Source organism: Girardinichthys multiradiatus, chromosome 18 (assembly GCF_021462225.1).
Source record: "Girardinichthys multiradiatus isolate DD_20200921_A chromosome 18, DD_fGirMul_XY1, whole genome shotgun sequence".
NCBI lineage: Eukaryota > Metazoa > Chordata > Actinopteri > Cyprinodontiformes > Goodeidae > Girardinichthys > Girardinichthys multiradiatus.
This window is the reverse complement of record NC_061810.1, coordinates 18,609,870-18,726,828: the sequence shown is the minus strand read 5'-3', so window position 1 is coordinate 18,726,828 and position 116,959 is coordinate 18,609,870. Positions and strand designations below refer to the sequence as shown.

Here is a 116,959-nt window from a genome sequence, read left to right as displayed (position 1 = left end):
TGATCGATTGATTTTGATAGAACTGAATTTGGTCTGAACTGGATTCTATCTAATAAGAATTGGACCAGTACTTCCTGTAACATATTATTTCTGTCTGATCATTCGACCACAACGGCTTGATTGTTGGACTAGTTTCTTTGATCTGATTCTTTGTGACCATTTAGCTTGTTGGGTATTTGTGCTTTATGTAAGACTGCTTGATTTGACTGTACATGGTCCATATCTTCTTGTATTTTCATCTAGGAACCCAGAAACTCAGAAAATATGTCATCCATATTCAAAAGAAAACACACCTTAAAGGTTTTCTAAAGAAGTTAAATGCACTCAGTTAAATGACTAACCAAAGAAGCCTCCACCACTTTATATTGTTTATGTTGGAGCATTTCAGTTACCTGGTAAATAGGATTTTCAAAGAAGATACAAAGGATTTGTAAGCACTGCATTTGATCATTTCTAGTTGAAAATCATAAATACTTAGGTTGATGAAACCCAAACTGAATAGTCCTACCGTGAACATAGATTCTTTAAAACACAATGTGAGATCCAGGGAACCTTTATTCTAATTGTGAAAACACAAAAAGCTGTATTTTAATGTTTTTTTGGCATTAGGGCCAGTTTAAAATTAGACAACCATAAAAATAAAAATCACAGTGTATGCCCTGGTCAAACCAGGACTGGATTAATCTACCCTTATAACAAATTCCTCAATACACAGTTTCTGAATTGTGAAGCCTTTTCGCTAAGGTTGTTCCAGCATGTTTCTGCTTTATTATTGTGAAATATTATTATGTCTTTGAATTAATAAGGAAAACAATGGAAATATTGAATCCCTGCTTTTATCATCAAGATCACGATTCAATTCCATTTACAAACTCAATGTAAGACAATAACTAAGGAAACAACAAAGAAAGACAAACAGGTTTCAGCTGTAACCAACCAAATGTAAGTTAACTCTCTGCTTAAATTTCTTTGATGTCTTCATTAGACACCTCTCACCAGATGAAAAATGAAAGTAGGGAGGGCCAGCCACTTTGTGAAATTGCTGTTTTCAATGTGCAATGACCGCAACCCTGCTGTAGGGCAAAAACGAACCAATTCGTAGGCGCTTAGCACAGCATAGAATTAGGCAGCTTTCATTTGCTCACTGCCATTACAAAAAATGTAATGGATCTTGCATCACCATCTATCTCAATTAACATGTTGATTGAGAAGAGTTAAATTGGATGCCAGCGGGTCTCTATTAGAAGCTGCTTAGCTTTCAAAGACGACGAAAATAAGGGGCATGCATGAGACGGCAAGTGATATTCTCAGGCCAAAGATCGGCCGCATAGCTGGTCCAAATAATTACATCTGATTACACTTCATAGATCAGAACTTTTCTCCCTCACATACATCAAAAGATCAAGGATTTTCAGAGACAGTGATGAGACTTACTTTGTGTTTCACTGACATGCCTAAATCAAACTGTAATACAGAGACTCATTTATAACATTTGCCTTCTTTAGCCTCTGTTGCAGCTAATGTCACACTTTGGTTGCTGAGTTCAGAGTTGACATTGAGCACCAGATATCTACATCAGAGAGCCTTTTTGGTTTTACATCCCTACCTAGATGTTCATCTTTAGTGTTTGTTTAAAGGTATTTGGTTGGAACATTGTGACCATACAAACACACACCGACACACAAATACTTCCTGCAGCTCTCCTTCCTTGTCCTTGCAGCCTTGTGTCCATCCCAATTTCTTTCTAATTTCCTCTCATTTTCCCTCCGCGTTCCATCAGCCTCTTCACTTCTCCCTTCTATGCTCTTGTGTCCCGGGAGCACCGAGGTTTGGAAGTCTGGATAACCAGCCATGTCTAATGGTACACAGCCCACTCATACTGAAGGGCAGGAAACTTCAAAAGAATAGCACCAGCACCCCAGAGGTATGCTAGCACACATATACACACTCACACAGGCACCCAGTTTTTTTGTACTTACACTCTAAAAGCCACAGACACACACACAGAAACGACCCTTAGCTTATACTTGCTGCACACACAGTCGGTGGGATTACATTCAACCCAGACTTAGTTTTTCCTCCTCGATTTCTCATTTCATTTGTTACCTTTTTGTCTTGAAATTTGGTGTGTTAAATCTACACAATATGCACGCCATTTTCTTTCCCCTTTTATCGAGGTTTCAGCCAAGCCAGTCTCAAAGCGCAGCCTTGGCTGAATCATTATCAAACACCCCAATTACTCTTCAGAGAAGCTTTATTCCAATGATGGAATTGAGATAAAACTGAGCATCCTCTTTCCTGCACACACCGAATTGAACAGGGGGAATCTCAGCGGGCCAGACCTCATGCCTGCAACTTTACGTCAACAATGAAAAATCCCCCTGTGAAGAAGGCGACCAACTGAATGTGCAGACATTAAGTGACTGAGGTAAACAGTGTGAGCTGTGCCATCAGCATGCCTGACACCCAGAGTGTTTTTTTAGTAATCATAACTACTACTTCTGAAGGGTATCTTTTTCTTTTATTGTTTTCTGATAAAGCAGGGGCTTTTTTGTTCGAGACTTAGGATGAATGCAAACATGCACAAAAAGAAAACAGCATCTGCTGATATATGAATGTATAAAGATTCATTAACAGTAGACAGAGCATTTTGGGTGTTCAGTTTCTGGTCATCACTTGAGTGCAATTGTAATTAGCATAACATTTTTCTAAGACACTACTGCAAATGCCTTTTGTCTTATTGTTCTAGGAACCAACAATGCCATAGGATAATAAAGCTCAGGAATCAGCTGGGTATGCATTTGATACAGTGGCATACACAATTTGATCATGACGTAAGACCGGTTGCTACTGATTTATTTGTTTTTTTAGATGTCAAAAAGGTCTGCCGCATGAGCCCCACAACTCTTACAGACCATGTCTACGGTACATTGGCCACTGCTACAAATTAAACGCAACTTAAGGCGATTTAAATATCACAGCCGTGACTCAATAATAGCGTCACTAAATTTCTATGCAGACAGCATAGCACTATGCTATATTATCTGCACTGATGTAGAATCATTGACCTGGCATGCCGAATGTTTAGCACTAAAAGGGAAACTGATAGCCTGCCCTACTTGTTGATTACTTGGGCTGTTTTTTATCTGACCACCTTACAGAGGACCAAAATTTCATTCCCAAATGATTATTTGATCCTCCAATTGGAAAAGAAATTATAAAACGTGACAGTAACATCACAGCAAAAGCAACTCTCTGATGCAGCAGAACACTTGAAATTCTACAGTCTTGATCCCAATACATGTACACTATTCAAAATTGGAGAACATCAAAAGTGACATATATACTTCCAAGATGTGACTATACATGATGTTGCACAAAGTCATCTTTATATTCTCAGGTATGGATCCACATAATGGATTTTTCATAATGCCAGTTTTCGTTGCAAAACAGGGAACACTGCAGTGGATGAAATGTCGTCAAGGTGGTACTTTGATATTTACTGGCACGTTCTACAGGCACCTCACAGGTGCTCAGCATGATAGACAACCTCTGGTGTAATGCAGCAGCCTCTTAATACAAAAAACCTAGGAATAATCTGCCATTTCTATAACAGATTTATGTATTTGAAAGTATAGCAAAAGTTCAAATGCTGACACTGTCTTTAATTTAAGTTAATATGGGTTTGATCAAATAAGGCAATTTAAAAAAGGTGTTGTTTAGATCATGACTTTAAATTAATTATCCATAAAACATAACTGAGGTTAAAAACCGCATTGGTTCCAATGTGAAAAAATATTGAAAATGCTCTTTTATTGTTTGCACAAAAATAATAAAAGATTGCATAGATCTCAAGCTGTAACTGCCAGACTTTCACACAAACATTGCATATCATTGCATATCTAATGTAGACTACTTATTTTCTTAAAAATAAGAGTTGACTAGATACTGGCTGTAAAGCCCAAGAACATGGGCTTTACGGGGCTCCAAATGAGGGCTTGAACTTGTGGTGTCTTCTAACAGTAGTTAGCAATAAAAATCACCAAATCCAATGGTTTTCCTAGTTGCAACCTACTTGCTCAATACTGCTGACATGTCATTTTCAGATCCAAATTGAGACTTTAGAGACAAACCAAACCAGCAGTATTTCACAAGAGGAATTTTAACAGAGCAATTTGACTGTTCTTTGATGAGAAATATTTTGGCATCTTAATATCAATCTTGTTACACACCAACTTTCTAACAAAAAGAGGGAAACATGAGACTTCAGCCACTTTAAGTTAAAGGAAGGTTTTTGTTTTTTTTTGTTTTATTGTAACAAAATGATAGATGGATGCAAACTATTTCAAGTTAGGGATGGTGCATTCAGTGAAGAAATGTTTAGTGATGACCTGTGAAACCAGTTTGTACTGCCCGTGCTGGTTCATGTTATCAAGAACTAGCACAACTGTAGGTTTTTGTATGTGAACACATTTACAACTGTAGGTTTGGTCTCCAAACAGCTGGGTTTGTTTGAGACAGGGAGATAAAGAATTACTTAAAGTATCGAAGTTGTGCATTGCAACTGTTTTAGTTCATGTGAACCTTTCCTACCTTTTCTGACCCAGGCAGGAGCGTGTACTTGGTGTGCCTCAGTGTAAAAGCAACCCTGTTTGCCTCTTACTAGCTCATCCCACAAGATCATCTGTGCACCAGAGTCTGAGTCCATCCTCAGATTGAATCTTTCAAACAGGAATATTTGAGCGGAAGTTAAATACAAAGCTCTGACCTGGGAGAACACACAGAGATGTACATCTGTTAAGTAATGGGTCAATGAACACATGTAGATCATGCAAGAAAATGGCACATAATGACCATGTCCCACATTATCCCTTCTTCTTATTCCTCTTCCTGTGCATTATCTGTCCCCCAAGGTCTCCTATGGTGAGTACAGCTTGGTCAGGATGAGACGGATCCATCCAGAAGTCCAAAGACCACTGGGCAAATCTCAATCCCTAAAGAATTTCTTAATAAAAGCTGAATATTGTGATTGCAGTGGTAAAGGCTCATATCACAAAATATTACCTAAACCATGTATGATTTTTAGAGTTGGACCTAACACTCTCTGCAAAACAGGTTTATTGTCAAAATGTGCAAACTAGCAGTTGCAATAAACAAATAAAAAAAAACAATTTCTATGAATGACTAATGCTATCTCAACTTAAAGTTTCTATGCTTACAACTGTATCTCTAGAACAATCAAACGCCTTTGCTATTGTTTGTACCATTTTCCTTGTGTGTGCAATGCAACAGTTCATTCTTTTGACTTAGCCAAATGTTTAATGCAATGAAATGTTTAAGTCAACAGTCAAGGTATCTGAAATGATGATTGAGTGGTTGCTTCAAATGTCCCACAGACCACACCTGATCTGCAAAAATGTAAGGAATCTTATTCAGGGGGTTTCAATAATTTTAAGGCTTTGGTGGTCACAAAAGTGGGATTTAGTGTTGAAGTTTGATAAAAGCCTTGTAATATTAGCTGTTTAACCATCCATCCACTAATCCATCCATCCATTGTCGTCCGCTTATCCGTGGTCGGGTCGCGGGAGCAGCACCCTAAGCAGAGAGACCCGAGCCATCTCAACTGGCTCCTTTCGATGTGGAGAAGCAGCAGCTCTACTCTGAGTCCTTCCCTGATGACCAAGCTTCTCACCCTATCTCTAAGGGAGAGCCCAGACACCCTGCGGAGAAAACACATTTTGGCCTCTTGTAAATCAAGAGCTTCGCTTTTTGACTCAGCTCTCTCTTCACCATGACAGACCGGTACAGCACCTGCATCACTGCTGACGCAGCACCAATCTGTCTATCGATCTCCCGCTCCATTTCTCCCTCATTTATGAGCAAGACCCCAACTTGAGGCAGGACCTCCCCCCCCCCTGACATGGAGAAGGCACTCTACCCTTTTTCCTGCTCAAGACCATGGCCACTTCACACAGCTGCAAACTGCTCCAGTGAGAGCTGTAGATCACGAGCTGATGAAGGCAATAGGACCGCCTGACAGCATCCCTCACCACCGCTGTCCACCAGCGGGTTCGTGGATTGCCGCCGCAACAGGCACCAACGACCTTGCGACCACAGCTCCGGTAAGCCGCCTCGGCTGTGTTTAACCATTTAAACAATTATTTTGTAATTTGTTTATTGTAAACACCTCAATAACTGATTTTTGCCAATAAAGCTAATTTGCATGGGGAGGTTCAATCATTTTAACTGCAGCTGTACGTTTACTACCCACAGGAGTTACCTTCAGTTTATATTTGCAGCTGAAGTCCTGTATGTTGTAAAAACATACCTCTTTACATGTGAATGACACAGCAATCTGAAAACAAGAGGGCCATAAAGAACAGACTAAAATACAGAACATTACATATTGTGATATGATAATAATTTACCAATTTCCCAGGCTAATAACCAATGCCAACCATAAAATATTTTCTCAATGGATCTTATTTACCACAATTAAAACAGCTGTACACAAATCTATAGATTAAAGAGCTGGTAATTAGCAGTAATAATAAATAACTGATGGCCTTACAACAAACAAATGAATGTTTACTTTCTGAACATTATGCAACAGCTTCTTGCCTGTTACACAGACCACAGATCAATAATTAATCACTTTACTGAAGTACTTGTCTGCCTCTGTAAATTACAATATATGCCCCAATAATTCTGACTATTTATCTCTTAATAATTCATTAAATCATCTCTGCGAATGTGAACAAGAACTAGCTTTCTTAGCCTGAATTTGCCTTTGCAGCAATGCACTGCAGCACAGAAATGCAATGTTTAAAAGAGGATCAAATTACTTTGTGCATGCTCATCAGGAGCACTGTGTCTGTCACCCAGAGGTCTCTGGGTGTGACCGCATTGTTCTGCAGATGGTGTGTGTGTTGAATGGACATGTCCTCTCTGTCCCACAGCACCACTGTTCCTCCTTTGCTCACAGTCAGATACTGACCTGAGGTCTGGATGTACAACACCTAGAGAGACCAGGGGATATGGCAAGACAGCAGTTTAGCTGGGGCAATCGCTATTCTTAACTCACAGTGACAAAACAGCTGCCTTTATGACACTTATAATAAAGCAGTGTATCTTTTTAGACCAGAATTGGGGGAGTTAATTAGTTTAAATGTGGGTTTTTAAAATTGAATTTTAAATATTTAGTATATCGTGTTCTCCTCCTCTCACTAGCTCCTCGGTTATGACAGAACTACGCTTGAATAAGCCCATTAAACATAATCTCCCCTCTAAATCTTCATCTTTCTGGGTCTAAGAAAAAGAAACTGAGCTGCCCACTTTCTAAGCTGCAATTCAGAATTAATGAATTGCAGGATTTTACTGGTTGAGGTTCAAGAGAAAAACATATATCTGCAAAGCCAGCCATTAACCTAATTTCATTGGTTAGAGTTAAGATGTCCATTTTATAGTCAAAAGAGACCTTCATACAATTTATCTCTAGAACTGTCACCAAACTGTTTTATAGCGCCTTTTTCACAATTTTTCGCATTACATCCTCAAATTTCAATATATTTTGATGCTATTTTTTTGTGATATACTATCACAACATGGTGCAAAATTATTAAATGGAAGGAACATAATTGCTTTCACTGCACACATAAGAATGCGTGCAGTGTAAAGTTCAACTGTGTGTGATTCATGCTCTGTATAAATACAGCTATTCTGTGAAGGTCTCACAGGTTTCCCAGTGAACAAACAGCATAACAAATACTAAAAAACACAGCAAACAGGTCAGGGATGAAGGATGGAGACAGTATTCTACCAAGACATGGCGGTCAACCTAAACTGACAAGAGATCATAAATTAGAGACACAACCAAGAGGCCCAGGATAACTCTAGAAGAGCTGCAGAGATACACAGCTCAAGGGAGATAATTTGTTGAGAGGTCAACCGTTTCGTTGTACCCTCCGTAATTCTGGCCATAATGAAAGAGTTGTAAGCTTCTTTAAAGTAAGCCTTAAGAAGTCTCCACAGCAGTTTGCCACAAGCCAGGGAAGAGACACATCAAGCATGTTGAAGAAAGTGCTATGGTTTCATGAGACCAAAACTGAACTTTTGGCCTACATGCTAAATACCATGGCTGGTGGTCACTACCACCAAGACCAGGAATTTGGCTGTTTGGATTCGCCATTGAGAAGCACCAGAAAGATTCTCAAGGCTGACGGAAAATTAAGAGTCAGCCAGACCCAAATAATTGTTGTTTTCTGAATCTTGTTCCCCTGCACGGCCTTGATGGCTGGCTATCTTTAGCCTCCACTGGAAGTTATGTAAACATGACGCTCTGCTCCCTCTGTCCCCTCCCTTTCCTGAGGACATCTGTGAACCTGCTCAGAACTGTGTGGCCGGTTGATGAACATTCCAACATACCATCAAGGACAATGGCCTCTGTGACAGTGCTTCATGGACTTACTTTGCATACACTCACATGCACACACGTACATGCTCATATAAACATACGCCTGACATGCAGCCTTCACCATATCTCTGTAATGTTGGGACCCAGCCATGGAAACAACATTAAAACTCCGGTACAAACTTTTCTGGAACTTTCAAAATAAATTGCATTTAACTGACTTCCAGCAACTGAGGAAAGGGGGGTACCAGCAGACTTCCCATGATGACTTCCACCGGTGATCACGGGGATAGGAGGGGAACAGCGCGCTAATGTCTCTTTGCTGGCAAACAGACATAAACTCTTCAACTGGATCCATGGATGTCATACGATCATCGATCATATGCAAAGTTAAGTACGAATGAAATACTGTCTGTGTATCTGGTATTTTCATTCATGAACGGGGAAATTAAGGTGTAAGAATTGCTTACTTTCTCTCTGATGCCTGCAAATGCAAACTGTCCCAGAGAAGTTCCCTACAAAGAAGCGGTCTCTACGAAGCCGAGCGGAGCGGTTTCCCAGTCTGGAAGGAAGACAGCAAAGACCGCATCACCGTGGTTACAGTAACGTGTAGTGTGGTTGGCGGACAGAACGGGCCGTCTTTCATCTACAGCCACGGAGGTTAGCTAGAAGCTAACCGTTTGTTCACAGACCGGCCGACAGAACAGCCGCCACTCCCCAAAGCTAAGGAAGTTAGCTGTAGCTAACCGTTTAAAGACTGTGGATGTTTATTCAAACTTCTCCACCTTGGACAACGTTCCTCACCACAGTTCATGAGGTTAAGTGTTAGGGCAGAATAGTAACAAGATAATCCTTGGTTCTCAAACATAAACATTGCATGGTAATGTTGCATCACTCTTTTGGTCATGGTTCTCAATCATCTTTGATCAACTTTTTTATATTGTACATAGCCCATTAGTCTTCCTTATTCTTTAATTCTGCTTGGTAGTTTAGTTGGATTGTTTTAGCATAGTAAAGAGTTTGTTGATTGAAATATGTTTGACTTTGAGTTGACTTATTTTTGTTAATAAATACTTGCATTTTAAGAAATTGTGTGAATTCATTCCATGTGTGTGCAGAGTTTTGCTGTTCAATAATGTCAGAGCTTGTCTCACACCTTTCCATTTTGTCCTAATACCATCACCTTACTGGGCTGGTATTCACAGGACAACCCTTAACAGACCGAAATATTATTTGATAAAATATTAAAATATTAATATTAAATAATATTCTCAGATTCATAATCCCAACAACAATATGTTGTCTCGTATATGTGTTGTTTATTTGTGGTGAGGTTTTCTTTTTTATATTGCAAACTGTATCCTGCTAAGGATAAAGTGGGAAATATATATTTTTTTTCCCTCCTCTTACCTAATGTGGTCTTTCTTCTTATCCTCTTTTTACCTAAATGTGGCTTCATAGATGTTTAGATTCCTTAGAAGGATTCATAGATTTCTAGACAACTTAGAAAGATTGTGTACAATCTGTTATTACATACCAGTAAAAGCCAAACATTAGTATTTGAAAGTTTGGACTACAACTGTTTTATACCAGTGACCCAGCTTCTCTACTTAGACTTCAGTGAGTGCCCATGACTGTTACTATTTGAATGATGGGACCACAACTGCCTCATACCAGCGACCTCAAGGATTAATATTATCATTTTTCTTCTAGCACAGGATGAATTCCTTACCACAGAGGACTTAATGAGCTAATTACCTCTATCAGAAAGATTGGATTAGGACAAGCTCTTACCAGTAAATCCCCAAGGATTTTGATTTGTTTTTCTGTGTTTGATTGTCTGTATCATTGTATGTTTTTCCTCAGCGCTTTGAGTGCCTTGTTGCAAAAAGCGCTATATAAATAAACTTGACTTGACTACCATTAAAAATGCAACTACAATTAAACATGTTAGAGGCTGCAAAAGACTTGAGGCTGAGGTGGAGTTTCACCTTTCAGCAGGAAAATGACCCTCAACATACAGACTGAGGTACAACAGAACAATTTTAAATCAAAGCATATAGGTGTGTTACAATGACCCAGTCAAAGTCAAAACCTAAATCTAAATTAGATCTGTAGTAAGATTAGAAAACTGATGTTTAGAGATGCTCCTCATCTAATCTTATTGTGTTTAAGCTGTTTTGAAAGAAGAACAGAGTAGACAAAGATTTAAATCTCTAGATGTGAAAAAACTGTTAAGAGACATACCCAAAATACTTATAGCTGTAATCACAGTAGAAGGTGGTTCTACAAACTATTGACATAGAGGAGCTGCATACATACATATGTCACACCTCTCCAATTTTTATTTGTAAAACATTTAGAAAATAATGTATAATTTCCTTTCATTTTCACTATTTGCTTTGCATTGGGCTTTTACAAAATTCCCAATAAGATACATGAAGATGGTGGTTGTTAGTCATACGTTAATAAACTAAGGCCTTGAGGGTACATCTAACTAGATGCTCAAGTAAAAAATTTTCTTGTTTTTTCTAGCTTACCCCAATCTCCAAAACCAGATAATTTTTAACCGTCTACTGTAAACCCTTATGCACACAGTTGTATACTCCAGCCTTTACTACTGGTGTGCACTTTTTACAGGCATTAGTGAGAACTTTCAGTTATTTCCAGCTGTAAGTGCAGCAGCTAGACTCATTACTGGGACCAAAACGGCAGAAAACACATTAGTCCTGTGTATGCCTTCCTTTTAGATTCTGGATTGATTTTAAAATCAATCCAGAATCCTTTTGGCTAAAGCACTGTGTAATTTTCTTAAGAATAGTGCAATAAAAATTATATTTCACTGTGCCAGTAGCTTTAATTTCTGTATGTTTAAAAAATATTTTCAATTCTTCTCCTAAAAAAGGGTCTTTAAAGGGTCAGACGCTTCCAGGCATGTGGAAAACAACTGACAAAACAGTTTGACATTTTGACATCCTGCGGATTGAAAGATTAAAGTCGTGAGCCTTCACTTTATCCACAGCAGTAGGCACTTTATACCAGCTTCTCTATTTGCATATTAATTGATAGATGAAAAAGCAGTCCGGAGCCATTTATCTCAAAAGAGGTGTGCCATTTTGATGAGCAAGAGCCTAATACTTTTGAACGTTTTCCGGCACAATGTTTAATAATGTGGATTTTCCCCCAGTCAGCAGAGTTTTAAAACTCACAGAATGTTTTTCCTATAACATGTGGGTCATGAGTTTAAATTGAGCCATATGTTAAGGTGGTTGTTACAAGCTCCGCTTCTAATACGTTTTTGAAAAGTAAGACGCCTTTCACCTTTTGAACAGGTTCAGGATGAGGACAAGTCAAGGTGTGTGGCGGCTTCCCGCAAGAAGCACTAATGACTCTGCTGTTCTTAAGTTTTTCAGAAAGCTTCACCAGCAGAAAGAAGGTCAGCCCTCTCCAGCTGATATGGCTCCCAGGAGCTTTCGAGGCTTCTGGACAAGGAGCGGGGTCAACTAGAGGAATCCTTATGCAAGATAAACAGCATCATAGAATTTATTACATTTGTTACCTTGTCTTGTGAAACCTTCTATAAATCGGTGCTTTTAATAAACTGACTCACTAAATCAGACTTACAAGGAAGAGGCTCTGTAATTTTTTATAATCCTCAGTGTTCATCCTGTTTTCAAGCTGCGCCACCTCCATTATGGTTTCCATGGTTACAGCTCAGACCTGCCAATCAATCGCCCCAAGCATAACAGACAAGGTTAGAGACGTTAAAACCTCGGTACTATTTGTGCATCAGGCTCTCTGAAATAATACATCCCAGCATTTCTAAATGTTACACGACAAAAACAGGATGTCCTTTGCTTGAGTAATCCCTTAGTAACCTTCAGAATCTATTTCCCAGCAGGTTGTCATGTCATAATGGTCATAAAGCAGAATCACAGCGGTAGGCTGTATTTTTTACTTGGGGCTTTTCACTTAATCCATACAGGCCTGTGCAGAACAGCATGCAAAGGTCTTTCATTCTCACCCAGGTAGATGACTTTTGGAGGCAGGTGAAAAGGTCTCAGAATCAGGCCTCAGAAACGGTTCGAGGGCGCAGCAGGTTGTCAACACCAGTCAAGCCTCTGATTGTGTCAGCTAACACCAAACAGAAGGACATCACAGAATAGACAAAAGCAGAATAATACTCCACGTGAAAGGCAGGATTTGTTCAATGAGCCTGCACTATAATTAGGAGCACATTTAAGAATGGATTAGAAAGATGTGATGATACTTTTTTTTTTTCAACTTTCACTTAATCCTTCTGGGTCCTTTGAAACGTTATTCCAAATATAGTTTTTGCAGTGTATTTTGGGAGGAATTGTATTTTTTTCCTAAATAGAGCAATATGGTACTCTTCAGCATTTTTTGTTCTCCAGACTGCATTTTTTTACAATACACTACCCTTGAAATTTGATTTGTACCTTAGTTCAATCCCATATGTTGAAATCCCTTTAAAATATCATATTTATTGTTTTGCACTAGGTGAAGATATTTTGTCCATGTGCTGTAAATCTAAATAAATACGTAAACATATAAATAAATAAAACCCAATTTGCGTATATGTGGTGGGGCAAAAGATGGATTTGTTTCCTTAAACACTAAAACTGGAATTTAAGGGACTAAAAATACATGAATATTTCCTTTGTAAGACAAATACTGACATTAACAATGGCATTAATAAAAGCTAAATGCACAAATAAATAAAGTTGATGCATAATATTTTTCTGACAAGTGTTTATTTTTTTGTTTTTCTGAGAGACCCAGGTGAAGCAATTTGCTGTATACACATACAACTCACCAAAAAATACAGATTCATCTGCATTAATGTTGCTGCCAATTTTTCAAACTCTCAGGCCTAAAATAATAATAATAATAATAAAGAATCTGAGAAAAATCTGTTGCTTTCTATGGCAAAATAAAATAGCTTTTTTGTGACCAAAGGACACATGTGTAGCACAAAATAAAGAGACCCCAGAAGGTCAGCAGAGGACAAGAGTTCTCAGTTTCAAATTCAGCCTGATGCAAAAGTCTGTGTGACAAATCTTATCGAATGTGCGGTCAAACTGATATGAGATTCAGATGACAGGGTGTGTAATAATGGCGAAAACAACAAAACAATGCTTTGCAAAAGCCATGACTGTGCAGTGTGATCTTGATCTGATACTTTAACCACCATTTGTTTCCATCTGTGTAAACAAGCAGGATGCCACGGATGTGCTTCTGCAGCTGCAACAAATAAAAAGAATGGTGATAATCTGGTGATAATCTTCACTCCTCTTTTGTTCATGATCATGATGACTTTTAATCAACTGCACCCTGACTTGTTTTGCAGCCAGCTGCTGGTTATCCGTCTGGATTCAATTACATGGGGGCAGCTTTCCTCAGATGAAACATTTTCATCTGATGATCCATCCAAGCTGGTGTTGGAGTGAAGGAAAAAAGATTGAAATGTTTTCTAAGTTTACTGTCACTGAGATAAGAAAAATGCACTAATCAGTGGAATCATTATAGGCACTTGTAGGGGAAGACAAAAACATTGATTATTTCTTTATAAAAGTGCCTGACACTAAGTTAACAATCTACACTTCAAGCTGTTTTAAGAAAACAGACACAACGTCAGTTATTTGAACAATCTAAACAAGGACCAATTTGCTTAGAGGGTGAATCCACTTATGATATCTCAACCACCCACTTTTTGTAGACATCAACAAGCTTCTGACAGCGTTCTGACTCCATCACTGCAGTAATCACAATTGGACAAGTCACTTTAATTTGTTAATTTTATGCATAATTAACCATTTTTCAATCAGGCTCACAGTGGGGCCATTCTATAGATGTAATGTTAACCTGCATGTTTAGGATTATTGTTCTGTTGTCATGTAAATAATACATGCTCTTCAAACTCCAGGGTTACTTATGGAGTACCACAAGGTTTAGTGCTTGGCCCAATTCTCCTTACTTCCAAATATGCTTGCAGTAGGTCAAATTATCAGGCGGCATGGAATAAATTTCCACTGTCATGCTGTTGATGCCTTATTTATCCATTCATCCTGATGAATCCAACCAGTTATATAGACTAAGGTCATTATGTCTTGAAAACATAAACACCTGGATAATGTTTAATTTTCTGCTTCTAAACCCATACGACTCATACAACAGAAGTTGTCGTATGAGTCTTTAAAAAAGAAACTGCTTAGTTAATCAATTATTGTGCATGGCATTAAATTGGCCTCTTATACACTTGGCTACATAGCTGATTCATATAGCTACAGGTTGAGCTTCTACTGTAACTAACTGTGCTCTCTTTCATACTCTAAACTTAAAAACGGGCTCAGAGTTTATCTGCTTAGCAGTTTTTCTTTTCAAGATGAAGCCACTAAAGGAGCAACTACTGCCTTTAACATTTTACTTTTATTTCATGTCAAAAGTACTCCTGAATCAGTGCTTCTGTGTTCTTTTGTGTCTGTTGTGGAAAATTATTTTAGTGCTCTGAACTTTTCTTTACCTCTCTCCTCTCTGACCTCTGTGTTTTGGTTATTTAAGACCAGATGGGCTCTAAATTCATTATCAGGAGTTTTATGGTTAACACTCCCTGAAGTGTTGTATCTAAAGGGATGGTAGATGGGTGCTCTCATAAATAACCTGGTTACCTCTGACCCGGGGTGGGGTCTAGGGGCCATATTTCTAAACTCTTTCAAGTTGAGATAACACCCTCATTCTGGTATAAATACTGTTTGTGACTTCTGTTCGTTGCTCTGCTTCACTGACTAAACTCAGTGACAGAGTCTTCAAACGCTGAAATGCCTTTGAATAAACTTATAAAGACAAAGTCTGGTCTGTCTCTTGTTAATGAGTTGACTTCTCTCCCACTTTGATAAGAAAATCGACAACATGTCTCTGCTCTGTTCTCTCAAACCCCCAGTCGTTAGTGGCACATGGCCGCTCACACTTAAGCCTGGTTCAACTGGAGGTTTCTTCTTATTAAAGGGGAGTTTTCCTTTCCATGGACGCTACATGCATGCTCAATATGAGGGATTGCTGCAAAGTCAACAACACAATACAAGTGACTGTCCACTGCTGCTACCTGCTCATCCAGGAGGAGTGAAAGCTAAGTCACTGACTCGATGCAATCTGCTGGATTTCCTTAGATAGAAAACTATTGAAACGGATGGAATAATAAACTGAATCTGACTGCATTGTTTGATAATTAGGATCAATTGGAATGTACACTACCAGTCAAACATTTTAGATACACTTTCTAATTTAATGGGTCTCTTTATTTTCATGACTATTTACATTGTAGATTCTCACCAAAGGCAACACAACTATGAATGAGCAGACATAGAATTATGTAGTAAACAAAAAGTTTGTAATAACTCTAAACATTTGTATATTTTAGGTGTATTCACACTAGGAAAGTCATTTGGTCCGCTTGTTTGGTCCGGACCAAAAGCAAAGTTTATTTTTTTCATTTGGTGCGGTTTGTTTTCACATTGTACTTTTTGCAAGTGAACTATTAATTGTAAACAAAGCCACGCGGGTGACGATCATGGCTCCCATTGGACAGAAATGACGGGGTTGGGACAGAGCACAGACCCGGAAATTGAGGAAAACAGCTGTAGACGTGCTGCGTGCAGCACCTCTGTTCTGCATATTTGTGCCGTTATTACAGCTGCAATATTGTTGTGAGGGTGAAGAGCAGCTCATTCAACACAGACTTTGAGATGTTCCATTTATAATGTTGGAACCCTGTCGAAGAATGCGTGCTGAACGCCGACGTTCTCTACGTTCCTTGTCCCACAACAAGCCAGTAGCGTTGCTAAGCAACACACAGCTTATCAGGTATGATTACCTTACAACACACACCTTTGCTACCGGCTACGGTGGTTTTTATGTCCAAAGAGACGTACGCTTTTTGTAGTTGGTTCGGATCGGGGCCGGTTTGTATTCAGACCATAAGCAAACCGCACCAGAGTCCGTTTGGAAGCGGACCGAGACCACCTCAAAAAGTGGGTCTCGGTCCGGTTGTTTGGTCCTGACCAGGGTTCGCTTGAGTGTATTCACACCTGCACAAAAGGTCCGGACCAAGGGGGAAAACGAACTGTGGTCCGTTTAAAGCGGGCCAAAAGTGGCAAGTGTGAATACACCCTTAGATTCTTCAAAGTAGCCACCCTTTGCTCTAATAACTGCTTTGCTCTCTTGGCATTCCCTCCATGAGCTTCATGAGGAGGTCACCTGAAATGGTTTTCCAATGAGTCTTGAAAGAACTTCCCAGAGGTTCATTGAGCCTGACGCCCAAAAGGTTAATATTTCAGTCATTACAGCAAAGGGCAGCTACTTTAACGAATCTAAAATATAAAACATATTTAAAGTTCTTTTACAATTTTTTGTTTACTACATAATTCAATGTCTCCATTCACAGTTTTCGTGTCTTCAGTGAGAATTTATGTACAATGTAAATAGCCATAACCATAAAGAAAAAAATTAAATAAGAAAGGGGCTCTAAAACCTTTGAACCGTTAAACTTTATTTATTCAAGAAATTAATTCAAGAAATACCTTACAATGTGTTGTACAAAAGGGAAACTACAATATTAAACATCAGTACATCCATATAGTTATTCAAAATGAGTTTTAAAAACAAAGGATTTTAGTTGCTTTATAGAAGACAAGACCTCAAACTCAATGGGAGAGAGTTCCAGAGTCCTGGTGTTACTGCCAAGAAGGAGGTTAATGAGGAGCAACCAAAGAACCACCTAGGCTTCAGCCAACCATAAACTGGCAAAGGGGGGATAATAAAGTCAAAAAACAACCTCCAAATTTATCAACTTTATCTCTGATTAACATCTACATTGTTGAAACATGAAACTGGAGATTCCAAAGGGCGAATGATCCCAAACAGACATTCAAATTTTGTTTAGTAATAAGTATAATACACCAAGAATAAGCTTCTGCAGTCGCCCATAACCTTAATCCTATTGTAAATTTGCAGACTATGTTTTAAAGCCAGGCCCCATACAAAAAAAACAACCAGTTTAAAATAGCTCTGCTATCTGTGTTTAAAAGAGTGGTCAAATATCCAGACAGAATAATCCCACAGGCTTATTGATGGCAGCGAAAATCATGATGTTAAGGTACAATTTGCTAAAGAAAATGTATTCAAATGTTATTGGAGGTATAAGCATCCATTTGAGAAAATCCACAATAAATTTAAACTTAATAAGCTTTTTGGTCACTACAGGCTTAGCAGGTGATCCCCAAACTTTTGAAGCATTTGCAGGATCTGTGAAGTTTGCAGTTGTGATGAAGACCACTTTAGTCAGCCTTCTTTTAAGGAAAACAATATGAACACACAAATATGGTTAATTACATCATCCAGAATCTTCATGCTATAGAAATATGAAACACAAATTTCTGCTACCCCAAACAAACCTTTGGATGGTTCGTCATGACCATTCGAAAAATCTGCTGTATCCAGCACAGTCTTTGCTTTGTGTCTTTGCTGAGATTTATGCCAGACAGCAATGACTGAGAGGTAATCAACACCAACAGCCCTGGCTGCAGCATGCAGACACCCACAGGCAGTTAACTAACCTGCCAAGACACATACAAGACACACACCCACACACACAATTCTTTATCATCTCTCACCCTTAAAGACTCCGACAAAGTTTCCTGGCAACCAAGTAGTCAAAAACGTGTTGTGTTTGTGAGTCTGGGCGTTATTGTCCACATGTGGCACTGGCTGATGGTGTGTGAGGGTGATATTTCGATTCACAGATTAGGCACAAAGAGAAGATAATCTGTTTGAAAAACAACAACTCCACATTACAACCTGCACGCGTGCAGTAGCTGCAGCAACAATACAATTCAAAGTAGTCGTTTTTTTTTTTTTTTCTGTTTAAATGCACGAAAGCACAGAACAAAATCATAGAGTCCGAACTTAAAGAAATAAAATCAGATAAACACAACAAAAGCTTTACTGAGCCAACATCATGCCTTTCGGAAACCAGCCTGTGGGTCATTCACTGCAGCGTACACAATAAAAAAAATAAATAAAACTTGTAGACTTGTTAAAATCAAACAAAAAGATTGTGAGTATGACAACAAGAAAGAATGCAACCCAAGATCTCACATTTCTCTTCCCCCCTTCTGCCTCAGCAGCAATGTCCAATCCCTAGTTGTTACTTGATGGTCTGGAATAACTTGAATTGGATGATTATGGCGGTCGTCAACAGTGACAGGATCAGAAAATTAGGTCTCAGCAATTTCAATAATAAAGCTTTAAAAATTAACACTATCACAATTGGATTACGGTGGCGCATGCCGGAGCCAGTGCTGAACCCAAAAATAGTCCCACACAAATCCACCATGGAGAATCCACTATTATGCAGGGAGAAGAATGAAGTTGCTGGAATGGGGCGAAAAAAAAAATTGTACGGATCTTGGAGCAGGAAGCAAAGAAGTGCAGTCGAAGAAAAGAGAATGCAAGGGCAACTGAGCGAAAATGAAGCACTTTCAGACCACAATGCAAATCCGAAGGGAGACCCACTTTTGGAAATCCTTTTCAGAACTCTTTAATTTACAATAAAAAAGAAAAGAGCCTCCACACTCCATGACTCTGTCAAATGAGTAAAGTGGGGGAGATCTCAGCGTATGAGAAAGAATCAAGCATAAACATTATGTAAAGTATTTATGGTAGCAATAGACTTTTTTCAGTTTTACTCCTTCAAATTTCTTCAAAGCTAAATTGAAAAAACAGCCCTTTAGCTTAAACCTCTTGTGATGCAAACAAATGTCTGCTGACAGAAGTTTGATGCATCTAGTTTTTATGATAAAACTCTTAAACATCACACAGAATTTTTTTTTCCAAATCAAAGCTCTCCATTTCTGTTCGTAACTGCAATCCAAGTTAGGTTTTTAGACATCAAAATGTGTCCATAATTCCAAGAGGAACTTCACTGTGTGAGACTGAGCAGCAAACTGGACTCTTAACTTAAAGAAGCTCTTTGATGTCAACAGACTGACAGGCAGGGTTTCTAAAAACTCTTCAAATCAAAAAACGCACAGCTGCTCTGTCCATGTTTGAAAAGCAGAAGAGAGAGTTGTCAGTAATAATTAGAGCTTGACTTATGGTTTCATAACAGAAGTGAAGAAAAAAAGACAGTGAAGCCAATGACTTACTGCCTCCCCAGAGTGGTTAATGCTTTTACTGCAGTGTGGTGAACCAGTGCAGAACGGGGTTAAAAAAGAACTGCAGACTCCATATTTATAAGTTACAGTGGCATCTAATCTTTCTTGATATTTTTCAACATATCTGCTTCAGGCTATGTGAAAATTTTCTCCCAACAAAGATTTCTAAATATTTGGTCTTACAATTTTTGTTTTGTGCTATACAAATCTTGATTCGAATGAACAGTACATTTGAGAATGATCTCAGAGAAGTTTTAGTGTTTGTAATGCTGGCCTAACACATTGGCATCCCTGAAAAAGATACATAAAAAGCCTCAGGTACATTTATGTAGCACAACATTACAATGGAAATTTTAGAGAAAAAAAAATGTATTTGAGTTAATTAATTCAGTGTGGGAAAAATAAATCCAGAAATAATTCTGTTTTTGTCATGATGTAGGATTGTTTGGTTTTTGGTTTCGGGGTTTTTCCTTATGTTTTTCACTGTTCAAGTTTTGAATCATGTTTCTGTTTATTTTCCTGGTCATGCTTTTGTTTTGTCGTCTTGTTTATGTTTTGTCAAGTTTGGTTTTCGGATCTGGTTATGCTTTTGCTTCATGTTTTTCTAGTTTGTGTTCAAGAGTCTCTGTTTTGCTCCAGTCACGTTTTGTTCTGTTAATTAAGTTTATTCAGTTCACCTGCTTCAAGTTAATCAGTCTCCTTACTCCACCTGGTTTTCACGCCATATATTCACACCTGTTCTGTTAGTCTTCGCGGAAACATCTCTCATGCTCATGTCTAGTTCTCATGTCTAGTTCTCTAACCAAGTCTTGTCTTTTTGATCATGCCTGTCTTACCTGCCCGTTGGTTTTGTTCCTGCCTCCTGTTGTGAGTGAGTTTTCGTAATTAAACCTCTTTTTTTTCACTTACCATCACGCTGCCTGCTCGTCTGCATTCTGGGGTACAATATCAAGTAAACCGTGACAGTTTTCTTAAATCACCAGTAGAATAAAAATAAAATAAACCTAAAGTATGTGTTAGGACAAACAACCATGCACATATCCATTCATACCTAAGAGCAATTTAAAGAGAACCGTCAACCTGTGGGAGCCACCATTCCCCACAAGTCTGGGGAGCCTTGGAGAGCAGGGCATTTGCATCCTGGAGAGGCCACAGGTACCCTAGTTTGAATCCTGCAGCCTGCAACTCTGGGTCCCTGAGCATGACCCTTAGACCCTAAAAGCTCCCCGGGCGCCGCACAATGGCAGCCCACTGCTCCCTAAGGGATGGGTTAAATGCAGAGGATAATTTCTTCATTGTGAGATCAACAAAGTCTAAATTATTCTTATTAATCTAACAGTCATGTTTTTTGGACTGTGGGAGGAAGCCGGAGTACCCGGAAAGAGAACCTATGCATGCTACCAACTGCACTACTGTGCAGCCCCAGGTGGACTAAGAACGCTTGAAATGGGTGTGGGTGCACGAGAAGAGAAGAGAAGAGAAGAGAAGAGAAGAGAAGAGAAGAGAAGAGAAGAGAAGAGAAGAGAAGAGAAGAGAAGAGAAGAGAAGAGAAGAGAAGAGAAGAGAAGAGAAGAGAAGAGAAGAGAAGAGAAGAGAAGAGAAGAACTCCACCAGACTGATCTTCCTTTAAATCCACTAAACTCTAAATTAGCATGCAGAAACTTCAAAAATGTTGTCGCAAACCATAACACCATAATACCTCTATTCATCTATTCTCTGCGAAATACTGAGATTCTGTCTGCTTCTTCACAGCCTTGATGGTTCGCGGTATCACATTGATCTGGTGATTGGGCCCCAGATTGTGCTGACAAACACATTTATAGCCCAGGAAACAACAGTGACTGAGACGCGAGGACACATGTGTCAATCAACCAGCAAAGGAACCGTGGCAACGATGTTAGGACTGATCCTGGAAACCCTTTGATCTGCCTGGAATGGAGAATGTCGGGCTTCAGAGAATACAAGTCGGCATGAATCCACAGGAAGTGGGTCAGGGGAATTATTCAGCAATGGTGGATTTGATAGCAGCGGGACTGTGATCAAACAGCCACCATTTACATGGTGGTGACACAAGTGTGTATTGGAATGTGTGTGCACAAGCACTAAATGTGTTGGTGGCGTGTGGGTGCACAAGAAGAGGAAGATGTTGAATAAGTGATAGACAAGAAGAAAACAGAGGAAATTAAAGAGAATAAACTAAAGAACAATATCATGCTCTACATCTTTGAAGAAGGTCTTGAGCGTGTTTCACAAACTCTTTGTTTTGCTTTTTCACTTCCTAACCCACAAACACAGGCAGTCTTTCAGCTCCACTGTTTTAGTGAGCAAGATTTTCCTTCTGTTGTGACACTGTTTTTTTTTTTCCTGAAGACAACATTACCAGTGTCTATCATCTCTGTTATGGCAATGGCAGCATCTATAACGATATTACAATTAAGCATATGACCTCAAAACAATCCCTTTATTTTTGTCCTGATTTTGTCCTCGTTTCATCAGGAACTAATACCCTGAAACGACACCGCTTTGATCCAGCTCATTCTTTCCTTCCCACTTTGTCAAAGATATCCTTTCAACTTTTTTCTCAAATGTACATAAAATCTGCTGTTTCAGAACTTTAATTTCTCAGAAGTAAGCTCTCAGCTGAGTAAGGAACTTATGCTGTGAATCACTAAAAGCAATGAATTTAATCAGAATACAGGTAAATTGGGGCACGTAGATGACCTATATCAAAAATCCTGGAAATGTGTGTTCAGCTAAAGGACATTACTACACTGTGCAAACTAGTTTAACATTCCATTAATGTTATGGCACCATTAGTGCATGTTTCCAGTGCATGTTTTAAATGTTTTGGTGTTAAACATTATGGGCCATCATAGCCCGACCAGATGGCATGAACAGTACTTACAGATGCATTCATAAGGATTTTACGTTTGACATCCCGCTGAGGTTTGGACATCTGACAATTCGAAGAAATCTCTTCTAGTGCTAAGGAGAGTTAAGTGAGTGGAAGATAACATGGTTTCAAATGGCAAAGGCATCTACACAATGTGCCGTAACATTATGACCAGTGACTAGAGAAGTAAACACAGATTTTTTCTTCATCGTGGCACCTGTTAGTAGGTGGGTTATACTGTATTGGGCAGCAAAAGTACACTTTGTCCTGAAAGGGAATGTGTTAGATGCAGAAAAAATACCCCGTGGATCACAGTTTGTTGCATATAGGGTTACATAGCTGCAGACCAGTTAAGGTTTCTATATTGGCCCATGCCCACTGTCTAAAGCACCAACATTGGGCTTGTGAGCATCAGAACTGGACCACTAAACTGTGGAAGAAGGTCTGCGTCATGCTTTTGTCAATGTTTTGCTGAGAAATCCTAGGTCTCGCCAATCAAGTACATATTACTATGACACATACTGCATTCCTAAGCATTGTTGCAGAGCAGTTTATCAAAATACTATTTCCAGCAGACTTAAAATTCCTCTGATCTCAGTAAAATCACCCATTCAGAGAAGGTCCAATCCATGGAGTTCACACCTCGCGACGTAAAAGGCATAAAGGATCTGTTGCTAAGATCTTGGTCCAAGCCTCTACGGATCCAGGCTATTTTGACAGAAAATGGGAGGCCAACACACTATTAGACAGGTGATCTGAATCCCATGCCTGATCAATGTACATTAACAAATAAAAAATTTGAACAACAAAGGCAAGACTCATGTAGCGTCCTTCACAATAGCTGCAAAATAAATTCTTCTAAACACTTGTTGATGCTAAGACTCCACTCTTCGATGCAGTTCTCTAACAGTGATCTTTGGATATTTATTCTTCCTACCTCGATATCCACCTCATTGTGACTGGTGGAAGATTCATTTACTTTTAAATACTTACCATGCACCTTTCCCAAAACCTGCCCGGACTTTCCAGGTATTTTCCCAGAAGTCACTGGTGACTTTCTCTAAACTTTCCTAGAACTTACTGGGTGCTTTTCCAGAACTTACTGTGTCCTAGAATAACTTTCTTGGCACTTCTGGTGTACATTCCTAATACTATCTTGGAATCCTACCAAGAGCTATTCTTATGGATTATAGTCTTGAAACTAACTGGTTACTCACCATGAACTAACTGGGTTCTTTCCTGCAGTTTAGAGGTTACCTTCCAGATGTCATCCCACAGTGGCTGTGTGCAGGGTTTTTGTGTTTTGTGCTGTGCTGTGTTTCTCTCCGCCTTCAGGGTGTGACTGGCAGGTGCAACAGGTGTTTCTCGCTGAGCACAATCATCAGGGCTTCTTAAGGAGCAGGAATCTGGAGGGAGGCATCAGCCCAATGTCTCTACCACCGTGGTAAGCTGACCATGTTATGCAGTTTTCTACATTTCCTAAATCTGCTCTAATCGAGTTAAATCTGATCACTCTGACAGTGTCCTGAATTTCAAGCTCCTGTTCTCTGTATTCTTGCACACCAAACCATTGCTCACCTGCCTGTCCACCCTCCAACACAGTATGCTTAGCTGAAGCACTGCTGCTTAAGGATCACAGAGAATGTCAGCACTGTGAATCTTTGTGCTACTCCTCCTGCCAAACTCAGCCTTTGTTGGGTAGACTTACCACCGCCAACAAGCCATCATCTTATCCTGCACTACTCTCCATAACTTCCTCAGAACAACAATAACCTCTCTCCTCTCCTTCTCAGTGCCAATCCAGATCCCTCAGGCAGATCCAATCCATGTTCTACCTTGCTTTGTACGTTTCCCAAATAAACTGCTAAACAGCTGTTCAGTCTCCATAATTGTGTCCACATTCAGAGTCGTTAAAGCCAACATTATGACACCAGAACTTTACAGAACTTTCCTCGGTTTTCCGTGAAATTTATCGGGTCATTTTCAAAACTTGAACTGGATAGTTTAAAGAACTAGCTGTATCATGAGGTTTCTTAATAATTTCTCTAATTGCAGATATGAACAGGTGTAGGTGAACATCTACTTTCTTATAAGCATTCTTGATTTATGAAGATCAACATACGTGGCGGGTTTTGAAGAGTGACTGAGTGATTGTGCGTTCTTGTCACAGAATACACGTATACCCCAGGAACACATTATATAAATAATTCTTATATAATTAAAGTATCCTAGACACTCTAATGACTTTTTAAAAAGTACAGCTTAAACAACAAATACTTTCCAGATCCAATTATTTTGACAGATATTTATGGAGCTGCCAGTATTTGTCACACTAGTGATTTTATTAATAAACAATAAATATCTGGGATTATTTCTCCCATGTCACTGAATTTAAAGGCTGGATTTTCAGTGTGAGATTATGCTACCTTGCTAAAAAATTAATGCATTAATATTTATTTCAAAGCTGTTTACAACAATCAAAGGTGCCAATACGTGTGGAGGGCACTGTATGTTAGTTAAACAACATGAATAAATGAACAACAGCTACAAATCTGAGATCATCACTGACTTTTACCAAGGTCTTGCAAAGAGTAAGGCAATGAATATGCAATCATCAGAGGAAAATTATAACAAACCTAAGCAAAAACATTAAAGTAAACAATATTTCTTTTAAAGGCTTGTTTAGAGTAATAGGTTGCAGGATTTAACTAAAAGTATCCTTTCTAAACTGTTATTAACATTAAAGGAATTAAAGAAAAGGAAAGTCCTATGCTTGAGTCAAATATAAGGCACAGATAATGCCCAAGTAGAATACAGAACAGTCTCTGTGAAATTTCAGCAGTTTCTGGAGGCAAAGTCACATGATCTCTAGAGCAACTGAAGATGAAAGAAGGGTTGTCTTTACAACACGTATGATGAACAGACGGTTTTACTGCTGTCTGTGGCTGCCTGGTCTGAAGACAGCAAAGGTCATGACATAAAGACTTGGAAATGTGGTAAATAGTTCCAAACAAGACTTTTTAAATTATACAAAAAATAATAACTCTAAATATAAATAATTTTTGTAAGCGTTAAAAGGCATAATTGTTTTATAAAAATAACAAGCTGAAACAATTGGCCATAATTTAGCCTGACAGGAACATATTCAAAGAATTGTCTAACTCTACAATTTGTAGCAAGTCTCCTCTGTCACTGATCTCATCTGGTATTGTGCTGAGGATGTTTTCCAGGGATCAGACCCTCTGGTACACCTCCTGGAACTCGGGTTCTCTCATCTGTCAATCACAAGCCCCGAAAATGCCAGGAGGAAGAGGAAAATACATTTCTCAAACTGCTCAGCGATCAGAGCGTCAACACACATGCAAATTACCCTGTGGGACGTCGAAGCAGAAGCAATTAATACCAGTGGCTTGTGTTAAAAACAAAGGTTTTCATCACAAATCTGGAAAATGCACTAAGGATGGCTGTGTATGAGTGTGTGAATGGGTGTGCAGGAAGTTTAAACTCAGAGTGTCAGGTTTGGGAAGTGAAGGAGTGATTAGGGTGTAACTTGGGATGTGCAATGCTGGAGGTACATTAAAAATTCAGCCAAACAGTGTGAGTATGAATGTGTATATATGTGTGGGAATTCATTACTACCATCAATCACTGTGGTCGGCAAAGAGGAATTCGATTTCATACAGAAACAAGAGTGAATCTGAGCACAGGCAAAGAGGCTCGATTTGTGGGGAAACAGCGCCTCCCAGTGGATACATGCAACATAGGCCAGCTTTTTCAGTAACCAATGCAAAACCAAATTGAAAACCCAGGAGCCTTTTAAGTAGATTTTTTCATTATTTACCCACTGTACTTCTCACACCATTTCTATCGCATAATTATCCTCTGTGGTCTTATTTCACTTTGTCACTCTTCAATGTCACACATGTTGGCCTGCATACAATCGCTATGTAGACTTGCAATAGGTCCTTTTTAGCTTTCCATAAACCGCATTTCCATCATGTTGTAAATCAGGGCTGCACCGCATTTTTCTGCCTACAGAAACACAAATATGCAGCCGTTGTGTGAATTCGTTGTCAGCTTGGGTGTTTTGTGACAACACTTATCAAAGCCACAACCCACCCAGATGTTTCATCTGATCATTTCCAAAGTAGAAGATATCAGGAGAGCTATTGCAGGAAAGATGGCAGCTGACATGAAACGTAAACATCCAACCAAACAGAAAGTTTGTCTTTCTAAGAGCTGCTCTCAAGGTGCATGCTGATGATAAATTGATTCTTTCACAGCTGTGAGCTGTAATACACTGAATCACAACGATAAGCCTGCAGCACAACACATGACATAGAGCTTAGGCCACACTGAGGTCCTGGATCTCTCTGTGATAAAAAGAGCATGCAGTCCAAAAATCAAAACACATCAAAGATTTATTACTGAAGTATTGAATTGTGAAAAGCTCTGTCAAGGCCTTCCACTTGTGTTTTCTTTTGTAAACTTCAGTAGAAGTCAAATTGAATTCCTCTGAGCTGATACTTTGGTAATACACCACTCCTCTGAAGACCTGCAATGTTCTGCTGTTTGCTCACTGTTAATATAATCCAACAAATACTGTAATACTATATGAATTGTGCATTGATTATGAAAAATGTGAAACAATTGTAACAATGGCTTACAGCTTGCATTAAGTTGTATATAAAAGTAAATACAAGTATTTTATTTGGGTTATGATGTATAACTAAAGCAAAACTAAAGATGAAACTTAATATATGTCCAATCAATCATTTTGAGTTTGATGCATTAACCATGTTTACAGTATCTTGAAAAGAGATCTATAACCCTTAACCTTTTTTACATTTTGTCATGTTGCAAGCACAAACTTCAATGTATTTCTGTACAAATGCAGAAGACAGATCAACACAAAGAAGTGTTGAAATTGATGTAATCATAATTGCAAGTGGAAGGAAAATCCATCCATCCTTGTTTTATACCCCTTCTTTCATCCAGGGTCACAGGGACCTGGTGCCTATGTCCAGCAGTATACGGGCAAGGTACACCCTGGATAGGTCACCGACCATCGCAGAACAACACAGAGACACACAGGACCAGCAACCATGCACACATACTCAGTCATACCTAAGGGCAATTTAGAGACCAGTCGACCTAACAGTCATGGTTTTGGTCTGTGGGAAGAAGCTGGTGTACCTGGAGAGAACCCACGCACACACAGGGAGATCATGCAAACTCTATGCAGAAAGACCCCAGGATAGGAATAGAACCCTAGACCTTCTCTCTGCGAGGCAACAGTGGGACCATCAGTGCCACCATGCAGCCCCACAAGGAAAATGATACATGATTTTCAATCTACTTGCAAATAGGTCTGGCCTGAATTAATACTGTGTAGTGTCCCCTTTTTCTGCAATTCCAGCTGCATGTCTTTTGGGAATGTCTCTCAAAGCTTTGAACATCTGCAGACTATAATTCTCTCCCATTCTTCTTTGCAAAATAGCTCAAGCTCAGTAAGACTGAATGGATAATGTCTGTGATCATACATTTTCAAGTCATACTACAGATTCATTGGATTTAGGTATGTACTTTGACTGGGCCATTCTAACATATGAATACATTTTGACTCAAACCAGTAAATTGCATCCTTGGCTGTATGATTAGTGCAGCAACCACTAACCAGGATTGCCCTGTATTTAGGTCCATTCATCTTCCTATTAACTCTGACCAGTTTCCCTCACTCTGCTAAACATCAACTACCACTTTTAAGATGATAGGTTTGCATGATGAACACATCACTGCATGATTTCCAGTATTAGTTGTATGCCACACCAAAAGTTCAATTTGGCATGAATTTACCACAGCACTTTCTCATGTGTTTACCGTGTTCCCACATGACTTCTGGCTTTTTTATATTAATGGCTTTCATCTTGAGGACCTGTGGAGGCCACAGTTAATAGTTATTCAGTCAACAGATTCTCTCATCTTAGCTGTGAATGTCTGCTATTCCCACAGAGTTAAGAAGGGTCAAGTAGTTATTTTTTAGTGAAATGTCCAAAGCGTGATGTCCAATGCATATACTGGTCTATGACTGACCTTGCTTTAAACTTCTTTACAATTTTGTCCCTGACAGTCTACTTTGCTCACATTATTGGATTAAATTACACACAGATGGACTCTATTTATTAATGACTTCTGAAAGAAATTGGTTGCATTAAATTTTATTTGGGGTTCTCAGAGTAAAGAGGGGCTGAATACATACGTACATCCCTCTGATTCTTTCGGGAAAAAAAATGAAATCATGTGTTTTTTCTTCCACTTCACATTTATTCTGTACTTTAGAAATTGAGAATATAAATAATCAAGACCCTATAAAATGATTAACGAAAAATAATATAAACAGTAGAATAAATACAGTAAAGCAAGAAAAAAATAAAATAAATACATCATAAATACATCATAACAACATACAGTCAGTCATAGCATCCCAGGGACCAGTTAGGTTAAAATGCTTGTTTGAAAAAGAACATCTAAAGTTTCTTTTTAAAAGCATCGACAGAGTCCAGTGATCCCAAGTAACGTGGAAGTTCAGTCCATAGTATTGGTCCAACAGCTTGGAAAGATCTGTCCTAAACAAGTGCGAGGGACAATCAGTACATTCTGCTCTGAGAAACTAATGAAAATTGCATGTACAAAACAGATGGCACCTGTAATTTAGTATTTTGTGGCAACACCTTTTGCAGCAATCAGTGCAGTTCAATGAGTTGTCTGCTCAAGCTGTCTATGGTTAGAAGACTGATGTCTGCAGACCTCAATTTTCAGATCCTTCCATAACAGATCTTCAGATCTTTCCATAACAGGATTCAGATATGGACTTTGCTTTTTTGAGTGCCTTTTGCTGTTTAAAGCCTGCGAGTCTGAGCTTTGACGTTGGGCAGGATGTTTCACTTCAGGATGACTTTGTCATAATTCGGAGAACCCAGTAGTAGAGAGGTTGTCGGACATAGGCTGATGAAAATAAATCAAGAGTTCACCAAAGAAAAATCAAAAACCCAGACCAAAACCTAAAATTTCAGAAGACTCAGGATAAAAACAGGAGTTTGACTGAAAGATCTGAGAAAGGGCTGAGGAGACCAGTGAGTATAGTATATAATGAATCGGAACCAGATGAGGGATTATTGATACAGTCCAGCTGAGAAGCATGAATCTACAGGCTCATGGAAGGTGAATGATAAACAGGATAAACCCACAGGGTTCCAGCAAAACAAAGACATAGAAACCAGAAGAATGCATGAACCAGAAACAGAATAGATCCCAACACAAGAATGAACCAAGATAGAAACCAAAAGATGACAAAGAAACTCAACAGAAAAATTGGAAGTATGTAGAACACAGACGTGAAGGAAAGACCACCATTATGGTTCACAATGTGATGGATGTGTGGTTAGAAACTGGTTTGACCTTGGAGTTCAGCTTGTATGGTCTTGGATGGTTTCCTATATTTGTTTCTTTGCAGTTACTCATCATTGTGATCACAGGAACCTGAGGGCGTTTGGAGATGGTCTTATAGCCTTTACCTTTTACTTTGATCTCTATAATAGTCTTTCTGAGCTTCAAAGAGAGCTCTTCCATTGCTTGTTTAGGTCCATGTTCAGTGTGAAGCAAACAGTTATAGCGTAGATTTTCCAGGAGCATGTTTGTTACTTTAAAGTGCCCGTGACATTGATTTTTTATGATAACTCCAATTGCATTTATGTAAAGGAAACATTAATAAAATATTTCAAAAAGTATATTAATGCCACTAAAATGAACAGTTGTTGAGATAAATGGACATAAATTTCACTAAAAAGGCAAGTCCAGACTACTCTGTGCTCTTTATGACGTAGAAGGGGAACCCCGCACTTAAACTGACTGCTGCTACAATGGCTGACAACACAGACAGCAAAAAAGAATCCGATGTATCTTTATATATATTTCAGTCACTATGACACAGAGACACAGCAGAGTCAGGAGAAGTAAGTCAGCTTTCATCAGATGGCAGAGCACAAGTGCTGTGGTGTGCAGACGGCCATCTAATTCGACCAGAGTCTATTTTTGCTGGATGCCAGAGCACGGCTGGAGTGAATATGCATAAATCATACCACACCACCAGGAAACAGATTGAGCACAACACCGGGATTTTCAAAGTAATTCACTAAAGACAGACTAGATCTCGCTATGTTAATAAATACACACATATATTTACATATACATATATAGAGGCAATTGTTTACATTAGATTAATTAGATCAGTTACTGGGCTATTTACATTAACTAAGGTATTCTGAACCAAGCAATTAAACATTAAATGCAGCAAACTAAGCAATAAATGTAGCTTCGCTGCACTTTGTGTAATCACCCGTTGTAGACAAAATAGGAAAAAGGATACATAAAACGGAAAATTAAGCTGTTTAACTGGTTTAACATCTGTAGAATGAGTTGTTTTGGACTTGCTACCGCATTTATCATTGACTTTTATTGCACGATCTGGGTTCCATGGTTACAGTAAATACGGCACTGAGTGAAACAACTGGAGGCGAAGCAGAGCAGCATATTCACTTCTGCCACTTTTGGTCCGCTTTAAACGGACCAGAGTTCGTTTCCCCCCTTGGTCCGGACCTTTTGTGCAGGTGTGAATACACTCAAGCGAACTCTGGTCTGGGTCAAACAACCGGACCGAGACCCACTTTTTGAGGTGGTCTCGGTTAGGGTTGCCAACTCCTTAATAAATAAATAAGGGACACCTCCTGGTAGGGCTATCCAACCCCACTGTCTGCACCTCTACCGGCCTGGTGAGTTTTTTATACCCCTTTTTCTTTGTGTGAAATGACTTTGGAAACATTGGACCCGAACCCAAGTTTAATTCGATGCATGTTTTTGACTGATACAAATATCCATGGAAAAATAATTATTCAGCAATTTATTCTTTTTGCAAAATAAAATTACTAGACAAAAACAAATATCCTTCTAAAATAAATAAACCACTATTGAAAAGACCTCCGTCCTGCTTAACTTAAAACAATATAAAAAAGCATAACAGCATAATGCAAAACATTTTTGTAATAGTGCATTTAGTGCAAACAAAAAGTCTGTAGAAAAGTTGTAAACATAAACACTTGTGCCTTAAAGGCCAAGACTGTACAGGTGTAGTGAAAAAAATATTGAACTAGTGAACTAAAAACTGCAGTACTGAATTATGTGGAAACAACCTATTTTTTCCATTTATATTTCATTTGAGCTCTTGCTGCTGCAAGGAGTTGTTTACTTTTCAGGACTACCGAGTAAAACTCTGAGCAGGACATTTCATTAACTAGACTGACAGTTAGCTCACTTCTCATTAATTCAGTAGAACATTTGTTCCTCACATCAGTCCACTTATTTTTCATGATGGAGAAAATATTTTCCACAAATCCACTAGAAGAAGAGATACTGAGGACAAAGGATACAATAGCCTGGATGTTGGGGATGTCAGCTGCCTGAAGAACTTGCATCCACTTCTCTGCATCCATCCATCCATCCATCCATCCATCCATCCATCCATCCATGATGAGAACACAGTTGCAAAAAAGTGGGACAGCTTCGTCGAAACACGTTGTTTGAGCTTTCACAGTGTCCGTAGATCTCCTGTGGTGGAAGCACGGCGGGCTGGTTACGAGCGCTGAACAAGCACGGGCCTTTTTTGACGCGTAAGCGGCGAGGAGACGCTGTGGAAACCGAATCAACATAACACCTGTATCTATCCTTAGCAACGGTACCTGCTGGCCAATGAGATGAGCCGAAATATTCTGTCAGCTCATTGGTCACAGAGCAGGATATGGCTGGTAATGAATTTACCGTAATGTTAAATATAAAGCACCCCATCATTTATTAATTCCATTGACATTTTAGTGAAGATTTTTGATCCGCCTAATAATACGGGACTACGTGCGTCCTGTTTCAGCTCAATACGGGACGCGTACTTTTTATTCTAAATATGGGACGATTCCGTTTTTCAAGGGACGGTTCCAAACGGATACTGGTGCGGTTTGCTTTTGGTCTGAAAACAAACCAGCCCCGATCCGAACCAACTACAAAAAGCGTACGTCTCTTTGGACATGAAAAGCCACCGTAGCCGGTAGCAAAGGTGTGTGTTGTAAGACCTCCTCTAGGCAAATCAGATCACAATCTTGTTCTTCTCTGCTCGAAATATAAGCCCCTTCTTCAGAGGCAACCTGTAATAAAGAGGACTGTGAGAAAATAGTCACAGGAAGCTGAAGAAGCTCTGCAAGGTTGCTTTGAGGCTACAGACTGGGACACACTGTGCCAGCCATATGGAGAAGACATCAATGCCATGACTGAGTGTGTAACCGACTATATAACCTTCTGTGTGGATAACATCATCCCCACCAGAACCGTGAGATGCTTCCCCATTAACAAACCTTGGATCACCTGTGACCTGAAGGACCTGCTTAACAAGAAAAAAAGAGCCTTCAGAGAGGGAGACAGAGAATTATGGAGGATTATACAGAAGCAAGTTAAAGTCAAGATAAGAGACAGCAATGAGGTGTACAAGAAGAAGCTGGAGAGCAAGCTCCAGCAAAACAATATCAGAGATGTGTGGACAGGGATGAAGAAGATCACAGGCTTCAGGCAGAGGGATGATTGGACCGATGAAGGTCTGGACAGAGCCAATGAACTGAACACATTCTTCAATATGTTCAGTTCAGAAACAAGCTTCGCATCCTCCTCTCCTGCTCACAGCCAAACAGACATTCCACCTTCCTTTGACCCACAGGACCCACAGCTGTCCAGTAACACCTCAAATATTTTATCTTCCACCTCAGCCCTAGACCCTTCTGCTTCTACATGTTTGCCTTCAACCATATCAGAATATGCTGATGCTTCCTTTGCTTCCCCCTTCCACCTGTGTGTCTCAAGAAGTCAGGTGAAGAGACAACTGGAGAGACTGAATCGGAATAAGGCTGCAGGTCCAGATCATGTCAGCCCGAGACTCCTGAAGGCCTGTGCAGAGCAGCTCTGTGGGATTCTGCAGCACCTCTTCAACCTTAGCCTGGCCCAGAAGAAGGTTCCGGTGTTGTGGAAGACCTCCTGTCTTGTTCCGGTACCAAAGAAAACTCACCCATCAGTCCTTAATGACTATAGACCTGTTGCCCTGACATCTCACATCATGAAGGTCCTAGAAAGACTCCTGTTGGCCCACCTGAGTAAGCAAACAGTAAACCATCAGGACCCCTTTCAGTTTGCTTATCGCTGTGGAGTTTGAGTTGAAGATGCCATCATACACCTGCTTCAACAAACCCACTGTCATCTGGACAAAGCCAGCAGCACTGTGAGGATCATGATCTTTGATTTCTCCAGTGCATTTAATACAATCCAACTTGATTTGCTTTGTCAGAAACTCCAGAAGATTCAGGTGGGGGCCTCAACAATCTCTTGGATCAAAGACTACCTGACAAACAGACCACAGTTTGTGAGACTGAAGGGTTGTGAGTCTAACCAGGTGGAGATGCAACTGTGAAGCCGTCTACAAGGGACAGAGCAGACTGTACTTCTTGAGGAAGCTTAGGTTCTTTGGTGTTTGCAGCAAGATGCAGCATATCTTCTATAAGTCTGTTGTGGAAAGTGTGATCTCTTCTACCATCATCTGCTGGGGAAGCAGCATCAGAGCCAGGGACTTAAAAAAGCTCAACAAGCTGATAAAGAAGGCTGGCTCTGTTCTGGGGACTCCTCTGGAACCTCTGGAGATCATTGTGGAAAGACGGATTCTTCATAAAATGAAGAACATTATGGAGAACCCTGAGCATCCTCTTCATGAGACTGTCCTACAACAACAGAGTGTCTTCAGTCAGAGGCTTCTTCAGATCTGCTGTAAGACGGAGCGCTACAGGAGATCCTTCCTGCCCACAGCCATCAGCATCTACAACGGCTCTTTGAGGAAACCTTCATAATATGAGCTATAATAACATTTAATTTCCCTTTGGGATAAATATAGTATTTTTGAATTGAATTGAATTCAACACAGACTTTGAGACGTTCCATTTATAATGCTGGAACCCCGTCGGATGCTGAACGCCGACGTTCTCTACGTGCCTTGTTCCACAACAAGCCAGTAGCGTTGCTAAGCAACACACAGCTTATCAGGTATGATTACCTTACAACACACACCTTTGCTACCGGTGGCTTTTTATGTCCAAAGAGACGTACGCTTTTTGTAGTTGGTTCGGATCGGGGCCGGTTTGTATTCAGACCATAAGCGAACCGCACCAGAGTCCGTTTTAGAAGCGGACCAAGACCACGTTAAAAAGTGGATCTTGGTCCGGTTGTTTGGTCCGGACCAGGGTTCGCTGGAGTGTATTCACACCTGCGCAAAAGGTCCGGACCAAGGGAGGAAACAAACTCTGGTCCGTTTAAAGCGGACCAAAAGTGGCAAGTGTGAATATATTTAATAATTTCGTATTATTATTAATAAAATAATTAACAATAACTGCTGATATCTAAATGTACTTTTGCAACAAGGAAGTGTTCTTACCTCCTGAGCCTTGATCCGTTTAGCAACAGCAGCAACAACCTTTTCTTTGGCGATCTTTTCCCATCAGATGCTCCGAACAGCATGGCTATTGACTCTGCTTCAACATTCTCCTTCGTTTGTCAGATATCCTGACCTCTGACATAATTTCTCTTGTGAATTCAGAGATTTCTTGTTCGAAGCAGTTTGCCAGGAAGTACTCCGATCACAACTGGCTGTGCTTAGTGGGACCAGCCCATCTGATCCTCGTCAATTTTCTAGCTCTATTCAGGTAGCTCTGATCCTCTTCACTTCAGGAAAATAGTGCAGACTAATGGCTGTTGTCATAGTATTGCTGCAGCCAACAGCAATGCACCATTTCACCATATTAACGCTGTTTTTAATGTAACTTGGCTTCTACCTGAACTATTTATCATTGACGATCACACAATGAATGACGAGAGTATTCCCCTTAGATGTCATTTCTGGATACATTTCTGGAATAATTTCTGGATTTTTGCAAATATTTCTTGGTCACTATTTTTTTTAAACCTACACCAGACAACATCTGTCCACTGCCCTTCTTGAGACACTGGACAGGCTGTCTCACATTTGGTGGCAGTGGTGACTTCCAGGCCAGCTAAGAGGTAGTGAAGAGGGGCCTTGTTCCAGAATGTGAAGCAGAAGAATCATAAGATACCAGTGAACAAAAAGGGGCAGTAAATGGCCATTACACTGTAAAAGATAATATGGCTGAATTGACAGGCCCTTTGCAATGTCTGGCGCAACAACCGGCTGAATGTAATGCTAAACTGGTTCAGGAGCACGAGGGCCAAGAGGCAAATACGGCATCGGTTTGCCCAGCTTCAACACTAGGTGCAGCAGGAGAGCCACGAACATCAGCAGTTACTGGAACTTCCAGCATTTACAGGGGTTGGACAATGAAACTGAAACACCTGGTTTTAGACCACAATAATTTATTAGTATGGTGTAGGACCTCCTTTTGCGGTCAATACAGCGTCAATTCGTCTTGGGAATGACATATACAAGTCCTGCACAGTGGTCAGAATGATTTTAAGCCATTCTTCTTGCAGGATAGTGGCCAGGTCACTACGTGATACTGGTGGAGGAAAACGTTTCCTGACTCGCTCCTCCAAAACACCCCAAAGTGGCTCAATAATATTTAGATCTGGTGACTGTGCAGGCCATGGGAGATGTTCAACTTCACTTTCATGTTCATCAAACCAATCTTTCACCAGTCTTGCTGTGTGTATTGGTGCATTGTCATCCTGATACACGGCACCGCCTTCAGGATACAATGTTTGAACCATTGGATGCACATGGTCCTCAAGAATGGTTCGGTAGTCCTTGGCAGTGACGCGCCCATCTAGCACAAGTATTGGGCCAAGGGAATGCCATGATATGGCAGCCCAAACCATCACTAACCCACCCCCATGCTTCACTCTGGGCATGCAACAGTCTGGGTGGTACGCTTCTTTGGGGCTTCTCCACACCGTAACTCTCCCGGATGTGGGGAAAACAGTAAAGATGGACTCATCAGAGAACAATACATGTTTCACATTGTCCACAGCCCAAGATTTGCGCTCTTGCACCATTGATAGCAACGTTTGGAATTGACATGAGTGACCAAAGGTTTGGCTATAGCAGCCCGGCCGTGTATATTGACCCTGTGGAGCTCCCGACGGACAGTTCTGGTGGAAACAGGAGAGTTGAGGTGCACATTTAATTCTGCCGTGATTTGGGCAGCCGTGGTTTTATGTTTTTTGGATACAATCCGGGTTAGCACCCGAACATCCCTTTCAGACAGCTTCCTCTTGCATCCACAGTTAATCCTGTTGGATGTGGTTCGTCCTTCTTGGTGATATGCTGACATTACCCTGGATACCGTGGCTCTTGATACATCACAAAGACTTGCTGTCTTGGTCACAGATGTGCCAGCAAGACCTGCACCAACAATTTGTCCTATTTTGAACTCTGGTATGTCACCCATAATGTTGTGTGCATTTCAATATTTTGAGCAAAACTGTGCTCTTACCCTGCTAATTGAACCTTCACACTCTGCTCTTACTGGTGCAATGTGCAATCAATGAAGACTGGCTACCAGGCTGGTCCAATTTAGCCATGAAACCTCCCACACTAAAATGACAGGTGTTTCAGTTTCATTGTCCAACCCCTGTAGATCTGCGCTATCAGGAGGACATACTCCAGAACCATCCTCCATTTTACAAATTCTAAAAGGGCTTGACTCTGAACCAGTACATCAACCCAGTGAGTCGCAGCATTCAACTCTGGTGAGATACTCCAGCTGGAAATGGGGAAAGGAACAACTTCTTCTTAACAGGAAGAAACCTCAAGCAGAACCAGGATGAGTATGTGTGGACAACTGCTGACCGACTGAGAGTTTCAGAGGAGAGAGCAGACAGGGAGCAGACACACACACAAAATACTTGCAGGAGGTTTCCATTGTCATGAGAAACATCCACTCTTTAAATTGTGAGTTTTCTCAAGACAGAAGTGCGTCCTGAGTCTCTGATACCTGTCCGTTAAATAGAATGTGCAATATAATTAATTTAATAACCTGTCTTGATGTGGTGATGCACTGGGTCCAAACCTATATTCTGTCCATATTTACATTTTTATTATAGCTCTCTATGTGATAATTCTTCAACCCAGATTCAATTTTTCAAACTAGGATTAGGGTATTTTTATTCTCCAGTCAGTAATCACCTGAAAAGTCTGTTGAATGTACAAAACAAAGAAAATAGTTCTGGCTTCATTCATTTCAATATTAAATCTATAGTCCACAATAACTTTTCATACAATTTTTTCTATCTTATAATTATTGTTATTCTCTTTGATCTACTGAATGTACCATATTCATTTTAGTCATTATACACCAGTTCCTCCTTTTCATCTATTCCACTCAAAAGATGCAGCATTCAGTCTGCGTAATTTGCTCATGATATGTTGATGCTGTATAGAATTAACCTGGAAATAAATATGAATCTTGTTGTATATAATGTCTGTTCTCTTAATGTACTTACTTTGGTTCATTAAATGGCGCTCGACAACTTACTTTTTCACACTAAAAATGATTAAATATGAAGGAATGCTGCGTTAGATCTTTCAGTTTTTGCTCTATCTCTTTTCATGTTAGGTGTAATCACCATTTCTCCTACAGTTTTTTAGCATATTTGTTCGAAAACAACATTTCACCTGAATGGATAAAAAAATACTTTAACAGTTGTTGAGGCAGTTTGTTCAATTAGCTAATTAAAACAATGTTTTTCAAACTTAAACCGGTGTTGATCTTTTGATGAACGTCCCCGGTAGTGTTTTGTGGAAGTCCTGCTGCTTTAAATCAATGGCCCTCGGTGAGTGATTGTTCAATAATGCCAAGTTCCCGACAATCAGCCCAGGAACTTTGATATAAAGGTAGATAAAGACTTGATGCTGTGGATATAAAAACAAGATGGGAATTAAATTAAATAAAAAACTGTTTTAGAAGAGGAAATTTGATGGAGGATTTTAAAAACCAACAAGATACAAAATTAAACCATGTAATAATTAAATTATATTAACCATTAAACTTAAAAGCAATCAAAGGTCTTGACAAATAGCCAAGAAAATCTGTTTGTTGATAGTTATTTAGGACATATTTCCATGAAAGTTACACCACTAGAGAAACTTTTACCAACATATTTGTAAATAGTATTTATTTAGGAAATAAAATGTACAATTTATGTTTGTTATGATAAGTAACGTGGAGATGATGTCTCATGGTTTTTAAGGAGACTTGGTTACCTCCAAGATGCCGTGCTTCCATTATCAAACTGTAAGTTTGGGACATTTTCTTTACCTCCCTTACTATCCTCTTTAAGTCAAACTTTGGTCCTTGCCCAGCCTCCACTAACACAGCTCTAGTGGGCTGAAAGGCCCCTCAGAGAGGAAGAACCCATTACCCCATAAGATACATCCTATGGTCTCATAATACTGAAATGTAGGTATTCAAACCATAATAATTATTGTTAGCTTTATAAGCCTAAGAACACCATCCCAATTGTCTAGTGCGGGAGAAGCAGTATCATGATTTAAGCAAACAGTAAACCATCAGGACCCCCTTCAGTTTGCTTATCGCTGTGGAGTTGGAGTTGAAGATGCCATCATAAACCTGCTTCAACAAACCCACTGTCATCTGGACAAAGCCAGCAGCACCGTGAGGATCATGTTCTTTGATTTCTCCAGTGCATTTAATACAATCCAACCTGATTTGCTTTGTCAGAAACTCCAGAAGACTCAGGTGGAGGCCTCAACAATCTCCTGGATCAAAGACTACCTGACAAACAGACCACAGTTTGTGAGACTGAAGGGTTATGAGTCTAACCAGGTAGTCAGCAGCACAGGAGCACCACAGGGGACTGTACTCTCACCATTCCTCTTCACTCTGTACACCTCAGACTTCCAGTACAAGACAGACTCCTGTCATCTGCAGAAATACTCGGATGATTCTGCAGTCGTGGGGTGGATCAGAGATGGACAAGAAGCTGAGTACAGGAAGGTGGTGGACTGCTTTGTGGCATGGTGTGGAAACAATCATCTCATTTTGAACGTGACTAAAACAAAAGAGATGATTGTAGATTTTAAGGGAAACAGGAATAAGTCAAAAACTATTTCTATCATGGGAGAAGAAGTGGAGGTGGTGCCTGAGTATAAATACCTCGGTGTTCACCTGGACAACAGACTAGAGTGGAGATGCAACTGTGAAGCCATCTACAAGAAGGGACAGAGCAGACTGTACTTCTTGAGGAAGCTTAGGTCCTTTGGTGTTTGCAGCAAGATGCTGCATGTCTTCTATAAGTCTGTTGTGGAAAGTGTGATCTCTTCTACCATCATCTGCTGGGAAAGCAGCATCAGAGCCAGGGACTTAAAAAAGCTCAACAAGCTGATAAAGAAGGCTGGCTCTGTTCTGAGGACTCCTCTGGAACCTCTGGAGATCATTGTGGAAAGACGGATTCTTCATAAAATGAAGAACATTATGGAGAACCCTGAGCATCCTCTTCATGAGACTGTCCTACAACAACAGAGTGTCTTCAGTCAGTGGCTTCTTCAGATCTGCTGTAAGACGGAGCGCTACAGGAGATCCTTCCTGCCCACAGCCATCAGCATCTACAACGGCTCTTTGAGGAAACCTTCATGATATGAGCCATAACAACATTTAATTTCCCTTTGGGATTAATAAAGTATTTTTTGAATTGAAGTGAATTGAATTAACACTAAATATTAAGGCATAAAAAGTCTCACAAGCACAGTGTTGTGCATATACAGTACAGGCAACCTCTTAAAAAATTTTTTATTTAATCTCTTGGCACTTTGTCACTACCAGCCTGTCAAAAAGACACAACTTGCTACCATTCCTTTAGTGTAACCCATAAATAATACCAATGTTTTGTTTTTTATTTACAAATGTTTTTCTCATGTTTTTTTTTTTTTTTTATGTACAACATACAGGTCCTTCTCAAAATATTAGCATATTGTGATAAAGTTCATTATTTTCCATAATGTCATGATGAAAATTGAACATTCATATATTTTAGATTCATTGCACACTAACTGAAATATTTCAGGTCTTTTATTGTCTTAATATGGATGATTTTGGCATACAGCTCATGAAAACCCAAAATTCCTATCTCACAAAATTATCATATCATTAAAAGGTCTCTAAACAAGCTATGAACCTAATTATCTGAATCAACGAGTTAACTCTAAACACCTGCAAAAGATTTAAAACTCCCAGCCTGGTTCATTACTCAAAACCCCAATCATGGGTAAGACTGCCGACCTGACTGCTGTCCAGAAGGCCACTATTGACACCCTCAAGCAAGAGGGTAAGACACAGAAATAAATTTCTGAACGAATAGGCTGTTCCCAGAGTGCTGTATCAAGGCACTTCAGTGGGAAGTCTGTGGGAAGGAAAAAGTGTGGCAGAAAACGCTGCACAACGAGAAGAGGTGACCGGACCCTAAGGAAGATTGTGGAGAAGGGCCGATTCCAGACCTTGGGGGACCTGCGGAAGCAGTGGACTGAGTCTGGAGTAGAAACATCCAGAGCCACCGTGCACAGGCGTGTGCAGGAAATGGGCTACAGGTGCCACATTCCCAGGTCAAGCCACTTTTGAACCAGAAACAGCGGAAGAAGCGCCTGACCTGGGCTACAGAGAAGCAGCACTGGACTGTTGCTCAGTGGTCCAAAGTACTTTTTTTGGATGAAAGCAAATTCTGCATGTCATTCGGAAATCAAGGTGCCAGAGTCTGGAGGAAGACTGGGGAGAAGGAAATGCCAAAATGCCAGAAGTCCAGTGTCAAGTACCCACAGTCAGTGATGGTCTGCTGCTGGTGTTGGTCCACTGTGTTTTATCAAGGGCAGGGTCAATGCAGCTAGCTATCAGGAGATTTTGGAGCACTTCATGCTTCCATCTGCTGAAAAGCTTTATGGAGATGAAGATTTCATTTTTCAGCACGACCTGGCACCTGCTCACAATGCCAAAACCACTGGTAAATGGTTTACTGACCATGGTATCACTGTGCTCAATTGGCCTGCCAACTCTCCTGACCTGAACCCCATAGAGAATCTGTGGGATATTGTGAAGAGAACGTTGAGAGACTCAAAACCCAACACTCTGGATGAGCTAAAGGCCGCTATCGAAGCATCCTGGGCCTCCATAAGACCTCAGCAGTGCCACAGGCTGATTGCCTCCATGCCACGCCGCATTGAAGCAGTCATTTCTGCCAAAGGATTCCCGACCAAGTATTGAGTGCATAACTGTACATGATTATTTGAAGGTTGACGTTTTTTGTATTAAAAACACTTTTCTTTTATTGGTCGGATGAAATATGCTAATTTTGTGAGATAGGAATTTTGGGTTTTCATGAGCTGTATGCCAAAATCATCCGTATTAAGATAATAAAAGACCTGAAATATTTCAGTTAGTGTGCAATGAATCTAAAATATATGAATGTTAAATTTTCATCATGACATTATGGAAAATAATGAACTTTATCACAATATGCTAATATTTTGAGAAGGACCTGTAGTATATGCTGCCATACTCAAAAGGTCAGGCTTCTTGGAAGCAAAACATAAAAGTAATTGGAGGTAGTTTATAGTTTAAAACTTTCTGTCACATTTATGACACAAAATATTACACAAAATGTGTAATATTTAGGTAGAGCATGGATTGGCCAAAAAGTATAAAGTGTAGATTCTTTAATATTCAGTTTTTTACTGACTGAATTTTTCTGCATTGTAAGAAAGCTGGCATTTTAATAGGGTTGTGCAAACTTTTGAGATCTGCCATTTTATAGCCCAGGGGTTCTCAAACCACCTCAGGTAGCCTAATACTTTCCAGGTACCAGCAGTCTAACAAACGTATTAAAACTGTAACAAAACAGTAGCTGCAATTTTCTTTGTGCAGTGTTTTTCATAAGGACAAAAAATAAGTAAAATACAGTTTTTATCCTTTGTAACAGTATGTTTGAAGGATGCAGTTTAATCATGTGCCCTGCAGTTCGAGCGGCCGCTTTAGCCAGCGCTAACCAATAGGGAAACGTCTTACAGCGTTCATCTTTAGGCCCTGCCCAGCATGTTCATGTTCCCATCACTCCCAAAATTCTTTGAATTCAACCAAAAACAGAGAGCGTCAAAACCAAAAGAGCAAGTCATAACCAACGATTTTTGAGATGCGCAAATAAAAGTTTATGTTTTGCAAATAACTTTTTTCTCTTTGTGAAAAAATTTGTAATTTTAATCAAAAAAAGTTTTTTCAAACTATTTTTTTTTCTCCCCAAAATAAAATATTCCATAAAAAAAAAATCGTTACAACTCTGAAAGTTTTGATCACAACTTAATATTTTTGATTGAGATTAGTTTTTTTTGATTGAATATTCCAAAAGTTTTGATCACAGTTTATTTTTTTGATTGAGATTAGTTTATTTTTTATTTTTATTGAGATTAGTTTTTTGTTTGATTGAATAATATTGAGACAAATTTACCTCCATACAGGTCTCAACGTTTAGCCTCAGTACAAGTGTAGCAGTGTAGCATTTGACCAAAAGGAAGTGTGCCTTATGACTAAACATATTAGCAAAACAATTATGCTGATCCCTAACTAAAACATAAGGCTTTTTGGGGGGTTAAAACGTGTTAAGCCGGTAACAATTGTTGCTATGGAGAGAAATCCAAGCTTGACGGCCGCATTTGCAACTAAGGAAACAAGAAGAAGGGATTTATTTCGGTCCACTACTTTACTCTTTGGTTCAGTTTTAGTGGACCAATCGGTGAAAAGGGGGCGGAGTCTGCGCCAAACGAACAAGCTGTGAGTTGCGGATGAGAGCAGCAGAGAGAAACGGCACTTACGTCCATCCTGTTCTACCTTACGCCCTTTAATAACGGTAAGAGCCGCTTTTTGCTTCACATTCTGATGGTGCCGAGTCAGATTGCCTCCGATAATTTACCGTAGAGACATAATCAGTATCACAGCTTTGGAGCTTTTGTTATATGAAAAAAATTACTATTTTAGTTAATCCCAGGGATGACTTTTTATTAAGGTGTAGGCATTTGATGGCATTGAATGAAGGAATTAGAATGGCGTAATCAACATGTGTGAGTTGTTTTGTATAGATGGGATGTACAAAAGCAAACATTGCCTCACCATGTGTCCACCACCCAGGACTGTTAATTTTTGTCGCGATTGCGCTGCTTCTCCTCCTGTTCCCCCACACTCAAATCATCTCAGTGGATGCCGTGGGGTTCTTGTCCTTGAAATGTAGCCATAGGAGGATTGAGCAAATACGTGTAATTTAACGCATTGCACAGCAGCCTGATCATGTATATTATCCCCACCCAAACATAAACACACCAGTTCATACACTTGTTTTTTTCCCCCCTTCCATGCAGGTATTTGCATGTTCCCAATAGGCTTTATTGTGTGTTAAAAAGAACTGAGCACACAGATGTTTCTTCTTTATGAGATACATATTGATTACCTGTTTCAGGTTATGATGTAAAGACATTTCAAGTAATGATGAGTAAAAGTCAAATGTTTAATTCAATTTATTCAATTTAAATATAGATATAAGAAAATAAAACAGTCATAACATATTCTGGGTTGAACTGAGATAATTTAGCGTCTTTTGTTAATAAACATTGTACTCCTGTTTTTCCTGCCTCATGGTCTCAATCCACCTCTAATCTCTTTATCTCTGTCCTAATCTATGTCCTAATTCAGGCCAATAGTTGCCATTTCAAATACAGGAAACAAAGAGCATCTGCCTCAATCCTGATCCCAATGAATTAAAACCATATGCGTCTAAATCTCCAATAAATCCCTGTTGATAACCTGCTGTTTCCTCTCTGCTCTCCTATGATGTGTGTGTGTGTGTGTGTGTGTGTGTTTGTACTGCCTATTCCCACAGAGCATTAATGCCTTAATTGCATTTCAATAATTAAATGACTTTTGAACTATCCAAGCAAAACCAAACTGGCAATGAATGAAGAAGCAACATACCTCCAGGAGCTGCGATTGCCCTTCAAAATTATGCTTGTGTGTTTGCGGGTCTATTGATGAGTAGGGGTGGACGATATGGACAAAATTGCTGTCAAACCCTACTTGCCTATGACCTTCTACATCTATGGATAAACACGAACAATGGCTCTTGTTTATTGTTTAAGTGCTTCATACATCTTCTGCAAAACATGCACACAAACATATTATGACCTTCGGCAAAACATTGCCCAACATTGGCCGTATTTATATTTGCTGAGTGTGTTGTGCTGAATTACTTGTCTTTCCGTTGGCCGTAGTAGTGCTCGTAGAGTCACAAAGTTTTACGTAGTCCTCATACTCTTTTATATGGTTTGTTCGCAAGTGGTGGAACAGATTTGTTGTTGAACTGTTCTTCATGGTGACCACTTTTCGGCATATCTTGCATATAACGCTATTTTGACCGACGCCAGTATTTTCAAAACGGACCATTTCCAGGCTAGGGACGTGGACACACAACTTGCTATTAAATCATCCGCTGAGACAGAATATTGCTGCATATTTCCTCCATGTGAGAAGATTGTTCTCGTTTAGGTGCTGTGAGTCACGAGACTGAATTCTGTTTGCTGATTGGCTTCTGAGGCATGCATCCTGTACCGTGTATGCACCCTCCATTTGTTGTCTTTTCGAGACAGTATGAATAATCGGTAACGTAAAACTGCACATGGTCAAAGCAACGTTTACGATACTGTCGTCGGCGATATATATTGCTCACCTCTATTAATGTGTTTCTGTCAGTTTTTATGCGCAAACAATAAGCAAACAGTGTAGCAAACAGTAGCAAACAGTGTGGTTGTTTATCCCAGACTCCATAATTTGCCATTCCTCAAGCTAATACCAAACCTCTTGTGCTTCTCTTCTGCTGTTAAATACAGCAGAGCACAACAAAATGTTTATTCTGGTTTTACTATTAAATTAATTTTGCATTGGTTACTGAGAAGGGTTATAATACAGTACCAAAGAAGACTATGTTGATCATCATAATATAGTTTACTTTGCTTTAAAACAGGATTTTCAGACACTTTAAACCATTTAAACCAACACATTGAAATGCAGAAACCGGTGGGAGAATAGGTCTGATCGGCGAGGAGGTAGATATCCGATAAAATCGCTCAGAATAAGACCAGTTTACAGTCAGAGTTCGAAATATTTTTTATTTTCCCACAGTAGGGAAATTTGGGTGTATCCGCAGCAAAGTGAAAGCAAATGGAAGCATGCAGATACACAAAAAGGTACAAAATATGAAGAGCAAAAAAAAAAGAATAAGACACTGTACAGCAAGGGAACTTTACAACATTAGAACAAATATTTTACAATATTGAGACATTCCAAGCAGAGGATAATTTTGCACAAAAACAGAAATTAAAAACAGTCAAATAATCATTTCTAAAACCCCTTAAGATTTTGTTACATGCTGTGTTTTTAAAAGGACTCATGCCTGTTGACTTTGCCACATTTTGTCATGTTACAACCGCAAACTTAAATGTATTTTATTGGAATTTTATGATAGGCCAGATAAAAGCACATCATTGTGAAGTAGAATTAAAATCATACATGGTTTTCATTTATGTTCTTTTAAAATAGAAATGTAAAAGGTTTGCTGTACAATGGTATTTAGCCCACATGAATCAATACTTTGTAGAACCACTTTTGCTGGAGGTACTCCAACAAGCCTGTTGGCGTATTCCTCCACCAGCTTTGCACATTTAGAGAATGAAATTGTTTCCCATTCTTTGCAAATTAGCTCGAGCTTAGTCCGATTAGATGTAAAATGCCCGTAAATATGTCTTAATAACTCTTGCCACAGTTTCGTAACTGTGTTTACCTCTGGACTTTGACTGGTCCATTCTAATACCTGAATATGTTTTGATCTAAACCGTTCCACAGTTTAATTTTGGCCTAATGTTTTCATCCATATTGTTTGTTTTATTTGTTTTGTTTTTTACATGGCTTGTAGCAAGCCACCAATAGGACTTCTTATGGTTTGCTTTCAACAACAGCTCTCTTCCTGCCACTCTTCCGCAAGGGCCAGATTTGTGGATTGGACAGCTAAAAGTTGTGCTGTCAACAGATTCTTCCACTTGAGCTCCTACAAAGTTATAAACTAACCTTGCTTTAAACATTCTCTGTTACCTGTCTGCTCGGGTCCTTGATCTTCATGATGCTGCTTGTTTACTAATGTTTCTAACAAACCTCTGAGGCCTTCACAGAGCAGCTGGATGTATACTTTGATAATGTTCCACATAGTTATAAAATCAGAATACAGAAATTAATGTAATCACAAAGGACAGTGTGATATTGTTTAAAATGGAAAGAAATGTTATATGCATGTGACTAAACAGTAGAGCTATATAAGGCATATTCATTTATGAAGGATTAGAACATTTTGATTAGCTACTAAAGCAGAGAAAGAGGGATATCATCGGTGTCTCACATTCTGTCCAGTGTTGTTCTGGGCCTGAGTTTAGATTAATTGGTTTTTATCTCGCTCCTTAACCTTTAACTTTGTAAACCAGTTTAATGGAGCAACAGGGCAGTTCACCTGAATGATGCTATTGTTTACCTTTTAAGTTAAAATACATTTTCCAGGAAGGCGTACTTCAAGTCTGAAGTATATCAGCACATTGTTAAAATGTGCTTGTCCCGAGTTGGCATAATTTAACATGCTGAAAGCTTTTGAGATGGATGGATGGATGGATGGATGGGATGGATGGATGGATGGATGGATGGATGGTGACTGACTCAGTTTCAGCAGGCAGCTGAATCCAGAGTGGAGGTGATGAAACTGACAGAAACAGATTTCAGTGTGGAGGACAGATGGGACTGTTGAAAGTAGCTTGGTAATTTAATAACTGTGCAAAATTCACTGGCTCCTTTCTGTTCTCATTGCTGTCAAATTTAATCCATATCATTCCTAAAATGTGGACTTAGTGCTCTGAAGGCTGCGGCTGTGCAGTGCTGGCTAATCCTTATTAGTCTTTAGATATAGATGTACTTTGCTGCTATTCAGTGCCTTGCAAATGTACTAAAACTATTTGAACTACAATTTATGTTACTGAGGGTTTTTTTTTTCTGATACACCAGCACACAGTAGTGTATTATTGTGAAGTGAACGGAAAATGCCAAGTTTTTTAAACTGTTTTATAAATAAAAGCTTGAAAAGTGTGGTGTTTATGAATATTTAACCTCTGCAAGTCAATACGATGTGGAACCATCCTTTGCTGTAGTTAGAGCTGCAGGTTTTTGCACATCTAGATTATAATTTTTCTGTGCAAAGGAGCTCAAGATCTGTCAGACTGGAAGGAGAGATTCTATGAACAGCAATTTTCAAGTTTCTTAAATAGTTTAAGGTCTGGACGTTTATTGCAGCCTGTCCACTGAGACCAACTTCAATGTCCCTGCTAAAGAAAAGCATCCCCACAGCATGATCTTGCCACCACCATGGCAGGATAGGGAGAATGGTGTGTTCAGGGTCACGTGTTGTGCTAGTTTGCCACCACAAATAAAGTTTTGTATGTAGACAATTGAGTTCAGTTTGTTCTCCCCTGACAAGACCATCTTCTCCGTCGTTCACCCCCATGGTTTGTTCCAAACTGCCACTCTTCCATAAAGGCTGGACTTATCCAATCTACAACTAATACTGATGACAGATTTTACTGCAGCTCCTCCAGAGTTACCATGGGGCCCTTGGCTGCTTCTTATTCCTGCTCTCCTTGCCCTGCCTACCATATTAGTTGCATGGCCAGGTCTTGGAAAGTTTGTAGATGTGCAAAATCTTCAGATGATTGGTTGAAAAGTGGTCTTAGATTGGTTCAAGGATTGGTTCCATAACTATATTCATTGACCAGTCTAATGTGTTCCTTGGTCCTTACAATGCTGTTTGTTCTCTAATGTTTTCCAACAAACCTCTGGGGCCAGCTGTATTTCTATTGAGATTAAATCAAGCAAAAGACGACAAATGTTTAGTAATTAGGTGACCTCTGAAATCTATTGATTGCACCAGTTTTTATTTAGGAGTATCAGAGTAAAGGGATCTGGATCTGTATGCCTTTGACACTTGCTACATTTTTATACAAATTGTAAAATTATGTAGTCTTTTTCTTCCACTTCACTTTGGTCTACTTCATCTTGTTCTATCATAAAATCACAATAAAATCTGGTCATTATGTGACAAAATGTGAAAATGTTTAAACAATTGTTTAATCTCAATCACTAATAGGGTTTATACTTAAATTTATTTTCCTCCAATGACTAGAAATGCAAACAAAGGGATCCTTTCCTTGCTTGAATTGCCCTTTAACTTAAGAAAGCCAAACATTCATTATAATTTGTGAGACTCTGTGATCTCAGATCATCAACTTGCCGTCTTTCTGCTCTCTGCATCTCAACCTCAACACTTGGCCCCTAATACAGGATCATCTAGCTGGTTTACTTGTATTACGTCTTTTTCCTGCACATACATATACACACACAGTCATTTGTCCCTCTCAGCACTCATTGACAACTACCCTTCCTGCACCCAGGCATCCCATCAGTCTCCTTTTTGTTTGAAAAAGCCTCCAGTGTTTTTACCTTTCACACTGACCTCAAATACAGGCCGATATAATTACACCTTGGAGCTCAGAGCTCCTAGTTCTGCACTCACAGCAGCTGAGCTGTTGGTGTATGTGTTTGTCTCTCTGTATGTTTCTGATACACAGCATGGAGAGACAAGACAAAAAAGGGTGCTATTAAGTTTACCTCGGCAGAGAGCTGGGTTGTGACAATGAAATCGGATCGTTAGATATCATCGGTGCTGAATCAAAATGGGTATCTTTATGGGAGCTGCTTATTTACGGCTCCTCAGTGGAGTCCCTGTTTCCACCTACTCCCTTGTCTACTTGTTATTATTTAGGTTTTTTCTTTTACAAAATCCCAAAAGAAGGTCATCTTGGTTTAATTGTTCTTTGTGCCGTCTAAGCTTTCTGTCGGTGTATCCCTATTCATGTCTCTTCTTTTAGGCGTAGCTGTGATTATTTTTGCCCTACATGGAGAGTACAGTAAGCACTTTGCAGACTTCACTTTGCAGTGAGTTTCCATTGGAAATAGTTCATTGAATTAAGTTGCTAATTCCAGAATACAATGGTATTTACACTTGTTCCAGCCCCATCTGCAGATATGTTTATTGGCAAAATTCAACAACGTTTAGGTGGTTACAATAAACAATCTACACAGTTTGGACTTCTTGGATACTTTCAAAAAGCAGCTAAAGATATTTTTATTCCAAAAATCTTCTAGTTAGAATTGGGCTTTTATGATTGTTTATGTGCTCTGTTTTTTATTGTACTCGTACTCATACTTGTCGTCTTCCGCTTCATCCGGGACAGGGTCACGGGGGCAGCAGACTCAGGGGAGCCCAAGGCGTTCCCAGGCCAGCCGAGAGACATAGTCCCTCCAGCGTGTCCTGGGCTGTCCCGTGGGCCTGGGATACAATTCTTCTGAAACTTTGCCAGTAGCTCTATTCTCTATTCTGTTTGAAGCAGGTCATCTCAGGAAAACTGTGCTCTTCTAAGTACTAAAAATGGTTGTCATGAGGGGGTTGAATAATTTTGAGACAACAGCAGTCAAAAGTGTCGTTTTGTATTGTGTTAGCAGTGTTAGTTATGTTGAACTATTTAAATAGCTCTAGCTTGATTTATTTATTTTTTTGGCAAACAGCTGTTAGTGTGGATATTTTGCCAATAAACCTAATTTGCCGTGCAAGGTTGAATAACTTAGAGTGCAAGTGTATTCTGGAAATTAGTCTGCAATCAGAGGGGATGCAAATCACAGAAGGGATAACAGTCCTAAAATTACGTAAGCAATGGAAATAGTGCAATAACCTTTATTTCTGTTCTTGTACTTACTATTTAACATGTAAAGCAAAAACCTGTCTTGATTTTCCTGTGTGAGTCATATATTGGATCATCTGCCAGCTTCTCAATTACATTCACTCTTGATTAAGATTTGCTCGGCATGAAATAATTGAATTGAATTGTCTAGGTAAACACTTTAAATGAGCAGATTTTGAAGACTGTTCATATTTCACATAACAGAACATAATAAATAAAAAAAATAAACTCCAGAACCAGTTGAATCTAAACAACAATAGGCCATCTGAAATCGTGGTTATCGTACAGATAGATCTTTGTAGTGGGCTTGTTTTCAGTTTCTACCAGTAGATATTTTTGAATTCATTTAATTTCCCTTCATCAACCAAACAACTTATCATAGAAAAAGTCTTTTTCTAGAGTAAATTTAGTCTCAAAGCAAAAAGGCAATGATGGAACCCTTATTCCTGGCTGCCTTAGTTTGGTGTAGTCTTGTCAAAAAGGGACACAAACTGCTTCAGAAAAAGGATGGTAACGTTTTGTTGTCTTTCATTTAGCCAATTTCAAATGGTCAAGGTTTCAAAAACTTTGCATGATATAATTTCTCTCAGGAAAACCAGTCAGCCTCAGTCATGTTGCTGTGAGCTGTCAGTCAGCTGTGTATCCTACCCAAAGGAGGGGAATTCCTTTTAACATTTCTTCTCACAAAAAGTGAAGTTGGCAGAGAGTCATGAATCGGCTACCATACTTTTTAGAATCTTTTATTTTTTTTTTTACGAACAATAATATTTGAGTCGTGTTCATTGGTACAATAACACCTTACATCAAATAGCATGGCTATTTAACTTAAACAGGACTTAACACTCAACATTTCTTTAAGAGCAGAATGTCAGGAAAAACATTATAATCTGTACAAAAAGGTAGTTCCAATGAAACTTGCTCTGCACTTATTGTTCAACCCCTGCACCATCCCTGTGTTGTTAATAACCTATTAAAGGTTCTTTTTGATATTTGATTATGATTCATGCCAAACAAATTACAATTTTACTTTTATGAAAACGAACTGAACTCGGTGTCTGGTAATATTGAGAAATCAGTGCACAATCTACAGCTGAAATGTTTAACAGCATTTGAGATTTGGATGCATTGTGTTTACATCCAACAGTATAGTGCAAATAATATATTTACCACTCTTCTCCTAATTTTTGTCTCTCAAATAAAATTTTAATTTGAGTTAATGTTTTCTGAGGTTTTTGCATGGCTAACAAACTCATTTGTTGGCCTTATGAATGTGTAATTCTACATTTAGACCACTTTTGGAACCTAGTCAAATATTTCGCTCTAAACCATGGCCACAAATCAACGTATAATTGACTGAAATGCCTAAATAACGTCTATATATAGCTTTAACATTGAAATCAGGTGTATTGCTTGGGTACCTTGTATTTTAGGTGCTACAGGAGGAACTCAAGTGTTAGAGAGCAAGCAAAGATCTTAACCATGGCATTAGTCGTAGAAGTAAAGCGTGATGACTACACAGCTAGTCCAACTTCTTCCATGACAAAGTCTGGAAAGTCTGGATTGACCTAAACCTGTAAAATTTCTATTGTCAAACTTATATTATATTAGAAAATATATAAATATATAATATATTATTCGCAGCAATCAGAAAGGATGTCACAAGAGATGGAGCAAAGATCTCAGGGTCAGGAGTAGATCCCCAAATGGCTGTGTAAAAGTCTAATGGCCTCAGTACATGGGGTGCCCACTCTACCGCTACATCCCGAACGCACTTTGTTTGTGATACTGACCCCATCCTTGTTCCACTCCAAGCTCCACTCAAACGTTGGCAATTCTGTAGAGAATATGGTGGAATAAGGTCACAGAACTAATGTAGAGAACGTAATGCTGATGATATGCTTAGCCGTGGAAGGGTTTATTGATGAATTGGATCCACCTTATTGGGGTCCCCATTCCATCACGGTAGTAGTAGCACCTTGTTTTTCACAGACCACAATGGAGTTAAAAGCTCTAAACAAGGTTGGAGTTCATGTCAGCAGGCTGGTAAAGATTTTCAGTGGAGTGCACTTGGCAAAACTGGAGCGTATTTACTCAGATTCTGGTCAAGAATGTATAATGAACATATACCAGTGTTATGAAATAATAAATTTATTTGCCTGAAAATCTAAGGAATTCTTTGAGAAGGTAGCATTGTGTTGAAGCTCAGTTTCAAGACATAACCTTCATGTCCACTTCCAGGTAAAATGAGTTGAGAGTTTTTATGCATTGTCACTGGAATAGGGGGCTGAATGTAGACAGCTGCATTACATAAGTGATTAAACATTGATGATGTCGCTTTAATGTTAGTTTAATCACTTTCAGAGCACTCATGCATGTGTCTTCCTGCATTTGACTCGGTTTTAGTTGAAATTGAAAGCTGGCCCAGTGGCACCTCTAAGGAAAACTCATGAATGATAATCAGCATCCATTATCTCTGTTCTGCGAAGCACTTTATAAGTTATACATATTCACAGTGAAGTCAAACCAAGATCACCTTGCCATTTTATAAAGAGCGCCCATTGCGGGAATCCAAGGTTTTTCTAGACTAGACGTAACTCTATGCAGTTTGTTCCCACAGGAGAAGGTCTTGATGAAAGAGGATGTTAACATTCTTTACAGAATTTGTCTAAGCCTCAGCATTTTGAAAGCATTAAACCCCATATGTAAAAAGATAACATGTCTGCTGCATCTTCTCATTTCCAGAAAGACAAAATGAGAAGGAACAGGTAGGTTTGTTATGTTTTATTGTTTTTTTCTGAAACTGCAGTGCAGTCATGGCTGTTAATCTTGTGTGTGTGTATTACAGAGAGGGTGCATTAAGTGACTGGAACTGATGTGCAGAGATTTTTCAAAGAGAGGTGTTATTGGAGGCAGAAATTGCTTACCGGAGTGTAAAAAAGAGAAAGGGGTTTATCTGCCTACCTTGAAGGAGTGAGATATTCAAAAGGTGAAAGAAAAATATCTCCATCAGCTTGGCAGAAAGAAAAATGCCCATCACTTGCAGTTGCCTTGGTAATCTTGATTTTAAATTCTGCATAAGCACCTAAAACATTGTGTGTGCCTCTGCCTGTGTGTGTGTGCTTGTGGATCTGAATCATGAAGAGAGGATGTGTAGTAAACTCACCTGGCCTCCGAGGCTTGCTGTTGAAAAGGTGTCGAATTTAAATGGCAGTAAGGATTATGAACGTGAACATGGCTTTGAGTGACGTCATGTTTTGATTTCCAAAATGTCAGCTGCTGATCTATTCTGTCTGAGAATTAGGATTACACAGAAAGATTAAAGGCAGCTTTTAAAGGCCAGAGAGTTTAATTGCATGGATTTAACTTGTGAGTATTAAACTCCTGTAACTCAAACCAAGAGAGATCTCCTGACATATTCTGTCCCTTTTTGAAAGCATTTATAGCCTGTTATTAGGTTTCCGTGCTTCCCTTCTAAGGTATTGTGGGAAACCCACCTGAGTAGACCAAAACTAAAGTTATACTTTGACTCAAGCTCATCAATACCGAAACTGGGAAATCATGAGGCCCGCTGGGAGATGGTGCACCAAAACTCGAAAGGTCAACACGGTGTCACCATTACAAGTAAAATGCAGCCACCCATGGCGTTATCCTCTCTTGCTTTCACACCGGCACATATGGTGACTGCTCTCGCTGCCTGAGCTGCGTCAGACTTTTCTTACAAAAGAATAGGACCGCCAGACTCTAAAAAGTTCAGCTCCCACAGCTCAGAAGGTCAGAAACACTACCTGCATCTACGTGTGCCAGCTGCCCCTTCTTTCTGTCCCTCTGCGTCGGTTTCTATTTCTGGGCAACATGTCATGAACAACATTAGGTAAGAATGTCACACTGTATGACTAACAGCAGCAATGCATGTGGTTTGGGACATGTGTGTCATATAAATAAATTAGATCATGAAAAATTATTATAAAACCATTTAAACATTTAATTTGACATATATCACATACAGTTGAACTGAATATTAGAGGGAGATGTATAAAAATAAAAAATCTGCATTAACCTGGTTGCACAAGTGTTGGGACCCAGCCATGGAAAGAATATTAAAACTCCGGTACAAACCTTTCTGGAACCTTCAAAATAAATTGCATTTAACTGACTTCCAGCAACTGAGGAAAATGGGGGGTAGCAGCAGACTTCCCATGATGCCACTGTCTGAATAAGAGCACCCCCTCTCCAACAAGCCGATCTCTTGGGATAGGAGGGGAACAGCGTGCTAATGTCTCTTTGCTGGCAAACAGACATAAACTCTTCAACTGGATCCAAGGATGTCATACGATCATCGACCATATACACAAGTTAAGCATGAGTGAATAACTTTGTGTACCCAGTATTCATTAATAAAAACAGGAATTAAGGTACACGCCTGGCTTGACTTTATCTCTGAGGCCTGCAGAAGCAAACGGTGCCCTAGAGAAGTCCCTCCAGAGACGCTGTCTCTTCAAGCCGAGTGAAGCGGTTTCCTTGCCTGAGAGGAGGACATACGAGTAGCTGCATTACGGCAGGTAACGTGCAGTGTGGTCAGCGGACAGAACGAGCCATCTTCCAGCCAGAGCTACGGAGGTTAGCTGGAAGCTAACCCTTTGTTCATAGAGCTCTCTTCAAACATCATCGTCGCCCGGACAGCTTTTCCTCAGCATGGTCAGAGGTTAGGTTTGGGGAGAGTAGAATAATATAGAAGTGATTTAGATTGAAATGATCTAAACATTTTTCATTTTATGAAGTTTGGTTTTATTTGTGTTGAACTCAACTATCTTGGTGCTAGCAGACTAGCTGCAGTGCATATGCTCAGGTTGTGTTCTTTGTGTGTTTTTGAAGTTAAGACAAACTTTATTAAAGGGGGATTTTTAAACAGAAGATTGATCATAACGCGCCGTCCTTGCTTATGCATTTTAACCATTTTATTAATGATATTTTTAAAGGTGTGTGTCTGAATCTGGTGCTAAGCTATCAGCTTCTTTGTTAGCTTAACTGCTAACAGCTAAGGACATGTGCTTGCAGACTGAGATGGATGAAGACAGGACAGACTGAATGATGGCAGTGTAGAAGATGACCAGCAGCTCCTGTGGAAGGTTGAACGTCTTGAGTTGCCTCAGGAAGTACAGTCTCTGCTGGGCCTTCTTTCGAACAGTGTCTATGTGTGAAGACCATCTCAGGTCCTCAGAGATGGTGATTCCTAAGAACCTGAAGTGGTCCACAGCTGATACAGTATTGTTGAGGATGGTGAGGGGCGTGTATGGGGGTGGTGTTCTCCGAAAGTCCACCACCATTTCCACAGTCTTGAGTGGGTTGAGTGTCCCTAACATCATTTTACTAAATTTGATAACTAAGTAAACACCACTAAGCCCAATTTCTCCAGAAACATTTGGCTCTTTCCAAAATATTCCCTTAATAATATTTCTTTAAATATTATTTTAATAAATAAAGGCAGCTAATGAGACACCATTGAGAATTAGTCATCCAGAAGGTTGGTTTTATTCAGCAGATCATTATTTAAAACATTATTTTATTAAAATAATATTTTATCTGATCTTGCATTGTGAATGGTTGTCTAAACGTTTGCTGATTATTGCCTAAGTTGGTTCCAAGACTAACTAAACTTCATTTCCAGATTCTTCAAGATAATCGTTGGTTCTCAAACATAAATATTACATGGTAATGTTGCATCACTCTTTTGGTCATGGTTTTAACCACCTTTAATCAACTTGTTTATATTGTACATAGTCCATTAGTCTTTGTTATTCTTTAATTCTGCTTGGTAGTTTAGTTGGATTGTTTTAGCATAGTAAAGAGTTTGTTGATTGAAATATATTTGACTTTGAGTTGACTTATTTTTGTTAAGAAATTCTTATATTTAAAAAAATTGTGTGAATTAATTCCATATACGTGCAGAGTTTTGTTGTTTAATAATGTCAGAGCTCGTCTCACACCTTTCTATTCTGTCCTAATACCATCACCTTACTGGGCTGGTATTCACAGGACAACCCTTAACAGACCGAAATATTGTTTGATAAAATATTAATATTAAATATTAAATAATATTCTCAGATTCATAATCACAACAACAAGTGTTCACACAAAACCGATGAACTACGACTTTGTTGAAGCTCCTTATGATAAGGGTCTGTCATCATCACCCATCTTGGTTTGGCAGATTTGCCTAAATCTGTCAGATTATGAGATATTTTAAAGTCAAACATCTTCAGGGGACCTCTCTGATTTTCTCTAGAATTTAGTTCTGTATTAACTCTAATCAGGATACAAAAAAAATGTATTTTGTTCTGGAGAAGTCAATCTTGTTCATTTTGATATGTGCTTGGACTCTGAGGAAAAAAAAAATCCTGCTACATCTTCAGCTTTCTGAAAAGTTTGGGTCAAAATAAACTGGTATAAGTAACCCAAGATCATAATGCTGCCAGCACAATGTTTCACTGTGGGTATGGTATTGTTTTGATATGCTTAGTTTTTAGTTTGTGTTGTGCCTTATTAGCCGTTTGGAATCTTGGCCCAAAGGTTGCTTCCTGGTTTAATCTAATTTTAACAGATTAAGAGAGTTTAACCAGGCGTGGAGCTTGTCTTTGAAAGAGAAGACGTCTCAACTCAATTTCTTTGTCCAGACATAGAGAGAATACAGAAGATTGTTGTGACATGTAGAACTCAACCTTGTGTTGTTACAAGCTTCTTCATATCCTCCCTGGTACATTTTATTTGTAACCTTCTCCTGACTGAGCAATGAGATCCCTTTGATCGTTTGTCTCTTCTCTGCAAACCATAGCTTCAGCTAAATGATGCAAATCACAGAAAACCAGGAAAATCCTAAAAGAACAACTGAGATTTATTTCATTGTAGCAGTTTTACTATTGAGTATTGGTTTCAAGGTGTGCACACAAATGCCACCAGGTAGGTCTTTCTTTTTTCTTTTTTTTTTACATTTTGTCAACTAACCGATAACTTTTTTTCTCATTGAATTGTACAGGATATATGTAAAATTGAAGTGGGTGAAAATTTTTAAAACGTTGTTTGTTCATCACAGACACCTGCCATTTTAAGTAATCTGAAGTTATGGGTGTGGTGCTGGTGGCTTAGGGAGTTAAACCCGCGACCCACATATAGAGGCTTCAGTTCCTGACGCAGCCGTCCCAGGTTCAAGTCCTGGTCCTGGTGACATTTTCCCTATGTCTTCCCCCCTCTTTCTGCCCCTATTTCCTGTCTACTTTCAGAAAAATGCTTAAAAATAAAGGCCACTAGTGCTGCAAAAGTTTTTGATGGTACAGCTCAATAAACTGTCATGGCTATTTCACCTTGTAAAGTAGAATCATGTTTTGGCTGATTTCAGCAAATGTAAATCCAGCTAATAGTTTCATCTGTGGTATCTTCATCCAAAGTAGTTTGCTGCTATTCAAGTAAAAGTCTGAGTATTTCACATGTGTATGTTCACTGAACATGAGTGTAAAGTGGCTCTACTGTAGTTGACTGTAAAATGCAAGATGGATCGTCACACTTTTCACTTCTCTGTTGACACTGTAAAAGAAAAATCACATGAGAAGAACTCATTTCTTTCTTTAACTTAGTCTGTTCTTCATCAACACTTTTAAAGGTTTGCATTCTGAGTGGAAAATGTAGCTGCTTTTTCAAACAGCTGTTAACCACAGATGAGGTGCTCCCGTCAGTTTTAACACCAGAAGTACTGCCGGCAGTGTTTGAGCCAAAATAATAGCCAGATAATAATCAGCCAGAACCGAGGTGTGACACCCGATGGGTTGTTTGAGAACAGTGGAAGTCTGAGCAAAATAATCCATATCAGGCTTCGGTTAACCCCACAGTGCTTGTTAATGAATTTTGAGGTTATTCTTGACAGTAGGACAGATGGAGAGAACTGTATTAGAACTGGAAACAGCTCTACAGTCAGATGGACTGGCTCAGGGTGGGGCACCCATTCTGGCCAATTTCCATTGTTTCCGTTGTTGACTGCACAGTCACCTGCCCTCCCACACATACAGCATTAGCCAGCAGATTCCAGCCATTCTGGGGACCGCTAATTACATCTCTGATGCCAGCAGAACAGCAGAATAACAGACAACCAAACAATCCGTTACCTCTTTATCGCCGTCTGAATTCAGTAGCTTTCTGTATGTTTTGTCCATTATTCACTAAGTCTCTGTTTCTCTGTTTGGCCAGCAGAAAACAATGTTGCTTGGCAACAACCATACCAGAAACATGGGGCAGTATTTATTCGTAATCCCTTTTCAGCATTGGAGGTAAAGAGTCAAAGAAGCTAGGGAAGTAAAGGAAAGAGAAGGAAAAGAAAGGGAGGCTGGGGTGGACAGATAAAACAGGAATGATAGGGAGAGTGAGTTTGGAAAATGTTGAGGTAAGTGAGAGAGATCTGCAGTTCTGGTTAGAATTTCACATACTCTCATCATTAGGTCATATTAATTTAGGTTTTAATTATATATTTTTATCAGCTTTATCACAAAACACAACATCAATTATTTTTAAAAAGAAATGGGTGCTTAGGTTTAAATTTACTGTATATTTTCTCTAATCCACATGTGCTTAAATATTAACATATACCTCCTTTATTGTTATGTCAATTGTCCCTTAGACATCACGAGCTACCAGCAAAATTCTGACTGCATATCTTGCTTTCCAGGCAGGGGTGTCCAAAGTGTGCCCTAGGGGCCGTTGGACTGATTTTGTGCAGCCCCGTGATTGCAATTCAAAAATGATACAAGCTTGTCTAGCACATCAGATGGAGACTTTATGATTTTTAATTAGGGCAAAATTATTACTGATAAATTACAGTGTTTTTACGATGAAAAATGGTAGGTAAAACACCAAGTATTAGTCTTTTTAACCAAGCTTTGTGCACTGTGCACTTGTGCAGTGACCTTTACTCAAACCTGTACTTTTTTTTTCAATCAAGCCCAAAATAATTTGCAATCTGGATGCCTTTCATTTAATAAGGCAAACATGCAAATCCCTTTTTAAGTTTTGGATTTATGGATCTACAATGAGTTACACATTGCTTTCCTAAAAAAAGATCTGACAACTTTGTTTAAATAAAATATTGCAAGCTTAGTTTATTGTGAAGCAGGTAAACAGAAATCTAAAGATATATCTTTATTCTAGTTTTTAAAATAATTTGTATTTTGTTTTACTTTTTGATGTGACAAAATGTTCAGACACCACTGTTTTAAAGCCAGTCCACAAACTCATGGTGGTTGAATTTAGGCGTTCAGAATTGCCATTCCAGAAGCTTAATGTTAACCTAGTTGTGTCCAAGTTTCAATCATCTAGTTGTTGATTTGTTGATAAAGTTGAAGAATTTGTAGCCAGTCCTCTTTTGTTATTCCAATCCAATTTGTGCAATGCACTAGTAGCAGTAACAGTGAAACAACCCACAGTGGTCAACAGTTGGTACAGTTCTTAGGTTTAAAGGTCTCATCTTGACATCTTCATGGTGCTTCTTTCTTGGTTGTTATCCTATCAGTCCATGACAAAGTGAAACCTGCTTCACTTTGGACATAATGCTGCTGTTCCAGCAGCTTCCAGTTCATAATTTGAGCTGTGGTGGTCCCTGAATATTTTCTGAACATCCTAACCAACTTCTAATCATCTGAAGGGTAAGGGTGTGTTACATATTGTTTTCAAAAATATTGTTAAAGGCAATTGGCATTATCGAGTATCTCCTTCGGTTAAAAAAAATAGTATGAAGATGTTAAACTATGCTGAGCTATATCCAAAGAAAAAGAGAAAGAAGATAAATTATTTGAATTCCCAAATTCACATTCATGGTGGTAAAGGCATATTTTCTGGTCTCTATTGTTGAAAAGCTTTAATTAAAACACTAATGCTCCTAAAGGTATATACACTTACACATAAGCACGCATTCTGTTTTATGAAATAAAAACAGCTTATGGAATTTAATGGGATACAATGACAAATATTCTTTCACAAATGTCAATGTTTTTTTCTAACTCTGTTTCTTTATTCCTTTGGTCTAATTCTAAACTTTCTGCAAGATTTAAAATGGCAGAATTATTGACAGATGTTTCCTGTTTCAATGTTGACCTTGATATTCTTTTTGCCATTCCATATCACTGCTTTCTCTTTCATCTCTGTCATTTTCCCAAATCCTCTTGTCCTCTATCTGTTTTGTTCTGTTTTGTAATATTTTTGCTCCCTTTTCCTCCTCTTTTCTATCCTCTTGTCTCTATACCGTCACCTCTTTGGCATGCCTGCAATCCTCTTCTCTGTACTTATAACTCTGTCCCTACAAATCATTTCCTCTCATCATGTTCATCTGGTTGCCTTCCTGTCACATCTCTTTGGGTGCCCTTCCCCCTCCATATCACTTCTGTTCCTATAAATCATCTGTCTATCCATCTCCACACCTTTTATCCTCCTCTTAATTCCCCAGTCATGGCATAATTGTTTATCTTCTATGCTATTCCTCTTTCACTCAGCTCTTCTGTGGTGCGTGCTGAGATGTCGATCCTGTACGTTTCGTCCCCTCTTCTCCTCCTCCTCTTCCTGTTCTCCATCCTGTTGCCGGGCTACGGTTGCCGGGCGGCGGACATTCCAGAGGACACCACATCGGAGTTCTCGGCCAGACTGTACCACCGGCTGCAGGCAGCGGGGGGTCAGGAAAACATAATTTTTTCCCCTCTGAGTGTGGCTGTTGCCCTCGGCATGGTGGAGCTGGGAGCCAGGGGGACTTCACTGGAAGAGATACGAGAGGCTGTGGGATTCAGTCACCTGCTGCCGGGTGAGAAAATGAACTCAGCAGGCTGAGAGAATATCGTTCTACTGTACTGTATAGTTGTTAGTTTGAGTGTTGAGTTTTACAGTGTCAGCAGATTCAGACCATATGGTCACTTATTAAATGGCTCATTTTTAGATTTGGAAAGAGATGGAAGTGTTTAAGTACTCTCACCTCAACTAACTTTTCCAAGTAAAGATGTATATAAATACTTTTTTTATATATTTTTTGCTTTATCTTTAAAAATGTTTCAAATAGTGCTTTCAATAAATGGACAGTTGTTGCTTTATGATTATTGATTTATATATATTTATCAAAAAATATAATTAAAAAATCATAATTCAGAAGAAATAAATTAAATTAAGAGATACACTCTGGTGGTGTGATTATTGGGCTCACAGCACTTAATAATTACAACTGGTTAATTATCATTAATAATTACTTGAGTTGCGTGCTGCAGACACGCCTTCGATCGGTAAAGTAAATCTTCTGGTCTTCTTATCCCAGCAAGATTTGTAGCTCTGTCAAGCTTCTAATGAGGTTGGCCAGTGATGGGAAATGGAGTGAAAACCCGCCTATGAGCTTCTGATGCTCCAGGGATGTGCCACCGTTGTGGGTAACCGGTCTCGGCTCCTGCGGAAATAGCAAAGACGCAGTGTTCCGCAAGCCCTTATAAATCTCACCTCCTGTGACGTCAGGGCTGCGACACCTGTTGAGCTGCGTTGTAGTTTGTTTGGCTCACAAAATGGAGGATGGCCCAACACAGTGTCGATTTGTTTTTTTAAGTGGGGTTCTGTTGAGAAATTATTAGTAAATATATTACCTCCTATAGATAATAAATGTTTTATTATTATTACTCTCTTAGCTCTTAGCTATCTTCACATTAATGAAACATAGATGAGTTTTCCAGCTAATGGTTAGTCAGTGTGAGCAGTAGACAGAAGCAGATTCTGATATGTTAAAACATTAGTCTTAAAAATGTGGTAACAGTTCATGCAAACACTATTATAAACTTTCAAAATTGCTGTGAGGTTTTGCATTAGCAATTTTTAAAACATGTCCATGATTTCCATGGCATGAGTATCACAACTCAGAGGTGTGATAAATATAGCATATAGGTTCCACTGCTGTGAATTTGTGTTGAACCAGGAATATTTTTTCTAATCTCATGCAACGCTGCTCAGATGCTCTGTTTGCACTGATGAAGGTTCACTCACCTCAGCTTGCTGAATGAATGGAGAGCCGGCATAGCAACGGTGATGGACCTATTTTCGGATTAATTCAGCTTAGAAATAATTGATCACTTGGAGGCTGTGTATGGAGCATGGAATTTTCTGGCTAAGCTGATCAGGCGATCATTATGTATAAAAAGCAAGATTGTAATTTCACAGCAACACACAAAAAACTTTACAATTTTATTCCCAATACAAATTAAGAATACAGTGTAAAATGTATGTAGCAAAAGCACATCATAAGCGCCACACTTAAACTACAGATGTGACCAGACTTGATGTTTCAGATATAGCAACAACATGGCAAGATAAGAAACAGTTTGAGAGCAGCCTAAAATTTTCTTGAAAGACTCCTACCTGACTAAAATAATAACTTGTGCTCTGAAAGAGATACATTAAATTTATATTCTTTATATATATATTCTTTGTGAATAACATTTTTTTGTTCAAGGTATAAAATACGTAGCTAATATTTCAAAACATTATTCAGAAGTGAAAAAGAATCATCCATTTAACTCATATGTTAGGGGTTTATGGCAAGGCAAGTAGTGTGTAAACATTTACTACATGTCTGTACAATATACATAAACAGGGACAGGATAAATGTGTGTGTTTCCTCTTCTCCTTTCATTTTCTTATCCATCATTATATTCTTTTTTTATTTATTTTATTACCTCTGTTGTTTGATTTTCTGTATCATTGTAATGTTTTTCCTTATGTACCGCGCCTTGAGTGCCTTGTTGCCAAAAAGTGCTATATAAATAAACTTGACTTGACTTGACTTCTCTGCAGGCGTGGAGTTCTCTTTGCTCCAGAACCTGACAGAGGCGCTCTCCGATGATGATGCCCACTACGTGATCCGGTTCGCAAACAACCTCTACCTGCAGGAAGGTATCAGCTTTAACCCGGAGTTTCTGCATCTGATGAAGAAATACTTTCGAGCTGAAGTGGAAACCGTGGATTTCAGCGAATCTTCGGCAGTCGCCGAGCAGATCAACAACTGGGTGGAGAATCATACAGAGAGTAAGTGAAATAGATAGACAAATAGTCAGAAAGGGGGAATAAAACAGTACAGGTAATTTTTTTGTTGTCTACATTTTTTACCTATATATTAGAAATAAAGCTGTATCAAGCCTGAATGCACTGATCTTTCCTAATTCTTAGTCAAAGCTTCAAAGCTGCACCACACCATTAACTTTCGTTGGGAAAATGAACCCAAATGTATATTGTGATTCAGTATAAACAATGTTCCGTGCAGGTAAGATTCGTGCACTGCTATCAGCCGAGGACTTCAGCAGCATCACCCGTCTGACTCTGGTAAACGCCATCTATTTCCGAGGCTCCTGGAAAAATCAGTTCAGGCCAGAGAACACCAGGACCTTTTCCTTCAGCAGAGATGATGGCTCGGAGGTTCAGACCTTGATGATGTATCAGCAGGGAGAATTTTACTATGGTAAGCAGGACTCTGCATGTGTGCAAGACCGCACCAATGGATCTTTATGTAGAAATTTTACTTTACTGCACTTACTTCTCAAGGTAATTTAAAATGTTAATCTAAGATCTAAAATATTGATATTTGGAGCATTATCACAGGAAACAGCATATTGTTTCCACTCAGTGAGGTCTCATGCCTCTGAAAAAATATGCTGACATGAAAAAGCCTCTGGTACAGTATGTCTTTTTGATTAAGTGGAATATTCTGTAGGCCAACTACAAGTTTAGCAGATTAGATTTTACCAATATACTTGATTGAAAGAACTATTGAAACTTAAAATTTATTTTAAATATAGTGGGTTTTTTTTTTTAATCCTTTTTAATTAATAATATTTTCATCATTTTTTCATCATTTTAGCTATTTTCAATGCTGGTAAGCTATCCCATAGAAACCCATAGATTTCTGCTGATTTTTCAAAATCTTTTCATGCAATTTGTAATGGTTGTTCCACTAAAATCTGAAATATTTCAGTATTCGTCCTCTGTTTCTGAACTCTATTTTGCCTTCTGTACTGCCAACAGTTGCATCACATTGTTGTTGTGCTGCAACTAATGTTGACATATTTTAGTTACTTTGGTGCCATCCCCTTTTATGGACAGCGCTTGCACACACTCATACACCTACATATTAATGCATACACACTTATGATCGAGAGGGATCCTTAATGTGTGTTCCTTTGGTGAGCACAGCTTGTGCACATGTGGATGTGGGTGTTAGAGCTGAAACGGGGACAGGTCCTTGGGGGGAAGGCTGCATTTGCTGTCTCATTTTACAGCACAATCATACTGGTTCCCTAAAGTGTTTTTTGGGAAGTCACATCTCATAGTATAAAGCGTGGTTAATCTATTCCGCATTAAGCAAGAAATATCAGTCTTCTTGTTCTGGTTTACCCTTTTTGCTGCTTCAAAAGAACTGGTAGCACTTTGTTAATATTCAGCATTTCACACAGAGACCCGTGCTTGGGATTTAGTTTGAAGATTTTCTTTGTTTTGACTAAAAAAAGTTCAAGAGGACAGGTGAGGTAAAAACACACTAAAAACACCAGGTTGGTAAAATATCACAGGTGCATTTCAGTAAAATAGAATATCATTGAAAAGGGAAAAAGAAAATTTATTTTTGCTTTTCATTTCAAAAAGTGAAATGTTCTGTAAAAAAAATAACAATGTGATACATTTTAAGCATTTAACATAAGTATGATTGCTCGCCGGTGGTGAAAAATTCAATTAGACAATTAGAAGACAATTATAAATAAAAAAACAATTAAAATATTAGAACAGACAATTAAGACATTTTGAACATTACATAATAACAATATTTGATACAGAAATGTTTGCCTGTTGGATAGTATGTCCTTATACTGTAAAATACATACACTTAGTGGTTGATTTTACCTTGTTTTCCATAAAGTCAGAAGTCCCAAAGCATACGATGCTGTCACCAGGGCTGCTTTTGGACTTTCTAATCACACTCTGATCTATCTTATCCCAACCTACTGGCAGAAATTAAAAGCTTCCAAACCTGTGGTTCGGACTGTTAAGAGGTGGACTGATGAGTCAAAGCAGATTTTACAGGCCTGCTTTGACTGCAGAGATTGGATTGTTTTTGTAACTTTAGCAACTCAAGAAGTACAACCTTCCACAGAAGCTGCTGGTCATCTTCTATACTGCCATAATTCAGTCTGTCCTCTCTTCGTCCATCTCAGTCTGGTTTAGCTCATCCACAACACAGGACAGGTCCAGACTATAAAGAACAATCAGGTCTGCAGAGGGGAACATCAGGGCTGACCTTCCCTCCATCCAGGACTTATACAAGTCTAGGGTCAAGAAAAGGGCAGCTAAAATCTCTGCAGGCCCCACACATCCTGTACACAAACTCTTTAGGCTTTAACCTTCAGGCGCTGTTTGCTAAAACCAGCCTACACAGGGACAGTTTCTTCCCCAGACTGTTTCTCTGATGAACCCTTGACAGTCAGAGTTCCAGAACAATACCATGCATACTTGGACTCATGTCACATTATATTCTGTAGTAAAGTCACTTATATACAGTACTGACCAGAAGTTTGGACACGCCTTCTCATTCAAAGAGTTTTCTTTATTTTCATGACTATGAATATTGTAGCTTCGCATTGAAGGCATCAAAACTATGAATTAACACATGTGGAATTATATACTGAACAAAAAAGTGTGAAACAACTGAAATTATATCTTATATTCTAGGTTCTTCAAAGTAGCCACCTTTTGCTTTGATTACTGCTACGCTCTGTTGATGAGCTTCAAGAGGTAGTCACCTGAAATGGTTTTCCAACAGTCTTGAATGAGTGCCCAGAGATGCTTAGCACTTGTTGGCCCTTTTGCCTTCACTCTGCGGTCCAGCTCACCCCAAACCATCTCGATTGGGTACAGGTCCGGTGACTGTGGAGGCCAGGTCATCTGGCGCAGCACCCCATCACTCTCCTTCTTGGTCACATAGCCCTTACACAGCCTGGAGGTGTGTTTGGGATCATTGTCCTGTTGAAAAATAAACAATTGTCCAACTAAAAGCAAACCGGATAGAATAGCATGCCACTGCAAGATGCTGTGGTAGCCATGCTGGTTCAGTATGCCTTCAATTTTGATTAAATCCCCAACAGTGTCACCAGCAAAGCAACCCCACACCATCACACCTCCTCCTCCATGCTTCACGGTGGGAACCAGGCATATAGAGTCCATCCGTTCACCTCAAACTTGGACTCATCAGACCAAAGCACAGATTTCCACTGGTCTAATGTCCATTCCTTGTGTTCTTTAGCCCAAACAAGTCTCTTCTGCTTGTTGCCTGTCCTCAGCAGTGGTTTCCTTGCAGCTATTTTACCATGAAGGCCTGATTCACACAGTCTCCTCTTAACAGTTGTTCTAGAGATATGTCTGCTGCTAGAACTCTGTGTGGCATTGACCTGTTCTCTAATCTGAGCTGCTGTTAACCTGCGATTTCTGAGGCTGGTGACTCGGATGAACTTATCGTCCGCAGCAGAGGTGACTCTTGGTCTTCCTTTCCTGGGGCAGTCCTCATGTGAGCCAGTTTCTTTGTAGCGCTTAATGGTTTTTGCAACTGCACTTGGGGACACTTTCAAAGTTTTCCCAATTATTCGGACTGACTGACCTTCATTTCTTAAAGTAATGATGGCCACTCGTTTTTCTTTACTTAGCTACTTTTTTCTTGCCATAATACAAATTCTAACAGTCTATTCAGTAGGACTATCAGCTGTGTACTGTATCCACCTCCTGCACAACACAACTGATGGTCCCAACCCCATTTATAAGGCTTGAAATCCCACTTATTAAACATGACAGGGCACACCTGTGAAGTGAAAACCATTTCAGGTGACTACCTCTTGAAGCTCATCAACAGAATGCCAAGAGTGTGCGTAGCAGTAATCAAAGCAAAAGGTGGCTACTTTGAAGAACCTAGAATATAAGACATATTTTCAGTTGTTTCACACTTTTTTGTTCAGTATATAATTCCACATGTGTTAATTCATAGTTTTGATGCCTTCATTGTGAAGCTACAATATTCATAGTCATGAAAATAAAGAAAACTCTTTGAAATAGAAGGTGTGTCCAAACTTTTGGTCTGTACTGTATGTACATTTAAAAAGAAATGTTTATATCCATTATTATATATAAAAACTGAAAGCAAAGTGTGCTGGAGTCAAGTTCTTTGTATGTGTGCACAAACCTGGCTATAAAGCTTATTCTGATAAATTACTGCATCAGTGCAGCAGGGCATGGCAGCAATCAGGCTGTGGGACTGCTGAAGTGTTAAGGTGAATACAGCACTCTGTGAACAGCCAGCTTCTTTAGCAATAACCCTTGCCTTACCCTTGTAGAGGGTGTTAATGACTGTCTGCTGGACAACTGTCAAATTATTAGTCTTCCCCATTATTGTGTAGGGCACAACATAGCCATAAACAACTAATACTTTATCTCTAATCTGAAAGCCTAAGGTGCTCCAAAGCAATTTAGGTTTTCAGCATAGGTTACCATGGTGATAGACCAAGTTAGACATTTGATAGCCAGAGGTTTTGGTGGTTCCTTTTAAATGCAAAATATGATGCAGCTTTCCTCACAGTCAGACCAGAATCTTCCAGTTCACACTTACAGGTCCTTCTCAAAATATTAGCATATTGTGATAAAGTTCATTATTTTCCATAATGTCATGATGAAAATTTAACATTCATATATTTTAGATTCATTGCACACTAACTGAAATATTTCAGGTCTTTTATTGTCTTAATATGGATGATTTTGGCATACAGCTCATGAAAAGCCATAATTCCTGTCTCACAAAATTAGCATATTTCATCCGACCAATAAAAGAAAAGTGTTTTAATACAAAAAACGTCAACCTTCAAATAATCATGTACAGTTATGCACTCAATACTTGGTCGGGAATCCTTTGGCAGAAATGACTGCTTCAATGCGGCATGGCATGGAGGCAATCAGCCTGTGGCACTGCTGAGGTCTTATGGAGGCCCAGGATGCTTCGATAGCGGCCTTTAGCTCATCCAGAGTGTTGGGTCTTGAGTCTCTCAATGTTCTCTTCACAATATCCCACAGATTCTCTATGGGGTTCAGGTCAGGAGAGTTGGCAGGCCAATTGAGCACAATGATACCATGGTCAGTAAACCATTTACCAGTGGTTTTGGCACTGTGAGCAGGTGCCAGGTCGTGCTGAAAAATGAAATATTCATCTCCATAAAGCTTTTCAGCAGATGGAAGCATGAAGTGCTCCAAAATCTCCTGATAGCTAGCTGCATTGACCCTGCCCTTGATAAAACACAGTGGACCAACACCAGCAGCTAACACGGCACCCCAGACCATCACTGACTGTGGGTACTTGACACTGGACTTCTGGCATTTTGGCATTTCCTTCTCCCCAGTCTTCCTCCAGACTCTGGCACCTTGATTTCCGAATGACATGCAGAATTTGCTTTCATCCGAAAAAAGTACTTTGGACCACTGAGCAACAGTCCAGGGCTGCTTCTCTGTAGCCCAGGTCAGGCGCTTCTGCCGCTGTTTCTGGTTCAAAAGTGGCTCGACCTGGGGAATGCGGCACCTGTAGCCCATTTCCTGCACACCCCTGTGCACGGTGGTTCTGGATGTTTCTACTCCAGACTCAGTCCACTGCTTCCGCAGGTCCCCCAAGGTCTGGAATCGGCCCTTCTGCACAATCTTCCTCAGGGTCCGGTCACCTCTTCTCGTTGTGCAGCGTTTTCTGCCACACTTTTTCCTTCCCACAGACTTCCCATTGAGGTGCCTTGATACAGCACTCTGGGAACAGCCTATTCGTTCAGAAATTTCTTTCTGTGTCTTACCCTCTTGCTTGAGGGTGTCAATAGTGGCCTTCTGGACAGCAGTCAGGTCGGCAGTCTTACCCATGATTGGGGTTTTGAGTGATGAACCAGGCTGGGAGTTTTAAAGGCCTCAGGAATCTTTTGCAGATGTTTAGAGTTAACTCATTGATTCAGATGATTAGGTTCATAGCTCGTTTAGAGACCCTTTTAATGATATGCTAATTTTGTGAGATAGGAATTTTGGGTTTTCATGAGCTGTATGCCAAAATCATCCATATTAAGACAATAAAAGACCTGAAATATTTCAGTTAGTGTGCAATGAATCTAAAATATATGAATGTTAAATTTTCATCATGACATTATGGAAAATAATGAACTTTATCACAATATCCTAATATTTTGAGAAGGACCTGTATTTACAGGAACCACGCTGATGCTTTCACTATGATGACATCCCAAAGTACATATTAACATTTTTTAGTATTAAAAACAAAATGTTATATTGTAGATGTATTGCAATAATATGATTAGTCAATTTTCTTAGAAATGTCTTTGTAAAAATTGCTTTGTTATATCTAAAGTACACTGAGCATCTTTAACTTTTCATGCTTTCCAGAATTAGCTGAATTTATGCTCACCTGTTTTTAAGGCAGGTTTACTTCAGCTTTAGTGGTGGTTGTGAGTACTGATGGGGTTTTTTTTCTAAACGAGTTTAGTATACATATAAATCATTTCATACCTAACCTTTTCGAGTGTGAATAGATTATTTTAATTAAAACACTTCAAAAATGATGTTGATTGAAAAATTACATCCAGCCTATTTTTAGCAGCATGCCTTAATTTGCAGATTCATGGATTCATTTCTCCTTGACAAAATTCCAGACCCAATGCTAGTGTGTGCTCGGGTTCACTTGTATACTGATATTGTGGCATTGTGTTTGTTTCCTGTCAATTAGGTGAGTTCAGTGATGGATCCCAGGAGGCTGGCGGTGTGTACCAAGTGTTAGAGATGCCCTATGAGGGCGACGACATGTCCATGATGATTGTACTGCCCCGGCAGGAGGTTCCTCTGGCTTCCCTGGAGCCCATCATCAAAGCACCACTGCTGGAGGAGTGGGCAAACAATGTCAAACAACAGAAGGTGGAGGTGTACCTGCCTAGGTGAGAAACAACATAAAGAGGCACATCAACACCACTTGTATATCAGCCCTGGATTAAGGCTGTCCATTGCCTAATGCTTGATTGCGTGATCTACTTCCCCATCTGTCGTTGGCGTGAAATCAATTTTAAAAGCATGTCTTTGTCCATAGTGTCTGCAGAGCTTTATATTTTCATAGACACTTAACTAAAGATATTGTGATCAAATATATTAAAACAGGTACAAATTGTCAGGAAGTAACATGCATTTGACATGACATAAGTAATTATTCATGTTGATTATACAGCATGTTAACTTTTTATACATTGCTATGTGTTATGTTCCATTTTATTAGTATTTCTTAAAATTATGCAAACCATGGCCAGTACACAGTTATGAAACAAATACTGTTTTATAATATTCTTCATTTACGACACCGCAGAAAGATTTTACTGTCTTGCAAATGTCTGCATACAGAGTTGAACCTTTTCTACTTTTTTTTTTATTATTATCAATAATTACAATGTATTTTATGGGATTTTTATGTGACAGATTAGAACAAGCATCATCGAAAGAAAATGAAAAAGATATATATATATTTTTTAATTAAAATCGGAAAGTGTGCCATGCATTCAGCGCTGTTCAGTTTGATACCCCTGAAAAACATCCAGCAAAAACAATATCATAGTACTCCTTCCCTATGGTTGTGTAGGCCACATCATACTTTTTAATAATGCATTTTCATTTTCAGCTCATTTATAATCAGTTTTCCTCTGATCCTTTGACAGTCTGATTTATAATCCTAATCCTGCATTTGACTAACTTACATCCCCTATCAGGTTTAAGGTGGAGCAAAAGATTGATCTAAAAACCACCCTGCAGGATCTGGGAATTACAAAAATCTTCACCAATGACGCCGATCTCTCTGCCATGACAGGTTATGTATAACACACAGTTCATACTAGGCATACCAAAAATGCTGAGGTACAGTTTACAATACACTCTAGTTATTTTTGTTAGTAATCGCATAGATACAGACACAATATACAGACACAAACAGTATAGTAAAAGCTGGTAAATGAAATGCGATATACCTCTTGGCTGCAAGAGGTAGTGTTCTATACCTTCTAGGGAACCACAGTAACTGTCAGTGAGTGGGCAGTTTGGAGCTGTCACATCAACCAGTAAAAATATATCCTCAAAGTGAAGCTGAAATACATGCAGTCAGAGAAATACAGTATAATACAGGAACATGTTGCGATATTTACCTCTATACCAGAAATAGACCCAAAGTGAACACATATAAACTAATACACAACAAATGATAGAGGAAAACCTTTAACTGGTCATGTATTCGTAACATTAATCACGTTGTTGAAATCAGCTCACTCCTATAAGGTGGAAAAAAGGGGATTACATTGTAAAGCCTAGTCTTTAGCCTCAGAAAAGCGACTTCTGCACTCACCTGTTCAAACAGCTTCAGCTTGTCATATACTCAGAGCAAGTGGCAGGCAGATAAGAGAAAGGCCAGTTAACTCACCTTCAGTCTCTGTGGAAATAATTAGGCTGTATCCTTTGAACAGACATAACATCTTAAACAAGGTGCCCCTTAAAGCGATCTATCTCTCTGTGTTGGTTTTACTAATACACCCTCAAGACTAGTGTGTTATCATCCTTTAGCTAGATGTGCCTATGCATACAGACATTTGTGCATTTATATGTGTTGTGCAGATGGTAAGGACCTTTACATTGGAAAGGCAGTGCAGAAGGCTTACCTGGAGGTGACAGAGGAGGGTTCAGAAGGAGCTGTTGGATCTGGTATGCTTTTCCTCCTTTCCTATCCTGCCTTTACAAATGCTTTTTATTTTCATGTGAATGGTTTCCATGCACCAGATTTAACCTCAAATACACTGATTACTGTAAACAAATAGAATAAACTATTTCTGAACCGTCCCTGTCTTTTTTTCTGTCAGGAATGATTGCCCTGACCAGGACTCTGGTGCTGTACCCGCAGGTCATGGCGGATCACCCATTCTTCTTTGTCATCAGAAATAGAAAAACAGGTATGTGTGCATATAAATATAGAAGAATATCAAGGGCCTTGTGCACTGAGCAGTCCAAAAGTATTGATGTTGATATTTTGTCACAAAAAAACTTTAAAGTATTTTACTAGATTTGTACATTATAAGCCAACATAAAGCAATGCATGTTTGTGAAGTGGAAGGAAAGAATACATGATTTTCACATAAAAAATATCTAAATAAATAAATAAAATCCAGTGCAATCAATTGTCTTCAAATGTTACATAAACAGGTGGAAATGAAGGAGCTCTGGTCATGTGAGACCAATATTTTGCCTTTTAGCTTATATGCAAAATGCTATATGTGTCAGAAAACTAAAACTGGACATTACCTTGAACACCATGATTGTTGTCTTCAGCAAGGACAGAGAAACTGCTCAGAGTTTAGGGGAATTTGATGGAGCTAAAATACAGGGCAAGTCTGGGAGTATGGAATGCTATAGGTGAAAGCAAATACACGTGTTAGAATGGCCCAGTCAAAGCCTTGACCTAAATTTATTAGATAACGTGCCAATACTTGAAAGTTAATGTCCACAGGTGTTCTCCATCCAATCTGACTGAGCCTGAGCTAGTTTGCAAAGAGGACTGGGCAAAACCTTTAGTATCAAGATGTACAAAGCTGGTGGAGACATACTGCCCAAGACTCGCAGTTGGAATTATAGCAAATGATGATCCTATTAATTTTAAGCAGGCTGTATACAAATGCATGTCAGAGTTTTCATATTTTTACCTTCAAACATTTTGAATAACACAATCTACCATTTTCCTTCAACTCCATATGTAAGCACACCTTTCTGTTGGTCTACTGCATAAAATCCCAATAAATTACACTGAAGTTGACAAAATGTTGTATGCATACTGTTGCAAGGCACTATATATGTAAAACAATTAAGTCCTGGCATAAGAAAATTTGGAAAACTTGATTCTACGCGTATATCAGGTTGCTGCTGTTTGAATAAATGTAACCTCACCTTCAATGTGTGTATTTCTTTGTGTTATTCTGTCTTTCTTTAAGGCTCAATCCTCTTCATGGGCAGAGTCATGACCCCTGAAGTCGTTGAGCCCTTCGACCAAGACTTCGACTCCATGTAGACGAGAGGCGAGGCCGCTCTGTCTCTGCAAATCAATTCCTGACGTCATAATTGCTACCTATTCTCTATCGCTATCTTCAGCTGTGTTTTATACTCTTTACAAAGAATATATATTATCCAATTACAATTACAATATAATATATGAAGAATACATACAGTATACTGCATAATGTGACTGTGTTTTTATACTGGAAGCTTTAAATTCTTGGATACATACACGCAGACAAAGGAAGATGTAAATATTCACGAGTTAAGTGCGGTTTGTATGAGCGACAGGAACACACTGGATGTAATACATGCACAGCCCCTTTAAGTTCAGCTCAGCCATTTCTGCTTCTCACTCACCTGCTACCAAACATATGACACACAAAATGTTCGCACTTTAAGAGCGACACTTTAATTACATACCTGTATGATTGGCATTGTGTTCTATATACATAAATATGTGTACTATTTATTGCAGAAAAGAACTCTGCAAGCATTAAGTTCCTACAAAATATCTTAGTATTGAGACATTTGTTTTTATGCTGTAGGCACATAGCTTGACTGCTGAGGAATTATTATGCCTTATCATATGGGAATGGTTAATTGAGCAACAGATGGGCATCTTACAGGTGAGTCGAGGGGGTTGTGCAACTAGGCCAGGTTGACATGGAGATGCACCAGAGGATGCGGGTAGATCTGCAATGCTCTTTTGGATGTACATTTAGTAAGAAACAGTAACACCAGCTGTATTGATTGGTTCATTTGACAAAACATGAATGTGTTTCCATTAAAATATTTCTCTCTTTCTCTGTTTCTGAGACAGATAGATATATAACCTTTTGAGTGTAAAGACTGCTTTTGTATTGTTAAAAGACACAATTTGGGCTTTGAACAACAGGCTTCCTCCGTAGGGTGGTGAGGAGCTCGGCCATCCGGGAGGGGCTCGGAGTAGAGCCGCTGCTCCTCCACATCGAGAGGAGCCAGTTGAGGTGGCTCGGGCATCTATACCGGATGCCTCCAGGACGCCTTCCTCGGGAGGTTTTCCAGGCACGTCCCACCGGGAGGAGGCCCAGGGGACGGCCCAGGACACGCTGGAGGGACTATGTCTCTCGGCTGGCCTGGGAACGCCTTGGACTCCCCCCAGAGGAGCTGGAAGAGGTGTCTGGGGAGAGGGACGTCTAGGTGTCTCTGCTGAGTCTGCTGCACCCGCGACCCGGTCCCGGATAAGTGGAAGATGACGAGTACGAGTACAACATGGCTTGAAAGTTTTATAACTTTTACAAAAACATATAAACTTCTGCTAGGTCTGCACTTGGTTATTTAAAAATAAATTGGAATTGGAAATAGAAAAACAAAAAAATTGCATTAAAAACAAGTCTTCAGTATTTGAGTAATCAGACACTGCCACAGCAGACACTTTCTATTTTTCCAGGAAGTCTATAACATAATGTCCTGCCAAGGATTCTCTAGTCAAAGTCAATTTTTCATCCCCTAGCTCAAGAAAACAAACTCACAAGCAGAGAAGGGATTATACCTCTGGTTAAATCAACCACATTCAGTACTATATGAGATATGAAGTTGCTAGGTTTTCAAGGTGTATGCATATAAATATCTTCAGTGTGCAATGTGTGTTTTATCAACCGGCTATCTTGTTGAGGAACTATAGCTCATGTGTAGGAGGTTATTTATCTTGCACCAGCTGCTATGATATGTGTGCCTTATGTCTACTTCATGTGCATTTCACTCCTCTTACCCATGACAATAAACATTACAGCATTTAGATGTGGACATCTAGCAAATTCTTGCATTTTATCAAGATTTCTGTTGTCTTAGTTTTTTTTTAAATCACACTAGTTTGAGATCATAAAACGAGTTTAAATATTAGACAGTAACAGAATAAGTAAATACAAAATGCAAGAAATGGAGATTAAATATCTCACACAACAAAATTAAAAACAACAAAATACATTCAAAACCCTCACACCAGCAGCTCTGAAATAAAATGCTTGCAGACTTCTGTAACAAACAGCTGACTGTATTCAAAAAATAAAAAAGGAGCCCAAGATCTCCCTCTTAATCAGTAATTAAGACTATTCTTATGTAGCTTATTTATTTGTGCACTGCTGTGACTCATTTGGTGCACACAACACGCTAGGTGACATACATCATAAAATGTGCTGTTTTTTTGACATAAGATTCCATGCAACTATGCAGGTAAATGTAACTTTTCCTTTGCAGTAAAAGTTGTGATGAACTTTAGAGCTAGCAACCATTTTCACTACTCAGACTACCCCCTGATCCACACTGGGGCAACCTAAGGCATTCGGGTCAGAGGTGTCCTTTGAATACTTTCTTTCTGGCCCAGGAAGGCCCAAAGGAAATCTATGTACCAGATGAAAGTAATTTACTTATTTTTAAATAAGATTTTAATAATGGATCTTGTGGCAACTGAAAACAGTCTTAAGTTAAACTTCTTCCAGTGCAATCCACTGTATTTGAAGCTGGACCTAAAATGTCAAATGTGACAATCATCAGATTAGATCCAGACACCAAGTAGAGCTTCTATATTGATACATATGCTATGTAATATTTTGGGGTTTTGCAATGTTTTATTGAAAATGAGCATCCACACATGGGTACCGAGCATATACTCAGACAACACAAATACATACAGTAGATAACATTACAGTATAATAAATTAATGCTTGTGGGCTTAGGGTAATTTCCTAAAGGCAGTTGAGGTCCGTGCAGCTTTACCATTTAAAGTACATTTTAGTGTATACGCATATGTGAAAGCTAGATAGAAATACTGTGAAATTCAGCTTTTGGTACTGAAAGCAATAGCCTTATCTTAAATATCACCTTTTTTCATGAAAAAACATGTTTATTATTTCAAGATATTTTCACAATCTAAACTGATTCAGTGCATGAGAGCACAGACAACTGTCAGGAACCATTCCTCCTGTAACCTGAAGCTGCAAAGAGCCGACCTTCTCGCTCACTGTGGAAAAACAAGGGACTCATCTATGGGCTTTTGAGTATCACCAGACCAGGCCGTTGCCACGCTTCTCAGGTAGTTCTGGAGTAGGAAAAAGTCTAGCTGTTCTCCAGGAGTTGGGTTCCAGAGCCCAAGATGTGCCTAGAGGTCAAGTCCAACTACATCTAGCTGATTTCGCTCAACCTCACTCACCGGCTCCAGCTCCTTACACACCACTGAGGTCCCATGTCCCCTAAACCAGATTATTGTGCCGGGAAATGCCACAACAAAGCCACCGCCCTCACCTGCCACCAAGCTTACATGGCTCCTGATCCTGATGTTCCTTGTTACAGGTGGGCCCACATGAAGGAGGCTTTCTGTAGCTTCTCTGGGCTGAGCACAACCAAGCCACCAGAGTCAAGACTATCTTTTATTAAGAAGCCTACCTTGAATATTAATTTTCAGATGAACGTGATTGTACTAGAACAGACAACCTTTGAACCAGCATGCTAACATGCTATGCATCATACGTAAAGTAAGATCCACCCAAATAAATAAATCATTATTTTAAAAAAACTTTGACATTGTTATTTTTGTAAACAGAGAATTTCAAAATTCAAACAAGCGAATAAATTAAGTGTATGGTGTTTATCTTTGTGTTCAATAAAGAAAAAGTCAGTTTTGAAAAGTTTTCTTGAAACATTATTTTCCAGATGGGGTCGTGAAAAAAAGTGACCCGGAACAGTGTTGCCCGGCAACCAGGAGCTTGGCAGTTTCATCTAGCTTCCTAGCAGCGGCGTCATTCACACACAGCAGAGGTCAGTTCCGCACCGGTGTCAGACTGGACCAGAGTTAGGGAGCAGATGTGACGAATAACTTTCTCTGAGTGAATATCAACAAAGCCAACAGGCTCCATGGGTAACAGCTGCTGGGCTACAGCCGCTCATGATGTGTTAACAAAGGATTGGAGAATCCATCATAAGGCGATTGGGACATGTCAGAAAGGTATGTACCATTCAGAACAAATTTAATAGTGGTCCTTTAAAATAAAACTGCAAAATGTTTTGTTATCTCTTCCTTTTTTCTTTTTTTTTTTGCTCTGGTTCATGTTAAGCAGATAAAGAACATGCCCGATAAATTATAGAAACATCAGGATCCATCTATCACCTGCAGACAGGGACTATTATAAGCTAACAGCACCTGCTCAGGTGTCCACTGGTGCCATGGCAACGGGTCCTAATCTGCATTGTCAGGCCCAGATCACTGTAACTCTAACCACTCGGCCGGTGGTCAGGGTGTCAGTCAGCACATACACACAGGGCTTACATTACGATAACACAGCATACAACTCCCCTTTAAACAGGGAGGTGGAACACAGTAATTTATCATGCTCATGTCATGTTTTTTTTATATATTGTTTTTATATATTTTCCTCTTCCTTCCATTTTTCTCTGTTAGTTCTTCTGGTGTGAACACTCTCAGCGGAAGCTTTCCAAAATCCCACTCGTCCCAGTATTCAGAGCTCGGAGTTACACGCACACCTCTCTCAGTGGACCACAGTCCTGATTCTGGACTGGTATCTACACCTGTGAGTGACACACACACACACACGAACATCTGCTGCTCGGAGCCATGCATGAGACTCGAGCCTTGCTTTCTCTGTCTTTATACCTCTCTACCATTTTTTTTTTTGTGTGCTGTCTCATTTTCCATATATCCTTTGCTGTTTGACCCTCATGCCCCTGGCCTCCCACCCCCATCTGAAATATCTCCACTTCAATTAGATCTACAGTATGTAGATGTTGTACACATACAACCTACCGTTAAAGGGTCACCTTTGATGTATTGCACTTTTGTCATTTACAGTCCCTTACAAAACGTCACACCCCTTTGGTTTTCTAACATTTTCTCACAACCACAAACTTCCATGTATTTTATTGGGATTTTAAACTATACACTAATGTAATATAATGCATGATTGCAAATTGGAAGGAAAAGAACACATGTGTTTTAAAACATTTTGCATATAGAAATCTGAACAGTGCGTTTGTACTCAGCCTCTTTGATTCTATACTTTATCGAACCATCATTCACTCTAATTACAGTCACAGATCCCCTGGGTTATGAATCTACCAGCTTTGGACATCTAAAGATGTCCAAATTCTCAATTGAAGGTCTGGATATTCTAGGTCATTCTAATATGCAAATGTGCTTTAACCTAAAATCATTTTATAATATCCCTGGCTGTGCGTTTACGGTCATTGCATGGTTGGAAGATGAACCGGGGTACAGGGGGTAACATCTAGGTAACCACTGCAGGCAAGTGCTTGCTTAGATTTTATTTAGGTATATCAGACTGAAAGGGGCTAAATACAAATGCATGACACAGTTTTCCAAACATTTTGGGGTAAAAACGTTGGAAAATCATGTATTATTTTTCGTCCACATTACTACTATATTCTACTTTGTGTCAGTCTATGATATAAGATTTGCCAAAAAATGTGCTGAAGTTCAAGGGTTATGAATACTTTTCCAGGGCACTGTACACAGAACCCCTGTTTTTAATGGCAAAACAATATTTTACCGTTTCACTATTTTTATATGACAAGATCAGGTGTCTCGGGCTGTTTTACAGATGTCCACTCTGTCAGCAGGTGTGCAGTGGTCAGATGCACTGGGATCATCTGATGTGTGTGTGGGTGTGTGGTGGTGGGGGGGGGGGATGTTAACAGATGTGTGTGTGAAGTTACAAAGGCAAGGTAGTGGTGATCAAGAATGAGTTTGCGGGGTAAGAAAGGGTCAAAAAATTGAAGAATTGAGGGCTACATCTACAACTGGATGCATAGAATGGAAAAGATGTAATAATATATAAAAGGAATTTATGCTGCAGATGGTTATATATTTATTAAAATGTCCTATAAATGTGTCACATTTAAACATTAGGGTTTATTCAACAGAACAGGTCTGTGCTGTGGTAAATGGATGGTAAATAGAGCTGCTATTTGAGTTCGTAAAAATGTGATGCCTGTATTACTGTGGCTGCTGGAAAAATGCATGGACTGATTTAAAGGTTAGCTTCACATGCTGAAAGATACAGATGGTAGACAAAGTGTCGTTCCAGGCAGTAAAACTTTGGTGGCTGCCGTCAGCCATGGAGACAACCTGAACGCATGTCAATCTGTTAACACGTGTAATTGTCTTTGATGGCACATTAATTGTGGGTTATTGTGGAGTTAAGCTGATGGGAAGCTGTGGTACATTAAACATAAGGATCCCCCCTTTTCTGTACTGAATTTCGATTAAACTTGGGGGAAGGATATAACTTGCTGTTGAAATCAAGCTACCTTAGTATTTTATATACTGAGTGTATGTGTCACACCTTGTAGCAAAACTCATGATGAATTTGAATAATAATGTTCAGATAGATTCCTACATTGTGACTGAACCATCTCATAAATTAGCCTCTCACCCTCTTCTCCTCGGCAGCTTCCTTCAAGCCGCTTCCAGTTTGTGCCGTGGCACCGCCTGAAGCAGTGTGATGTCACCGGCGACCAGCTGACCTGCCCCCGGGTTAGAGAAGGCATGTGAATCCCCCTTAATGTCTACCAGTTAAATGTTTCTCAGGTGCTTTAATTTATTTACCTGTTGGATTATGGAGAAGAACAGACTTTCTCCGTTCATTTAGTGCACAACAAGCAGATATATATGTATCTAAATATTATCAAAATATTTATTAAAACTGCTGTCACAGTTAATCATGTTGTATTTTTTCTCACAATAAGGACCATCAGAGGAGGACTTTAATTTTAGAGAAGGAAGAGATTTCTGTTTGAAGAGAGGAAGGAGGAAGAGGAGAGAAGAGGAAGGACAGAGCTGGGAGGAGAGACTGCAAGAGAATTGGGAAAACTGTCTAGTAAGCCACAGGAATTTGTGTAAAGAGTCTTCCACAGTTATCGACACCCCTAATTAGGATGTGTAAAAAGCCATAAAATAAATTCATCCTTTATTGCAGCATAATTATATATTTTGTTTTTCATATTTAAAGATTCCACATGAGATAATTTTACATGATATTCAGTGTACCACAATTACCTGCAATTAATTGCACATTCAACAGGGCCCTTCACTGTCCATTTTTAAAACTTGTCTAAAAACTAATTATTGGTCATTGGCCTTTAACCCAACTGAGATTTGATTTTACTCAACTTTTATTGGCGCTGGCCTTTGGGGGCAACTGTGGCTCAGGTGGTTGGAGTCCATTCTGTAACTGGTGGTTTGCCAGATTGAACCCCCGCTCTATCCGTCTCAGTCTTTGTGTCCTTAGGTACTTCACCCGCCTTGCCTGCTGATGGTGGCTTGGTGGTGCCGGTGGCGCCGATTGTATGGCAGCCCCACTTCTGTCAGTCTGCTCCAGGGCAGCTGTGGCTACAAAGTAGCTTACCACTCTCAGTGTGTGAATGTTTTTAGTGTAAAGCGTGTTGGAGTCCTGGTACTAGACAAAGAGCTATACAAGTTCAGGCCATTTACCTTTTACTATTTGATTTTATCTTTTATTGTTTGGTTTTTATTATGTTTTGTGTTAGGTTTTTCATTTATTTACATTGTGTTTAGCTTTGTTATTTTATTAGATTTTTTTTTTCTTATTCTATTTATCCCTGATGTTCAGCACTTTGTTTCAGCTGTGGCGCTTTATAAATAGAGTTGTTGATGATGATGATTGATGACCCATATTTAGTTTTCTGGCACCACATTTATATTTAAACTCTCTTGGTATTTCAAAAAGTTCATTGTGCAGTGCACTCTCACAAAGTTACCAGGGCCTTTGGAGGAAAAACAGCATCACAGATCCTCCACCATCCTTAACAGTTGAGGTGCTTGTCCACAAAGTAATTTATGTCACACCACCTGGAAAGTTTGTTGCTGAAAAACTCAACTTGTTTTCATCCTCCCAGTCAGCTATACAGCAAAGCCTGTATGACTTGAATTTCGCTATCTGTACCTGCGTACTTGGGTGTAATCGGACTCTCCCCGGATGTCCATCTGCTGCTCAGATCACTAGCAAAACAGGAAAAACAAAGACACTTGTTTTAAAGAAATTCAGTGTGAAGAAATCTGCTGTTTTCCCAATGTGGATATTTTATCTCACGTGGACAACAAGAATACAAATAATTTGGTGAAAAATCCTGCTTTTGAGTGGTTTTCTTTCTACTCGTAGTAGACAGTGTATAAACCAACATATCATCACTCTTTAACAGGCTATGAAAACTGTGTATGTCTGAGTTAAACTCTGTCGTTTAGCTGAACTATGAATGAGTTCTTCTGCCACAAGGTCATGCAGGAAGGTATGCCACTCTAAGATTATGATACTGCACTAAAAACCTAAATAAATTATAATATTGTTTATTCATCCTTACCTGGGCTGGCAATAAAGGAATGTCTGCCTTGCTTAAGAAGCTAAATACTGATGGAAAACAGAGAATAGAAATAGAAAGGCAGAGCATTGACACCTGCTAATGTTTTTGTCACCTACCTCTCCTCAGGAGCTAAATCTGTCCTACCAAGACTTGGGTGATCCCTACCAGAGGGAAAACTTTTTCCGCATCCTCCGACGGTTGATCCGTGTGGAGAAACTACAGCTGATCGACAACTCACTCACTGACCTGAGTTCAGTACGTCTGCCAAGGTAAAGCCTGCTCTAGTAAGAATGAATAGTAAAATCCCTGGTCTATATATGAAACGCCTAATTTGGTATCCAAGTAAATCATCGACCCAAATAACAAAAAGTTATATTTTTGACAATCTTGCATTTTTAATACATGGAATGCATTCAGTGGTTTAAATGGAGAAATAAATATTTTCTCAAGTAGTAACATACTGTATATCAGCCCCAGCCTTCTTCTGCTCCTCCTTTAGGCTGTGGGCTGCATCTATGTGTATGATCAGCTCTGATACAAGTATTCACCAAATGGCATTCCTGTCAGCTGTTGAAACTCAACTGGCACTCTTTTAAGTGGTTTAAATGAAGGTGTAAAAAAAATACATTTTCGTGTCTCTGGATCAAAGCTGAATCCATATTAGGCTCGTTTGATGCCACTTATTTATCAGGACTGCCTGTATTTTCTTGGCCCTGCTGTTTAATAAACCTTATACCAGCTAAACATTTTTTGCTTTGGGTTTATGTTATTTTGTGAATCCCTTTCTATTCTTGTCTTAAAGACAGTAGAATAACTCCTATACCGAGTTCCTCTTTTAGATGCTTCTACAAATTATCTCATTTTCTGGGACTTTTAAGATTTTTACTAATTATGATGAAGCTTCAGTACTAACAAAAAGTGCTATTTGCTTTTCGTCCAAGCAGGTGCAAAATGCTACACCTGCATCGTAACCACCTGGTGTGTCTGCGTCAGCTGCCAAAGCTCCCAGCTGTGGAGCACCTCTGTTTATCGGAGAACGCCATCAGCTCCCTGCGGGGGCTGGGGGCTCTGGGGAGCAGCCCACTGCGCTCCCTCAACTTGACCCGCAATCCAGTGACCTTTAGTCGGGACTACCGTGCACAGTGGGTAGACTGAGGTTATAGGATGCATTTCTTGGAGGTCTTTTTCATTTGCTGTCTCTGCCTCTTCTCTCTTTGCAGTGTTTTTTCCTGTTTGCCAAATCTGGAGGTCTTGGACGGCATTCCCAAGCTGCCAGTAGACTCGTTGCCCCTCCGAGTAAAGGGGCCGGAAACCAGCAGGATGTGTATCATTTTATGACTCTCTCTGAGTGAAGGATGCAAACAGTCTCAATTGTTGTGTTCCCTTCAGCAACGTTTATAGCCTGAGAAACAACAACACAGAAAAACCCGTCTTTTCCTCGAAGGAAAGCCAGCTGGGTAACGTTGTCCTCATTTAGTCAGATTGTCAAAAACTGCTTGTGAGAGACTTGAGCACTATGTGCAAGCTTCTTTTTATTTGAGCTAATAATTATTTTTGTTTATATTTTATAAGTCAGATATTTGTATAAAATAAAGATATTTTGATAAATAGAAAAAAAACAACTCTTCTAGTATAAAATGTAAATATTCCATCAATCTATATATTGTCTTCTGGTTTTTCAAGATTGGAGGTAAAAGCCAAAAACCCAGAAAAGACAGATCTCCCTCTCATAGGCGATGCCTGCACATCCTTACCTGACTTCTTTCGATGAGGAGGAGCAGGGACTCTACTTCTCTCTCTCAACCCTGTCTATAAGACTGAACCCAGTCACCCTATGTAGCAAGTTCTTTTCATCTGCTGGTATCCAGGATCTGGTTCATTTGATCATGATCCATAAACTTGCTTTATACCCAAAAATGCAAGCGATATCTAAATATAGTGAAAGGCTACCTTGGGAGAAATAAAACGACTGATATGACATGGTCTAGTTTTGATGGCGGGGAAGGTTTTACATATCGCTCAAGCAGAGCCCACAGGTTCCCTCGATTCAACAAATCGCACTAATCAACCATCTTATTAGATAAACCTTTCTTGATCAACTGAAATTCTTCAATTTCAACTGAAATAAAGTTTCGGTAATAGATGATAAATCTGTGTATTGTTCGTTCTTTGGTTTTCTCGTTTCAAAACAAAATGGCCAAAAGAAAATAAGTGTTTTTTTTTTTGTCTTTCCGTTTTTGAAACCTAAATGTAAAAATGTTATATCGAAGTAATAAAAAATAAAAAAACACAGTGTTTGATTTTTGCTTTAGCTATCTAAATCCAAAACAAAATATGTGGCTGTTGTTTTAATGAACCTCGTCAGATTTTCCTACCGTAGTGCGTCCAGATGACTATCCTTCTGAACGACGAAAACTTTTCTAAAACCACTACAATATGGCTATCACATGTTGATGCACTGAAACCCTCCATCACAATACCCTACATTTATAAAATACAGAGGTAGCACAAGCTGAAACAGTATCAGATGAGCTTTTATTTCAAATAAATGAAATAGACATCTACAAATACAGGCTACCCCTGCAAACACTTTGTGCATAAATAGGTTGTGTGACAGCACAACCTATTTGTTATATCTGGCACAGTCAAAATGTGCCCGCCGACCGCACACCACAGAGTGCTTTCGGGTAAGCGACATGTGATGTGGGAACACTATAAATACATGTAGTGCCCATGGTTACCACCGGTGTTGTGGGGAGCAGATTATTTCAGGGGAACAGAATTTCGCAAGTTCCGTAATCAATGCCAAGTTCGAGTGCAACCATTGCCAGTATCTGGCTGCGCCAAAAGGTCCTAAGTGTTGTAATAACAAGATATAAAACATGTATTTCTTTTAACCATTAAAATAAGAAAAACTGTCTCTTTTTTCTAATTTCATTTTAAAGCAAAACAAAAAACTTAAAAAATGTCTGAGTATTCGTTTTTTCTCGTTTTTTTATGAAACGGGAAAACCAAAGAACAAACCATACACGATTGATGCACAGCACCTATCAATTGGATTCACACCACTTGACCTTTTTCACTTTATGTCACATTACAACACAAAGTAGTGCATGGCTGTAAAGTGGAAAGAAAAGGGCAAATGGTCTATTTTTTTTCGAATAAAAATACGAAAGTGTGATCTTTATTTGGCCTAGGGCCATTTTCTCAGATTCCCCTGAATGAAACCTGCCACCAACTGCTTTCCGAAGTCTCCATGTTAGTAAATAAAGTCCACCCGTGTGTGATATAATCTCTGTCTAAAATGTATGTGTTCTGGAAGAAAACACCTGAGATGGGGACAGAGGTTCACTTTCCCTAAAAATACAGCCAGAGCTAAAATTTAATGGTTTTAGTCAAAGCATGACATTATGTTCGAATACTCCAGTCAAAGACCACACCTAAATCGAACTGAGAATCTGTGTTAAATATCAAAGTTCAGAGATGCTTTCCAATCCAATCTGACTAAGATTGAAATATTTCACAAAGAAAAATGGATAAACACTTTAGTCTCTAGATGGTGGAGAGCCTGAATATGAGCCTGAATACAAATGTGCATTGCTCTATTGTTATCTGTGAAAAAAAAAAAAGTAAAAACCATACAAATCCTCTTCCTTCCACTTCACAAATATGTACATCTTTGTATCGGTCTATCACATAGAATTCTAATAAAATAAATTAAAGTTTGTTGTCATAAAGGAAGAAAATGCGTGAAACTTCAAAGGGTCAGAGTGCTTTAGCAGGCCACCAAGTATTTCCATGATTTTAAATGGTAGCTGGGTCATCAGATGACATGTGGTGTGTATTATGAGAGATACAGGACATCCTCTTTAGAGACATATCAAATATTTATAGTTCAGAGTCCTTTGGATAATGGCCTCTCATGTCCTCCTGCTGACGAGTAATGAGCCATGAGCTTCATGCACGCAGACACACACAAAACACATAGGCAAAGAATAATCTTTGCAAGACTTCACTGCTTTTAAGGATTTAACTTTATCCAAAAGTGTGTAAATGAATACTGTTATTGCTGCATGGGATACTTCCTGATCATATTAAAAAGGAGCTTTCCTCATATACAGTTGAAACCAGATTTTTACATACTGTATAAACAGATGCATAACTCACACTTCTCTTGGGAGAGATTAAATCAGATTAAACTTTGCTTGTTTTAGGTCAGTTAGGATTAGCAGAAGTGTATCAGGAAGGAGTTGTGGACTTCCACAAATCTGGTTCATCCTTGGGTAAGACTTCCAGATGCCCATAGGTATCATTTCATCTGTTGACACAATTACATGTGAGGAGATGTGAGGAGCAACCTTGAAATAAAACCCATAGACCTTGAGAAGATAAAGCTGGCAAGAGAGTGTAAATAATACCGACATGGGCTGAAATGACACTCAGAGAGGAAGAAGTCATTACCCCAAAAGTATAATAATTAAAGATTACAGTTTGCAAATCCATGCAAGGACAAACACATACATTTTAAAAGACATGTTTGTTGATCCAATGAAACTAAAACTGAAGTGTTTGGCCATAATCAGCACTGCTGTATTTGGAGGAACAGGGAGTAAGTTTATAAGCCCAACAGCACCATCCCAGCTTTAAAGTGAAGGGGTTGGCAGCATCCTGTGTGGGTGTTTTGGAGGTATTTTTAGGATTATTGTACATTCTAGATTAGCCATCAAAAAGCCCTGACCTCAGCCTTTTAGAGAAACATTTGGCCAGAGCTGTGTGTGAGGAAGGTGGACTACAAACGTGACACACTTTCACCAGTTCAGTCAGGAGGAATGGGCCAAAGTTCCAGCAAACTATTGGGAGAAGTTTGAGGATGGACACCCAAAACATCTGACCTAGTTCGTATGGTTTAGAAGGCAACTAGCACTACCAAATATGTAAACTTCTGAATTTGAAAAAAAGTTTAAAATATATATATATATATATCTTGCTTATTGTAGCATTTATCAAATAAAAGACATTTGGTAACTCTAACTTAACGTCTAATGTCGGCCACTAAGGAAATAATGATTACATGATGCTTTTTAAAGTGTGCGCACATACCTGGTTTCAGCTGTAAATGGATTGAGGAGCTTCCCCACCTACTTATTCTTAAAATTCAGCATTCCTCTCTTCGTTAATAACAGTTTCACTTTCAGCATGCTCCAATAACACAAACACTCTTGGTTATCTGATACTGCAGAGTATGTGAGTATGAATAGCTGCCACACATGCAACCAAGCAACGACCCACAAACATCTACAATGAGCACACACTCACATAGACAGAAGCAGCTCACACAGCCCTCAGCGCTCACAGCAATTCAGAAGAAAAACACAATTTAACCAGCAATAGTGCTCTAACAAGCACATACTGCCTTGCACAAAATAGCAGTTATGTGCCTCATTAGGACTTGTTTAAGTGTGAAATATTGTTTGTGCAGTCGTGTATTCAGCGAAACAAGCTAAGTCTCCAGCTGATGATTAAGGGATGCTGAGGAGGGATGGGATAATGAGCTCACTAGAACTCTCTGGAACTGTGAAACTCTTCTGCATCCTACCACTGCAATGCAATATGCAAAGTCTCAGCTTCACAGTAAATCTTGTAGCTGTAGCTGTTACCTCTGATAACTGGTGGGAATCAGGTGGGCATTGGTCTCATGATAGATTTTGGCTCCAGGCTATCAGAAGGTTCAATTTACCCACTCTTGGTAATTCATCCATGCAATAACCAAGAGACACAGAGGAATGTGAAGAACAGTGAAGTCACCATATCTGCCATCACGTATCACTGTAAAAAAACACACTTGTGTGTTTGTCTACCCATGGACTACTATTAGCACAGTAATGAGACACCTGTTGCACTTCTGCATTCCTCTCTCCCTTTGAGTTGGGAAGGGAAATCAGCTTTATCACAACTGCAGAGTGATGGTGACAGAAGAAGGTGGAGAAGGGCAAAACAGGAGGCAGTGGGGTGGAGAAAAAATAGATCTACAGGGATGGCAGAAGCAAAGAGGCAGGGTTGGAGAAATGATCTGATTGAGAATGTTTGCAGAGGATAAATGTTGTTTATAAAACCTAAGCACATTTCTCATTCATAGAAATCCATATTTATTTACTTCCCAGTTCAGTAGATGAGATCTCACCTCTGAAAAGGAACAGAGGTGGCAGAATTTTAAATTAGGCCTACTTCCAAAATGTATTTGAACAGCTGTTTGCATATGATGCAGAAAAATAAAAATAATACTAAATAATACTAAGAATGAGCAATAAGAGGTTAATTTGGCAACTTTATGAACCTGCTGCAGGAATAAAACATTCTTTCATCTGTTGTGTCAGAAGTCCTTGAAGCAACCCATCAACAAACTCTGAAATTGCTATGTTCACTGACATGGTGCACATTTAGTGCAAGAGGTCCTTACTGTATGATAAATAACTATGACCTCATAGAAGAACTGTTTGCAGCTGAATCTAATGAATGTCTCGTTACCAGGTCTCTGCAGAGCTGAATAACAAGATGATGATGGGATTCAACCATTTGATTCAGGTGTGATGGAGAAGCTGCAGGATAGCAGCTCTTGAGGACTGGACTTGGGTACCCCTGACTTAAATATAACCTAACTACATGGAATAGACACAAAGATCTGAAAAGCAAAACATCATGCCCGGATCTAAAGAAATGGCAAGACAGTTTAAAACAAAGTCAGTCATAAGGGAACCACAGTGAGAGCCATGATCTACAAATGAAAAAAACGTGGAGCAGTGGTAAAGCATCCCAGGAGTGCCTAAAATTACTACATACAGGGGTTGGACAATGAAACACCTGTCATTTTAGTGTGGGAGGTTTCATGGCTAAATTGGACCAGTCTGGTAGCCAGTCTTCATTGATTGCACATTGTACCAGTAAGAGCAGAGTGTGAAGGTTCAATTAGCAGGGTAAGACCACAATTTTGCTCAAAATATTGAAATGCACACAACGTTATGGGTGACATACCAGAGTTCAAAAGAGGACAAATTGAATAATAATTGTTGGTGCACGTCTTGCTGGCGCATCTGTGACCAAGACAGCAAGTCTTTGTGATGTATCAAGAGCCACGGTATCCAGGGTAATGTCAGCAAACCACCAAGAAGGACGAATCACATCCAACAAGATTAACTGTGGACACAAGAGGAAGCTGTCTGAAAGGGATGTTCAGGTGCTAACCAGGATTGTATCCAAAAAACATAAAACCACGGCTGCCCAAATCACAGCAGAATTAAATGTGCACCTCAACTCTCCTGTTTCCACCAGAACTGTCCGTCGGGAGCTCCACAGGGTCAATATACACGGCCGGGCTGCTATAGCCAAATCTTTGGTCACTCATGCCAATGCCAAACGTCGGTTTCAATGGTGCAAGGAGCGCAAATCTTGGGCTGTGGACAATGTGAAACATGTATTGTTCTCTGATGAGTCCACCTTTACTGTTTTCCCCACATCCAGGAGAGTTACGGTGTGGAGAAGCCCCAAAGAAGCGTACCACCCAGACTGTTGCATGCCCAGAGTGAAGCATGGGGGTGGATCAGTGATGGTTTGGGCTGCCATATCATGGCATTCCCTTGGCCCAATACTTGTGCTAGATGGGCGCGTCACTGCCAAGGACTACCGAACCATTCTTGAGGACCATGTGCATCCAATGGTTCAAACATTGTATCCTGAAGGCGGTGCCGTGTATCAGGATGACAATGCACCAATACACACAGCAAGACTGGTGAAAGATTGGTTTGATGAACATGAAAGTGAAGTTGAACATCTCCCATGGCCTGCACAGTCACCAGATCTAAATATTATTGAGCCACTTTGGGGTGTTTTGGAGGAGCGAGTCAGGAAACGTTTTCCTCCACCAGTATCACGTAGTGACCTGGCCACTATCCTGCAAGAATAATGGCTTAAAATCCCTCTGACCACTGTGCAGGACTTGTATATGTCATTCCCAAGACGAATTGATGCTGTATTGGCCGCAAAAGGAGGCCCTACACCATACTAATAAATTTTTGTGGTCTACGTGTAACGAGGACCACCAGCTTTAAACCTACAGTCAAGCATGGTGATGGTAGTGTGGTCTGGGGCTGCTTATGGATCTGGGTTACTTGCTAAAATGATAAGACCAAACAATTCCGTACCAATAAATCCTGAAGGTGAATGTCCGGCCATCAGCTTGTGACCTTAAGCTCAAGTATCTTTGGTTTTTATATCCTACCTTGTATGAGTGGTTCTGGGTGGCGGTGGTGATGTAATGGTGTGGGGGAGTTTTGCTTTCCAGCAACTGTGTGATGCTATTGTGTCAATACGGACAAAAATCTCCAAGTACTGCAAAAAGCAGGCCGACCCAGTCGACCTGGTTCTAGCAAGGTGCACCTAAAAAAGTGGCTGATGTGTGTATTAAAACTGAATAAATTCATCTAATTTTTTCTAGGTTTGATGTCCCTTTAGATTGCTAGGGACCACACTAAAATGTGCCTTTACTAATGAAACCATGTTAACAAAAACATTTTTCTGTACTTTCCTGTACGCTCATTTGTGAACATACCTTAAGCTTTCTGCCCCTAAAACTCTTTTTTATACAATAAAATAAACTAATTGTATTTACTTGGTTGGAGCAGGAAGCAATTTGACAACAATAACTATTTTTTTAAACCAATTATTTAACTAAGCTTAGTAAAGAAATGTTTTAAAATAAAAATAAAAAAAATAAATTCCATCCATGATAAACAGCCAGAACGATTTGTCAAATGTATAAAATTACCCAAAACTTAAAACTTTAAACCTCTTTATTGCAAACACCATCAAGATGACAAACAAGGTATCAGTACAATTAAAAATCCCTTTGTTTTCTATCAAATATAACAGGTGTACCATATTTACAAAAAGGTTTTCTATACATTATTGTGAATTTTATCCTCACCAGCAACTGAACTCAAAGAAACCTCAGCTCGTAAGGCAGGCCCACATCATTCCTTTCATATCAAAAGTATTTCCTAAATGTTAAAAAGGACTAGGATAGACGAGAGGATTCCAAGAATGGAAAGGCACGTGGCAGTGTGACACTTGGCGGCTTCACCAGAAATGTCTCTCTCAGTGGCATTTTACAGAAAAATCCAGTCACACTTCTGGAAGCTGGTTAAAGCCTAAATGTCAATCTTCCTCTAGTAGAGGATGAATGATTTAAAATGGTGTACCATTTTATGATTGTCAGAGTTGTTACTATCAGCAATAAATAATAAAATGTCAAAATTCATTGGAATAAAATTTTGCAAAAATACAACTGTCTGCATAAAACATCGGAAAGGGGGCTGAGAATATTAGAATGAACGTTTCTGGCTCTTTCCTTTTTCCACACATACATGGCATAAAGATAAAAATTACATTCGCTGAACCAGAGGAGCAAGGAAACATGTAACAAGTAAAAAAAATACACAATCATATATGCAATTTAGCGTTAAAAGTTGTGTCCATTTCCACAGTGTTCAGTGTTCGGAGTCGCACGTTCCTGGCACAATTTCCAGATTTTCCAAAGTGAAATTCTGAAAGGATGGCTGGTTTTAATTCCTGATTGGCTGCATTCGCAGCCAAAAATGCACCGCACTGCTCATCCTACATTTCTGCTCTTCGGTTGGTTCCCTTATCTCGACCGGCTGTGTCCTCTTCTATCTCGTCCTCCTCATAATTCTCTTCCTCGTTTGCTCCGTTCTGGTGATTCCTCTCCTTCCTTGGTCCATCCTGGTTTTTTGCATCATCCTGGTCAACATAAGCACAGACAATAGAACAGACTCACTTAAACGTTTAATGTTTTTTATTGTATTAATGACTGTTTTAACGGTCCAGGGAAATTAACCGCAGCTGAAAGTTGAAACTCCGATGAAAACCTAAAATTTAATTTTGGAAATCGAAAAATTGGCGAAGTCAGACTACTTACCAAGAAATTATTCTATTGAGCAGTACAGCATTAATCTGAGTGTACATGCTGTACTGACCACAAACAATGGACTGAATATATTAGTACTCTAGTACTGTAAACTCCAGCAAAAGGGTTGGTTACCTTATAGAAAATGCTGAGGAGACATAGATCTTCCCCTCAGACATTTTAAGATTGTGAATAGCAGTCTAGAAATAACAAATGTGACATTTTCTAAGTGGCATCTGACCAAGAACCCCATTCACTAAATTTCCTTTCTAAGGATAAACCAAACCCAGGTGATAACCTGACACCCTGACAAACTCAGCACCTGACTGACGTCATTAACCAGGACTCACGAGGACCTGGGTTCAACTTACAATCACACAAAGACGTGTACATACATGACTGAGCACCAGCTAATCCTTGAGCTGATATTATATACAAGCTAGGGCAAATTCATCTGCACTCCTAGTGAATGTGCGTAAAATTCATTAATTCAACATCACTGAAAAAAGTAGAAATTTCCAACCTGCAGTTGAAGTACATTCAAAAGTATAAAGGTGGTACCTTTGAATGGCAATATTGTTGGGGCCCTAGCAGGATGGTAAGTGAGGTATAACAAATCTCCAAAGCTCACTGTTGGAAGACCTCAGCAAGAAGTGGCATATTGAGGTCACCAAGTCTCTGTAACAACTGGCTGACAAAATCTACATGGAAACCCGTCGTTAAGGAGTCATGTCAGAAAAAGATGCCTTTTCTTTCCCACAATCTCAAAGGTAAATGGGTTTAGTTGGTTAGGCTGTACTGAGACTTTAAGCTAAACTGTGCGATTTCATTAGATTAGACTAAAACTAAGCTTTTCCATCCTTGCATGAAACAATGAATGAACATGCAGAAAAGCACCCCAAGGTCATTGTTAAGTACGATGGAGGACACATTATGCTGTGGGCCTGTTCTTTTGCAAATACTTGGGGACCATATAAGACTGCATGGCATCATGAAATCTTTGAAATATCAAGACATTTTAAATAAAAAATGGCCTTTCAGCAGAAAGATCATCAAAACAAACGGCAAAATCAATTCATCAGACACAAAAACAACCTTCTTTCCTGGCCATAAATGTACACAGATGTAAATCCTGTAGAAAACCTGTAGAGTGAGCTAAAGAGAACAAAAAGGTGGGTTCGGGACTCTCGATGTTCTACAGCAGACATGTTGAGCCCAAGGCCACATTTGGCCCACAAGATAATTTAATATATTGATTATTAATATCCCTCCAGTCAGTTGTATAGTTACACTACAAATCCCACAGTGCACTGCAACAGCTAGCTGCAGCTTTGGGCAAGGTTGCACGCAAGGTGCACATATGAGCGAGTCAGACGCAGCAAGGAAACTTGCTACACTTTTAGCATTGCCAAGAATTGACAAACCAAGTCGGCTCCTCCATGTTCCCGAATGCACATTTTGCTAATAAAGCGCAACAATAAATACAACTGTTCTGGAATCCATGCGCTTTTGATGTGGAGAGCACCTGCAAGCAACCCGTCATTCTACAGTATTGTGTTGAAGTCTATTTTATCTTCTGAATAACATAAGAAAGAATAAAATATATTTTTTCTCTACTGTTTAAACAGTTTAGTGCATCTCTGTTACTGCTGGGGGGTTTCAGATCCATTTACAGCTGTCTACCAACAAGACTCACCTGCTCTATGTTCTCATTATATGGATCCTCCCCTTCCTCTTCCACCCCCTCCTCCTCTTCCTCCCTTTTCTCTCCTCCAACTACATCCTCCTGGGGCTTAAGAGAAAGAAACCCAGTAAAAGTGTCTCTTGTAAAACAAATACTTATAGTGAAGACACTATAAATAAATGTAATAGTGGTTTGGGTCAGCTTGAAACATAGACCATGTCAGGTTTTCCTCAACTGTAATGTATTTAAACTTTGTAAAGCACTGGTTTGAACCTAAGTTACCTCTTCTTCTTCCTGGTACTGGTCATCTAGCGTGTCCTCCTGTTGATCTGGGTTTCCAGCCATCTGGAAGCACATAATTCAAACATCAAAGCAAATTCCCCAAGCCATAAGGGTTTTTTCCTACCATTGGAGCACTCTCATCACAATCCTTTCCCCATGTCAGCATCCCTTCTCATCCTCTGGTATATATTTCCCATCATCTCCACCCTCCATACTCACCACCAGCTCCTCCTCCACAGCAGGTTGCCCAGGGCCTGGGTGAGAGTCTATGCGCTGTCCAGGTACAGCTGGCTCCTCTTCTTCTATTCCCTCTTCTTCCTCTTCAGCAGCCCTGTGTGGCAAACGCTCGTCCTCGGCCTGCTCAAACTCGTCCTCCCCCTGGTTATTGGGGTCGTCTTCGGGATCCACCTCGCCGTCCACACCACCCTTCAAAAGGAGAATTAGATATGGTATAGGTTATCAAAAGATTGAATGTTTTAAATATGGAGTGTAAAAGAACTACAACAATCTGATGGGTGCTTCAATTTAAAAGGCACATTTTTTATGAGGTGGTAAAATAAAAGACACAGAAGGACTACATAAGAAGTGCTCGACTTAAATGCTGAGGGTACATTTTCACAGATGGTAGATAAAAATCACCTGATGTGGGGGTACTCTGTGATCCGACTGTTTCTCCTCCTCTTCCTCATCATGTAACATGTGAACGTCTCCCTCTGCAAACAAAAAGCAAACAAGTTGTAGGCATTTTCAATGGCATAAGGCACTGACATGATTTAATAAATTATTTTAATCTGGATTCGTACAGTGACGTAGTGATAGTTCAGTAAAACCTGACTTTCCTCATAAAAATAACCAATTTCTGTCTCAAAATGAATTAGAAAATAGTTTCTAACTCTGTTTTATTGGGCATTTTGAGGTCTGTGATTGTCTACCGGCTGTTCTGCTATGCAAACACCATGGCTCTGCTGCTCTAAATCAACATATCCTTATTTTATAAATCTGCTCCATTTCACTCTGGAAATTTGTTTTAATACAATGAAGCATAGAGATGTGCTGGTTGTGTGGATGCAAAGAGGATCACAGCTAAATTATGCTGACATGTTCATATTGTGTTGCTTATGACTGAATCTGGAATTTTAGTTGGTACAAAGCAGTTCAACACTGTATAAAAACATTCAGTTATTTACTGAAAGCCTCATATCAGGGCTAAAAACAAAGTATTGATTGACTCATAAAATATCCAAAGGCAAATACGTTGATTCATGAAGCATTTCCTACATCCTTTTATTTACATCAAAGTGTTATGAAGGAAGACAGAAGATAACGATAAAAAAATTTATAAAAAACAAAAAGACTACCATAAATTTGGGACATTTTTAGAATATTCATGGGGATGAGGGATAAATATATTTTTTCTTTAACCTTCTTCGTTGGCAGTGTGACGGTCCTCTTCTCTTTGAACATCTTCGTCCATGTTCTCATACTCCGCTCTTTTCCTAACAACATAATAACAGTGATAGGCAGCTAGAAAAGATAAGCCTCTAATCAAAAAGTCACCACTAAAAACCATTAAAAACATGCAAACTGAACTGTTTACAAAGCCACATCGTGTCAACTGTAGTCGCTATCCTGTCATCTTCATGGTATAAAATCGTGACCTTCCCAGACTCAACTTTCCAGTTTTCAGTTGTTTAAATTTGTTTCAAAATAAACAGGTGAGTGAGTGAGGCAGGAAGGAAGGAAGGAAGGAAGGAAGGACAACAATTAGACATTGGAATAGGAAATAATGATGAGAAATACAAATATTTTTCAAGCCCTTATATTCTTTTTTCAAACTTACCGATACTTGGGAAATACTAACATCAAATTCCATACACCTCCACGTGGAAACCCTGTTTCTTTGGAGACATCTAACTGTGTGCATGCTTGTCACATTTCTCCTTGAGAAGACATTTATTTGATTTTGAACAGTGAATCGCTTCTATCAGCTTCCCACTGGATTAACTTTTTCTTGGCGAGTTTAAAACAACTGAAAATTTTTGTGATGCTCTTTATGCCACTTCAAGGCTCAATATTGAACCTAACCTTTGATGCTCCTCTCTCAACAGCTGCTCTTTTCTATCGGCCTCCCTGTGTTGCTGCTGCTCTCGCTCCTGCTCCTCCTTTAGATGCTGCTCCCGCTCCTTCAGCACCTTCTCTCTCTGAGCCTGGAGGGCTTCCTGTCGCATCTGGATCTGCCTTCGCTCGTCGATCCTCAAGGCTTCCAGGCGCTGCTGCTCCTGCTGTTGCTCGTAGGCTGACTTCAGGTGGTGCACCTGAGCTGGTGCCTGGTGCTGCGGCTGGGCCTCCTGATGCAGCTCCACATGGTTGTCCTAACAAATTACAAAGAAATTCAAAGGAAAAAAGGATATGTCGATCTACCTGAATAGCAGACATGCCTCAATATGAAAACGGCACATTAACTTGTCCATAATAAGCTGCAAGACACACTCTATGCACCGTATTTGGCAAAAGTATACATATGCTGTATATACCCTGTGCCCCCTCTCATTTTTTCAAATAACATCCCAAAACGTCACAGTATTGTATTGGGATTATGTGATAAAGGTTGTTGATTAAGGGTCACTGTCATAATGGAGATGAACCTCTACTCCAGTCTCATTCCTCTGCAACCTCTGACAGGTTTTCTTCCAGGGTTGTCCTTTATTGGGCTCCATAAATCTTCCCATCAACCCTAACCAAAAGAATTGCTCTAAAGAACAGCATCCCCACAGCATGATGATGCCACCACCATGCTTCACCCATGGAGAAGGTATATTCAGTTTCATGTGCAGTGTTAGCTTGTTGAATCATTCCCTTTCCACTTCACAATCACATAATAATTTGTTTGTCTATCACATCAAATCCTTATAAGACTGAAGTTTGTGTTTTGTGACAAAATGTGAATTAATACCTTTTAAAAGCAAAAATGTGACCAGCCCTTTAATAGTTAGTGACTGTAAACTCTGTTTGGTGTGAACTAGTTCCTACCAGCCGCTGCTGCCGTCTCTGTCGGTCCAAGACGTTCTCATCAGGCTGAACTTCCTCCCTTTCTTCCTCCTCCTCTTCAATCTGCTCATCATGTGTCTGGTCCAGGTCCTCCTCCAGCTTCTGAGGCTGTCCTGCTTGAGCCATCTCCTCCTCTGCCAGCTCCCTCTTCCTCTCTGCCTCCCCCTCTCCATCCTCATCTCTCTCAGATAGGCTGGGATGGGACATAGTAGGGTGAGAAATGACCTCAGACTGGGCGTGGGCTTTCTTCTCCTCTTGATGATCCACCTTAGAGGGAAACCACAAGAAAATAATTCTCATATTTGGTTATTCACAGCAAATTTTGTTTTATTAGGCTGTATTCATTACATGAGAATTTCCTCATTACCCTCGACTTAGTGTCCCAGTGAGGAGGGAGGTCTTCCTGAACAGGCGTCTCTTTACCAGCCAGCTTGGATTCATGAACATGAGACACAGCTGTTACTGTGGCTGCTTGCAGCTGCTGAGCAACAGAGTTTGGATCAGGTTGTAACAAGTTTGGTTTCCTGTTCAGATTCTCTCTGAGCTGCTTGTATTCATCCACCTGGACCTAAAGAGAAAAACATACACAACAAAAGAAAGGCTAAGTCATGAGGAGACTGTTCAACATCTTTCTTGTATTTCTATTACTAATAATATAAGCTTAAGTAGTTAAATGAAGAAAATCCGCCAATTTATTATCCGAATAAGTAATCAGAGTAATCCTGAGAATACTCGATTATTAAAATAATCGCCAGCTGCAGCCTCAATACGTTCTGTGCTTTATATCCTGCTATAAAACATGGCATGTACAGTAACGCCTACACAGTAACTACTTATTTACATAATATGATAAATGAAATAATTTCATCTATTTAACCACTTGCATTTTTGCAAAGGTAACACCAACAAGTCCAAATACAGTGCTCTTTTTCTAAAGAAGAGCACACATCAAGACTGTGATTAAATCTAAAAAGCCTTCCTTAATTTCTGCCCCATTGTTATATCTCCCCCCCGTCGCTTTATTACAGATCTTCATCTGATTGACTTTAGTCCATTTTAGATGAACTGCTTTGACCCAAACTCCCTGCAGCGGAGAGAATATGTCCGACCAGACGCACTAACGGAAAGCCATAAAACAGATTAGCGAATGCAAATGGACAGAAAGAGCAGCGCGAAAAAAAGCGAGTGACTGAAAATCCATCAGTAATGATACAATAGAGGGTAATTTGCCTTTTATGATTTACAGAAAAAAACCTGAAGCTGCAAAAATAAATTAGTGGAACTAGATGAAACTAAATTAATTGAAGAAGTCATCATGAGACCCTTCCCCTAGAGCTTAGATGGTACCATCAAGACTAACATGGATAAGTACATACTCTCAGTATTAATCTCCTTATGCGTACATGACTGCGGTAAACAATAGGACTGTATTGCTGCTTTCCCACCTGAGCTGCAGCCAGCGCACTCTTGTGGTCCTCCAGGGTCAGTGCAAGCTGGTTGTGGGCCACCTTAAGGTCCTGATGTTTGAGCTGAACACAGAGCACAACACAATTATTTAGAGCCAAGCAGTTAAGTCAGCATGTTTTCAGTATATAACAGAATTATTAGTTTTATTTTGTCCTTAAATACAAACTGTTGGGTCCTCCTCACCTGTGCATCTTGTAGCTGGGTGTGAATTTCATGGTGGGCTTTCCTCAGTTGTTTATTTTCCTCTCTCAGGTTATAAGCATGCTCTGTCATAAACAAAACACACATAAATAGAAAGTATTTAAAAAGACAACATGTCAAAAGACAGACAATATTCTGCAACATTCTATGTATAGATATAAAAAGAGATCAAAATGTCTGGCTCAACTTGTATATTTCAATGTATTAGTCTTTGAATTACCAAATGGTTAATTCCTCTTTGTTTTAAAGCAAAATGTAATAGGAAAACAATTAAAACTAACACTGTGCATTCAAACATTTTATTATTCTTTAATAGAATTTTGACAGCGTGCCATATTTGATTAGCTCCATCATGCAAGTGGCAAGAAAGCCAGCCTAGAAGCTTTTAGAGATGATTTACTATTACAATTTGATGATAAATCATTTTAAATTTCTTTAAAAAAATTTAATAAATTAGACAGACTAAATGAGAGCAGAAATTATTCCTCTTTTTAAAATTCACCTGCTGTATATTGCATCAGTTTTTTCCCTTTTCCTTGACAATTTTTACCTTGCTAAAAATGCCAAATCAAAATAGCCTCACTGAGCTGAAAATTTTCACAAATAAAAGGCTTAGCATGTCTTAGCTAAGGTATCACAACGACACACTTTCTGAGCAAACAATGCAAAAAGTGTAAGAGTGGAGACATTTGGCCTACATTAGCTAAATGATAAAGCTTTACCATCAATTATATACCTCTCTCTGTTACACAAAGATGCTGCTAAACAGGAGAGATTTGTTTTACACCCGCCGGTTGTAGGTCTTCATCTGTCATTTAATTTAATTTATTTGTATAGCCCAAACAAAAGCTTTTTCCACTACATACATAAAAGGAAAAACATCAAACAACCAACAACAGGAATAACAGCATAACAAAACAAAAAATCCTGGAATAAAGTGCCACCAAACTACTGAATATTAAAAGCCTTTCTGAATAAAATGGCTTTAAGGTTGGGTTTAAAAAGGCCCAGAGATAGAGCTTAGGTCCACAGAGAGGTGGATCCACAGTCTAGAAGCCGCTACGGAGTAAGCCCGCTCACCCCAATGCTCACCCCATAGTCCTTGGAACATTCAATAAAAACTGGGATGAAGATCACTGGGATCTACCACACAAACGTTAACATTAAATCAGATAAATGAGATGGGGCTGAACCATTTAAAGCTTTAAAAACAAACAGTAGATTAAAAAAGGCTCAACCTTAACTTAAGACATAAATGATAAAAGCTTGACTAGACCACTGAATCAATTTGCTTGTTAAACTTTAAATCTTTATTAAAAATCACTCCATTTTTTACAGCAATACTGAAAATAAAATTCTGAGCACTAACATCAGTGGTGGCATTACTACCAAATAAAATGTGATCAGTCTTGTTGTTTATAAATCAGAAATGTTGGCTAAACCACTGTTTTAACTGCAGAAATGCAATCAAGAAGGCAGTGTTGCAGCTTACGCTAACCTGGTCTTAAGGACAGATAGATCTAGATGTCATCTGCGTAGCAGTGAAAGGACAGATGGTGCTGTGTAACAGTCGCTCTGACTGGCAGCATATTAAGTGAGAAGAGGGGGCCAAGGATGGAGCCCTGTGGCACCCCACACGAAAGAGGAGCACTGGGGGAAGTCAAATCGTTAATCATAACTGTGAAAGTTCTGCCAGTAAGATAAGATGTAAACCACTTGAGAACTGAGCCACGGATCCCAACATAGTAGTTTGATTGAGTCAAAACAGTGTGATCCACAGTATCAAAAGCTGCTGTGAGGTCCAGCAGCATCAGAACAACCTCATACCTTTCATCGACAGGCATAACAATGTCGTTATGCACCTTTAATAGGGCAAACTCAGTGCTATATTGCAATTTAAAGGCAGAATGGAATTTCTCAAAGATCTCATTTTCTTCTAAAAATGGTTGTACCTGAGTAAAAAACCTTTTCTTCTAAATCCTGAGATAAGAAGGGCATGTGGGAGATTGGCCTAAAATCAGGTAAAATGAGGGGGTCAAGGTAAGGTTTCTTAAGAAGAGGCCTTACAACAGCATGTTTGAAGGCAGCTGACACAATTCTGGAAATTAGACAAGAGTTATAAAAAATACGAATCAACAGGACTTATGATTTTAAAAACGTCTTTCAACAATTTTGTTTGAAGAAAATCAAGTGGGCAATTTGTAGTCCTTTTCTTTGTTTATCTTCCTATTCAGTCAATGTCCAGGTAATATCTAGTGATGTGTTCTTAATGGGCCCGGAGACTTCAATGAGGGCTGTTCTCTGTCTAAAAGTGAAGGCTCTTGTGTGACTAGGCATTGGCTGGTTTTAAAGGGTACCGTTTCAAAATCGCTCCTATGATTCAAGGCCCTTTTAATGAGATCCCAAAGAAGGTCCAAAAGGGACAAGCGTTTTCTCCAGCTATGTAGAACATAGAGTAACACAGAATATCCCTCCCTGCGCTGTTGCTAAACACTGACAGTCAAAGACAACACTTTTTATTTGCGTACAAAACAAATTTAGCCGTTTGGAAATCATTCAGGCAATGAACAGCACAAACAATCTTAGCGACCATCACTTTTATTAAAATAACCCAGTTTTAAGGGTAGGTGACAAGGGTAGGTGACACCATCAATACCTTTAAGTTGGGAGAGCTCCACCTCTTTGGCTTGCTGCAGTTTATTGTAGCGTTCTCTGTGTTCGTCCAGCAGCCGGCTGTGGTCCTCACCCTGTGCTTGGTGCTGCTCGTTTAGCTCATAGTACTGCCTCTTCAGATCGTTATGCTGATTCTGACAGAAATAAATGATTTTCATAATTGTGTGGCTTCCCTATACTACATGGACACTAATTGTAGAGAAAGGATAAATGACAAAGATCTGGGAGTATTTGCATACTTTTACAACAGGAAGAAGTTTGGAAAAAGTATGCAAATGTAGAAAAGAAGAGAAAAGCAAGCTGTGGGGTGAATCTGAGGGCATCTATGAGTGTACTGAGATTCTGGTAATCCTTACCTTCAGCATCTGATGTTGCACGTGTAAAGAGTTGAGTCTACTGTTGGCGTCCTGCTGAATAAAACATAAGAAGCAAGATTACAAAGCCTGTCAAAAACATCTTTTGTTACAGCATTACAGTTCAAACTGTTAGCAACGAAGAGCACAGAAAGATAAGCTACAATCTGAAGAGAGAAGGTAAAGAAACCCACCTTCTCTTTGTTCAGAGATTGCTCTGCTTCAAGTTTATAAACAAGGTAATCTAAGGAAAAAAGCAACACAAGTACAGTTACTTTTACCTGCTTTATTGAGAGTAATTATGAGAACTTTGATGTTTTTCCTCACCTTCTTTGGCCTTTTTGTGTTCTAACCTCTCCTTCTGAAGAGATTTCTCCAACCGCGATCGATGCTCGTACACCACTGAATATTTAAAAAACAACATTAGAACAGAGCATAAAAGGAATGTCCTGGTGGAGAAGAAGCCAAACACAGAGCTATTATCCAAACATGAACACTGCAGCAAACCTATGGGCTCATAGACACTTGAACATTTGTCTCAGAGAGGTCAACAGAGATGAGGTGTGAACTTTATGGGTGATATGACAGCCTTCTGTGATATTTACCTAACCGGGCACTGATCTCAGTAAGTGTCTCTTCAAGAGAATACCACAGCCTTCTGTATAAGGGGAAGCTGTCTTAGAGGGATATATTTTAAACTACATTTGTAGCTCTTTTGTTAATAGACACATGATTTTTTTGTCCCTAAGGACATACCTGACATGTTTCTTCATCAGAGCTGTGTCCAATAACAAAAGAACCTAAAGACTATATTGTATAGAGACAATGAACTTTATTGCAATACATTTGTAGCTGATGGTTACTGCCTACCCCACACAATACTAAATTGCGCATAAAGTCTTGACTCTTAGAGGAAAAAAACATGACTTGTTAGGTTTTCTAAATGCTACCAAATTAGTTTAATTGCTTCAAAATTGCAGGGGAAAAACATTTATTTTCTTCAGTAGAAGAAGTCCAATTGAGCCAAGAGATAGGGCCTATCTGACCCAATATTGGTATCAGGCCAGATACTGGTGTCCTTGCATCTGATATCAGACTGAGGCCATCAAGGCTAATTTATATAAATGTTCCATTGTTGTACGTTTAAAAAAAAAACAACAAAAAAAACAGTATTGTCTCTCAAACTGAGAAATGTTAAGAATTAAGGAATGTTTCGTGTGTTTTCTCAAAATTCGGCAGATTACTTAAAGTTTAAACATATGGGCAGAGCCTGTTATGGAAGCCCACTAGTGCATAATCACTTTCTGATATATTTTAATGTTGAAAAAGAGAAAACAGAAGATAGATGTTTGCTTTGTGTTTTGTGAAAACATTTAGAGAACTGTAAATAGAATAGGTTTATTATTTTATTTGTACATGTAAACTCCATCTACACTGGAACATTGAGGATTTAGTATTCTGTTTGAAGACGCAACCATAAAGAAGGCTATTTGTCTCTGTACAGAGAGGCTGTACAGTTAGCGATGCTAATGGAGCTAAGTGCTAATTAAAGTTGGAAACTGATTTTTGTTTCATTTGACTTAAATAGGAAACTATTTTTATTGAGCTGTTTGGTGAGACTTCCCCTAGTTACTCATGTAAACATATGGTTACTGTTCCACTCATGAATAATGAATGAGCTTCCACTGCAGAAAGCTAGCAGCGGAGGGATTTTATTGCTGGATGCAGCGGCTTTTTGGACCATTTTACCAACATTTACACCCAAGTAAAGCCTTTTTCCTAATCTACTGCTATGTCCTGCTGTCCTTGTGCCGCCCCACTACTCCTTAGTCTTAGCAGTGTGTAAACAGGTTTAGCAGCTCTGCAGTATAATAGTAATGTAGACATGAAAGGATGGTTTCAAGACTTAACATATAATTAGGAATCTTGTAACCACTAAAATAATTGAAGGTATTGCCACCAGCTGCCCCACCATAGCAGAGTGTGTCTGCGCCGGACATCAGGACAAAAACAACCCAAGGTATTTAAGCAATGGCAGCGTAGAAGCAAAGATTTTGGTAACAGCAGAAATTGGGTTTAAATCAGAACCCCCAGTTACCCGATCTAGAATTTAGTCATTTCTAAATAAAAAGAAACCACAACAACAACAAAAAACAACTTAAAGAAATAAAGCAAACTGTTTTCAAAATTGCAGTAGGACCGAACAAAACAAAAATAGTCCATCATGATCATCATTTGGGTCACTCTGTTGTGCACATTTTGTGGGTTTATATGTAAACGAATAAGACAAATTGCTATTTTTACATGTTTTCTGTACAAGGTATTAGGAGCCGGTGTGGCAGGGCTGAAAGGCTGCAGGTTTCAGACCCCGATTATCTAAATGTTAGAGACTGAGTACATGTGTTTTTTTTTTCAGAATATGCTTTAAAAACTGAGGCCTGACAATATCTGTAGTTGCAGCCTTTTTAATTAGAAAACGCACACAGGCAATGTCCTGCCCTATAAAAATTAAATACTCATACGCACAAACAAAATAGATATCTTCCCAAAAACTTTTACCGGCACCTGAACAACTACCACTTCAACAGAATTAAGGTAAGTGACCATCAAGAATTAAAGGCACGGACTTTATTTTGAAATGAATACATAAGGAATGACTAGCATCCACCCTTGCACCCAGATCATCAGGAAGATTAGGATCAGCTGTCCGTTGATTTGAAGCGGTGTGACAGCAATCAGCAAGAACAATTTTAATAGTCCATAAGTTCAACTGAGCTGGTTCATTAAGACTCATGTTAGTGAAAATAAAATTTGACTTTGTATGTATCATTCTGTGGCAACATGCATGTACAGCAAGATGGTTTGCACCAATGGAATAACAAGTTTCCATTTTTTAATAAGGTATTCACAACTACACTCAACTTGAACCAGCACCTTCCCTGTATACCAAGCCTGACGGCGTGCAAAACAGCACTTTTACACATGCAAATCACAATGATGAAATTAAACTGATTTTATTTCACCATTTACAGGTCCTTCTCAAAATATTAGCATATTGTGATAAAGTTCATTATTTTCCATAATGTCACAATGAAAATTTAACATTCATATATTTTAGATTCATTGCACACTAACTGAAATATTTCAGGTCTTTTATTGTCTTAATACAGATGATTTTGGCATACAGCTCATGAAAACCCAAAATTCCTATCTCACAAAATTAGCATATCATTAAAAGGGTCTCTAAACGAGCTATGAACCTAATCATCTGAATCAACGAGTTAACTCTAAACACCTGCAAAAGATTCCTTAGGCCTTTAAAACTCCCAGCCTGGTTCATCACTCAAAACCCCAATCGTGGGTAAGACTGCCGACCTGACTGCTGTCCAGAAGGCCACTATTGACACCCTCAAGCAAGAGGGTAAGACACAGAAAGAAATTTCTGAACGAATAGGCTGTTCCCAGAGTGCTGTATCAAGGCACCTCAGTGGGAAGTCTGTGGGAAGGAAAAAGTGTGGCAGAAAACGCTGCACAACGAGAAGAGGTGACCGGACCCTGAGGAAGATTGTGGAGAAGGGCCGATTCCAGACCTTGGGGGACCTGCGGAAGCAGTGGACTGAGTCTGGAGTAGAAACATCCAGAGCCACCGTGCACAGGCGTGTGCAGGAAATGGGCTACAGGTGCCGCATTCCCCAGGTCAAGCCACTTTTGAACTAGAAACAGCGGCAGAAGCGCCTGACCTGGGCTACAGAGAAGCAGCACTGGACTGTTGCTCAGTGGTCCAAAGTACTTTTTTCGGATGAAAGCAAATTCTGCATGTCATTCGGAAATCAAGGTGCCAGAGTCTGGAGGAAGACTGGGGAGAAGGAAATGCCAAAATGCCAGAAGTCCAGTGTCAAGTACCCACAGTCAGTGATGGTCTGGGGTGCCGTGTCAGCTGCTGGTGTTGGTCCACTGTGTTTTATCAAGGGCAGGGTCAATGCAGCTAGCTATCAGGAGATTTTGGAGCACTTCATGCTTCCATCTGCTGAAAAGCTTTATGGAGATGAAGATTTCATTTTTCAGCACGACCTGGCACCTGCTCACAGTGCCAAAACCACTGGTAAATGGTTTACTGACCATGGTATCACTGTGCTCAATTGGCCTGCCAACTCTCCTGACCTAAACCCCATAGAGAATCTGTGGGATATTGTGAAGAGAACGTTGAGAGACTCAAGACCCAACACTCTGGATGAGCTAAAGGCTGCTATCGAAGCATCCTGGGCCTCCATAAGACCTCAGCAGTGCCACAGGCTGATTGCCCGACCAAGTATTGAGTGCATAACTGTACATGATTATTTGAAGGTTGACGTTTTTTGTATTAAAAACACTTTTCTTTTATTGGTCGGATGAAATATGCTAATTTTGTGAGATAGGACTTTTGGGTTTTCATGAGCTGTATGCCAAAATCATCCGTATTAAGACAATAAAAGACCTGAAATATTTCAGTTAGTGTGCAATGAATCTAAAATATATGAATGTTAAATTTTCATCATGACATTATGGAAAATAATAAACTTTATCACAATATGCTAATATTTTGAGAAGGACCTGTATAGTTTGTATTTTTCTAGAAATCCAATTCTGCCAGTCAGACAACCTCTCGTGGTGAAATTAAATTGTTTGCCCTGGCCTTTATACGTTTTTGTGGCTTTCTGTGCATGTGGCTGTGATTAACTCAGCTTGATGATGTAATAACTTCTACTTCTGAGCAAAACCTCAAGTGCAATCTTGGAAATGCACTCGCTGATAATTCAATAACAACAAAAATAGAGGATGTTGGAAGCTATAGAAACAGACAATTAGTGGAGAAGATTGGTTTAATAGAAGAATGCTTCTGAGTTGATGATAGAGATAAGTGCAATATCTATGTAAAGGACATAGTAGAAGTTGCTACAAAAAGCGTGGGAACGTGTTCCAACATGGAGAAACCACAAACATAAACAACCTGGAATGAAATCATCTTGTTTGTAAAACACAACAGCATGATTAATTATTATTCTTTGCAATAGAAGCAGATTGGCTCTGAAGAACCACAAACTCATCTGACTTCGTTTGTGTAACTGTGTGTAGATCCAGAGGTCACTCTGCAGATAATCAACAGTGATTCAAGCAGATACAGAAGAATTGTACATTGTGTGAACATCTAGATTCATTAAGGAGAAAGCCAACGTTGCAGTGATTCCTTACATTTAGATTTAGTTTTTATAAAACATTTACACTATGATGAGGTGTTGCTTTTGGTGCAGAAGGGTTGAAACATCTACAGTAACTCTGACCAAGAAAATCGAACCAGTTTACATTCTCTGAGCATTTTCCCCTTGAACAAGTGAAACATGCTCCTCACACTGCGACTGAAGTGTACCAGCAGTGTGAGAACAACATAGCTCTCTATAGTGGTGAACCTTTGCTGACCTGCTGCTTTAGATGTGGTATAGATGGTATTGATTGCATTTGGCCCATAGTGTTGGGAGGTTGAGTATCTGGTGAATTCGTTTTCCACACACCCAGCTCATCATTAAGACTGAATGCACAACTTCTGCTTAATGGCTTTTTAAACTAAACCGAATGTCATTTGTTCATGGAGTAAGATTTTAAAAATCTTTTGTCTTGCAAAGTTTAATGTAAGCCTTTCCTTTTTAAATTATCGTAGTTTTAGCTCTAATACACAAACATGCTTTGGACCTTTTGTGGACTGCTTTTAAAAGCTACACCTCCAAAAATCTAATAATCACAATCAGGGAATAGATTGTGATTATTAGTCAAATATAGCAATAACAATCAAAATTTCCTTTAACTGAACCAAAGCATACAATGGCCTGAACAAACTGAAGGAGCTCAGCCCCATTAAAATACAGCAGGAGAATCTTATGAGGGCAGTGCATTAATTAATACATATGGTGAACAATGATTAGTTAAAGCTCTTGCTGAAAAAACATAAAAACATGGTTTTACAAGCTATTAAGCAACATTTCACTGAGCAGAGGCCGTTTCAAGGGTAAACGTTAAAAATAAGTTTCAAACTTGTGGAAAAAAAATAAATAAAAATCACATCATGTATGTTCAAAAATTTTAATTGTCTTTATTGTCATTGTATGTTGCTGTCCACCCATGTTGCTGTCCACCCATGTTGCTGTCCACTGCCAGTAACATGTACAAGAGGAAAAGACCATTTTGGCAGTCATGTGCGTGTTTTCATAAAAATCACAGACATGGTGTGGAATCTAAAGAAGTAACACCTAGGGCTGCACAATAGATCACGGATATATTGTCATCACAATATCAATATGTCCAAAATTCAGAATCGCTCTTTGGAGTGCAATAATTGTTAAACATTAGTTTTCTAAGTGTTCTGAGCATGCATAAAGGTCACAGAGTGTAGGAAGAACAAATGAGAAAGAGAGAATATAAGAAAATAGGCATATATCACAACTAATATCATCATCCCAATATTTACACATATTATTGCCATAGCAACATTTTCTAATATTGTGCAGCCCTAGTACCACCCATCACTCTTTGTTAGGTAATACAGGTTTAAAACATCACCTGGCAAACTACGAGCGATATGCCTGTTCAGCAACTGACCACAGACAGCTTATCGGAGCAGGCAACCTGACTAATTACCCAGCTAATATCAGCTTGTTAGATCTGTGTTACTCTACAGAGTACAACAGCAAAAACTTAGTGGGTGTTTTTTTCAATAATTTTTTTTTTTGCTTAATGTGTCAAAAATCTAAGTAATAAAATAAAAGCTATAGATAACATTATTATGACTGCAATGATGTCATGATGTCAGGCTTGAGTTTAGTGAAACATGGTGAATAGCAGCTATAGATTATGTGTTTTATATCTGAAGTTGTTTCATTTATTTTTATTTCACCTTTTTTTATAAAAAAGGTAATTCATGTTGAGATACAAGGTCTCATCTTTAAGAGCAACTTGTTTTAAATACATTTACAGTTATAGTTAACCAATTTTAAGAACTGGTTTGAACTATGAGATTTGTCTCTTCTGTACAATGCCTGAAAAAGTTAAACCTTAGAATAGACTGGAATAACGTTATATTGTACATGCAAAGTAGTTAGATTTGTTTTGTTAACTGAGAGACTCTAAATTTTCTCAAGTAACAACTAGAAGGTGAAACCTGCGCAAAGCATCCAACAAAATGTTACGCAGGTTGTATCTTCCTGTTCCTGTGGCAACTGTGGGTGCTTTATTATAATCATGCGGTTACCCACACATGTAGCACCTCTGTAAGCCTTGCACCCAGTAACAGGAACATCTAAATGAGAAAAAGGGAAACTCATAGATCCATTACACACAAAGTGATGATATTTTAAGCATGTATTTCTGTTATTTTGATAATTATGGCTTGTAGCTAATTTTCTGAATTACCTGTTTCCTCTGAAAATTAGATTATTACACAAGACCAATAAAAAGGGACAGAAATATCAGCCAACTTAGAAGTGTCTCCAGTTTACACAACTGTGTCTAAAATCCGATTTCTCTGCCCTTTGGCAACCCATATCTGACATTTTCACGGCAGTCTGAAAGGCCCAATTCAAATTGTTTCACCTCCATAATAAATTGAATTGTCCAGGTTAAAAATTATAAGCAGACATCAACATCCATTTTTACTACAGCAAATAGTGTGCTGTTGTATGATGTTTATATTCTTCTTTTGTGCAGATGGCTTTGGGGTTGTGAACCATACAAACTGAAGTCTGATGGTGGGCGAAATAAAACAGTCGTACGAACCACCAGGCAAAAAAAAAAAAAAAAACACAAAAATTCTGAATTGAGCATCAAGACCTGCTGTGTGTACATAGACCATATTCTCTATGGGGTTTATCTCAGCCAAGTCACCTGACCAGTCAACCAGTAATACCATGGCCCTTAAAGCATATATTGGTAAATTTGGTAGCGTGGGCAGCTGCCAAGTCCTGCTCTAAAATCAAATTAGCATCTCCAAAACGCTTGTCAGCAAAGAAAAGCATGAAGTACTCAAAACAAGGGGCTCCAAACCACCGTGCCACAGATTAGCATTGGTCCACGGAGTAAAAAAATTATATTTTTTATAATTTCTGTGGTATCAGATCATTCAATTCAGTTTTATTTATATAGCACCAATTCACAACACATGTCGTCTCGAGGCACTTTACAAAGTCAATTCAATTAAATCATACAGATTTCAAGTCAGGTACATACATTCCAATTAATCCTAACTATCAAACAGTGCAGTCAGATTCAGTTTCATATTCAAATTGGTGTAAAGTTTTTTTATCTAAGGAAACTCAGAAGATTGGATTGAGTCAGTGACTTGTAGCACTCCTCCTGGATGAGCATGTAGAGACAGTGGACAGTCACTGGCATTGACTTCATACTGATCCCTCATACTGAGCATGCATGTAGCTACAGTGGAGAGGAAAAACTCCCTTTTAACAGGAAGAAACCTCCAGCAGAATCAGACTCAGTGTGAGCGGCCATCTGCCACGACCGACTGGGGGTTTGAGACAACAGAGCAGAGACACAAAAAGAACACAGAAACACTGATCCAGGAGTACTTTCTATGGGAAAGAAAAGTGCAACATTAATGTTTATAGCTCCTTCAGGGGATTCATCTAGGAGAGAAAACCAGCTATGCAGATGAACTCTGAGCTTGTTTTCAAGTCTATCTAGAGTATGAAAGAAAGCACACAGTCCAGTCTAGATCATGAGAACGATTCTATTTTAAAAAACCCTAAGCATCTGTGTGCTTCTGACAGTGCGCCTGACAAGTAGGAAGATAAGCAATGAGCTGACATGGAGGAGAGAGTTTGACACTGAAGAGACATTGGGAGAGGGAGTACGAGGCACAGAGGTACGTTTTTGCCTTCTTGTGTTTTTTTGTTATGCTCCCCCTCCATCTGGTCTGAGGAAAAACAGGTTAAGCAACCCTGCTGTAAACATTCCTGGTACAAAGCAGTGCTGACCTTTTACTTGTGAAAAAACTGGAAAACCAAGGTTTTCTCTTTATCCCAGGTAGGAAGCTGCTAACGTTGCTGGTTCAGGAGAGGCTTTCCACAAGGAATGTGACAACTGTAGCCCATGTCCTGGATACATCTTTGTGTGGTGGCTCTAGAAGCACTGCCTTCATTCCACGCCTTTTGACTGCCACACACTCTTAAATGGGATTTGCATTAAAATCCTTTCAAGACTGGGGTTATCCCTATCGATGAGCAAATTTTATCTCCAAGAGTTTTTTCCTTCCATTCAACTTTCCATTAATAATATGGACACTGCACTCTGTGAACAGCGAGCTTTCCTAGCAATGACCTTTTGTGGCTTACCCACTTTGTGAAGGGTGTCAATAACTCTGATGGACAACTTTGAACTCAGCAGTCTTCCCCATGATTGTGTAGATCATAGCATAATATTTCTGTAATAAAACTCATGTTTTTCTAGTTTTTATGTAATATTAGGATGAAAATTAAAGAGATTTGGAAATTGTTAAGTACTTAAACCACATAGTGTGTGAAGATTTGTTTTAATACAGGTAAACCTAAAGTAACTTCTGATCTAATTAGTCAATTTGAATAAAGTTTTGAAAAAATGAGCCAATGAGGACTTTAAGGCTGTGAAATCAAAGGGACACATTTTTTCAGAGTGCTTGTTGAATCAATAACAATTGCCAGCCTGCTGTTGCAAAGGGTAACAGGAAATCAATATGGCTAGCTCACAACCCACAAGCTATCTACAACCTCTAAATATAGGACAAAACATTTAACATCTGCTAAAAAACATGATGCCCCACCCCCCCACCAGACTGGAGTGGACCACAAAGAAGCCACAAAGAGTTAAGCAACAGCATTTCATTGCAAAACTGTCACAATACTGTCATTCTGTTTGTGGATAAATCAGCTTTACTGCAGCTTTTTAATATCAGCCTGAATCCCAATCATCAGTAACTATCTAGGAAAAATGACTTGGCCGCTGCTTTACATAAACTAAATAAAACTGTTATTGTACCCTGAAAACATACAACAAAACCCTCCATTCACGAGCATGCATATAGTCTCACATAGTATAGGTTAGAGCCTCAGGGTAGCTGAACAGTATGCCGAACAAAGCAGTGGGTAATTGAGACACAATATTTCTGGTTAGGTGGATTAAAGACTGCTGTAGATGAATGGGTTGAGAAATTTTGAAAAAACCCAAATGCAGATGTGCCATAAAAAGCAGTTTGGTAAACAGCTCTCCACCCGGGAGGGTATTTTAAACTAAAAGGATAGTGGAATAAAACAAAACCTTAACATCCTGCAAGCACAGCAGTGTGTGTTTATAAGCAGTGAGGGTTATGACTGTTTACCGTTCTACAACAGCTCTGTTTCTATTATCCTCACCTCAAGCAGATGACTCTAGGCTTATTACCGTTTTCTGACACTAACTAAATAAGGGGTGACCTTTGAAAAAGCAAATCTTTATAATGAACTAAATAACAGTCCCTCATCTAAATCTAATTATGTCTTTGAGCCATTATAATAATGAAAACAGAATAACAAGTTGCTGCTTTTAATCGATTTTAAACACTTTGTTTATGATAAAAACAACCAAATTTCTTACGGTTATCGCTTTATGATCTTGTCAGCAGTTGAGTGTTTGTCTGCAATAGTGTTATTAATACAGTTTGACACTTGAAAATCCTTTCCGTCCTATAATAAGTATATAAAATGATAAAATGCAGCACATCAAATGCTAAAACTGAGACCTTTAGAAATATTTGACTTTTTTTTTTTTTTTTGCATCAAGTCGTGTGCTTTGAAAAGGTTATTTTGATAACAGTTCCTAGAAATTGTATTACTCCGCGAATTTTTCAGAATATTTTAACATTACTACCAGAAATTTCAGTGTGTTCTACTGGGATTTTATGTGATAGATTAACACAAGTTGGAAAAGAAATGATACATGGTTTTCTAAGTTTTTAATAATTACAAATCTGAAAAGTGTGGGTCTGTACTTTGACTGGGCCGTTGTAACACAGGGATATGCGTGGATCTAAACTCTTCCATTGTAAATCTGGCTGTAAGCTTAAGGGTTTAAAATACCTTTCTGGGTCTATGAGTGACAACCGCTTGGACCATCTCTACAGCATGATGCTGCTACTCCCATGTTTCACTGTGTTGTGTTCAGTGTCCAGGATTAATCTTCCCCCACACAATCACATTCTTCTCCATATAGACCAAAAAGTAAAATCTTGTTCTCAGTGGACCATAATACCTCTTTCCACGACTGCTCTGTCCTCTACATAGATTGTGGAAACAACAAATAGGACTTCTTATGGCTTTCTTTCACCAACTGCTCTCTTCATTTGAATCAATATGGTACCAATACCCAGTACCTGGGAATCCGTGTCTGTACTTAACGGTACCAGTTTTCGGTACTTTTGTGTGTGTTTATGTGGTAATAAATGTTCATCTGTTTAATAATAAAAATCCATACATTTTTTAATGAAACATATTTATTTCTCAATATAAAATCTTTGATAAAACAACATCCAGCTGTTTGTTTTGCAACATCTTAGTTGTTTCAAACATTTCTTCTCCCATGTTGCTGGCTGCAGACAACAAGTCGCTAACAGATGCAGGCGTGCTAACGGTGCTGAATGAAGGAGTTGTAGCCGTAGATCTGAGGCTGACAAAAATTGTGCACTTTTCAGCCTTGCGAAAAATATTGCGCTTTTACCAGGTGCTTCCTCAGTTTGGAAATATTCCCGCTGCTGGCCTTGCACTTCGCGTCACAAATATTGCAGCAAGCGTAATTTGTAGCACGTTTTGAAAAGTGCAGCCATACTTTTGAGCGCTTTCTATCAGACATGGTTGTTTTGTTGACGGTACATGCAGCTACTGACATCACTACGTTCTTGTGCGTGCAATGCGGTGTTCATGTCCAGCATGGAAAATGGCCCACTCTTCCACTCCCTGAGTGTCACAATGATGCGTTTAGGTGTGCGCTCTCCTTGCTTATCTTGATAGGTTTGCAGTGATAAATACTCTATTTTTTTAATGATAGATTGAACAGTGCTCTGTGAGCTGTCCAAAAGTTGGAATATTATTTTAAAACCTAATCCTGTTTTAAACTTAAACATACCTCTGTCCCTGACCTGTCTGCTGTGTTCCTTTCCCCTTGTGATGCTGTTTGTTCCTAACTTTCTCTACCAAACCTCTGAGGCCTTCACAGAACTGCTGGATATAAACTAAGATTAAATTCTGGAGGCAATTAGTTGCACTGAATTTAATTTAGTGGGGATCAGACTAAAAGAAGCAGACTCCAAAAACATGCCACTATTTTTTTTATACTTGTTACAACATCATGTACTACTTTGCGCTGGTCTATCAAATGAAATCCCCATAGAACACATTAAGTTTTATTAGTATGTGGAACATTTAAAGTGGCAGGAAACCCTTTGCAAGAAACTCTAAATATATAATTTAAATCATTTCCAGATCACATTTTACAGACATCAAGTGACTAAGTAAATAAATGAAACTTGAGCACTGTAAACATTACCACCACATCCAGCCCTGAAAAGACGGAGCTTTAATGTCACTAAAAAGGTCCCAAGACCCCTTAATTGCCGTGGTTTGCTTCTACCTTCTGAACAAAATAAAGCTACACACCACTACAACTAATAAAGCACTAGACTGAACACTTGCAGTTTGCAAAGGACCGTTCGGATCCACTTTTTCCTACTCCGAAACAAAACTAATAATCATTTATAGATAAAATGACAATATACACTTTAAAGAGAAACAAATCTAAAAGCATTGTTAACAATGGGACCATGGAGCTGCCATGTATAAAACATTCCTTATTGTTTTTTTTTTTGCTAGACTGTATAAAGTTAAGAAGATGTCCTCTCATTGGCTGGACATAAAACAGTTAGAAGTGTCCTGTCCTGTCCATTGTGCCATAACAGTGTAATGGAAAGTGCAGCAACCGTACTTCCTTTTCCTGCTTTGGTATTAGAGCTGAGGTAGCAGCAGATACTCAGTATTAACTGCCTGTTAAGATATACAGCTGGGGTACAGATGACCACACTGTGATAACAACCAGGTGTCTGGGAAGCACCACGTAAAGCAGGGGTATCCAAAGTCTGTTCTTGAGGACCGGTGTCCTGCATGTTTTAGATGTTTCCCCACCTATGTCTTATCAACAGGCTTTTGCTGAACTGCAATAACCTGAGTCAGGTGTGTTAAAGCAGGGAAACATCTAAAACACGCAGGACACTGGCTGTCAAGGACCCACTTTGGACACCCCCCCCCTGAAGTAAAGGATTCATTTGAGTTCTCCAAAGTTTGATGTGACTTTCACAGTAGGCCTTTGCAACACAAGCAGCAACATTGTCCAACCGAAGCTGTAGGGTTCTAGAGATTAACCTGTGATCCAAAGATTAGAAAGCAAAATGAGGTCAAAGACAGACAGGTTACAGTACTGTTCAGGTCTAGTTTGGGCAAACTGACAACAGCCTCTTTTAAACAGCAGACACTGAGACACTGTACTTACAACAGCAATGCTTTTAAACAAACGCAACCCCAGCCTCAACTAATGGGTGAGTATACTATTCATTCCTGTGACAGTTTCTATTTACTTTGCAGAGGATGTGAAATAAAGGGAAAAAAAACTGTTTTTTAATGACAGAGCTGAAACAAAGACTATTAAAATCGACACATTTTCCCGTCTATTCCTATGTTTGCAACAAGAATTACCGAAAAAGAATTTTTAGTTTTTCTATGTTTAAAAAGTTACTGTACATATCAGTCAATGTAATATGTATATTATTAAACTTTCTGTAGTACTTTAATATGGTTAGTCATAAATCATATCAAGTCCTAAAAGTGCATTTGCCAGCGAATAGAACCAGTTCACATTGTGTTTACCTTGGAGCTGCGCCGAGAGTGACTCCTGGTGCTGCTGGTACTTCAGCGCCATCGCCTCGGTCCTTCTGAGCTGTTTGTGCGTCTCAAAGGCCATGAGCCCCCCATACATCATCCCGCAGACCACGGTGACCAGCAGCAGGCACTGGAAGATCCGCCGCTGCCTGCGGGAGCACACCCCGTTTCCCATGTTGGACCCGCACCCCTCCCCGCCGTCTGAGCGAGAAAACCCCGTCTCTGCCTGCAAACTTTTCGTACCCCCTCCCTTCACTCCCCGAGCATTTCCACGCACAAAAACAGCACCGCTTTACGTGTAAACAGTTGCTACAGCGTGCATACTTTTCACCAAGTCAACTCGACTTCTAAGGAGAAGCTCAGATCTTCGCTTCACTTGAAATCAAAGTCCTGCTCTGAGTCTAGTCCTGAAATGCAAACCAAAACTCTGGGGCTTCTCGGTCGCTTGGTCCTCTCTTCTTCCTCCTTCAGACGTCTCCGACGCAATTCGCCCAATGCTTGCGCCAAAGTTGGAAAAATTCACATCCAGGACGAGGCCTCTGAATTACCTTTAATTTTAGTTACGTGTCAGTCGAGAAGCAGCCTTCAATCCAACTGCAGCTCGGCAGGAAGTCCCTCCTCCTAACTCACTGATTTCTTTGCTCCAGCCCTCACGCTGCCAGTCAATTGGGCGCCTCAGAGCTCCATCAAAACTCAAGGCGAGGAGCCACAAGTCACTGTTGGGATTTTTGTGCACTACTTTCCTTCTTGAACAATTTTAATTTGAAACACTGTTCGACGGCCTCTATGTAACTTACGGAGCCCGCGAGGGGACATGGGGGAATTGTTTTTCTTTCGCGTCGCCACGCAATACTTTTGCGTTCGCTCGCAAAAGTTGTTAATCGCCTTGATAAAGCTGTACATTTTGGAACAGCAGCACAGACGACAAACTGCTCACAAAACAAACAGCACTAATATGGCATTGGTATGGTTTATTTGTCATATGCAGGTTAACACGCAGTCAACAATGCGATTAAATGCTTAGGATAAGAAGAACCGTTCAAATCACGATAAAAACAAAAACACTAATGGCGTACAAAAAGAAAGTACATATCATGCAGCAGTAATAAGTAAATAAAGTGTCACAGATGTGGTTTCTTGCAGTATTATTGTCCAGAGTTTAGTAGTTTGACAGCTTG

General features: G+C 39.3%; 3 protein-coding genes and 1 long non-coding RNA gene across 9 annotated transcripts; 2 read left to right on the top strand and 2 right to left on the bottom strand.

Moving 5' to 3' along the window:
• Window positions 1–13,316: 13,316 nt before the first annotated feature.
• Window positions 13,317–18,196, bottom strand: LOC124883721. The gene is made up of 3 exons (XR_007042295.1): window positions 18,100–18,196; window positions 13,771–13,866; window positions 13,317–13,675 (listed from the first exon to the last, which is right to left on the bottom strand). It is a non-coding gene; the product is annotated as an uncharacterized LOC124883721 (long non-coding RNA).
• A 25,192-nt stretch (window positions 18,197–43,388) lies between these two features.
• Window positions 43,389–74,575, top strand: serpini1 (serpin peptidase inhibitor, clade I (neuroserpin), member 1). The gene is made up of 9 exons (XM_047390718.1): window positions 43,389–43,543; window positions 61,088–61,389; window positions 63,408–63,638; window positions 63,874–64,068; window positions 70,399–70,603; window positions 71,420–71,517; window positions 72,312–72,398; window positions 72,554–72,643; window positions 73,676–74,575. Exons 2-9 carry the CDS (start codon window positions 61,110–61,112, stop codon window positions 73,750–73,752), a joined length of 1,263 nt encoding a protein of 420 aa, XP_047246674.1. The 5' UTR covers window positions 43,389–43,543; window positions 61,088–61,109; the 3' UTR covers window positions 73,753–74,575.
• Window positions 74,576–74,917: 342 nt separating this feature from the next.
• On the top strand, window positions 74,918–89,076 carry LOC124883545. Of its 4 annotated transcripts, none has more exons than XR_007042235.1 (9): window positions 74,918–74,977; window positions 77,427–77,718; window positions 78,172–78,301; window positions 80,200–80,293; window positions 80,496–80,626; window positions 82,254–82,396; window positions 83,069–83,269; window positions 83,348–83,584; window positions 88,656–89,076. XR_007042235.1 is itself a non-coding variant. In XM_047390676.1 (8 exons), the coding sequence occupies exons 2-8, from the start codon at window positions 77,708–77,710 to the stop codon at window positions 83,463–83,465; spliced, it is 828 nt and encodes a 275-aa protein (XP_047246632.1). In that variant the 5' UTR covers window positions 74,918–74,977; window positions 77,427–77,707; the 3' UTR covers window positions 83,466–86,166. The 4 variants fall into 4 exon arrangements, 2 of the variants coding, with proteins under 2 accessions (XP_047246632.1, XP_047246633.1); XR_007042236.1 differs by lacking the exon at window positions 88,656–89,076 and adding an exon at window positions 83,811–86,169; XM_047390676.1 differs by lacking the exon at window positions 88,656–89,076 and having other exon boundaries at window positions 83,348–86,166.
• A 1,876-nt stretch (window positions 89,077–90,952) lies between these two features.
• golim4a (golgi integral membrane protein 4a) lies at window positions 90,953–116,424 on the bottom strand. Of its 3 annotated transcripts, none has more exons than XM_047392453.1 (16): window positions 115,770–116,424; window positions 102,139–102,213; window positions 102,006–102,055; window positions 101,815–101,865; window positions 101,442–101,592; window positions 98,768–98,850; window positions 98,563–98,646; window positions 97,485–97,685; window positions 97,100–97,384; window positions 96,155–96,441; window positions 95,492–95,565; window positions 94,709–94,782; window positions 94,289–94,495; window positions 94,070–94,132; window positions 93,800–93,895; window positions 90,953–91,937 (listed from the first exon to the last, which is right to left on the bottom strand). In XM_047392453.1, exons 1-16 carry the CDS (start codon window positions 115,954–115,956, stop codon window positions 91,794–91,796), a joined length of 2,112 nt encoding a protein of 703 aa, XP_047248409.1. In that variant the 5' UTR covers window positions 115,957–116,424; the 3' UTR covers window positions 90,953–91,793. The 3 variants fall into 3 exon arrangements, with proteins under 3 accessions (XP_047248409.1, XP_047248408.1, XP_047248410.1); XM_047392452.1 differs by having other exon boundaries at window positions 101,815–101,868; window positions 115,770–116,423; XM_047392454.1 differs by lacking the exon at window positions 93,800–93,895 and having other exon boundaries at window positions 101,815–101,868; window positions 115,770–116,422.
• Between the last annotated feature and the right edge of the window lie 535 nt (window positions 116,425–116,959).

Excerpts from the sequence above, each read along its gene's own strand:
- serpini1 (XM_047390718.1), top strand. The coding sequence starts at position 61,110 with ATGTCGATCCTGTACGTTTCGTCCCCTCTTCTCCTCCTCCTCTTCCTG. Across the intron at positions 64,069-70,398 it reads GCAGGGAGAATTTTACTATG|GTGAGTTCAGTGATGGATCC; the intron begins GTAAGCAGGACT and ends CCTGTCAATTAG. Across the intron at positions 72,644-73,675 it reads CATCAGAAATAGAAAAACAG|GCTCAATCCTCTTCATGGGC; the intron begins GTATGTGTGCAT and ends TCTTTCTTTAAG.
- LOC124883545 (XM_047390676.1), top strand. Across the intron at positions 82,397-83,068 it reads AGTTCAGTACGTCTGCCAAG|CAGGTGCAAAATGCTACACC; the intron begins GTAAAGCCTGCT and ends TTTTCGTCCAAG. Across the intron at positions 83,270-83,347 it reads AGTCGGGACTACCGTGCACA|TGTTTTTTCCTGTTTGCCAA; the intron begins GTGGGTAGACTG and ends CTCTCTTTGCAG.
- golim4a (XM_047392452.1), bottom strand. The coding sequence starts at position 115,956 with ATGGGAAACGGGGTGTGCTCCCGCAGGCAGCGGCGGATCTTCCAGTGC. Across the intron at positions 94,783-95,491 it reads TCACACTGCCAACGAAGAAG|AGGGAGACGTTCACATGTTA; the intron begins GTTAAAGAAAAA and ends TTTTGTTTGCAG. Across the intron at positions 94,496-94,708 it reads ACAGAGTACCCCCACATCAG|GGTGGTGTGGACGGCGAGGT; the intron begins GTGATTTTTATC and ends CTCCTTTTGAAG.